This window comes from Bos indicus x Bos taurus, chromosome 5, assembly GCF_003369695.1.
Source record: "Bos indicus x Bos taurus breed Angus x Brahman F1 hybrid chromosome 5, Bos_hybrid_MaternalHap_v2.0, whole genome shotgun sequence".
NCBI lineage: Eukaryota > Metazoa > Chordata > Mammalia > Artiodactyla > Bovidae > Bos > Bos indicus x Bos taurus.
The window spans coordinates 54,970,502-55,114,680 of NC_040080.1; the positions used below are offsets into that span (position 1 = coordinate 54,970,502).

A 144,179-nucleotide genomic window follows, 5' to 3' on the forward strand; every position below is an offset into this window, starting at 1 on the left:
AGAGGCTTTTTAGTTCCTCTTGACTTTCTGCCATAAGGGTGGTGTCATCTGCGTATCTGAGGTTATTGATATTTCTCCCGGCAATCTTGATTCCAGCTTGTGCTTCTTCCAGCCCAGCATTTCTCATGATGTACTCTGCATATAAGTTAAATAAGCAGGGTGACAATATACAGCTTTATTTAGCTGTAATTCACATGGTATAATAAATTTTTATTGTATAAAGTATGGCATAAAAGAAATGGATTATTAACTTCAGTTCCCAATTCTCAAAATTGTATTGGATTGTTGTTAGGTTTTTTGTAGTATTAGGATTTGACTTGTGTAATCTTTCTTCCTAGAAAACTAAAAATTGTATTCATTCTTTAGGAATTAACTTTTAATTAATTCAATCAATATTTATTTATTAGTGATATAAAGTACATGTGGAGGTTGAATCAGGACTATTATATTAAAACTTACAGACACAAAACCAATTTGTTTTACCTTTGTACACAAAACTTCTAAATGGAGTAAAGAAATATAAAAAGGAGTTAGGAAATATGCTTTTAAAATAATAGATTTTTTTTTTCGCATGTCTTCCTAAACTCAGGAGAAAATTGATTAGAGAGTATTTTTTTTTTATTTTATTTAGGAAGAAGAGCTGAGAAAAGCCATTTTAGTGGTGTTTGCAAATAAGCAGGACATGGAACAGGCAATGACTCCCTCAGAAATGGCAAATTCACTTGGGTTACCTGCCTTGAAGGACCGAAAATGGCAAATATTCAAAACTTCAGCAACCAAAGGCACTGGCCTTGATGAGGCAATGGAATGGTAAGTATCATGTTTCCAGAAGCCATTTGAGGATTTGTGTGTATATACATTTGTAATTTCCCTTTGGTCTTAAGGATGAAATCAGATTACTTTGCATTTTGTCATATTAAGTTCCTCCATCCTTTTCTTCCACTGGTTTTCATGTATATCTGCTTTTGTTTTAGCCACACGTACTAATTATAGTTAGGTAAACCACCTCTCTGCTATATTTCGAGCTTTTTCCCTTACTCGGCTCACCCTCCAGTTCCTTATCCTTCAGGACTTAGGTTGAGGCTCTCTGCTTCTCAAGAGCCTTCCTATCTCCAGGCCCACTGCCTTAGCACACACACAGATGTCCTTGTCCGAGATCAGTGATAGAGTAGTAATTGTTACACTGTATTGTAGTTGGTTTGTGCATCTGCTCATTAAATTATCATCTCCTTGGGAACTGAGGCTAGTTTTCATCTCTGAATCATCTACATCTGGCCTGGCTATAGTAGCAGCCTGGAAAGTGGCTATTTGGTTGTTTTTGATTTTTCATTCAAAGCACAGAGTGAGAGCTAAAATACACCCTTGTGGAAATTGAGTCCATAACCTCATTCTTCTAATATAACCATCTTAACCTTCATCATTTAAAGTGCTTTGGAATTCATCTTCAGTATAAAATTTATATTTAAATGGTCATTCTCTATACCTGAAAATTTGAAGTTAATTTTATGAAACTGTTCATTTTCTCTTCACAGGTTAGTTGAAACATTAAAGAGCAGACAGTAATTCAGTCACTTTTGCTCCTCTGAAACGAAGACCACATCACATATCCCTTTGGAAACAGTTAAGTGTGCTCCACACTACTAAATGTTAAAGCTGTCTGATTGTCGGCATATACCGAACTGACTGGAACATTTGTAATACGTATTAAAACTAAGTGGTTGGTTGGAAGGGTAACTCATTGTGATTGAACCAACTGAATGTCTGCCCTATATAATGTAAAATATTCCCTCCTTGTTATCTTGTGTTAAGGTATATATTCTATTTGTATGCAGTTCTTATTCAGATACAGTCCTATTAAAGAATGTACTCTTAATGAGGAAAAAAACCCTCCGATTTTTAAATTAGTGGTTGCATCTTGTTTGTATTAACACTAATGAATATCTTAACTCAGATTTTTCCCTCTAAAATGAATTAGGTTTTTCCAAAGATTAGGCTCAACAGAGTAGGCCAAGAACCTAGCGTGGGTAATTGTAGTCTTCATTTGCTTAATGACCACTTTATGTAAGCTGTTTCATTTAAAAGCTTTTGGTTATAGGCATGAAATAATTATTTTGGTGGCTAACTTCACTGACTTATCTGTAATTATTATTTTATACTATTTATAGTTGTTTGGAAATTTTTTTCAGATTTGGACCTACTCAGTCAATTGGTACAGGAATCCTGCCATGTAGCTAGGACATCATTTTTACATCTTCATTTTTATGGACATGGACTCAAAATGCTGATAGACTGGCTTGACTAAAGTCATCTGCAAGGGAATCTTACAGTGAGATTTCAGGGTCAGACAGAAGCTTGTCCCATGAACTATAAATTCCTGGAAGTGCCAACATTGACAATACAACTTAATTCCTTATGTAAAATTAAGCTAATAGAAGTAGACATGGTACATTCAAAATAATGTCTGTAAATTTTTCCATACTAGTAGAGGTAGTAGAAATAGTCCTAGATGGTTATATTTGATTGAATTCACAACACATTAAACAAAATTTCATATTAAAGGAAATTTTTTGAAAACAAGACTTATTTTAAGAAGCATTGTAAAGGATGTTTTTTACTGCCTTTGGTTCTATCTGCCTGTAATTGAACATGTGACTTTGGTGAAAAGTCAAAATCTTATTTGATTCTAGAGGGAGAAAGTATTCCTGATTTTAAAAATTAGACTTACTGCTGCTAGACTACCAAAAACAATTATTTCCTAATGGACTTTTAAAAGGAACTTTACAAACAACCCAGTCTACAGTGAGACAGAAATGGAGACCTTAGTAATTACTAAAATTGGGAGCAATTTTTTTCAGGCCTTCTTCCAGGAGCATGTGTTCCCAGTGTACCGCAAAGTACTAACAGTATATAACTGACATCGTGTCATAGTTTGCAAGGCACTCCGGATGGGCAAACTGTCTTATTCATATACCTAATGTCCAGTATGGTGCCTGGCACATTATGGCACCTCAAAATATGTTCATGGTTAAAAATGGTAGGCTGTATGTTTGTCAGCTAGGAAAACAGTACATCAGCACTTTATACTTGGGTCCCTTTCTGGTCAGTGGCACATATCTCGTGTTAGACTTGTACCTAAATGGATAAGCACTCCCCAGTGGTTCACGAACACTGTGAAAACAGAAGTATGGGGAGGTGCAACCCTGGCAGGCAAATGCTGCCTGACAAATACCCTTGGTAGCAAAGGCCTGCACTTGGATGATCCTGATCCCTCTGGTTTGTCACGAAGAATAGGATGGGATAAATAGAGCATACATTGACATTAACCTGGTATAAATGAGAAGGTCCTTGTCTAGCAGCAAACAGCTGTACAAGTATGTTACAGGAGGTTGAATGTTTATATTTATAAAAATCTACTGAGTCTTGTTTCATGAGAAGCCTGAAAAGGACCAAACTTGAAATCAGAGCATATGAGTTCTAGGTGCAAAGGGCCACTCCATCAGTTTCTGTTTGGTTTTTCTTTTTGTACAGATAATATCAAAGGTTTCTTTTAGCGCTAACATTCTATTTTATAATTCTGTTTGGTAGTTGTGCTGTGTCATGTGATCAAATTTAAAAAGAGAAATTGAGAGTGGAATTCTATTATCAGAATACCTGAGATGCACTTTAAATTGTGGAAATGTAAGCTCCTTGAGGGCAGGGACCATACCTTATTTACTGTTAGAATCCCTTGCATCTAGTGTGGTGCACCTGGCTGGTACATACTTGGTACTGGGCTCTCAATAAATATTTACTGGAATAAATATTGATTAAATACTGATTAAAATGATTAAATATTAAAACAAAGCTGTGCTCAATATACTGGAGATATTTATTTTTCCTGACTTTGCCTTTAGTATTAATAACTTTTGATTTATAAATTTTTTATAAAAGCAAATACCTGCACTTTAAATCACTTAGAATTAGGTCTGCTTTCCAGGATGCCCCATGTTTATTGTTTTGGGATATTACAAACACCTTGCAAGTGTGAGAACTCCTGTTTGAGATACAAACTACATCACAACACAAATTGTGAAGTTCATGAATGTTTGAACATTTGATTCCTATGCCATATGCTGTAATATTCTAACCCTGTCACCATAAACAGCATGGGCTTTCAAGTCCTAGGTTTAATCTTGACTCTGCCACATTCAACCTGTGTCACCTTTAGCTAGATTATTTAACCTGAGATGAGATTCCTTATCTGTAAAATAATGAGTTTTAGGAAGCTGTCAGAAAGACTTAAATAAATGAGTTAAATAAAATGTAAAGTGTATGATGATTTTTCCTCCCCCTACCCTTCCAGATGTATTGGATACTAAAGAATATTGCTTCTGTTTAGTACATCAAGTGTAGAGAGGCAAAAGATACCACATGGTTGAACAACATGCCAGACTGTTTTCCATAGTATTTTAGAAAAAAAGGTTCCCTTTCTTCCACCACGCTTGCCAACATTTGGTATTGTCAGCCTTGTTAATCTGAAGGGTTCAAAATGGAGTTTCATTCACATGTTAATCTGAAAGGTTCAAAATGGAGTTTCATTCACATGTTAATCTGCATTTCCCCAATTATTAACAAGGTTAATACAGGAGTGACTCAAAAAAAGGACATAACTGATACTAAAACCCTACTAGCACAGGTTTTAGTCCTTTAATTTCTGGCGTGGGGAGACAGTGGTGTCTAGGGACTCCTACAGCCAAAGTGGCGGTTTTGAAGTTCATGAGTGCCACCACAAGGTGGTCTCAAGACAATGACTTACTAACCAATACACAAGTACTTTAATATTCAAGACCTGTTATAGCCTGTTATTTGGTAACTGGGTTAAAGGGCCTGTTATTTGGTAACTGGGTTAAGGGCCACTTACATTTCCTTTGCAATGCCTGTTTCTATCTTTCGCCACTTTTTCAACTGTATCATCTTCGTTGGTTTTTGGTATTTGTTATATAGCCTGGGTGCTATTAATCATCTATCAGTATAAGGTACATACCACGTCCCGGGTGTGTCACCTTAGAAGTTCTTAATCTTTATCACATCATCCCTCTCTAGATAGCACTTTTTGTCTTATTTTTCATTATCTGACAGGGCAAGCCCCTTACGCTCTTCTAAGAGTATCATGGCTATTTTCGACTTAACTATCTTCCATATAAATTTTAGAATCAGCTTGTTGGGATAATATGAAGAACTCCTTTGGGATTTTGCTCAGATTTGTATTTAACCACAGGTTTCCAACTGGAGACAAACTAGCAACTTATGATACTAAATCTTCCTACCCATGAATGTAAAACTCCATTTGTGCAGGTCTTTCTTAATGCTCAAGTGTTCAGTTCAGCAGTCACTCAGTTGTATCTGACTCTTTGCTAACCCGTGAACCACAGCACTCAGAGGGTTCCCTGTCCATCACCAACTCCCAGAGCTTGCTCACATTCATGTCCACTGAGTTGGTGATGCCATTCAACCATCTCATCCTGTCATCCCCTTCTCCTCCTGCCTTCAATCTTTCCCAGCATCAGGGTCTTTTCAAATGAGTCAGTTCTTTGCATCAGATGGCCAAAGTACTGGAGTTTCAGCTTCAACATCAGTCCTTCCAAAGAATATACAAGACCGATTTCCTTTAGGATGGACTGGCTGGATCTCCTTGCAGTCCAAGGGACTCTCAAGAGTCTTGCTCCCAACACCACAGATCAAAAGCATCAATTCTTTGCCACTCAGCTTTCTTTATAGTCCAACTCTCACATCCATACCTGACTACTGGAAAAACCATAGCTTTGACAAGACGGACCTCTGTTGGCAAAGTAATGTCTCTGCTTTTTAATATGCTGTTTAGGTTGGTCTTAATTTCATGGCTGCAGTCACCATCTGCAGTGATTTTCAGATCAGATCAGATCAGTTGCTCAGTCGTGTCCGACTCTTTGCAACCCCATGAATCGCAGCACGCCAGGCCTCCCTGTCCATCACCAACTTCCGGAGTTCACTCAGACTCAAGTACATCGAGTCAGTGATGCCATCCAGCCATCTCATCCTCTGTCATCCCCTTCTCTTCCTGTCCCCAATCCCTCCCAGCATCAGTCTTTTCCAGTGAGTCAACTCTTTGCGTGAGGTGGCCAAAGTACTGGAGTTTCAGCTTTAGCATCATTCCTTCCAAAGAAATCCCAGGGCTGATCTCCTTCAGAATGGACTGGTTGGATCTCCTTGCAGTCCAAGGGACTCTCAAGAGTCTTCCAACACCACAGTTCAAAAGCATCAATTCTTCGGCACTCAGCCTTCACAGTCCAACTCTCACATCCATACATGACCACTGGAAAAACCATAGCCTTGACTAGACGGACCTTTGTTGGTAAAGTAATGTCTCTGCTTTTGAATATGCTATCTAGGTTGGTCAGTGATTTTGGAGCCCCCCAAAATAGTCTGTCACTTTTTCTGTTGTTTCACCATCTATTTGTCATGAAGTGATGGGACAAGATGCCATGATCTTGGTTTAATGTTGACTTTTAAGCCAGCTTTTTCACTCTCCCTTTCACTTTGATTAAGAGGCTCTTCAGTTCCTCTTTGCTTTCTGCCATAAGAGTGGTGTCATCTACATATCTGAGGTTATTGATATTCCTCCCGGCAATCTTGATTCCAGCTTGTGCTTCATCCAGCCCAGCATTTTGCATGATGTACTCTGTATATCAATTAAATAAGCAGGGTGACAATACACAGCCTTGACATACTCTTTGTCCAATTTTGAACCAGTCTGTTGTTCCATGTCCGGTCCTAACTGTTGCTTCTCGACCTGCATACAGATTTCTCAAGAGGCAGTTCAGGTGGTCTGGTATTCCCATCTCTTGAATTTTCCAGTTTGTTGTGATCTACAAAGTCAAAGGCTTTGGATTAATCAATAAAGCAGATGTTTACCTCTTGCTTTTTCTATGATCCAATGGATGTTGGCTATTTTATCTCTGGTTCCTCTGGTTTTTCTAAATCCAGCTTAAACATCTGAAAGTTCATGGTTCACGTACTGTTGAAGCCTGGCTTGGAGGATTTTGAGCATTACTTTGCTAGCATGCGAGATGAGTGCAATTGTGTGGTAGTTTGAGCATTCTTTGGCATTGCCTTTCTTTGGGATTGGAATGAAAACTGACCTTTTCCAGTCCTGTGGCCACTGCTGAGTTTTCCAAATTTGCTGGTGTGTTGAGTGCAGGATTTTCACTAGCATCAACTTTTAGGATTCGATCTAGCTCAGCTGGAATTCCATCACCTCCACTAGCTTTGTTCCTAGTGATGCTTCCTAAGGCCCACTTCACTTTGCATTCCAGGATGTTTGGCTCTAGGTGAGTGATCACACCATCATGGTTATCTGGGTCATGAAGATCTTTTTTGTATAGTACTTCTGTGTATTCCTGCCACCTCTTCTTAATAGCTTCTGCTTCTGTTAGGTCCATACCATTTCTGCCCTTTATTGTGCCTATCTTTGCATGAAATGTTCCCTTGGTATCTCTGATTTTCTAGAAGAGAGCTCTAGTCTTGTCTCCTTGCTATTCTTTGGAACTCTGCATTCAAATGGGTACATGTAGCTTTATAAATATCTATATAAAATTTTGTAATTTTGCAAATCATCTGCTTGATTTACTCCTAACTTCTGTTGTCTTGCTATTTTAATGTGTATTTTTAAAAGAAAGTACATTTTAAACTCTTTATCATTAGTGTCAAATGCTTTTTAGACAGTGAAGATACAGTAGTATTATGAAATATTTTAATTAAAAACAAACATGAATTATATTAAACTGTATAATATTATACAATCTATGCCAAAGTTTAAATTAAATAATAAAACCTGCTATGATTTTGGACTAGCAGGTACACCAGAAAGTTCATGTTTCAGGCTAAGTTCGGACACAGCACAGGGAGCACTTTATTCCACCATTGCTAAATCTTTCAGGCTGTGGCTCTTTTGTCTCTTGGCCTTATAGCCTGGCCGCAGGAACTCAATCTTTCTCTTCTTTGCTTCGCTTTTATTTTTGTGTTTCTTCAGCTTTTTCTTGGCGGCAATATCAGGATTAGTTACAAACTTGAAAAAAGAAGAGAAATTTTGTATTACTTTTAAAGTAAATGTTAAACCAATAAAAATCAAATGCAGAAATGGACCATTTTTGAACATCACAAAATTTGGAGCCCCAGCTATAAAGTCCCACCTCTCAAACACAGCCAATTCCTCTTTCCTCCCTTGGTAAGTATGATACACACACGCACACATGCCTGGTTAAAAATAGTTAAGCCCAATGAACAGGTCAATTTCAAGCAGCAAGCCTACCTCCAAAGCCTTTCTCTTTTTCCGGAGTGCCCTTTTCTCAGTAGCCTGTTTCTGTACAGAGGCAAAGGCTAATGAGAAGCTCTCGAGCCCAACCAGCTTTTTCAGTAATTCTATGATTTCCTGGGATAGATTCTTCAGTGAAGGATCTAATGACACACAGAGTAACAATCAGGAATGCATAGGAAAGAACATATTTGGATATGTACAAAATTAACATGCAAAATTTAAATTCCCAAGGCATGATCGCTTTTATTACTTTAACATTAAACACTGATCTAAAAACTAGTCTCTTCGTTTCTGAGTTCCTGAGATAGGAGAATAAGCAGAAGTGTTGGACACAGCATTCCATGGCACCTCCTCATCAAGGATGTGGCCAGAGATCAGAGACCGTGAAGCACTTTCCTACAGGGATCCTGGCTCAGAAGACATTAAAGTAATTTGAGAACTGGACAAATGTTTTGTGTTACCTTTATTACCCTGCTCAGGTCTGTGCAGATGGGGGCAAAGAAAGGTAAGCATGTATCTCTAGGTCCTCTCTAATTCATGGGTCACAGAGGCTTGGCTCTGGCTGTAACCTCTTTTTTTTTGGGGGGGGTGGACGGGGCAGATCAAAGACTTTTAACCACCAGTGCCTGGCAAATATTCAGTGCTCAATAAATGTTGGTTGAGAGCCAAAGCCAACCTGACCTACTCTAAGGAAACTCAAGGTTGTAGGAATAGATAGCTCCTGTTTTGACATTTACGTCATTTACTAATATTTTAAAACTCTTTTTAACATTTTTTTTTTTTTTAACATTATTCCCTTGCTTTCCAATCCCTAATTTCCACTAGTCCTGTTACCAAAAGAGATAACTTAAGGATCACTGAGGGAAAGGTACCAAATAAACCAGGCAAGAAAATATACTGGGAAAAATGAGAACATCTGAAGTAAAAACTATTTGATAGTTTTGCCTTATAATTCTTAACAGACTTATAGTGACATTTGTTCTTTATTGTTCACAGTACTGTGAGGTTTAGAACCACTCCAAATTAGTTTTCTTTTAATATTTAATCTACACTTAGGAGTTAAAAAACATCATCCTTTAGGAAAGAAACCTTCACTCTTAGACACAAGAAAGCATACAGAAGATAGTAAAAAATAACACAAATATGCCTTATTTGTTTGCTGTTGCCTTGATACCTAGCTAGTTTTCTTTCTTAAACTCTGGCAGAAAGGGAGGACAGAAAAGAAGAAGGAAGCATTCAGGAGAGAAGATAGGTATTTTAACATGTAGAAGAGGATGCAGAATTACCCTGCTCTGAATAGGTGCTGTTCAGTTCCCGGAACAAAGGCGCTATGATCACTGGGAGGTACGGCTTCACCTTGTCTATTCCAAGGTCCATTGCTATGGCTCCAAGAAATTTAAAGATGCATGTTCTCTGAAAGTACAGATCATTTTTCGTTTGTACTTGTAGCTACAGAGTTAACTTAGAAAACAAGGTCTATTTAGGGGCAGATATTATGCTACAGTTGTGGGTTCAAAAGGTTCTAGGGACTTGGGAGGATAGCTAGTATCATTAAAAAAAAAAAAAAGACTGCTTTTCAGCCATTCTGCATATGCACACCTTTAAGGGATTTCTAGGTGAATACGCAGCTTCCACTTTTGCGATCCGGGACAATTTCTGGATCAGCCAGAGCAGTGTGGCTGGCCTGCTGTGCTCTTCTTTCTCATCTGCACACGCCTTGTGTTCTTCCACACCCTCTCCGGCCATGCCATCACCTAAAACTTCCTGTTCTTCCGTGTCTTCTTTTATGTCCCCAGAATCAGGTTCCAGTAAATATAAGACTTTGGCTACAAACAACAAATTCTTAACAACCTTAAAAAAAAGGGGTGTGGGGAGGTGGGGAGAGGGGAAAGGTAAGAATTAGATTCTGATTTTGCAATAAATATGGCTTGGTAAAGCAGAAGCTAAAACAGGTATCCTATAATTAGACAAAAAACTGGTATTCCAATATTCATGAGCAGTCCCTTTTTGTAAAAATTCAGTTTACCCAACAGTATGTCCAAATCTATTTCCATGTAACTTTTATCCATTTGGCCTGCTTCTGTTCTTTAAGGTCTCACTGAGTAATTTCATTCTTGACCATCCATTTATATTTTTCAAGAGAGCTTTCATCCTCATTGCATTAAATTCCTTCAGCTAGTCCTCATAGAAATAACAATTTTCATTTTTTGAGCACTGACTAGTTGCTTTGTATACATTCCAATTCACCTTTAAAATATCCCTATCAGGTACTACTGGGCTTCCTGGGTGGCATTAGAATCTGCCTGCCAATGCGGAGATGCAAGAGACATGGGTTTTATCCCTGTGTCAGGAAGATCCCCTGGAGCAGGAGATACAACCCACTCTAGTATTCTTGCCTGGAGAATCTATGGGCAGAAGAACTTAGCAGGCTACAGTCCATGGGGTTGTGAAAAGTCAGACACAACTGAGCACATCAAGTACTATTATCAGCAGAGAAAACCAAGGCAGGCTCAGAATTGTTGAATCTCACCCAAAGACAAAGTGGTAAACCAGAAGTCAAGGTCTTTAGAATTCAAGCCCAAGTTCTTATATACTGAGCCTCTTCTTTCCCACATATCCCATTAAATTAAACGGCCCAGGGGTGGTTTTTTCAGTCTTCTAATAATGGACCCATTTATTAAATTCTAATCTTGGGACATCTATGAAATCTCTGCTGTGGGTATTTCACACCTATTGTGTGAAGGAGGAAATCAAGTTGGTTTTGCACACACCTTCATCATCCTGGCTACTCCAAGGCTACTGTGTGCCTAAGGTTCCCCCAAATGTGGTACTCAGAGTACTACACGCTGTCCAAGGCCAGCCTGTCCATCAAGAGTTAATGCCAAGAGTATCACTTCCTTCTAGAAGCTGGGCCTTTGTGAGGACAGTACCAGATTTGGAGGCCTTTCCCCCCTTAACAGCCACTTCACATTGTTAACTCCAAGATTAAGGTGAACTAAAATCCATAGTTTCATTCATCCTGGGTCAGTATAGTCAATCTCTTCCTACCTGTCCTGAGTATGTATGGTTTATCAGCCTCTACTAAAATATATTGTGTGAGACCCCACCCACTGTCCACCCTGGCATGACTGCTTTGGCCTCACTGTGCCATCCATTCCCCCTGCATTGGGAGCATAGTCTTAACCACTGACCACCAGCAAAGCCCCCAAATGTACCATTTTTATTGGTAATTTTAAACAGAGCCAGGAATAATCCCAGTATGCACTCCAGAGTCGATTAGATATGTGTGCCTAATTGATCATGTATATAAATGTTTGTTTATATTTCATTTAATTCCCCAAGACTTAACTAGGAAAAACAAAAACCAAATGTGAGCTTGTTCCTATACTGTTGGTAGCATAGGTCCCTTATATTTAACTGGAAGGATTATTAATACCTGCTCTCCTAGAGACTGGTCCAAGAATTTGGAGTGCAACTGATGGCAAGAGGCTAGGGAGATACTTTTCATCTGTGAAAAGAAAATGGATATTAGCAGACACAACACAGGGTATTCCTGATTGTTTTCAAAAACTTCAAGTAACTATAATAATGCAACTAAGGTAGTAGATTTTTCTCTGAATGAGCACCTGCATAGATCTGGAGAAGGAAGGTTCATGAGCAGAAATTAAATGTTCTCTTCTATCTGTCATAAGCGTTTTAACTAAAGGACACGGGGAGATATAAATCATAATCTTTAGATTACCGGTAGACAACTTTACAACCTTCAAATACTTTCCCTCCCTCTTTTCTTTTCTTCCACCCTCCACTCTATCTCCCCAGAGAAAAATCCGCTACCTTAGTTACACTATTATAGTTACCTGAAATGTACCAAGGGAACATTTCATGCAAAGATGGGCACAATAAAGGACAGAAACGGTATGGACCTAACAGAAGCAGAAGATATTAAGAAGAAGTGGCAATACACAAGCGAACTGTACAAAAAATACCTTCACGACCCACATAATCATGATGGTGTGATCACTCACCTAAAGCCAGACATCCTGGAATGCAAAGTCAAGTGGGCTTTAGAAAGCATCACTATGAACAAAGCTAGTGGAGGTGATGGAACTCCAGTTGAGCTATTTCAAATCCTAAAAGATGATGCTGTTAAAGTGCTGCACTCAACGTGCCAGCAAATTTGGAAAACTCAGCAGTAGCCACGGGACTAGAAAAGGTCAGTTTTCATTCCAATCCCAAAGAAAGGCAATGCCAAAGAATGCTCAAACTACTGCACAATTGTACTCATCTCACATGCTAGCAAAGTAATGCTCAAAATTCTCCAAGCCAGACTTCAACAATACGTGAACCATGAACTTCCAGATGTTCAAGCTGGTCTTAGAAAAGGCAGAGGAAGCAGAGATCAAATAACCAACATCTGTTGATCATAGAAAAAGCAACAGAATTCCAGAACATCTATTTCTGCTTTATTGACTATGCCAAAGCCTTTGACTGTGTGGATCACAACACTGTGGAAAATTCAAGAGATGGGAATACCAGACCACCTGACCTCTTGAGAAATCTGTACGCAGGTCAAGAAGCAACAGTTAGAACTAGACATGGAACAACAGACTGGTTCCAAATACGTCAAGGCTGTATATTGTCACCCTGCTTATTTAATTGATATAGAGAGTACATCATGCGAAATGCTGGGCTGGATGAAGCACAAGCTGCAATCAACATTGCTGGGAGAAATCTCAGTAACTTCAGATATTCAGATGACACCACCTTTATGGCAGAAAGCGAAGAACTAAAGAGCCTCTTGATGAAAGTGAAAGAGGAGAGTGAAAAGCTGGCTTAAAACTCAACATTCAGAAAACTAAGATCATGGCATCCAGTCCTATCACTTCATGGCAAATAGATGGGCAAACAGTGGAAACAGTGACAGACTTTATTTTTTGGGGCTCCAATATCACTGCAGATGGTGACTGCAGCCATGAAATTAAAAGACACTTGCTCCTTGGAAGAAAAACTATGACCAACCTAGACAGCATATTAAAAAGCAGAGACATTACTTTGCCAAAAAAGGTCCATCTAGTCAAAGCTATGGTTTTTCCAGTAGTCACGTATGGATGTGAGACTTGGACTATAAAGAAAGCCGAGTGCCGAAGAATTGATGCTTTTGAACTGTGGTGTTGGAGAAGACTCTTGAGAGTCCCTTGGACTGTAAGGAGATCCAACCAGTCCATCCTAAAGAAAATCGGTTGGTCCTGAATATTCATTGGAAGGACTCATGTTGAAGCTGAAACTCCAGTACTTTGTCCACCTGATGCGAAGAACTGACTCATTTGAAAAGACCCTGACGCTGGGAAAGATTGAAGGTGGGAGGAGAAGGGGATGACAGAGGATGAGATGGTTGGATGGCATCACCGACTCAATGGACATGAGTTTGAATAAACTCTGGGAGTTGGTGATAGACAGGGAGGCCTGGTGTGCTGCAGTCCATGGGGTCACAAAGAGTTGGACACGACCGAGCGACTGAACTGAACTGATCCTCCACTCATTCAATATTTATGGCATTCCCACTGTAAGCCAGGTGTGCTAGGCCCTAAGATATGGGAGACAGATATAACATGGTCCCTGCCTAACATTTTCATGAACATGATGATCTCACTGAGGCATCAACAAGGTTATGAAGGAGGCACGACAGACAGTATCTTCCTTTCTAGCACTGATAAAGAACTTAAATATGTAATGGAGGATACATGTGCTAAACAAGCAAATAAAAAATCTGATCAGGGTCTAAAATTTTTCTTCGAAAAACCTTGGCCTTGAGGGTGACCCCTCTCTAGTTACTAATGCTCGTGTGGATCCACATGTACATCAAATTGTTGACTGGAAGAGTTCCTCCCAAGGGCCAACCCCAAGATAGTAACATGAACCAGAATGAATACCTCACGAAGATGAGGGAAGGAAAAGGTGTTAGAAAAATCTTACCTTTTGCTCAAGGTCACTTGTTAGGAAGCGGATTGCGACAGATTCCGAGACTTTCTTTTTAGTTTTTTTGACATGCCATTTTCTAATAAGTTCCTCAGGTTGGCAAGAGGCAAAGAGCAATCCAAAAATCTGGGCTGCTGTGAGCCACACCCAGCTGTGCGGATATCTCAAGTGGGAGTGCACGTGACCTGAGGGAGCCAAAACACATTCTCAGACGCCTTGAGACGTCTGACTCTATGGTGGTGAGCACGACTAATTAGGCATTTCTTGAGTATCTATTATGTGCTTGAATTTAGGAACCAAAGATGAACAAAATAGTCCCTGCTTCTCGGAAGTGAGGTAGAGACTGAAATAACTAGAGAACCAACTCCTACCATGAGAAATGACATGAGAAAAGAGATCTGAGTAAGCCTAAAAGCAGGCCAGTTTCATAAGAACTTGGCTTCAGATTCAAGGAGGTAAGGTAGCATTAACAACTGCAATTTCAAATTAAAATTAATGTAAATATATATATGAGTACACTCGTTTCTCCTAACTGTTGAAATCAGTGGCACCAGGTAGCTGACTGGAAAGGTATCATTTAATAAGGCATTCTGTGTGCCAGCCATAGGCTAAGTGTATTACACATATTAGCTCATTTAGACCTCACAACAGTTCTGTGAGGTTGGAATTGTCATTCCCAGTTTATAGTTCCAAAGGGGGCTAAGTAATGTGCCAAGCTGTAACAGGCAGAACCAAGCCTGGACCCAAGCTCAATCTGGCCCCAAAGCTCATATCCTTAAGTATGACCTCTTAAAGGATCTTCATTATGCGCCCTCAAAGCTCATACTCTTATGCTATTCTCAGAGCAACTCTCCATATACCACACTTGGGAAGTGCAATAGAAAAGCCTTGTGTTGGGGAACAGGCCTAAAATTTTGAACAATCCGTGTCATATCTTAGTTTTAGTCTATGCTATATTTCACAAAGATGGTTTTACTTTTTTTTTTATATGAACCTTTGTAATATCTCAATGGAGCCATACCAGAGTAGGCTATACAGTAACTTAGTAACTGGATGATTTTTCTCATAAAATCATGAGTTCTCTTGAAACAAATGGTTATTTAAAGCATTCATTGCAGTGTCTATTTCCTAGTATTTAGTTTTGATTAATCAAAGCGAAAATGTTAAATTAATAATTCTAGGATCTTATTTTTTATTTAAAGAGTGTTACCTAACTTAAATATTTCCATAGCAATGAAATGATTTAGTAAATTATGGCACATTTACACACAATGGATTATTTATAGCCAATTAGAAGGATATCTACTAAATATGTTATATATAATATGCTTGCTGCTGCTAAGTCGCTTCAGTCGTGTCCGACTCTGTGCGACCCCATAGACGGCAGCCCACCAGGCTCCTCTGTCCCTGGGATTCTCCAGGCAAGAACACTGGCACTGGAGTGGGTTGCCATTTCCTTCTCCAATGCGTGAAAGTGAAAAGTGAAAGTGAAGTCGCTCAGTCTTGTCCGACTCCTAGCGACCCCATGGACTGCAGCCTACCAGGCTCCTCCGTCCATGGGATCTTCCAGGCAAGAGTACTGGAGTGGGGTGCCATTGCCTTCTCTGAATAATAATATGCTTACTTATATATAAACAGGATATAAAAGTTTATATGGAATCAGGCAACCTCAAAAAAACCCTATGGCTATTTGACAAAAGTAAGACTGGATGGACATGTGTAACAAATAAGTAGCAAGGAGGACTTCGGGAAACTTCTTCCTTTCTTTTACTCTTCCATAATTAACATAATTGGGCTTCCTTGGTGGCCCAGTGGTAAGGAATCTACTTGTGATGCAGGAGACACAGGTTTGATCCCTGGGTCAGGAAGATCCCCTGGAGAAGGAAATGGCAACCCACTCCAGTGTTCTTGCCTGGGAAATCTCATAGATAGAGTAGCAGCTTGGAGGGCTACAGTCCATGGGGTCACAAGAGTCAGACAATACTTAGCAACTAAACAATAATTAACATAATTTTTTTATTTATAAATGATATATATTATTTATGAGATTATATAATTTGCTTTTCCTCCCAGAAAAACATACTTTCACTGTAATCAATCTGAAAGACCTATTAAATCTTTTTCTTATGAACCTTCCCCCTGATACTATATATTCCATTTATTTTTAAAGAAAAAGGAAATACTCACTCCAGATTTTACTCAGAGTTTCAGAGGGCTTGGTAAACTGAATGATATTACATTCCTTGATGAGTTTACTTATCAGTATAAGAAAACTGAACAGAAGGCGATCTGCAGCTTTTTCTTCAGTCTCTTCCATGATCTAAAAGTAGGAAGAATGTTAAATTAATTAAGACAATAATTTCAAAGTATTCTATGGACATTTTTACTCCAGGATGTACATCTGTAGCAGGGTTTCTCAACCACAATATTGCTGACATTTTGGTCAGGTAATTCTTTGCTTTGGGGGACTGTGCTGTGCATTAGAGGATGTTTAGCAACACTCCTGGCATCCACCCATTAGACAACAGTAACACTCTTCTATCCTCCAGTTGTGACAACCAAAACTGTCTCCAAACATTGCTAAATGTCCCCTAGGGGCTTATGAAATTTTGATCATATACTATGGAAGATAACTTACTTTAATCTTCATTTCAAAAAAGAAGAACTGCACTGAGTTCTTACTTTTATTAATAAAAAATTTTTTGACACAAATATGTAACCTGTTAGCTACACTATCTCAAGTAAAACTACAAAAATAAGCCAATACTTTTACTCCCTAACATATAACTTACATCTGTAAAGTTTTCAGGATCAATCTCCTTTTCAATCACAGGAAGAACAATTCCAAGTCTTCTCTCAAAATTGACTCCTTCACTCTCCGCAAAAAAGCCACAGATCAGGGCAGCTAGTTGTCGATTTAAGTGCTACAGAAAATAAAACCATCACAAGACAATAAACTTGGGAGGCTGTTTCCAAAACTGAAATGAAGGTGGTTATGACTGCCCTCAGTAGTTCTTTATGATACCAAAAGTCAACAGAATGTGGATTTTTGGTAGCTAATATGAAAAATACAAAGAAATCTTCATCTCCCTAGAACAAAATTTTTAAAAAGTGGTATTCATGATTATCCACTGAATAACTTTTCTCATTTTTTCATTAAAAAAAAAAAAAAAAAGCATTCCAGGCCCCCTGCCCAAAATCCCATTCTGATTTTAAAGCCAGTGTTACGTTACGATGTGTTGTTTGTATTCTACAAAGATGGGCCAGTGATGATGGGGCTAGATTTAGCAAGTTGATACAATTATTGGCAAAATACATTCTATAAATTGTATAAGCAGATATTCATCAATGGGGATGAATTGGAAACAAAGATATCAATGGAGATTGGTTAAGTAAATTATAATACATTCATGTAGTGGAGTAACTGGGCAACACTGACCTTGTTGTGGGAATACAGGTGATTTTTATGTTATTCTCTGTTTGTTGTTACTCTCTGTAACTTCTTATATTTTCTAAAAGTTTCCTATAAGCATATATTATTACCATAATCAAATAAAAACAATAAAGCTACTTGGGAAAAACTAATTCAACAAAGTATAATATGTATTCTTAAAGTATAAACACCAAAAGCTCAGTATTTTCTTTGCAGTATGACTATTAGCAACCCTGACCTTCTTTGCCCCAAACCAGGTGGTAACCATATCGAAGAGCCAATCTTTTTTCTCAAGGCTGATTTTACTGAGTAAGGATTTGATTGCCATGGATGCCATCTTCTTACACATGGCAGAGTCATCGTTCACCATCATTAGACAAAGAGGAATAAAGAACATTCCACAGTTCTCATGGAGCAGTCCCTAAAAGAAAACAGATACTTCTGAGCACACCGAGACCAGAATTCTCACATATGTCCTACCAAAGGAGGACCAGGGGCTCCCAGGAGCCACAGCTAACAGACAGTCTGTCTCTGTGATTCACAGTACCTGAGGGAACGTGTCAAAGAGATAAGCAATCATTTCCAAGGCGGACTCTCTCCCGGTCTCATGTTCATAACTAGGGTAAGAACATCAGAAGGACTTGTTAGTAACTTTAAAATTGACCAGTAATTATTTTTAAGAATTTAAAATATTGCCTCAAGGTACCAGTCTATTTCTTAAAAAGTGGGAAAAAACTCCATTTTCCTAACTTTAATACAGGTACTTATCAGGCTACTTTGCAGTTTAAAATATAACTGTTAGATTTTTACTGTTCTCCTAAGCAGACTTTAGGGACAACTGATGATCAGACTGAACTGAAAAGCAGCTTACAGAACTGCTCTATGAAGCCAGGTACAGTGGTTGGCAGTCAAGCCAATGGTTCATAGGATAGCACCCCGGGAAAATGTGCCTTTATGTTTTGACTTTGCTCTTTTCCAGACAGCCCACACATCGAAAGGAGAACGAACCTACCCGCCCCCACCCCTGCCTTGTATGGTTTATGACTTCAACTTACGTCAGTTGAGCAAGCATGAATTCCAAGTTTGGTCGCAATTTGTCACCCAGAGGATAGTCAAGAATGTATTTCAGAAAAACCTAGAAACAGAAATCACACAAGAGATTACTGGAGCCTGTCTCTCTAGGATTCCTTTTTCCTGACCTGCTTTCTGGGACACACTGCTAGGCTACAAATAGTAGGGTGATCAGTTAGGTGAAGTCCACCTCCTGAGTCAATAACTGTGCCTCTCCCCTCTCCTCCCACTTCACTTCCTCAGGTCCTGCCTGGTGAAGAGTCAAGTCCTGGCCCACCATGAGCCTGGATGTTTAGAGCTCCAAATCTCAGCTCACACCCTGGCAGCTCATCACTCTGAAAAGAGGCTTTGGTGAACTGAGTATGGACTGTGGTTCAACCCCATATTTCTCCTGAAATAAAAATAGCAATAATAGTGATAGTAATAATAACCACTGCATTTACTGACTATCTTCTGTGTGTCAAGCACGGGATGAAGTGTTGCTCAGTTGGTTTTCATACTCCCTTACGAAGTAGACATGATCCCTTTTACAGATGAAGAGAACAGGCACAGAAGCTAAGTAACTTGCTCAGGTGATAGTAGCAGAATTCCATGCCTAGTGTATCTACATCCAAAGGCTCTCCTTTCAGAGCCTTCAAACTGCTGTATTATTCAGCTTCCTTTATTAATAAGCTGTGAGAACTAAGCACATCATTAACCTTTCCAAAGCCTGTTTTTCCATCAACCATAAAACGGTGGTACTATTTCCTTTGAAGGGAAGTTACAAATAGAAGCCGTGTATGTAAAGTGCTGGGCGTGCAGCTAGTGCTTAATAAACAGCACCTGGCCCTCCTGCTTCCTAAATAAGTTAACTTTCTGTGAAGACAGCCTCAGCAGCCCAGCCCTCCTTTAACTCCTGAGTTCATATTTGCAATTCAGAACCTTCTATTTCCTGGGTTGATATGCGGTCATATTATCAGGACAGATTTATGAAAATAAACCTGCTAATGTCATTCCTCTGCCTACTGATTTCAATGACTTTTTGTTATTCTTAGAACAAAGCCATAAATCTTTAACAAGACTACAACAAGGTCTTGCCATATCTGGCAGCTTCGACAAGCTAAGCTCGTACCCACCTCAAGGCTTATCTTCCAACCTGCAAGGCTAAGCCTTATTCTTTCTTCAAATTCTGCTTACATGCCAATCCTCAGGAAACCTTTCCCTCACTGTCCCACTAGGGTGGTCTTCCACTGTGTCATATGTTCTTCCATATTTTGCAGATTTTAAGAAGTACAGTTTTCCACATTTTAACATATCGACTGAAATTGAGATATCTTACAATGAATGGCATCATACCACTATGTCAAAGTTTTTTTCTTTCTCTGAGGTATATAAGTAATGCTGTGTCTTTAAGTGATGAAATAGAAATATGACAGTATTGTTTTCCTCATGGTACTTAGGATAATTATAATTAAATAACCATTCATGGGATTTCTTTTTTTTTTTTTATTCGTGGGATTTCTGCTTTGTGTGTGTCTGCTATAGGACAGATAGGGACTCTGACTGGACCACCATATGGAAATCTTTCTTGCAGGTTACCATGCTGCAGAGGAAAATGTATTTCTTCATCCACCTGAAATATGCCACGTAAGGGCTATACTCAAAATGCTCCTTATACTGAAAAATGGCCCTGTACTTGGTATGTGAATGGGTTCCTGAGTCTCAGAATCAAGCAACAGCATGACACAGTTTTCAGAATTCAAGCAGTGTTGACATCTCTCTACCTAAAAACCAAACAGAGGAGGCAGGGCCCAACCATGGGAAAAAACTTCTCTTCACAAACCTGTCTGCACTGGACTCTGGCAGGTTCGCTTTGTGCAGAGATTGCCAGCTTGGATACTTTCCGCATGACATCATCCATTTCTGGGACCAACAACTTTCTTGATAAAATGGCCTAAAACACAAACGAGAAGACATACTCATTTCATGTTTTACTGCAACGGCCTCTTGTTTACTAAGCTGACCTGATGTTCAAGTAGCCTCAGGCAGTTTTCAAACATAATGAAAGTTATCTCCAAAAGAAAAAAAATATAAACTTAAAAAAAATGGTTATAATGGTCAATTTTATGAAATGTATAAGTAAAGTACCTGCCTTTGTACAGAATTCCCCAAAGTTTAATATAGAGTTCACATTCAAACATTTTGGTAAGTAGATATGTTAGCTTATAATTAATCAACCAAAAAATAATAATCTTTTTAAGAACTATCTACAGCTAATCAGAGCACTATGTTCCATATAATTCTACATATCTGACATGAGGCTCGTACACTGCACAACCCAACAATCTGGTGATGCCATACCTTCAGAAGACCAAATGCAGTGGCTTGTCTTGTAGTATCATAGATGTCCTCCTCAGCATATGCTAGTAGAACCTGAAGCTGCTTTTGAGTTATCTGGTACGACTTCACTTTCTTCACAAGTATGGTCACACACTGCAGGTCAACAACAGTGGGTTAACAGAGCATCTCATAGACCAGGATCCAGGGGAATCATAAGCACTCAATACAACAGCAATGTTTTTTCACACAGTATACTAACACTCTGGCCTTACCAAATTAATCTGGAAGAAATTTTGACCAAGACCATAAAGGATGATGAGGAAAATTCACTATGTTGCTAGTCCTGGTCCTGGCTTTTTCTAAGTGCAAGTGAAAACACCTCACCTTGAAACAGTTTACCACCAGGTGGAAGTTCTGGCCCCTGGCAGCCCCGAGTTTTGCATAGTCCTTCAGCAAAATAAAAAGGTGTTTTGTCAGCTGCTCTGCTTTTGTTTCTATTGATGGCAGGGGGAACCTCAAGATCCAGATCAGGCATTGCAAAGCACCTGTGATCACCTGAAAAACAAAAAACAGAAAAAGCCAATCAACTGATGAAGTGACCGAACTCAAGAATAAAGCACCCGAGGCTGTGTAGACTCTGGGCAATCAAGTTGAAGGAATGAAGTGCTCTGCCATTCTACTCAGGAAACACTATGTCCGAAGTGTAAGAATAAGATAAGGAAGTTTCCTCTTTCCTGACACGATGGAAGGTACAGCCCAAGCAAGTGAGAAAAGGTGCTCACTGACCACATTCTTAACCTACTATGTGTAAATGATTAGATGGGCTGGCCAATTTTAGCATTTTTTTTTTTTTTCCTGAAAATCACATTATAAATGCCTTTCCAATTTTCTAGAATGGTTCTTTCATGTAATCCATTCTTATTGAGCTTATATTATGTCACAAGACACTCTACAGAGTGTTAGAAATACGACAAAAAAAAGGATGCCATTCTGCCATTTAAAGAGTAGATAGCTGACTCAGAAATTAAGCATGAGAACTATGACCTATAATTTGATATAGTTATGTGGAGTGCCAAAGATATGAGAAATGTACTGGGATCAAGTGACTACAAAAGGATCCCTGAGCCTTCGAGATTATCTAGATCAGCTGGTTCACTTGGCTCAGCACTAGCCAATAGATGCCTACACTCTGATTGCTGGAATGGCCTTATTGGTCTGGATCAGATGAAGACAGAGGAAAGAGCTTGCTGCTGCTGCTAAGTCGCTTTAGTCGTGTCCGACTCTGTGCGACCCCAGAGACGGCAGCCCACCAGGCTCCCTAGTCCCTGGGATTCTCCAGGCATGAACACTGGAGTGGGCTGCCATTTCCCTCTCCAATGCATGAAAGTGAAAAGTGAAAGTGAAGTCGCTCAATCATGTCTGACTCCTAGCGATCCCATGGACTGCAGCCTACCAGGCTCCTCCGTCCATGGGATTTTCCAGGCAAGAGTACTGGAGTGGGGTGCCATTGCCTTCTCCAAGGAAAGAGCTTAGGAGTCAGAAAAACCAGGGCTTCAATCCCAGTTCTGCAGCTTATTACCTGTTTGACTGCAGAGATGTTCCTTTACCTCTTGGCACCTTTACTGTAAAACAGGCCATCTGACAAGGTTGGCAAGGTGTGGGCTTTGGAGTCTGACAGACTGGGGCTCATATCCTAGATCTGTCATAGGCGACGAGTCACTTAGCTAAAGGCCTGGATTTCTCATCTTTGAAGTAGAAGCATAAATAATATATGCTTCATGGGCTGTTATGAGGAATCATGGCAGTGAGCAGTAGTGACAAGGAGAAGATGATCACTGCCATGGGGACAGCACCACTTACCCTCACGAAGTTGTGAGGATCAAATGAAACAACTAATGTACCTAGAAGGGCTTTTTTTTTGGCCTCACTGAGTGGCATGCAGACCTTCCCAACCAGGGATTGAACCTGTGATCCTTGCATTGGAAGCACAGGGTCTTAACCACTGAACCACCAGGGAAGTGCCTTAGAAGGGCTTTTATAATTATTAAGGGCTCTCCATTATTATTAAATTGCTGTTAAGGGAGCAATTTAATGCAGGGAACAGAGGTGGTTCATGTTGTTATAAATGTCTTTAAAAACTCAATCACCCTGTGAAGCACAAGCCTAGAAACAAGTTTTAGGTATTCTGCACGACACAGGTCCTGTGAAGCAACAGATGCTCACCTTCACGTCCATGGAACCCAGGCAGTCTATGAGGAGAGACACAAAAGGATCCAACATTTCCAGGACATGTTCACTTGAAGACTTGACCTTGGAGGTCTTCAGACTAAGGTGCAACAGCTAGAAGTTTTAAAAACATACATCCTAAGAATGAGGTTAGGCATAAGAATAAGATTAGAATAAGGGCATAAGAATGAGGTTAAGGTGAAATGATTTTAAAAGACTAACGTGAAAAGTTAAGATGCTTCTATTTGAAATCATAAAAAGTGCAAAGAAAAGGGAACCACCTGGGAGAGTCTCAGTAAATGGAGAAGGTAGGAGCTCACCATGCAGCTGAGATTCGAAGTTCATTTACCAAGTGGTTATTGCCCAGCATCTACTTTGATTCTATGCACTGGCCCAGCATAAAGGATGTGTCAATAAACCAAGATGGGCAGGGTCCTTGCCCTGATGGATCTTGGCCAGGAAGACAGACTCTAGGGAATAATTCACTATAAAAGGAGGGTGCTTTGAGAGTTCTGTGGGGACCTGGGCAGAGGGAGGATAGATGGTGAGGTACTGGGGTGGGAAAAGTGTAGTGACTCGAGAGAACTGAAGGGAAGCCCTGCATCCAGCACGAGGCTGTGGCCCAAATGAAAGACAGGGCTCTCTCCTGGGAAAATGGGAGCCAATGAAGGATGAAAAAAATATATACAATAAAATGATCAAACTTGTGTTTTCAAAACCTCACCATCTTTTAAAAAAATTTAAGAGAAGTTCAGAGGTACAAACTCATAGGCAAAGCAACAGTGAAAGCACTGTAAATATTAGGTCAGAATCACTAATTCTGAGAAAGTTCTACCATCAAAATAAGTAATAAATAGTAAATGGACCAATGCACCTTAAAACGAATTCCGTAATTTATGGTAAAAAGCGTTTCCAGTGGAAATGAGCAGTACTGGAAACTCAGCAGAGGATTAAAAGGCACAGAATAACTGTGGGCCGCAAGTCTTACTTACGGTTAATTCTTACCCGAAGTCCAGACTCAATAAATATGTGCATGTTGGTTTTCTTGCTCACGACAGCTTTCTGTCCACCTCGAACTGGAGTTGGGGGGAGCAGAAGACAGCTCTGGGGTGGCAGGCGTGGATCTGGTGCAGGGGCTGCTGGATTTCTGTCAGTCAAATGGAATGAAAACCAGTGGAAACAAACACATTGAGATGCTGCATCCCCAGAAGCCACTGTGTCTCTTTCTGGTGAGGAGCATCCAGCACCAAATAACTGCTCTTGGCTGTGGGGTTTTTCTCCCTTAACCATGAGACACAGAAGGGATGATCAGGTTGCTAATCAAAGTTTCTAGAGCCCCAGAAGCAGAGGTCAGAGGGGTGAACGCACATCTAAGTTAAAATGAACAGCAAAAGGACGCTCCCTTTGATTTCTGAAAACAAATGCCAAGGAGTCTTTCTTAGAACACCCCAGAAGCAAAATCCAAAAGAAGTTTCACAAACAGGTATTTAAAAATCTTTGGAGGTCTAAGACTCTGTTTGGTCAGAACAAGAAGTATATATTTAAAATCTACCCTAACTTGGATTGAATAAATATCTAAAAAGTGGTGTCAGAGAAATGTTAAAATAATTGGTAACCTTCACAGATACTTCATTCAGCAGAAAAATCATCTTGTGTTGACATGTATCACTTGGAAGGACATCAGTCCAAACACAAAGTAGCACCATCTCACACCTCAGATAAATATACCCTTTTTTTTTTCTTTTACTAAAGCCAGTTATTAAATGAACCCACTTAAGATGCTGAGAACTGAATGGCTTATTTGAAGCAAGTACCTAAAGGATAGTTGTTTTTTGCAAACTTACTTTTCTTTCTGTGTTAACAGGGGGAGATTTTCGCTGACCAAACCATAACTAAGCAACAGAATGGATTCTGCTGTCATTTCCTGGTTTACAAGTAATCCTGATATGATTCGGCGTAAGGTTTCGTGAACTTTCCGGGCCAGTTTTAAACTTGTGGTATTTTGCAAGATCTAAAGGCAAACACAAATGCATGCTGAGGTGACAGAACTGCATTTTGATTTGTTATATATTTGTTTGATTTGTTTTATCTATTATTTTTAAAATATGTTTTTTCCTAATTAAAAAACAAACATTCGTAATAAAATTTCAAATATAAGTATAACATAAAATCAAATTTACCCATGACCTCAACACCAGAAATAATCACTACCATTAGTGTATGCCTCTGGAGTTTTTGAGCCTCCTCTGTATTCCCTTTGTTGTTGAGGTCTGGGCACAGGATTGGAGATAGGATGTGACACTTGGAAGATGCCAGCCTTCCAAGTGCATTAAATGGGGTGATTTACAGACAAGCACATATACATCAACACAACGCAGTCACTCCTCACAGGAAACCATGCTAATAAAGACATATGATGGCTAAGCCTCAGGGCTGGGATATTAGGTATTGGGCCAAATCAGAGGAACTTAATGGGAGCTTAGCACCATCACCCCAGGAAAACCCTCAGTGTGTCACAGCTAGTCCTCTGCACAGGACATGGTATTAGTAACTTTTATTACCTTGGAGGGACTTGATAATTTACATGGAAAGCATGTGTGCTTTGTCGATTCTTTCATCTTAAAAACATATCTAACATTCTTAGATTAGGCTCAGATAAGCTAAATGTATTTTAGGAACAATTAGGGAGTGAATCTAGCATCAAAGCAAGTGGAATTAGTTAATTTACGTCATTAGATAGGGTTTTTTGCTCTAGGTTTAGTATGTAAAACTGTAATAAAGTGAATTAATAATGCTTGTTGAATGTTCACCCCTGCAACAGGCACAGTGACCACTCCGAAGGCAGGTAAAGTACAGTCCCTGCCCAATAGGAGGCAGAATGAAAATGGAAAGAATGTGAGCTTTGAAATTACAGCTTCAGAAAGATCTGGCATGAAATCCTGGGTTTTCTACTTATTCATGTTTCTTTCTACCGTTTTGAGCCTGAATTTTCTCGTGTGTCAGATGGAAGTACTGTCAATCTCAGGGATGGCTGTGCAGATTAGAAGACATAATGAAGCACAGTGCTAAGAACACAGTGTATGTTCAATAAATGCAGTTCTCGTCCTCTTGGCAATCTGGGAGCAGCATCTCACGCCAAAGGCTATTCGCAGTTACTGATGGGACTCAGCTGTGTAATTCACCTATAATTCAATTTCTGTTGCCTTTCCTTCTGCATCTCATGGTTTACATCTGACTCCTGGATCAGAATGCCCATCGAAGGGCTGCCAGACACACAGTACTGGTGTTCTTAGTACTAAAGTGATTCATGATGCTCAAGGCTCTTTTCAAGAACTCAAGATACTGAAAGGTGGTGATTCCCTATATTACATTCAAGTCCTTACCTCTTTTAGTGGAAGGATAAGTTTTGTAACCTGATCTTTTCCTACAAACTTGCCCAAGATTTCATAAGAATCATAACTCTTGCTTCTTCGTGCCTCCATGACCTTGGAGAGGATCTGCTTTACTTCCTTCTCTTCAGCAACGGCACCAAACAACTCATGGTTAAAAATCTTTAAAAGAAAAAAGCTAAATGGTAATTATGTACACTCAAGCAAGATATGCCAACATAAGCAGTTTCTGCTTATGATTAATTTCTATTAGATTTCACTTTTTTCAATGTAGCTTAGAGACCAATTACAGAAACACTTCAAGGTTTATACCAATGGAAAACAAAAGAATACTACATAGATTTACATATATAACTATGTAATACACAAACAGGGACTTTTTTTGATTATTACCAAAAAGTAGCTTAATTTCCCTTTAAGAAAGTCTCATGATATTTGAAATTTAATTATCAAAATTAATGCATTTAAAAATGTAGTATCTAAACTTTTAATGTATAAACAAAAGATTGTGTGCCAAACTTAGTGTCTTTCTAACCCACCCTCCAAATTATTGTATTATCCAATTTTAAAAGTTGAGTGTTATTAATTTTTCACTATTATACATACAGTTCTGGTGAATATACATTTGTACAAACCCCAGATTACACCTGATTATACCAACTCAGGACCTACAGCAGGGCACCCATCTCATGTCACTTGAATCTTAGTTTTTTAAACCTCTGCCATCCTAAGAGGTGAGACAGTACATTATTTTCATGTTTATGTTTTATATTAATATATGTTTGTAGGCTATTACTGTGTCTTATTTTATGATATAATTTGTGTTCTTTGAACTCTTAAAAAAAAATCAGAATTCCTTTCTCTGAATCTTACCTCAATCATTATATCCAAACAAGAGTCCAAACTCCCGACTTGTAGCTTGTTGGTAAGGCCTTGCAGCAACATATAGACAGTGAAAGTTAGCACATGGACCTGAAGTGAGATGTATGAGAAGAGCACAGATGGTCAGGAACACCACAGTAGGAAGAACAAGATCAAGGAGGACTGCAAAGGGTACACTCTGATTATATATCTGTCAGCACTGCAGGAAGCTTTGCTAAACAACACATACTTATATCAGGGTCTAAAGTCCTTTAGCCAAATGGTCACTTTGTAGAAAAGATGCTCAGAAACACATCACATGCACAGGGTCTATCACTGTGACTAAATCAGGCCAATCATTTTTAAAGAACAGCATGCATGCTAATTTGCTTCAGTCATGTCTGACTCTTTGTGACCCTATGGAGCCCACTGGGCTCCTCTGTCCATGGGATTCTCCAGGCAAGAATACTGGAGTGGGTTGCCAGGCCCTCCTCCAGGGGATCTTCCTGACGCAGGGACTGAACCCCAGTCTCTAATGTCTCCTGCATTGGCAGGAGGGTTCTTTACTATTAGTGCCACCTGGGAAGTCCATAAAGAACGCACAAATCTTGAACTTTTAAAAACCAACCTCTGAATTAAGGAGCCTACATGAAAAAAACAAGTTTCTGCCCTAAACAGTGATCACACCTAGCATTCCTTAGAGCTTACTATGGGCTAGACACTGTATTACTTCTCACATGTACTATATCATTTATTCCTCACTCAATCTATGGTGTAGGAGAAATAGCACCAGCGCTTTCACTTGAGGAAGCTGAGACACAAAAAGGTCAAGCAACTTGCCCGAGGTTACAGGAACAGGAAGTGGTGAAGTCAGGATCTGAAAGCAGATGGTGCCAGAGTATACAACAGAGTATGTTCTCTACACTGCTTCAACTGCTGTAAGTTATCAAGGTAAACAGGTAATGACCATGTGCTAAGAAAATACACTTGGCTGTCAATATACAGATTGGATTTTAAAGGAATAATTTCATATATATGCCTTTAAAGGTACTTATGATCTTTAAGTACCTTTATATATTTAAAGTGTTTGCTGAAGACACTGGATGCATGGAACCACTACTGGGGAAGAACACCAGAGTGCAAGTACCACCAAACTTCCAGTGAGTTTACCCCTGTTTTCTATATGGCTATCCCCCAGCCAACATGGAAATCATGCTAGGATTCAGAGAAGTCTATGAGAAGTCCTGTGGCTTTAGGAATAGGAGAGAAAACTCAAGAATGTTCCAAGAGAATAAGGAAATCTATTTTGTTTTTCTTTTCTCCATTTCCTACACCCCAAGGATCCTGTGGTGGTGGTGGCAGTGGCCTAGACACAGGGGCTGCTGCAGCCACAACTCTGCAGGGAGACCTTCCTTTCCTTCAGTGGGACTGCAGTTTGGAAAGGGTGGGCCCACAAGCTGCTCGTCTCCTCTCCAACTTGCCACTGCCTAGCCTCTGTGTGGTTACAGTTGTGGGAAATGTGTGGCAAAGTAGGAGAAACAGTGCCAGCTTTGTAGCTGGAGATGTGAGACATGGAGAAATAAAGTGTTAACAAAGAATCAGAAGATATAAGGAACTAAGGAAACTTGAGAAGTGAAAAGAAAAATTACTGACATAAGAAAATTTACTGGATGGGTCCAACAGCGGGATGGAGATTAAAGAGGAAGGAGTCAGTGAACTTGAATATGAATCAACAGAAATTATGTAATCTAAACAGGAAGGAAGAAGACTGAAAAATAAACGTGAGCCGCGCATCAGGGGTGGGTGCTGCTGCGGCCTAGTCGCTGCAGTTGCGTCCAACTCTGCGTGACCCACGGAATGCAGCCTGCCGGCTCCTCTGTTCATGGAGATTCTCAGGCAAGAGTCCTGGAGTGGACTGCCATGCCCTCCTCCAGGGGATCTTCCTGACCCAGGGATCGAATCTGGGTCTCCTGCATTGCAGGCAGAGTCTTTATCACTCAGCCACCAGGGAAGCCCCCAGGGATGGATGCGACCCTTCAAAAGTCTAATATACAGTTCACTGAAGTCCCAGAAGACGAGAAAGAGTGCAGTACAGAAAAGTATTTGAAGAAATAACAGCTGAAAAGTTTCCAAAGTGACCAAGAAGCTCAACAAACCTCAAACAGGGTAAAACCAAAGAAATCTGTGCTCATAATCCAACTGCTGAAAAAGTCTTTAAAGCTGCCAGAGAAAAATAACGTGTTACTCAGAGGGGAAGAACTATTTATCAGAAAGGCCAGAAGAAGTGGCATGACATTTTTACAGTGCTGAAAGGAAAAGAAATAACTGTCAATGCAGAAGTATACGTCCTTCAGGAAGAAGGTGAAACAAAGACAGGCACAAGGGAAAGAAAACAAAGAGGGTCTGTCGCCACCACACGTGCTCTACATGCTTGCCTAGACCGAAGGGAAATGATACCAGGAAGAAATCTGGAAATTCAGAAATGAAGAAAAAGCAGTAGAAACGATAAGTGTCTGAGGATTAAAAGCAAAACTCTGCGCTGCACTCGCCGTATGCAGTGGCCCACACTCTAGTCTGCGGAGCATGCCTCTCTCTGAATCTGAGTAAGTCTACTTCTTACCTATCAAAACAAAACAAAGCAAAACAGCTCTAACACTGCCCGATAAGTTTTCAACATATGGTGAAGTAATACATAAACAACTATTAAACAAAGGAAGGGTGAAGGGATCTGTATTTTTACATTCCACTTGAAGTAGTAAAATATTGATTCTAAACAGATTATTAAAAATTAAGTATGGTTATGGTAACCTAGAGCAACCACTCTACCAGGAGTCTTGGCTGGTTACTTCAGAAAAACAAGCTGTAGTGTTTCTCAAACTTTCAATCACTTGGGATCTTTAAAAAGGCAGATTGCGTAGGTCAGGGCTAAGGGCCTGACTATTCTCCTAACAAGTTCCCAGGTGCTGCTGATGCCATGTGTCCAAGGCCCACATTTGGGAGCAGCAAGACAGCCAGGTAACTACTCAAAGAGCTCTGCATTCCACCTGGTGCTCTTACTAACTTTACAACATATGTTTCAACTCAAAACAAATTTATATTGTTCACATTTGTGGCAATACAGTCAACAAGAATTTTATTAAGAACTCACAGAGTACAAAACCTGATCAAGTGATTTGAGAGAAAATCACAGATTCTTCCAAAAAATAAAAAGGCTTTTTAAAAACTAGATTTTTTAAAAATATGGATTAGAAATTTTTAAATATTTTTGTTTGCACTTAGTAGATTAACTTTGCAAAAGATAGACCCAAAGTACCATGACTTAAGTGTTTAAAATGCAACTATGTGAACTCCAACCCAATTTTAATATAAAATGCATGATGCAATTTACCTGATAGCCACGCACAAGCGTAGTCTGTAATTCTTTTAAAATATATTGTAGATAATGCACACCCAGATCCTCTATTATTTTTGCGAGGGTACTACGTGCAATGTCTCTGATTTCCTGTGCTCTGTTCTTGAGGAGGGCACACACTTTCAGCAAAATACTAGAACATGAGTTGAAAATCTAATTAGCAGAAACAAATAAAAATACAAATATTCTTTTGTTTCTTAATTACTCATAATCCAAATTATTCCAGTTAGGATTCTGAATTATAGCAAACTGTGACAGTGCTTCTAACAAAAAAGAAGAACCAATTTCTGATTTGTCACATAACATACCTTGGCAGATTAGTTTCCATAACTTCTCTTGGAAGGGATTGCATTAGTTTAACCATGGCAAAAGCTAAAGGAACTCGAACTACTTCCTCATCATTCACAACCTTCGATTTTATGAGTTTGTGTTCTTCGTCTCTTTTAGTCTGTAAGAAAATAAATAAATAAACTGAAACAAAAATAAATGCATTAGGGACCTACCAACACTACAACCTTGCAGCTGAAAAATTATCTACCGGTATCAAAATGATCATGAAGAAGGATCATTACTCCCTTAGCTGCAGGAGAGGAATCTGAAGATGAGGAGATAAGAGAAGGAAAGTGAAATGTGAAATGTAGAAAAAAAGAAAATCCAAAAGCTGATGTCAACCCATGCAGTTAGGAGCCTCAGTCTGATAAGGCCCCACAGACACCTGAGTTCAAAAAGACCTGCTGGGTCCCAGACAGAATGATTACCGTAGATGCCAGGCATTTATGGAGCCTGGGCAGGATGTCCCCAGTTATGGTTCCTTGGATATTTTTAATTGTTCTCTCCAATTCTTCTTTATTCCGAGGAAGGAAGGAGATGGACTTTGTGATACACTCAGATTCCTTAGCCGCTGTCCCTTCATGATCAGCTGGGTCAGGGTTTTCTGGCTCTTCATTCTTGTCCAACAAAGTCTTATTACATTCATCCTCCTTCTCGTCCTCATCCATATGCTCTAATTCCATGGCTTCGTGCTCTGGCAACTCAATCACTTCTGTGGTATCTATGTTTAGTAAACAACAAAAGTCAACTTAAATAAAGAAACAACAGAGTTGTGTTAAGTAGTCTTTCCTACCAACATCTAATAAAAAAAAAATCACCAACTACAAGGGCACGATAAAGACTGAGGAAACAGAAGTAAATGAGAGTGTTATGGCTCTTCACTTTCTTATAATTTAGTCTAATGAGGAATAGAGACAAGTAAACTGATAATTATAAAAAAAGTGGAATAGCAAGTACAGGGTACTTGAGGAACACATGGGGAGGCTGGGAAAAAGGAGGTTTCTAAAGCTTCCAAAGTACTGTGGTTCAGTTCAGTTCAGTGGCTCAGTTGTATCCAACTCTTTGCCACCCCATGGACTGCAGCATACCAGGATTCCCTGTCCAGCACCAACTTCCAGAGCTTACTCAAACACATGTCCATTGAATCGGTGATGCCATCCAACCATCTCATCCTCTATCATCCCCTTCTCCTCCCACCTTCCATCTTTCCCAGCATCAGGGTCTTTTCAAATGAGTCACTTCTTTACATCAGGTGGCCAAAGGACTGGAGTTTCAGCTTCAGCATCAGTCCTTCCAATGAATATTCAGGATTGATTTCCTTTAGGATGGACTGGTTGGATGTCCTTGCAGTCCAAGGGACTCTCAAGAGTCTTCTCCAACACCACAGTTCAAAAGCATCCATTCTTCAGTGCTCAGCTTTCTTTATAGTCCAACTCTCACATCCATACGTGACTACTGGAAAAACCATAGCTTTGACTAGACGGACCTTTGTTGGTAAAGTAATGTCTTTGCTTTTTAATATGCTGTCTAGGTTGATCATAGCTTTTCTTCCAAGAAGAAAGCATCTTTTAATTTCATGGCTGCAGTCACCATCTGCAGTGATTTTGGAGCCCTGCAAAATAAAGTCTGTCAGTGTTTCCCCATCTACTTGCCATGAAGTGATGGGACCAGATGCCATGATCTTAGTTTTCTGATGTTGAATTTTAAGCCAACTTTTTCACTCTCCTTTTTCACTTTCATCAAAAGGCTCTTTAGTTCCTCTTTGCTTTTGCCCTAAGGATGGTGTCATCTGCATATCTGAGGTTATTGATATTTCTCCTGGCAATCTTGATTCCAGCTTGTGCTTGCTTCATCCAGCCCAGCATTTTGCATGATGTACTCTGCATGTACGTTAAATAAACAGGGTGACAATATATAGCTTTGACGTATTCGTTTTCCGATTTGGAACTAGTCTGTTGTTCCATGTCCAGTTCTAACTGTTGCTTCTTGACCTGCATACAGATTTCTCAGGAGGCTGGTCAGGTGGTCTGGTATTCCCATCTCTTGAAGAATTTTCCACAGTTTGTTGTGATCTACACAGTCAAAGGCTTTGGTGTAATCCATAAAGCAGAAGTAGATGTTTTTCTGAACTCTCTTACTTACTTTTTCGATGATCCAACAGATGTTGGCAAAAACCTACATTCCTGAGCATGAAAATCATAATGGCAGCCAATAGGGCTCATGCAGAAACGTCCCTTATTACAGGATTCAAACTGGGCAGTGTGGTGGGGCAAATCCAGACCTGTCTCTGCTAACAAGCCATGACTACAGTCCATTAATTGAACTCTTGTGAGCTCTGGATTCTTCACCAGTAAACTGGAGATGGTTTACTTGCAAGGCTATTATAAGTATTAAATGTGATAAAGTCTCATTTCTGACACTTCACTGACCTTAATAAATGACAGCTATCCATTAGTCTTTGTTTTGTTTATGTGCTGTGCAGCTTTAGGAAAGTTACTTTACATCTGAAATCTCAATTTCTCATATAAAAAATATGGAGTAACTAACACCTAAGGTTCTAGTAAGATTCTTATGAAGACAAATGAGAATTTCTGTGTAAATAACCCATAGCTCAGATTTTTGCCCTGTACATTTTACACTGGACTTCTCTATTGTTAAACAAGTTTTCAGAATAATATTCAAACTATTCATTTTAACTTCTTCCTGACTCATTCACTGGTCACTGCTACAAGAGCAGAAAAAGGGGAGTTAAGCTGAATTTTGTCATCTTTAATTCATAATAATAAATAACAGAAGAACAGGAAGGAAATTTGGTTTAAGAAAGTTTAAAAAACTTACCCTCTTCATTCTGAAGTTTTCTCATTTGTTCTTCAAGAGTTTTGTGGTCAAAGTGGAATGCTTCTAACACTATCACTAGCAAACTGTTAAAAAAAATTTCATAGAAACATTCATTTGATTAATTAGTATCATTTGACTCTTAAAAGGAAAGTTAGACTTATAAAAATTGAAATTACTTTTTCCTATTTTAGGTAATTTTTTACTTTAACAAATCTTAGTATCACCTCATTGATACAAATTAAAAGTAATTTGGGATTATAGAAAGGTTATTTCAGAAAAGAATCCAAATTTTACATTTCAAAAACAAAACAAAAATAAGAAGTTTGGCCATACCTGACACCCAACTTTTGATTGATCTGTCCCGCCTGTAAGACATGAATGAAATGTTTCAAGTAGTACACGTATGCTGACCAAGAGAGATGTTTGCAAACAGCTCCAATAACTTCTGTGGCAGCAATGGTTATATTTTCATGCTGTAAAACAAATCAAGAGCATCAGTAAAAATAAGTATTTGCAAATAAAATACACATACACAGCTAACTTGGTACAATAAAAATCTTAGACAGCAGGTGATCAGAAATTATAGAAAGGAAAGAATGCCCAAACTATGTTAAATAGTTTTCCTCTAGTTCTGGAAAAGCTTCTGTCAATTTCAAATGATATCTTCCTTTCATTAAAGGCTTTAACACATTTTAGACTCTATTTCACTCAGACCTCCTTTATAGGTTCAACCCTACAACTGTGAAGTAAATTCAAGGTATAAAAGTTGATAAATGTCAAAGTTAACTATAGATTGCACTGTTGAGCACTCATAAGAACAATGCTTTGGAGACAACTCTTTCAGATCTCATGAAGAAGAGAAGCTAGATTTACTCTCATACCTTAATGAGGAAAGTAGAGAAAAATATATGAAACAGTTTTCAGACTTTGGACATCAGTGTAGGATAGTGACCCCTGAGAGAAAGAAAACAAATGAAAAAAGCCTTATAACTACCCTCAGTTGATTGTGTGGGGATAACTGTCAGGCCATAGCACAGGAGAAGAAACCCCAAGAGAGACCTGTATTTCTTTGAGTTAAGGGGTCAGAGTTGAGGCTGTGGAGCTAAAGTCCATAGGGCAGAGTACCAGAGAGAAGAGTTCAGAGAGAAAAGCTGCCCAGAGAAAGAGCCCCTTAAGCTTCAGCTGAGAATTGACCAGTATACTCTGAATAAGGAAGAGATGAGAAGAGAATTACCAAAAAGGAAAAGATGCAACAATCATCAAAGACCATACAGGGATGAGAATAGTTCATGTTCCTCTCAGCCAGAGAGAAAAACCTCATGATACACGGAGTACTGGGTATTCAGGTACTCAGAAGGTTAGTACCTCAGTGGTAGGTTCAAATGAGCATCACACTAAGAGCTACTCGTGCCTAACAGAGCTTAAAAGTGAGCCTCAAAAGGACCAGACTACTTACAAGTAGCCTAAATGCATCTGAAAACAATTCTCAGAAATACTTAAAGAAATACAAAAATACCCAGCACATAGCAAAGTCAAATTTATGATGTCTGGCATCTGATAAATAATTACCAGGCATACAAAGAAGCTGAAAAATAAATCTAATAAGAAGAAAAATCAAACAACAGAAGCATAGAAATGACACAGATGACACAGCCCTGAAAACAACTGATATAACTGTATTGCATGATTAAGAAGGGAGAGGAAAGCACGAGCATGTTATGGGGACACATGCGAGGCATAAAAAAGGCCCAAATTGAACCACAGAGATGGAAAAGACAATTCTGAGGGAAGATATACTGGATGGGATTAACAATAGATTACACATGACAGAAGGAAACACTAGTGAATGTGAAGACACAGTAGTAGAAAAATGAAACCAAATGAAACCCAGAAGGAAATTAAAAAGCCTCAGTGAGTTATGGGCATGGGACAATTTGGAATAGCCTAATATATGATGTAATCTCCAAAGACAAGAAGCTACTGCTGCTGCTAAGTCATTTCAGTCGTGTCCGACTCTGTGTGACCCCATAGACGGCAGCCCACCAGGCTCCCTAGTCCCTGGATTCTCCAGGCAAGAACACTGGAGTGGGCTGCCATTGTCTTCTCCAATGCATGAAAGTGAAAAGTGAAAGTGAAGTCGCTCAGTCATGTCTGACTCTTAGCAACCCCATGGACTGCAGCCTACCAGGTTCCTTTGTCCATGGGATTTTCCAGGCAAGAGTACTGGAGTGGGGTGCCATTGCCTTCTCCGAAAGGCAAGAAGGGGAACCAAAAATATCTTTGAAAAAGTAATGGCAAAAAATTCAAAGTCTGACAACGACTACAAATCTATAGATCCAAGAAGCTCAACAAACTCCAGGCACAAAACAGTAAGGCACTAAGGCACCTGATAACCAAATGGCTTAAAACTAGTAATAAAGAGAAAAATGGGTGGGGGGTGGAGGGGGAAAGATATGCTCCACTCAGAACAAAGGATAACTTCTTTTGGAAACAGTATAAACGAGAAGTCAGTTCAAAGTATTCTTAAAGTTATTAGGGAAAAAAATCCAAAACCTGTCAAACTAGAATTCCATACCTAGAAACACTATCTTTCAAAAACAAAGATGAGAAAAGACAAACAAGAGCTGAAAGAATTCATTACCAGTAGACCTGCACTACAAAAAATTTCAAGAAAGTCTTCCTATCAGTAGTAAAATGATACAGGGTGATTATCTGGACCCACACAAAGGAATGAAGAACACTCGGAATTAAAAACATGGAAACAAATACAAAAGATCCTTTCTTTAGTTTTAAAGATCTCTTCGAAAGATAACTGATGGTTTGAAGCAAAAACAACAGTGTATTATGTGGTCTAAAGCTAACATACAGGTAAAACTTATGAAACAAACAACAGCACGAAGATAACTAACAGGCCAAAAGAAGTAAAATAAAATCACTAAAAAAATATCCAGTTAATCCAACAGAAGAAGAAAAGGAGGAAAGAGAGGAAAAAATGGGACAAATAAAAAATAACAAGATCATAGATTTAAACACAACCATATTAATAATCATTAAATGCAAATGGTCTAAAACTAATCAAAACGCAGAGACACTCTGATTAAAAATGCAAGATACAGCTATATATACTACCTATAAGAAACCAACTTTAAAAGTAAAAGTAAAAATCACAAATAGGTTAAAAACAATAGAAAGGTATACCAAACCAATACCAACCAAAGCTAAAACAGTTTATTTTTTCTACCTACACCTCCTTCCTGTTTTACTGCCCTCTATCTCTGAGGTGCTTACCGGCTCCTTAAACTGGAATTTAGGGACTCATTCTTTTACCTACTTAGGAAATTAAAAAAAAATTCTTTAAACATCCTGAAAATACAGAAGAAACCTATCCTTGAACAAAATCATAAAATCAAGTCATAAATCCTGCTATTAGGTCAATTAGACTTAAATATTCATTAAGTCTTTACCATGTGCAGGCACTGTTCTTAGGCACTGTGTCAGCTGCTCAGTTGTGTCCGAATCTTTGTGATCCCATGGACTGTAGCCTGCCCGGCTCCTCTGTCCATGGAATTCTCCAGGCAAGAATATTGGAGTAGGTTGCCATCTCCTTCTCCAGGGGATCTTCCTGACCTGGTTCTCCTGCATTGCAGGCGGATGCTTTACTGTCTGAGCTACTAGGGAAACCCATTCTTAGGCATACGTAGTATAAATCTGAAGACATTCTGAGTTCAAATATAGGTTCTGACTGTATGTTTCTGAGAAAGTTATATAACCTCACTTATTCTCAATTTATTCTCCTATAAAATAGTGGTAACAGTCCCTACCCCCATAGGGTTGAGTTGCTGTGAGGATTAAATCAGAATTGTGCCTGTATCTGGTATAGTGCTGAAGAAAGGCAGCTATTGTTTTATTTCATTTCTTATGAGCCATTTGGGAAAATAATGAGAATTAAGGCCTATGATACAAAAATAAAAGTATGACATCTTGGTGATGTGATCATTTCTGTGAAAGGAAATATTCTGTGGTTAGCCTTTGTGAGCTAATAATAGTGAACATAAAATAATAGCCACCGTTTTTAGAGCATGTGCCTGGCACAATTTTAAGGGCTTTTATAAGATCTATTTTTTAAAGAACTATTTTAAGTCTCTTAATTATGGTGAACAACATCAGTATGGATGCCACCAGCCCCACCTACACTTTGCAGAAGCTCTGTCACGGTACAGGGAAAACTTTACTGGCTTCTACAGCTAACGCCCTACCTTGAGCATTTTCTCATCAAAAACTGGTGCCATAGCATAAGGCATGATGTAATTCTGAAGAGATTTAGAAGACAGCACGACTTTGCCTTCCATTAGTTGTTTTGCCAGTTTCTTCAAGGCTCTTGCTCTTCTGTGGATCTATGAGTTAGATAAAATATAAATTAGTTACTGAATGAGCTCACCAACAATCAGCTCTATTTCAGTATCATATTCCTCTTTGAAAAAAAGATTAAAAGAGTGAAATACAGTCCATGTGTTACATGAGCAAACACCTGTGCCTTGATTTGTTTCCAGAGACATAATGCATAGCATTTCTTTACCAATGAATCCTAGAGCATTTAAACTTCTTAGCAAATGGCAGGGAAAGGTGACACTATTATTATGGCTTGTGATACCACCAAGCAAACAAGCATGTCCTATGCAAATCTGATGACCACAAAGACCAAGAAATGAGAAGCTCAAAACTTTCTGGAAAATTAAAATATATCTTTTAAAATGAGAACCGTTGAAATGTTTGTTTCAAAGACAAGGGGGAAAAAAAACCAGAATTGTCTTCTACCTGAATGTGCTTCATATTCTCAAAGAAGTCCATTTCTGGATCATGGCAATCAGTAAGCTGAACCAAGTCTTCAAATTCTGGTTGATTTGGAAAGGTTTGAATTAAACAGGAAAGCAGTGTGGTATAATCCTGTTGAATAGTCTGCAAATATCAAGTTAAGAAAAAAATTTTTTTTTTAAGAATTTGATTAAATAATACAAAGAAACACCAAAGAGTCATTAAATTTTTTTAAAAAGTTAAAACATTCCCAATGTAAAAACAAACTACATAAAATCAGAAATGATTGCTCTCTTCTCCGTTCCCACTCCCGTTAAAAGTCTGGTGAGTATTTATACAATCAGCTATTTTAATTAAGTGTACTAAGGTTGACTGCTTTTCCACAAATTATAGCAGAAGTGCAGGAAAACAAACAAAAACCCCACAGATAACAAGTACTTAATTGCAAACCTCAATACCTCTGTCTGGCTCTTCAATCCTTTCCTCAGTTTCTCCAGCAGAGAACGATGAATGATTTCTCTATATTCTTTCTCTGTGACATTCAAAGCAGCAAGCTTTTTGATGATACTCATCAAGCACATGCTTGCATTATCACTTAAAGACATGTCTCCTAACTGGACACAGGAAAAAGCCCAAATTATACTGTGCAATACCTGTGATATGGACTATTATTTCCCAATGAAAGAGCTTATAACATTTAGCCACTCTTCTGTATAAAACTCTCTACTAAGAAATGTCCCACAGGCCACTTCACACTTAACGAAGAACAAATACAGGGGTGTGAGGAACACAGTAAGTGACTTGGAAAAATTATGCTTACTGAGAAGGGCTGGTTATTTGAGAAAATATTATGGTATGTACTTTTGTAAAATTACTGATTTTGTCTTTTGAAATTTGGTATTTTATACATCATGGGTTGTTTTTCTCCCCCCGCCCCCCACTTTTAATTGAAATATGAGATACAGTTTTTAATTAGCTTTATTTCTCAAAGCAAAGAGAATAAAAGGTTCCCTAAAGCCAGTTTCAATATTCAAAATCAGCCGTTCACTTAGAATGACAGAGTAGGCTGGTATAATTCTGGTTAGCTGCTCCAGAGCTCCTTGTTTATAAAGAAGGTAGGTTTAAGTGTAGAAAAATATTCTCAACTACGCTAACCAGGCAGTGATTCAGAATCCCTTATGTTGAACTCTGATATATGAAGAATGAGCCCCAAATGGGGAGATTACTTTTTCCTCTATTACTTAATCCTTAATATTTGACAAATAACTGTAAAATACACCCAAAGATTACTGATACCACTACATAGTTAACTATTAAGCAAGGGTTTCATTTTCCCTATTTTTGAAATTTAATTCATTTTAGCAACATGGCACTTAATATATAGCTCCAAACCTTTTTATTTCTACTGTATCAATAAAAGAGGGAAACTGTGAAATAATATAGCTATTTAACTTAAAAAAATTGATATTTAACTGACACACTATGAAATTTATCCTTTTAAGTTGTATAATTCATGGTTTTCAGTATATTCCAAAGGTTTTATAACCATGACCACTAGCTAATTATAGAAAATTTTTACCATCCCCAAAGGAAATCTTGTACCCATTATAATATAATCACTCATTCCTCATTTCTTTCTCCCCTCACAGCTCCTGATAACCACTAATTTATTTTCTGTCTTTGTGAATTTTCCCATTCTAATACACAGCTTTGACTTTTCAAAGTGCTTCCACATACATTATTTTTTTCAAAATATCTGCCTTTCATATCATAACAGTATGGTCTTTGCTAAACTAAATATTGTGCAACTAAAAGAAATTTTATACTAAAAATCCCATCCCCCTCAAAAACCAAATTAAGAAATTAGGTTATACGGCTGTACTGTCAAAACAATAAAAAATAATCCATAAATTTTTACTATAAAAAACCTACCTCCATGTTATAGAAACAATTATGCATAACTGGGATTAGGTAGTTCATGTCTACAGTTTGCATCTCTTTAATGTAAGAGGTAATGGTCTGGAACGCCGAGAAGCGAACATCAAAGTTGATATCATCAAGATGTCTTTGATCAAAGGCGTTAAGCTACAAGAAATGCCAGTGAAACCATATAAATGAAGGTATATAAATCTTAAATAAGGAAAACAGTAATAGTTTTGAAGCAAAAAAGACTTAAGATTTTCTTTCTTACCTTGACAACATCAGTAATATATGTTAATCCACTCTCAAAATCAGAAAGGGTCTAAAAGGAATGAAAGCAGTGTATTATTAGTGAATACAACCTTAACTTTTCTGCTCCCGTCCTCTTTGATTCCCTGCCTGCACTCAAAAATACATGGAAACATCATATTGGCACCAAGAAAGCTGCTAGTATACATTCCATGTCATAGTGATCTTTTGAAAAAGGAGTGATTTAGGATAAAAATGAGTATTACAGACCTGGAAAACTGTACAAAGTAACTGTCTTGACAACTTGTTCTTAATAACTGAGAAGAGTTTTGCTAGAGGTTTGAGGAAGCTTGTAGGCTCCAGACAATGTTTCAACAGGTTTTGTACTGTCACCAGAATGTCAATTTCTGTATCCTTAAGAAATAATAACATTGAGAGAAATCATATTTCAGTAATTCAGAAAACTGGTCATGTTGTTTTTAATATATTACAGCACAGAAAACAAATAAACATGTGTAACAAGTAGTAGTAATCAGAAAAGTTATTTTATGGTCTTTTAAAGTTCTTAACATTTTAACTTGATCAAAACCCCATAATAGTGCCCATCAACAGTTTCTTCCTTTAGTTCTAATAGAAAATATACATGGTTTTAAATCATAATTTCTTCTATTTTCTAGTCAAAAAAGAAACAAAGAAAATGAACTTGCTGACAAAAAACACACACTTTCAGTTGTGCAGAAATGCGTGGTCTTCTAAAGCTCAATTACTACATGCTAAGAGTCGTTTAGTGTAACTACTAAGGCTTTATAAATGAGTGTTAGAAATGGGGAGACTCTTTTAAAAAATAAAGTCTAAACTAGGGTTTGAAAATCATACCAGAGACTCTCAGCAATGTGTGAATATATGTGAATATGAAACCAGTTTGACTTTTCATTCAGTTTGCCATTTATATTTAAGATCACTATCATTCACGTTTAAGATCAATGCACACCTCAGGTTCCAGATTTGTTACTGATCAAAGCCGGGGGAGGGGGGGGGAACCCTGAAACAAATAAGAAGCTAAACAAAGGAAAACAAAGAGGTGAGACTTTTACTGTAATAGTAGATGATGAAGTCTTCACTTTCTTATCTGCCCTCATTCCTTTCTGTCCCAATTTTTCTCCCCTGTTTTCAGTTTTATATTTCTTTATGAAGTCTTCTCACAAATACTCTGAGACAAATATGTCACAGACTCTAACCAATAAAATTATTTTTCACAAATAAACCTAATAATAAACTGTCACTTCAAAGATAAATAACTGCTGTGAATTCATACCTGAGCAACACTGCCACGGTAGAGGAATGGCAGGAGCAGTGTAATGAGCAGAGAACTTTGTTCTTTTTCTTTCACAAACTTGCTGATCCTGGACAAGGAAAAACAAATGGGATAGGTAAGGAAGATATGTAAGATAGGAATATTTCCCAAGAAGTTAAACTTTTTGTAGAAAAACATCAGCGAGGAAAGACCCAGGTAGCTTGTAACTATGTGAACATGTGTAAAAAGTTTAATTCAGTTTCTGAACAGTGCCCACTCTCCTTCCATCTTCAGGTTGGTGGCTACTGTTCCATTGTTCTTGTGACATCTGATTGTGTGCTGTTGCTGCTAAGTCGCTTCAGTCGTGTCCGACTCTGTGCGACCCCATAGACGGCCTCCCACCAGGCTCCCCCGTCCCGGGATTCTCCAGGCAAGAACACTGGAGTGGGTTGCCATTGCTTTCTCCAATGCATGAAAGTGAAAAGTGAAAGTGAAGTCGCTCAGTTGTGTCCGACTTTTAGCGACTCCAGGGACTGCAGGCTCCTCTGTCCATGGGATTTTCCAGGCAAGAGTACTGGAGTGGGATGCCATTGCCTTCTCCGGATTGTGCATTGGTAATCGCTTATTTTGCAAGGAAATAACATTTTTAAGTGTCGAGATTCGTTTTAGGCTTTATATATATTTCAACTTAACTTCCACAAAAGCCATATAATATAGGAATTATTAACCCCACTTTGCCCAGAGAAAAGTGAGGCTCAGAGAGACTGATGTCACACAGAAAGGAAGTGGCAGAGCAGGGCCTGAAAGACCCTGGTCTTTCTGGTGCTAATCATCATCATCATCTCACTACCACATAGCCTATGATAAAATGTAATAAATACATTTGGTATGGTTTCCCATTCTGTGTAAGTTAGAAATACACTAGTATAAACAAAACATTTAAAAGAAGTTCCTGGAAGATTTAACACATCATTTTCTGTTGTTGCTGAAAGTAACAAAAAAAATAAACTTTCAACAACTAAATCCTGTAACAATTTAGAGTTTAAGATATAACCATTCTGGGGGAATTGCCTGGTCGTCTAATGGTTATGACTCCGTGCCTCCACTGCCGGGGGCAAAGGTTTGCTCCCTGGTCAGGGAACTACGATCCACATGGCATGGTCCATCCCCCCACAAAAAAGACACAATCATTCTGTGCATTCAGATTTACCAACCAGACACTGTATAGAAATCACAGTTACCTACTACCTGGTCTACTAGTATATAGAGAATTTTTAAGAAAATCTTTAAAAATCCTTATAAGATCTTGACTCTTAAAAAAAACAAACATAGCAACCTGCTCTTTTAAGTTAGTTATTTTTATCAATCCCACTAAAAAACTACAACTTTATGATCTCACATAATGCAAAATCCTAATTGAACAAAATATGCAAAGGCTAATAAAGCAAATCTATTAGTCTACCTTAGAATTTTGAAAACTCTGTTATCTTTTATAATAAAGACAGATGCCATAAAAAGTCTATTCCAGCAAAGAAAAAGAATTCTACATAAACTGAAAACTGGAGGACATTTAAAATACTGAAACCTTTTTAGGTTTAACCTAAAACCTTTAACCTAAACCTTTAACCTTTACCTTACCAAAGCAAATGAAAAACCAAATATAATTTAAAAAAATTAAAATCACAAGTTGTAACATTACCTTTTAAGAACCAATAGACCACTTACTTTGAAAGAATGCCAAGTTCCTTACTGACTTGTGCTCTATTCTTCTTCTTTTTTAGCTTTTCTGCACTTATTGTGGTTTTGCTGAGATACTGGAGAATAGCAGGTACATGAGGTAGAATTAATCGTCCTCCTGTTGTGATAGACTCTGAAATATAGATAAATGTACTGATTTTAATTAACTACACTCTTAAAAGATAACTATACAATATCTTCTCAATGCCAGAAAAGGCAAGTACTCAATTACCATGAAAATTTCATACATTTCAACCTCCAAGATTAACTAAATTTCTTCTTAGTTAAAACATCTATACTATTGTTCAGTCACTAAGTCATGGCTGACCCTTTGCATGTGGCATGCCAGGCTTCCTTTATCATTATCTAAATTGAAAATCCGATATGAGACCCTTGAAGTTTTATTTAAACCACTTTCAGTAGCACTAAAAGACTGTTAGGATAATATGGTAAGAAGAATTCAGAGACATGACAGTGGAAATCATTTGATAATGTCCTAGAGGACAGTTGAGCTTTCTGGAGAGTAAATACTCTGAATTTCTAACTACTGCAAAGAAGATTCAGTTTATATAAACTGAATTATTAAGTATTTAATTAATCTGGGTATTAATTCCTAGAGAAGAGAAACTCTCTTAATAGCTTAGATTATCTGAAGAATCAGATTCTATTGACTTTTTCACTCTGAGGGTACAAATGATACCTCAAAAGTAGAAGAACCGTTTGCTCTGTACAGCTTACATACCATCTGCACTTTCTGTGTATACACATCCTGTCACCGGCAAGCTCAAAACTGCTTCTGAGGGTTCAAAATCTGGAAGGCTAAGAAGGTCGTCGGCTATTTCCATCACAAGACTAGCTGTAGCTTCAGAGAGGTTTTTTGCTGAGAGAATCGCAAAAACATTGGTCAGGATATCACATTCTGGGTGCCCAGGTTTCTGTTTAGCCAGGAAACAGAAATATCTGCAAGAGGAAACATTGAAACAGTCACCTTCTTTCTCAATATGTTTATTTCTAAAAACATGTTCCTTATGGATTTTCAGTTTAATGAAGATATATGTGTATGTGTGCAGATGAATGCTAGCTAATAAGCTCAGAAGGGAAATTACTTTAAAATTTAATGGATTATAATTCTAGGCACCATACATTGTATTATCTTGACACTTTATGTATATTTCTCATATTATCTTGGCACTTTATGTATATTTCTCTTTTTATGTATATGTTAATCTTTGTAACATCTCTGTTATGGTGGTATGCTTATCTCTACATTATAGATGCAAAAACAGAATTGTCCAAAGCCACTAAGCTAATAAGGGGTAAAACTGAGCTCTGAACTGCTAGTTCTAAGAGAAATGTACTAAAGACAGGCTATTTTTCAATTATAAGCCTTCTAGAATGTGAATGTTTACGCTGCTCCTGCTAAGTCGCTTCAGTCGTGTCCGACTCTGTGCGACCCCAGAGATGGCAGCCCACCAGGTTCCCTCGTCCCTGGAATTCTCCAGGCAAGAACACTGGAGTGGGTTGCCATTTCCCTCTCCAATGCATAAAAGTGAAAAGTGAAAGTGAAGCCACTCAGTCGTGTCCAACTCCTAGTGACCCCATGGACTTCAGCCCACCAAGCTCCTCCGTCCGTGGGATTTTCCAGGCAAGAGTACTGGAGTGGGATGCCATCGCCTTCTCCGGTAAATGTTTATACACTCACATAAAAACCAATGTACTACAACATGAAAATTAGGAATACAGACCACAGGTCAAATAAACACTTGCTGATCTAGGATATGCAACATTCAGACTAGGATCATTTGTGAAAGGAAAGGTGATGAACCCATCCCCAATAATGAAAGCCTCAAACAATGCCCCGGAGAGCGGGGAACACAAAAGCTTTCTAGCTACACATAAACCAGCAACTGTTTTACAGCGAGAGATGCGATCCTAACAATTAGTAGGAAGGTCAAACTGAAAAAATTCAAATAGTTTGGCTTTACCAGTTCATTATCACCGGAAAAAGAGCTCAAGCATTTGAACATGTTTAGTCCTGACAAACTCAAAGAAAAGTCCTAAGAGGTTATGTTCATACAAGTTTGTCCAGTAGATACTGGGGACAGTGTGGGCAGGCACCAAACAAGACAGTTTACATATTATCATCTCTACTGTCAACGAGAGGGAAACTGTAGAAGAGAATGAAATGGCATCCAGTGATATGGCTCTATCCTTGATGAGGACCTAATTCACATAAAAACGGAATCACTATTGTAAAGTCTTTTTTGGTGAAAGTTCTTCATACCTTATTTGTGTAACAATGATACAACTATAAAACGTTTTTCAAGTATGCCTATGAAGTGCGGCTTATAAACGTCCAATAAAAAAACAAGATATGAAATTGCTTTATCCAACTGGGAATTAAAAGAGCCCTTCTGACAGTAAAGACAAAACAGGCTTTCCTGAGGAAGACAATGTCAAGGTGTTCAGTTTGTTTTTGAAGACTATTTAATGACATGGGGAAATGTTCATGACAAAATATACATGAAAAATCAAAATCAAAAGATAGCTATATGGTATGATCCCAATTTTGTAAACTGATGCCAAGGTTTTAACTTCACTGAATCAATGACAAAACACATTTTCCTTTATTCTATCTTTTATTCTTCAAACTGGATAGGACAAACTTAAGTCTGCTGCCATCACCCTTCAGTAAATACATTTAATTTTTGTAACATAGCATCTCTGAACCATCAGTCAATGAAGGTTCTGTTAATGGCTCATAATGTCCATAAAGGAATACTGATTTGTGACCATCAGTGCTGCATGTAAATTTAGATGGCGTTTTATAAAGAATAGAAGAAAATGACCTAGAAAATCCAGGAAACCTATGAAATTTTTTAAGTGGGAACTGAGAAAAAGACTAGAATGCCAATTACAAATCAGCTTTTACTGATTTTCTGTTTCATTTTATATTTATACATAGATACACATGTAAAAGCATTTTTCCTGGATCATACTGCACCTATGATTTGGCAAATTGCACTTTTCTTTAAACTATGGATTTTGAGATTCAATGACTTTATTCTCTTTAACTGCACTAAACATAGTTCACTATGTGTAAAGAGCATAAATGACACTATTAGTTCCCTTTATTAGTTTTGACTAGATTAGTCTAAAACACTGATGTTTTTAAAGGTACAAAAAAAAAAATTTTACCTTGCATTTCTGCACCAGATACTAATTAGTTTCAGTAGAGGAGTAGGAGAATACTGACTTTCAGATCCAAGCCTGCTGATCTAGATACAAAATAAAAACAATACAAGATAAGAACATATACAGACTTGAAGGAAAAAATCAAACAACTGAAAAGCAGAACAAGAACAGAAGCCACAGGAGGACATAAGAGCCAAGAGATAGAGATTAATATTTAAAGGATAAACTGAACAGTGAGCAACTGTGCCTAAGATCAAGTCTCTGCTACAGTCTTAGCTATAACTACACCAGTTATCATCACCAAGTGGGGACAACCAGAGAAATCAAACAAGGAAACATGCAACAACAATCCCGGTATATTTTTTCTCACGCTTGTCAAAATCCAGAGGCATATCATGTGAGGTGCTACAAAAGTTACATGGCATTTGCTTAAGAGACACAGTCATATTCAAATTAGCCTTAAGTATAAATGCTACTATACCACAGAAACTAGCTCTTGAGCTTTTGGTGGTAGTGGAAGCAAAGAAAAGTGTTCTAAACTTCCAGAAACAAAGAAAGGCTTGACATGACAGAAAAGACCAGGATAAGCATTCGTGCCTGGGTGTAGACTGTGCGGGTGAAGTAGTAATAAAGGAAAAAGCAGATGATATCTGGGCAGAATGTGGGAATCAAGGTTTACCTGGGGCCAAACTACACCATGAAATACTGCATCAATTTCTTCTGTTCTGAATGGATAGGACTCCCAATCCAAAAAGATATCAGTTACCATTTTGATTCCAAGACGTCTTAAATTTTTCAGTGGGTTAATAAGCCTTAGCTGTATCTGTAAAATAAAGATCTTCTATTATAAGAAAATATTGTCTTTAGCTTTGATTCCTCAGGGAGGCACTTCTGCTCAGACAGCTAAGAATCAAGCTGGAAATCCTGCTAAGTCTGTTGACTCTGGTTCTGATTCACATGGAAAAATCAGTAAGTCATATTGCTTTTCTCACTGAACAAGAAGGGAATACAGACTTCAAAAAAAAAAAAAAGGCGGTGAGATGTGTTCTATTATCAATGTCCAGCAAAATCACACTAAGTGTTCTCAAGGCAAAACAAAATCTCAGTGGGAACATCGGTTTTGTGTTCCACATTGTTTTACTTTTTTATTTAAGCAATTGTCTCAAGTAAAATTCTGGTTTCTTTTCACAAATATAACACTCTGCCATTATAATGCTTCAGATTAGGAAAAATAAAATCTAAATGTTCATTTCAAATGAAAGCCACTTTTCTATTTTTTTAAATTTGTATTTTTATTTTTACTTTTTTTTTTTTAAAGACTATGAGTTTTTGGTTATTCTTGTTAAAATTAGTCCACAGGACTGAAGAATTTATAGTTTCTTCAAACAGTGAAATACTTTGTGCAGTAAAGGAGAATGAAGTGACTGAATTAAGGCCTGCAAAGATCTCAAAATACACAGCTCAAAGGAAAATACAATTTGGAGAAAAATAAGATTTGTCTGTCTAGAGGCATAGAAGCTAGAGTCAGTAGATGTTTAAATTAACAGCAAATTTCTTTTATTAACAGGTATTGCTACTTCTACTGGCATCTCCTTTCCTACAAGTTATAAAATATAAATAATGCAGCCAATTTTTTAGGCTCAGGGTAGAAAAATATACTCAACCTATACTAATGAGTCCAATGGTATGCTAGCCATAGTCCTGACCTCAACTTATAATCTTCCTAAACATTTATTAAACTACAACAGAGATGAAAAATACCAAAGATATTTGACTTAGGACAAGAATTACTATAAATTAGAGAAAGGTTAAACTTTAGGGAGAATTTCCACTGGATCTTAAAAGATGAAGAGATTTAGGTCAGGCAGAGAGAAAAAAAGGCCTCAGAGAGATTTCTCCCAAGTACAGAATGTTGTAAAACCAAACAAATGGGAGAAGATTCAAAACCTAATTGTTTTTCCACTTGATTAACATATTGTGAGCTCTGGATATATAAGTGGCAACTTATTTTCTACACTTGACTTTAATTAGTGACGTTTAAAGCACACTAAAATGTATGAAGTCAGCACAAGTGCTGTAACACAATGAACATCAAGTCTTGTGGCAATGATAACATGGAGCAAACTCTCAAGTTACTTGTCATAAGAATCTGATAATCTGATGAATGGAGGTATCTGAATATGAAACTGAACATTTTAAATTCAAGAGAGTATGAAGATGCCATTGATTTGCTATGTAAATCTAAGGAATCACGATGGCTGACATACCCATCAAGTTTCTGCCATTCACTTTTAACTAACTATTACACAAGTTACAAAGAGAGGAAATGCCAGACAAGCACAAGACAGTGACACTGTTACAAGTCATTCTGTTCTGCCTCAGTTCCACTGACAGTATTTCCATTATTCTCTGGATCACATCTGGCGAAAGATAAAAACTATTACTGATATTTGAAGAAGCATGGTATCACGATACCCTGGAGCAGTAAGAAACTAACCTTGGCAAACATGACACCAAGTCAGAGGCCCCACTTTCCCCCACCTCCATCAGCCCCGCAAGGCCCCCATCAAGTAGAATCTGCATGTTCTATTCTCTTTTGTAACTACAGGGCCAACTGCCCAGTCTTCTCAGTAATTGTTGAGAAATTAAACTGGAGAAAAATCCTAAGAATGAGCAATTGCAGACTTTAATTCCTAGAGGAATACTCCATATGATGGAGTTTATGGACATTTACAAGTTACTTCCTTGCTTAAATATACCAATACAAAAAAACACAAAAAACTAAAACCAAATCAAAACAACCTTCAAGACACCATTTCAGTGTCAGTCAATGCCCTGAAGGATCTGAAAGCTACAAAAAAGTCAATGTTTGACTTCACTCAAATACACAAGGGCAGAATTTTAACTCACTTGAGCATATTACTGTGTGATAATTCATTACAGAAACTCAAGGAATTCCCTGGATTTGTTCAAGAATTAACAAGAAAGAAGAAAAGAAGGCTCTTATGTGTCAGGAAGGCTAGCACCTCACTGTCTAATGAACTGTGAAACTGTATAAATGAGCCTTTGAATTACTGATTGTTGACTCAGGAGTAAGGCTGCATTACTGAGTAACATCTTCTAAGTTAACCAGAAAGTCAAAGGACTTTCATGATTTAACATGTCCACATATAGGCAGTCACTGTCACTCACTATAAGACAAAAACTAAAATTCTGTTTCTTCTTGGGATATGTCAATACTGTTCTGCCCCAGGACTTTGTGCTACTAGTCATTTTCTCTGCCTGAAATGTTCTTCCAGCGGCTGGGTAGGTATAAGCTCAAATATCAGCTCTTGAGAGGTGACCCTGAACACCCTACTAAAAGCAGCACACATCTACCTCTAGTTATTTTAAATTCTTTACATCTTCATGTCTTTCCCTAACACGTTAATGCTTTCCTTTCCTTTTGTGAATGTATGGCACATATTTCTTAATGTCCTTGTCTAATTCTATCACCTGTATCATTTCTGGGTCTGATTCTATCCATTGTTCCAAAAGGTTTTGAGCTTTATTCTGGGATGCAGTTGATTCACTCAGAAAAGTTTGGTCTTTTTAGGCTCTGTTAGATGGAGCCACAGTAGCTTTTATGCCTGGGCTGATCTGGCTCCACTACAGAGACAATCCCCTTCCTAGGACACTCCTTGATGCCACATCTCATGAGGTTTCTGCTCTGGCTGTTGGGAACATGAGCTGCTTCCAGCCCTGTGTTAGCTGCAGGGCTGCTCTGCCTGTTCTCTTCAGGTGGTTTTACTGTTTCTAGACATGATAAAATAACAGGGACCAGATTTAGCCTCCCCTCTCAAGACACTGAAGAATATATGAAACAATGATTTTTTGGACACTGGACAGCAGGCAACAGAGGACATCCCCGAGAGAGGAGAAACAGTTGAGATGAGTCCTACACATTCCCTGACTTCCTGCCTGCAGACTTTGACCTTGGTATGGGAAGGAAAATGAGGGGACAATGGTGCAGCTCAGGGAGGCCAAGGTGGCTAGAAGTCACGAACAGAGGACTAGAGAGAAAACAGGGACACAGAGAATGACTTACAGATGTCTGCAGAGTCACCTCCTGAGTTTATTTTCCTCTTAGAACTTACCAACTGATGTTCTTCTATCATTTGGCTATTTATCTATAACCTCCCCAAGATACTGAGTCCTTACTATTTCATTTTCCATCTACAACAATGTCTGGCAGATAGCAGGTGTGAAGTAAGTATTTACTGAATAATTAAACGGACAGGAACTTTTGTTTGATCCTTCGCCCCAGTGCTTAGTACAGTATCTGACACACAGTAGGGGCTCAATGAATAAAGCAGCATAAAATTCTGGCTGTATCTAAGAGGCAGTTCACCAGGCACATCAATAAAACAAATGAGTTTTAGCCAAATTAAAACTGCCTATTTGTCATTAACAACAACAGCAGAATGTGAGTTAAGAATCAACAGCAGAAACCTGAATGTGGATTTTCACTTCAGGTCCTATCTCCTTCAAGAAGTCTTCAGTCCATAAAAACATTTTAAGTTCCCCTAAACTCCACAGAGTAAACTTATGTTCACACACTTGTTTCAACAGAACATAAATATATCATCTTTAAAATCATTCAGAAAACATTTCCTAAGCACCATCTCATGAAGCCTCCTGGCAGTTAGCTAGTTGGCTTGTCATGCCCAATCTTGCTACTTACCTTCACTTAAAACACTGCATTTAGAGTAGGTAAGCATTTATTTTTACAAGAGCTCTGGGCAACTCTATCTCAACAAGGACAATGCCAACAGTGTTGTCTTCATTCTCCAAATACTCTGAATAAATGAGAGTTAGAAGACGTGTTTCATACTTTCAGGCTTCTGAAATTAAAAATCTAAGAAACATCAGTTTAACTATACCAGACTTTGGTCTCTGAGACATAGACAGAACTAAATGCCTCCCTACCGTTTCACCTCCTTTTTAAATAGACACTTGATACAATCTGCATTTTCTAGCTATTCGTAAGTATTTATAACAGTGAAGATTCCCATTAATAGGAAAGGTCATTTTAAAGAGACACCTTACATAAGAAAGATTTAACTTAGAATGATGTTAGCTATGGGCTCCAACCAATTTTCCAAGTAAAACACCAACCTGTATTAGCCCAAGAAGAAAGTGATAAAAGTCGCTCAGTCATGTTCAACTCTTTGTGACCCTGTGGACTGTAGCCTGCCAGGCTCCTCTGTCCGTGGAATTCTCCAGGCAAGAACACTGGAGTGGGTAGCCGTTCCCTTCTCCAGGGGCTCTTCCCGACCCAGGAATCGAGCCAGGATCTCCTGGATTGCAGACAGATTCTTTACCAGCTGACCTACCAGGGAAGTCCTATTTGCCCAAGAAGAAAGCTAAAGTTTAAAGTGAATCTTGCTCACCTTTTCTCGTTGGTCAAGGATGTGTGACACAGTTGCAGTCATGCAGAGCAGTAGCTGCAGAATCTTTGGTAAATATGTGCTGATCAGGTGACTAATGTTCTTTAAGACTATCTCAAGGCTATTTAATATGCCGTGCTGACGACCCAAAGGAAGAACTTTAGACAAATCTAAATCTTCTACTGCTTGAATGACAGCGGTATGGCATTCTCCTGGTGAAACACAGAGGAGCAGAGATAGCATGTGAAGCGAAATATTAGCTCGTTCCTATTTACAATTATAGCTTCCTTTCAATTTCTCCCAATAATACAGCATTTTCTACTGTTATAATTTACAGATGATAATATATTTTCCTTATTTTTCTCCTTTTGATTCTTACCAAACATTAAATGAGCTAGATATAGTAGGTTTTACTATTATCACTTTATAAATGAGGAAACTGAGGAATCAGAGAGAGTAAGAAACCTGTGAAAGAACTAAGTCTCTAAGCCCAATTCTTCCCCTATTTATACAATTCAGCAAAACCTGAGGAATTCCATTTTATTAATATTCTATCAACTTTCCACATTTTTCCCTCTGAGCTTTCACGGACTATGCTAATTTTAGCAGTTTCAAAGAAAATACCTTGCTATGTGATAAACTCTTTTAAAGCCGAGAATCAAATGTTTTATTTCTCTTGCAGTCGCTTGCGAATAAATAAAACAATAGTCCTTTATAAATGGGTGCCAAACTGATTTCATAATTTACTTAAAAGACTTGAATTGTTATTGTTTGAGCTTTACTTCAGACCAACTGGTATGAGATCATGAGCTTGCTGATTCATATACCTAAGTGGTTTATCCATAAGGGTATCATTTATAGCTACCCTCTTACAACAGAGGCCACTGCACTGAACAAAAACTTTTGTATTCGTTAACAGCCAACTTTCTTCACAGGGCAATATTATACTGAATGAAAACTTTTTAAAAAGCTATACCTATCATTAAAAAAAACAAAAAGCAACACATGACCCTACAAATAAATCTATGTTTGCCTAAAGCAAAGCAATTATAAAACTGGAACACAGGTATTGTAGTCAGGAAGATCTGGATTTGAATCCCAGCTTCATCTGGGTTCAAATCCCAGGGCAAAGTACTTACCTCTCTAAGCCTGTTTCCTACCTGTAAAATGGCAACAAATAAATACTGAACCCTACTGTGGCTGTTTTAAGGGTCAACTGAGTTGTAGGTAAAGGAGCCTGTCATTAATTCTGGCACGAAGCAGATGAACCTCACATACTGGAGAACATATGACAGAACATCACACTGTATACAGTTACTAATCCACTTTGTTTAGACTGTGAGGTTAAGAGCAGAGGTTATAAATGCTCAGTTTTCTATTTTCAACAGTGTCCAGGGCACAGGAGGTATTTGACAAATTACTATTTAGTAGGTGAATGACTCAGTGAAACAATACATGCCAGGACAATTAAGATTCATTTTGCAGCACACTTTAAGTTTCTAAGGAAAAACCTATTCATCGTATATGGAGAAGTACCACTTTTCAAGGGCTTCCCTGGTGGCTTGGGTTGGTAAAGAATATGCTTGCAATGTGGGAGACCTGGGTTTGATCCCTGGGTTGGGAAGATCCTCTGGAGAAGGAAATGGCAACCCACTCCAGTATCTGTGCTTGGAGAATTCCCAGGGAGAGAGGAGTCTGGCAGGCTACAGTCGGTGGGGTCACAAAGAGTCAGACACGACTGAGCGACTAAGCGCTTGGCACATGCTCTACAACTTGGCACCACTTTTCAAATGGCCAAAATGTACAAGAGAAGCAGAAAACACACATTTTCTAATCAGGGGCTTATTAGCGCAAGGCCGATGATAATCCCAAGATCATTTGTGAGGTCTACCTAATTCAATCAAAATTTATATGAATTGCATGTCAGCAAAAAGACCACCACTGAGACTGGGAGGAGCAACCAACCCCGAGAAAGACGCCCAAGAGTGTGGGGGAACAGCCTGAGACAGCAGAGGTCTGAGCAGAGAATATGCATTCACAGCGCGGCAGGCAGTTGATACCTACCGTTCCTGAAGTGCTTCACAGGCTCAAATAGCAGGTCTAAGAATATCTCGATCTCTTCTGGCTGCGTCCCAGCCAGGAACCTCAGGACGATGGACATGCGGGTACCAGAAGCAGATTTCCCCTGAGTTTTACTTCCAGTCTTATTCTTCATTCGACCATACAAAATTCTAAAATGTCCAAAGAAGGTTATTTGTTTGCACATTAACCCCCAAACATTATTTTCTTGCACATTAATCCTAAAACACAGTTGTTTTGTTTTCCTAGAAGGCTGGAATAGCAGCTCAACATATTTAAATCAATGTATTCTAAAACAGGGAAGAATGAAATAAAAATCAAATTTTTAACATGGAGATTTTAAAATAACAACAACAAACAAGGCAAAGGGAAACAGGAAGAAGAAAATGTTAAAGACAATGACTGGAAGCTGGTTCTTTGGAGGAGGGAAAAAAAGAAATAAAACAGGCAGGCCAAAGATAAGTCTCAACAAGGAATAATGAAAACAGGAATATATAGATTAAAACGAAGTAAAATAAGAGAGTACAACTATAAGTAAAACAAGGAAGCTGGAAAGATTTCAATTAAATGGGTAATCTTCTGGAAAAAACCGACATCTATAAATAGTCAAAAGGAACCTAACAAAACCTGAAGAGATCAGTAATCATGAGTAAACTTGGAGTCAACACAGTTTTACAGATGAATTGTTGAAACTTTCAAGGAGAAACAATCCCCATGATATAGTTCCACAGCAGGGAGAAAGAAGGAAATAGTCCTTTTTCAGGCATGGATCTAGAGATTATCATACTAAAGTGAAGTTAAGTCAAAGACAAATATGGTATCAATTATATGTGGAATCTAAAAAATAATACAAATGAATCTATATACAAAAACTGACTCACAGGCATAGAAAACAAACTATGATTACCAAAGGGGAAAGAGATGGGGAAAGGGATAAACTAGAACTACGGGATGAACAGATACAAACTATGCATAAAATAGATAAGCAATAAGGATCTACTGTATAGCACAGGGAACAACTATATTCAATATCTCATAATAACCTAAAATGTAAAATAATCTGAAAAATATATACAAATAATAATCACTTTGCTGTACACTTGAAAGTAACACAATATTGTAAATACTTCAATAATAATAAATACATAATGGGGAGGGCGGGGGAAGTCCACAACATTTCTGAAAACAGTACCCAGCGCTGCATTAAAACAGTATTAAAGCTGAATAAGGATTATTCCAAGAATGCAAGAAAGAATCACTAGTAAAATCTATTAATACAGATCAATGGCTTGTAGAAAAAAGTTAATACGATCATTTAAATACATGTCAATAGGCATTCTAATAAAATTCAACATCCATTTAGTAAAAAAACTAAATAACATAGCAATAAAAGCTACCTTCTTAGCATGGTAGAACTACTGACTTAACATTCAAAATTTAGACAATGGTTTTCAAACTTTTTGATATTAGGATCCCTTTTTACTCTTAAAAATTACTTAAGAGCTTTTGTATATGTGACTTTTATCTATTATTATTTGTCGTAGTACAAGCTAAAACAAGTTAGCATAACTAACATTTTTAATAAAAATTGTATTTTCCAAACCTGCCCCTCTCCAAATTAGAGATCAGAGGCATTGTTGTACATTTTTTTCCTCTCCAAATTTCTTTATTGCCTGGCTTATCAGAAGATAAATGAATCCTCGTATCAGCTTCTACATTCAATCTGTTGCAATATACTGTGGTTGAAGAAAATCCAGCCTTACACAGATATGCAACTGGAGAAGGGGAATATATTTTGTAAACTTTCAGATAATTCTTCTCAGATAATTGTGAATATTCTACTTGGATTCTGCACCAAAGCTCAAGAAGAGGCAGTTTCTTAAAGGCTAGTTGCAAGGTGGAATCTAAAACCATTATCAGTGAATTTTGTAAACTCTGTTACATTAAAATCCATCTGTCTACTTTGCACTTTGAACAGATCTTTACCCATGAATGATTCTGTAATATGCATCAGTTACTTGGAAAATCTGAAAAAAAATTCCATGGAAACTAGTGAGCTGAAGAAGTGTTTTATGCATACCTCTTAATTCATACAGAATAATAAAAAGACAAGTACTCAAGGCTCAAGACTCAATAAGGGCAGTGAGTGAAATCAGCTTTTAATTTTTTTTTTAAACTCTAGGTCTGTGGCAATGAAGAATGACTAACACAGTTTGGAGCCACTGTCCTGATTCATGCTAAGCACCTGGAGTTTTACACCTCACTGCTTTTGCCTGGTCAGCACAAACAGCAGCACAATGAGGAAAGGGAATGTCTTTATGAAGAAAGTTTTAACGTCGTGGATGTCCTAAAAGCATCTCTGGGAAAGCCCCCACCAAGAAGGAGCAGACCACACTTTAAGACAAGCACAACTGTTCTAGAAACATTACTGTTAAATACAGTAGCAAGACAAGGATAACTACAACTACCACCACTCCAATTAACTCATGTAGGCTCTGTAGGGAATACACAGATCAAACGACACAACAGTGAAGGGGGTATTTATATCAGAAAAGAGAAGACAAACTTCATCTGACCACTACTGACTAAGAGGCATGGAGTCTGTCTTCTGGTAGAGAAAATGGATAATAAGAGGCCATGTTGGATGATTAAGTACTGTGAAGAAAGACTGTGGTGTGGGCTCTGAGAGGGGTGGTAAATGAAAGAGATGTTAGAGAAGCAGGTCTAGGCTAGGTCATACCATGCCCTTAAAGGAGTAGTAAGCACTCCATTTGTTGTTCTCAGTAAAATGGGACCTCAAAAGGTTTTTAAACAGGGACTAACAAGCTGACTGATGATTATTATTTACAATTATTTTTGACCCAGAAAAATCCAATGAAAACTATAAAAACTATAATAAAGTTTTATACATGGTTAGTTTTTATATCTCATAATTAGTTACCTATCAAACAAATACATTATTTTTACTATTTCTCAATGGTTTAAACCTTAGAGAAATACTGGATTTAATTTTAATAACACAATTAAAAAAACAATGTCAAGATTTTTCCTCATATTAGGGACAAAATATTTAAAATAAGTCTCTATAACAATTTGACTTTCCCCAAAGAACCAATTATAAAAATAAATAAAATTCAAGATGAAATATTCCATTATAATTGCTGAAAGAATCATAATACTATATTCACAACTGTTTTTGGGACCAACCCTTAAAATATCAGTTTTGAAAGAGTATATATTACCTCATCAGAATAGGAAACAGTTCTGCTCGGTGGGCTGCTTTCACCACTGTATTATCTTCAGAAATGCTAAAATGCACTATCTCTTCCTTAAAGTTTCTGTCTTCAAGCAATCTTTGTAGGTTTTCCCTTTACAAATAGAATTTAGCATAAATCATCACTTAATCAAAAATACTTTTTAAAAATATAATAGAGTAATAAATATATACATAAAAGAAACAGGCATTAAGAATATTTTACATTGTAGCTGACATCCATAAAAGAAAGTCTTCACACAAATACCTTCCAAAATGGCAAGTTTCAAATTTTAAAATGTAAGAGGGATCATAGTGAAAGTAAAAGTGGCTCAGTTGTGTCCGACTCTTTGTGACCCCATGGATTATATGGTCCCTGGAATTCTCCAGGCCAGAACACTGGAGTGGGTAGCCTTTCCCTTCTCCAGGGGATCTTCCCACCCAGGGATCAAACCCAGGTCTCCCGCGTTGCACGTGGGTTCTTTACCAGCCGAACTACAAAGGAAGCCCAAGAGGGATCATAAGGGGTTAGTCAATAATTCAGCCGTTTAAAAAAACATAATATGAAAGCTTTCTTCAGTTCTTGGAGGGTAATTACGACGATTCCTTAAGTAATCATCAAGATTTTAATGCCATTATATAAGCAAGAAGAAATGACATAACCTCAACACATATTTTTCAATTAATACTCTCTCTCCTACCTTATTATCTATGAAGAAGCACTCTTAACAAACAAATATACTTCTAGTTTTCATTGCTTACCTGAAAATAGCATGATTACCTTAGAAAAGAGAGTAATTTCCTGGGGCCTTTAAAAAATTATAAGAGGCTCTCTGGTGAAAAGAGTAAAAATAGCCCCCTAAACAGCATTTCTTTAGCTTCAAATAACTTACCTGTAAGGGAGAATATGTGGATGTTTATATGTCAGTATGCAATCCAGTGTTATTTTTTGTACCATCTGATCCTGATGTAGCAACAACTAGGAATGATATTTTATAAAATAAATGAATGAAGTCAGATATACACATGCCATCAGATAGTAATTTACTTTTACTAATTTGCTAAATTAAAATTCTTAGAATCTAAATGTTTAGATGTGGGTTAAAGATGATTCATGACAATAGCTTTACATTGTCCTGGAGGTAACAGAAAATAAACAGAATGTATGTAGAGAACAAAACAAAAACACAACTCTGACAACTGCATCCCACATGGCAGACTCTCAGGTCTGTCTTTTGGCCAAGGCCAATTCCCTACATGACTTTAGGTTTACACCAACTGGATTGGTCCTGTAATGAGGGAAAGCTCTTATACCATGAAGGTAACCACAGTCAGTAAGATGCCAGGAAAGACCCAGCTCTGAGGCCTCTCTGATCAGTCCAGATTTTTGCTTCCTGTCGACAACTGAGAGTTTTGACTTCTGATTTTATAAACAAGTTACATCTGAATTATACATAAAATACGGATAAATTCTGCCAAAATAATGTTTCATTTAAAAAACCTCCAAGTGAAAAGAGAAAATCTTATTTCCCCAGATAGCTTAGAATGACATCCCATGCTTAACTCTGCTTCTGACACCAGTTTTTTTTTTCTTCTGCAACCTTTTCTGAATTCAAGGTCATATACTATAACTGCAATGGACTACTACTCCACCTACTTTCATTCAGTCTACCGGATCCTGAAATGCTAGGGCTCCATAAGGCTAACTCGCCTAGCAGTGCAAAGTAGCAGCTCTCTTGGTACAAACCCTTACTCCCTTCTAAAACCTAAATCTCATGAGACAACTAACATTTTGCTAAACCCACTGTTAACACAGCCAATCAATGTTTCAGTTCAGTTCAGTCGCTCAGTTGTGTTCGACTCTGCGACCCCATGAATCACAGCAGGCCAGGCCTCCCTGTCCATAGCCAACTCCCGGAGTTCACTCAGACTCACGTTCATCGAGTCAGTGATGCCATCCAGCCATCTCATCCTCTGTCGTCCCCTTCTCCTCCTGCCCCCAATCCCTCCCAGCATCAGAGTCTTTTCCAATGAGTCAACTCTTCACATGAGGTAGCCAAAGTACTGGAGTTTCAGTTTTAGCAGCATTCCTTCCAAAGAAATCCCAGGGCTGATCTCCTTCAGAATGGACTGGTTGGATCTCCTTGCAGTCCAAGGGACTGCAAAACACCACAGTTCAAAAGCATCAATTCTCTGGTGCTCAGCCTTCTTCATAGTCCAACTCTCACATCCATACATGACCACAGGAAAAACCATAGCCTTAACTAGATGGACCTTTGTTGGCAAAGTAATGTCTCTGCTTTTCAATATGCTGTCTAGGTTGGTCATAACTTTCCTTCCAAGGAGTAAGCGTCTTTTAATTTCGGCTGCAGTCACCATCTGCAGTGATTTTGGAACCCCAAAAAATAAAGTCTGACACTGTTTCCACTGTTTCCCCATCTATTTCCCATGAAGTCATGGGATCGGATGCCATGATCTTCGTTTTCTGAATGTTGAGCTTTAAGCCAACTTTTTCACTCTCCACTTTCACTTTCATCAAGAGGCTTTTGAGTTCCTCTTCACTTTCTGCCATAAGGGTGGTGTCATCTGCGTATCTGAGGTTATTGATATTTCTCCCAGCAATCTTGATTCCAGCTTGTGTTTCTTCCAGTCCAGCGTTTCTCATGATGTACTCTGCATATAAGTTAAATAAGCAGGGTGACAATATACAGCCTTGACGTACTCCTTTTCCTATCTGGAACCAGTCTGTTGTTTAGTCACCCTCAATTTCTTTAAAATCCACTAAATCAGTACTGTCTAAAACTGTTTCTCAAGGTATAGACAGTATCTGTTAGTTAAAAAATATATATTTAAAATGTAGAAATCAGCCCTAGTCAACAATTACTGAAAACCTAGAAGTTATTTGGGTAAAGAAAATGGTAGAGAAAAGTTCACAACTAACTACAGTGACAAGAATTAATTTTACTTACCTGAAGATACAGCTCATATAATTTCGATTCCAGATATAAGGCTCGTGGATTTGAAAACTTAGAGAAAACTTGCAAATGAGCAATTAGCTGCCTAAAATGCACAAAACAAACAAACAAAAGATACAGAGAGAAAAACAGAAAAAAGAAAAACCAGAAATAAAAACAGACATTATTTTTGTAAGATGATAGTATCTACCAGTTTTCTCTGACAAGTACTCTAAACATCTCAAATACAGTTTCACTGTTAATTACACTAGCAAGTTTTAATTACTTGAATTTAGGAAATCATTCTCCAGAAATTCCAAATCTCAGGCAGGCCCTTCTCTGAAATTCAGGCTCCCAACCTCAGAAAATCATTCAGGATGTGCTTAGAATGGTTTAAACACATATGGTTAAGCAAATATAGAAAGAAAGTAATCAAAACACTAACATATTCCAAAATTGAACACAGATGATTTTTGGAATGATCCTTTTTTTTCTGTCTAGTTTTTATGCAGTAGACAGGAAAGTGGAACATACTACGCTTCCTCACTTTCATATAACATAAAAACTGATGTCAGGCAACAGAGGTCCAAGTTTGGATAACCATGGCTCTTGCTTACCAAGAAACAGAAAGACAGAACAATGTTCTGCGGTTGGAATTTAAATTTGAAGATGGGGTTGCCTTCAAATAAACGGTACCATCAAAACAGAATGAGCAGAGAGCTTCTACTACATTTACATGTTCAACTTCCTAATACTTAAGATTCTGTGAGGCTTTAAAAACACTTGAGAAAACTGTTTTCTCTCTTTGTATAATTTAAAAGAGGTATTAAAACTTAAAAAAAACAAAAACAAAAACCCTGAATGAATAAATTACAATCTTGAGAGATATTATTTGCCTATTTCAAGAACCTAAGCAGGGAGAAGTGAAGAGAGGTGGAAACAAAGCCACATGTGTGGTTCTGCCATTCTGAGCTGCTGACTTTGGGAAAAGTCACAGAATGTCTCAGCGTCTCATTTTTCATCTCAACTAAGAACAAGACTTTCAGCTTTTCTGCAGGACTGAATTAAAGAAAACAAGCTGTGGTACTTCAGTTCTTAAGAGCTTAGGGAACAACATATTTCTTTGCCTAAGAATAGGCAAAAAAAAAAAAAAAAAAAGCAAAACTGAAAGTCTTACTAGTTAATATAGAGAAAAACAGTTGGAAATTATGACCTCTTTAGATATTGTAGAAAAACAGGGGTAAGGGAAGCACTATTATTATATTTAGCCTAAATGCCTGTGTTGATTAGTCTTATGTGTCAATCTAATTTACCGTCCCAGCTATATAACAAAACACTAACCTAGGTGTTGTGATGAAAATATTCTTGTACATGTGGTTAACATCCACAACCAGTGGACTTTAAATAAAGGAGATGACCCTTAATAATGTGGGTGGGCCTTATCAAGTCAACTGAAAGCTGGAAGAACAAAAACTGATGTTTCCCAGAAAAGGAATTCTGCCATAAGGTTGTCACACTGAAATCCTACCCTATGAATTTCACATTTAAGACTACAGCATCAAATCCTGCCCCGGTTTCCAGCCTGCCCAACAAATTTTCTAGTAAGCTCTGACTGATACAATGTCTCTGTAATTACTTATCACTGAGCCTTTGCAGTTTTACAAAACACAATTTTAAAATCTACGGAAACATACATTCCTTTCCTCAACATTTACTAAGTACTTTTTATGTGCCATGTAGCCTTCAAGAGACAAACAGAAGTTACTTTACAGATTCTCATTAAATACCTACCAGTAAGGGGTATGTTCCACGGGTTAATAAAATTGGACTATGAATATACTGAGATGGCCTCCAGAAGAACGTGTTTATCCGTTTACTTATACTTTCAATGATGGTGAATGCTAGCAACATTCTAGGTTTGGCTACAGGGGGCAGGGAAATTAACCAAGACATGGAACTTGTCTTTAAAAAGCTTTAAATTTACATGGAAGATTTATTAAAAAAAAAATAATATCCATGGCAAGGAACAGCATCTGACCAGAGGAGCTGTTATCAAAGTTTGAAGGTGGGTAGATAACTAGATAATTTCCAGTTTAAAAGACAGGAAGAGCTTCACTGAAGAGGCAGTGTGAGAACTCAGCCTTGAAGTTATGACTAGAATTTCCCTTGGCAGCAATGAGGCAAGGGCACTGCAAAAAGAATGCTATAGCAAAGGTCCAAGGATAAGAACAAAGGATGTATGAGTGCCTGAGTAGCTTATTCATTCACTCAGCAAACAGGTATGAGGACAAACCTTTGGCCAGCTGTTATGCTGAAGCACACAAAGACAAACACAGCAATCTCTGTCTTAGGGGAAGTAGTAGGCGACAGAACGCTCAGAGCTGTGGAGAGGCAGAGCAGGGAGGTTGGGCCATGATCTTTCTCGCCCCTGTGCTTTATACACTATTTCCATCAGCCAGCAAGTCCTGTGCCTGGTAAACTTGTTTTTCTGCTCCAAAGGTGATTTCCTCTTTGTAAAAGTCTTCCCTTTGTGGTAGAATTATTATTATCTTTTTTACTGTGCTCCTGTAACTTCTTTAAAAACATTTCTTCTATTAAAATATTTCACCAGGCATTAGACTGCTTCCAGCTCTGCAGAGGCTAAAGACTGTTCATCTCTGTAGCTCTGCAATTAGCAGAAGAACCTCAATACAGCTGCTAAATGCTAGGCGAATAGATGACTCATGGGAAAGACTCAACAAGTGGGCATGTGAGATTGAGATGCAAAATGTTACAGTAACACAGCAGCACCAATCTGGTGAATCCCTGGCACTTCGATTCAGACAATCTTTAAGTAAGCTGAAAGCACAGTCCCTTCTTTTTTCTAAGATTTCTAACAATTTAGGTAAATGAATAATCCAGAGAGCCGGAAAGAGAATATAACAGCATGAAAAAGTGAAGAAAGCCAAAAGTAATCAAGACAGAAGTCAAAAGATAAAGTTGAGAGTGCTGACACCCTTATTTATAAAAGAAAAGATGTTCCATTCTGTGTTCCCCTAGCACACAAACATAATGTCCCAGTGCTATGGAAGAGAACGGCAAAGGTCAAGGCCATTTAACTGCTACAGGCCCCAGGGCTCTCATCTATAAAAAGGTGCTACGAGCAGATGATTCCAAAGTCCCTCAACTCTAACACACTGCAGCTAAACAAGAAAAAATAAAAAATAAGCAAGCAAAGGAAAAACACTCAGAACACTAGCAGTTTTCTTAGGCTATAAAAGAAAATCCTGGGAAGATGCAGCAGTCTGGTAAATAATTATCTGAGTAATTTCATCTCATTCCTGGCTACTTCACAGGCGGTCATTCGAGGTCTCTTCCTGCCCTTCCCTAACCCTAACCCTGGGCTGGAGCCCTGGACCTTTCAGCAATGTTGAACCTACTTTGCCGCAGCTCTTCTTGTCTTTTTCTTCTGTGCGGGTTCCTCTTGGGGCCCCAGCTCTTCCTCCAGCTCGTCGTCGTCTCTGGCGGCAGTTTCCTCTTCTACTTCCTCTATTGCCAGCCCTCTGCCTTTTCTTCGAAGATCCTGGGTTGGCGCAACCTGCAGATCTGCTGGGTAATACTCATTGCTACAGTGGAAAGACAGTGATAAGAGACAGATATCCTAAATGCTTGTGACAAATGTGTGCCCCCAGTTCACAGACTCACACACAGAAAAACACCAGAGGCCCCTTAGTGGAGGTCTTCTACAACATTTAAATTCAGCCTCTCTTAAGGACCTTATTTGACAAGTCAATCACTAACTGCAGAAGAGAGCCTGCTTCATTGTTACACTGTTGAGAATAACTGAAATGTCTATTTTGGACTAAGCTGAAATCGGCCTCCCTGTCTCTGGAACCACAACTCGGGGAGGAGTGCGTAGGGGTAGATTATATTACAGTGTTTAGACCATGCTGTATGTGTATCCCAGATACATTGTTTTCAGGATGTCCTTTCAAAAAGAGGGCCACAACAAATTCCAGTCCTCCAGGTATGGCCTGGTAAGACAGGGGGGACTATCAATTCTGTTGCTTTTGAGGGAAGTCACAATATGACAGACTCGAATGGAAAGTCCAGGCAATGAAAATCATTAATGCTTCATGTTTTGGCTCCTCTAAGCTTGTGCAGTTGGTGTTCGTATGTGTTACTGAATTCCATAGCTTAAATTTTGGTCCACTGTTGTAGGTAACTAATATTACCTTGAAGGCTATTGTTCAGTGCATTACTTTTGTGTCACTTTGGTTCATTAATCTAACAATTATATTGTCTATTCTGTGTATAACACTGGGTTATAGATGTGAGGAAACTGATCAGCCCGACTAAGTCCTCACTCAAAAATATACTGACACATGTTTGAGGACAGCATCCTACAAACACACCTTGAAAAACTATACTACAGGTTAATACACTACACCACACCTGGAGGCCTAAGACACTATCATGCTCAATGCTATATTCTTAGCTAGCAGGATCTTTCCCTTAATAAATTAAAAAAAAAAAAAATGAATGAATTGAATGAATGAAATGAACAAAGTTGCTCTGTCCTTTACAAATTGTACCATCACTATTTAAAAACATCTGTATTATACTCTCAACGCTCAATTAACCAAATGACGTATTTTTAACCTTTACCTCCAAGCACAGCATGCTCATTCATTCATTTACTAAATAAGATAGTTCATACAAAGCACTTATAAGAGGGTCTATAAGACACAGCAAGTAGTCATTAAGTGTCACCTATTATTAAGATACTGTTTCTATTGTTAGTCATTCATTCCTGCTGCTGGTTTGGGCTTCTTAGAAAATGTTTACAAGGGATTCACAGTTAGTACTAATATCAAATTATTTGAAAAATATTTAAAAGTATAAATGTATAACCCCCCAAAAGTAAAAGCCTATAATGTACTTCAAAGCCAGACTTAAAGGTAACTCTTGGGTTTTCCATTAGTTTGGATCATCTATCAAGATATTGGTTATAGGTAATAAGTGCCAATTAATGTTAAACATTTTTTAAAAATTATATCTTTTCAGTCATTATCTTTTTAAACTCAAGAGACTCACTTCCTGTTACAGCCTCCTCTCTCCATCCCCACCCCTACAGTACCTAGCCCTACTAGAGATAGACGTTTACATGAGACTAAGGAGTAATTTATTTCTTTACGGAAAAACTTAAAAAATCAACATGACAGGAACTTCATATCCTACTAACAGCTTTAATACCAGCTTACATAGGTACAGCTCCTTGAAATTCACGAAACAAATGATAAACATTACTTTACATGATCTTCAAAACAAGGAAAGGAAGCTAAATGTCACTGTTCTCATTCTAGAAATAAATTAAAGCCCAGAGTGAAAAAGAGAAAATCATTACACTACTACCACCATATCTGTTGACTTGTGTGCATCTTTGCTTTGTAACCTTTCCCAGAATGAATTATTCATGCAAACCTTTTTATTTATGCATGGGATCCTTTCTCCTCTTACCTATTCAAAGACAGGGCTCTATCGATTTTACCCCCTCTGGCATGACTAATTTCCCCTCCCTTTTGGATCACTCATACCAGCATTACATATAGAGACTGTTTAAGTTAAACAGTAACACCACAAAAGGCCCTCTTTCCGTTCCCACACTTCCTTCCACCTATGTCTGCTTCCTTTCTACAAGAACTGTCCATCCTTGTCATTTCCATTTTTCTTCTCCATTTTCTCTGAAGCCCATTTTAATCATACTTTCATCCCTATCAGATTAACTAAAACAACTCTTGTTAAGGTCAATTCTAAAGCCAAAAGTCAATTCTTATTCTTCATCTAATTGATGTCTTAGAGATCTGATTCCACTGATTACTTTAAGAAATACTGAGTGGTCTTAGTTCTTCTATTACTCTTTCCTGAACTCCTTTGCTGGTTCCTTAACCTCTGAATATTGCAGATGGTCTTTGGAAATCTTTGCTCCCTACATTTACACCCCAGGTGTGACTTCACTCCCTATACTTTTAAAATCCATCCATATACCGATGAGTCTCAAATTTCTTATCTTAAAAGCAAACCTTTCCTTTGAACTTTAAACTTCACATTCAACTGTCTACTTGAAATCTCTACTTAGATGTCTGTTTAGTGTCCCAAACTTAATATATCTTTAAACAAAACAAAACAACTCTTAATCTTCCCCACAAATCAGCAAACTTCTGCATTTCTTCCAATCTCAGTCAATGGTTAACTTTCTTCTTCCAGTTGCTCAGGCCCAAAAAAACCTTATAGATATCCTTAATTTCTCCCTTTTTTCCTTCCTGCATAACCCCCACCACTCACAATCCCTATCCTACATGTAATGTTAGCAAATGCCTCAGGTTAATCTAGTTGTGATTCTTCAAAAACGTATCGTTTTAAATTGAAATCTGAAAAGTGTCCAGAATTCAACTACTTCTCACCATCTGCATTACTCCCACCATGGTCAAGTCACCATCATTTCTTGCACAGATTTTTGCCATCTCCTCCCAACTCCCCTCCCCAGTCCTTCTGCCCTCACCACTTCTGTCCCACAGTCCATTCTCAAAACAGAAGCCAGAAAAATCCTCGAGAAAACATTAGTTGCGTAATCCTTGTTTAACCTTCCCAAAGGCTTTCTATTCCACTGACGATAAAAACCCAAGTCTTTACTGCCACTTCAAAGCCCCTACACAAATTCATTCTCCTGTTAAATTTTTTGCTTTCACCTCCAACTACTTTCTTCCTGGATCACCCTGCTGTTCCTTGGGAAGGCTGGCAGGCCGTGGTTTGTGGTCTGCCCAACCCAACCCTACACCATTTTCCCATGTAACAAAATGATAACGGAAAATTTACCTTTGATTGACTAGTACTGTTCTATATTCTGCACCCCTTATCTTTAGCGTTTCAAAGCAATCTGACTCTTCACAGAGCGTATCTAGTCAAAGTAAAACAGTACTCCAGAAAGTTCTTGTTATTCTTTGAGAGCACATTCCTCAGCGTCATGAGAAACATTCAAGAGGTTCAAAACAGAGTGGCTGGGGTTGAGTTACCTCAAAGTACTTTTAAGCCCTAGGCAGGCAAAACAACAATGAACAATAGGGCAAGAAACAACAAGGCCACTGTGCATTGATCTAAGTCAGTATGGCCTTTCTCACTTTGCAACCTGGAATTTTTTATTAACACCATTTATGAGCTGGTTAGATTTTGATTCATGTAAGAACAAGTGAACAAAACTAGTTTATTTGTTATTCACAGAGCCAGTGCTTTAGAGATGTGCTAGTGATTTGAAAAGATGACAGATGTAAGAACTCAGCCAATCTGGGAATTTCACTTTGTACCTTCTCTTCCTCATACCCTACTAGGGACATATTCCTAGCAAAGAACACTTACTTGATAAATCTCAAGAAAAGTGGGGAAAGCTCCCTGGACCGTGGCTCTACCCTTTCTGGGAATTTTGCCAGAGCTCGCCAGAGCAAAAAACGAAAATTGGTGTGGTCCAGTCTTTCCTGAAGGGCAGTTTTCAATGTCAACTGCTTGTGATAAAGAGCTCCAACGTTTCCTTCCTGAGTCTGCTCCCAATTTGCATCTCCAATAGACTTCTCCTCATCTCTTGTGTCATTCTGCAATTCTTTCTCTGAAAGAAAAAAGGTCATCATAACCAGAAGAGAAATATTACTAATAACATCTATGTATGTCTTCCAGTGGGGGAATTTCCTTCTCTAGTAATACAAGCAAACAATAAACCGTATCCAAAGGTTATTAAAGATAATTTATTTCTCATTTCTGTTTCCCAATTTCATGTGTAATTAAGCAACAGAAATTAGGGAATTCCCTGGCTGTCTAGTGGTGAGGACTCTGCCCTTCCACTGCAAGTAGAACAGTTTCAACCCCTGGTTCAAGAACTAAGATCCTGCAAGCCTCACAGCGTGGCCAAAAAATAATTAATAAACAATCATTCCCCCCACTCCTCAGTTCTCTTCTTTAAATTCCTTTACATACCAGCATGTGTAGCTGCTTTTTCTAGATGCTCATAGTAGACTTTCCAAAACTGCTTATTTTCCATTCCATGTGCATAAGAACTAAGAGTAAAGATTATAAAACAAACATGTGATATGGGTTTTATTTTGAGAGATCTCATAGGGAAAAAAAAAGTAAAAAAGGATATAATTAAAATATTAAGTTATCCCTGAATTGAGTCATAAGCAACTTTTATATTTATTTTTCAAAACGCTTGCACTACTTAGAACTAATAGTTACGCTTTTGAGAGGGCACACATAATATATTTCCAATCTGACAAAAAGGGTAGACCACCTGAAGACAAATGCCTACAAAAGAACAGATTTCTATAAATGAGACACAACATATGCATTTTTCATATGATTATGACAGTCCTTTAGAATTAAACAGTTTTGGATACTAGATAGCGAAGGTTTTAAGAAGTCCTTATTTTTAAATTAAAGTTTGGCTCAATGATTTTATATATATATATAAATAAAATTATGTATTATAATTTTTAGTTTTATTATTATATTACTGTTACTATAAAAAATTCAATAATATAGACATGCAACATAAAGTAAAAAGAGGAAGTTCCTCAAAGTGATTTCAAAGCACAGAGAAAAATATATAAAACACCTGACTTGTCAAACACTTGGTATCAGACAGAATAATTAGTGTTTATCTTTTCTTCACCTTGTCCCAGAGTGTCTTTAAGGTAACTATAAATACTATACACATCCAGTCATTTAAATCATGCCCTGGAGGACAATACTGGCTCCATCATTCTGCAGTAATGAAAGCACAACAGCTTCATCCATTTCACCCAGGCTTACCTTATGAGTTCAATAACAGGATCCCAGAGAGCACTGAAGTTTACATACAACATGCCTAATAAATAACGAAGTGGCACCTGCAATCATAGAGAACTAGTTCAGATCAGCATCGAAATGCAAATATCCTGACTTAGGACAACCTGAGGTTTGGAAGGAAGCTTGTGTTTTAAGAAAAAAAACTTCTGGTACCAATTCAGATTTCAGTTACAGTAATTTTCCTCCTCTCCCCAAAATGTCACTGGCTATTCAACAGAAAAGAATCACTAAAGCAAACCTAGTATTCGAACCCACTCCAGATGTTTATGCAGGAAAAATGTATCTGAATAAACAGATTTGACTCATGATTAAACTCATTCCTAACAAACATTGCCATCACCTGACTAGACAAAATGTGAACAGTAACCAGGAAAGTACAGGTGCCTAAGAATCCAGCACAGTACTCTGTGAGTGGCAGCTGAGGCTTCACAAACAGATATGAGTTCTTAAGACTATACATCAAGAATTTAGTTCAGAGGATCTGAAGTCTTCTCAGTCCCTTTTGGAATGACAACCACTGTCACCAGCATCCCTGTGTGCTCAGGAAGCATCATGTAACATAGTAGTTTCACTGTTATTGGGGGGTGGTGCTTGTATCTACTTTAGTAGCAGAACCCTTTTCCAAGTGAAACATAACATAGGACATACAAAACAAGTTAGGAATAGAACTGCTCTGACAGAAAGGGGAATGCCTCCACTGGCCTTCTTCCCAAAGGGATCATGATATATCATCAAGGGTCATGGACAGAAAATGCCTCATAGAAAAGGTAGAGGGCTGACATCCTGCTGCACTGAAAAAATCTGGAGGTGAGTTGCTATTCAGTCGTTACGTTGTGTCCGACTCTGCAACCCCATGAACTGCAGCACATCAGGCTTCCCTGTCCTTCACTATCTCCTGGAGTTTATTCAAACTCATGACCATTGAGTTGGTGATGCCATCCAGCCAAGAGACTCTCAAGAGTCTTCTCCAGCACCACAATTTGAAAGCCTTAATTCTTTGTATCTGGCTGTTAACTGGACATTTCTCCTCCTGCTGCCACCTACTTACTATTTACCCCTGTGTGTGCTTAGTCGCTCAGTTGTGTCCGACTCTTTGAGACCTCATGGACTGTAGCCCACCAGGCTCCTCTGTCTGTGGGGATTCTCCAGGCAAGAATACTGGAGTGGGTTGCCATGCCCTCCTCCAGGGGATCTTCCCAACCCAGGGATCAAACCCAGGTCTCCCACATTGCATGTGGATTCTTTACCATCTGAGCCACCAGGGAAGCTCCCTTATTCTCACATACTATACACACTCAGAAGAAGGGAGGATAATAGAGTATTGTTACTATTGAAAAGGCTGCAGAGTCATTTATCTCAAAACACTGAACAGAGCTGGGAATTTATTTAAAATTTTTTTTTTAATTTCTTTTTTTAAAAAAATTCTCTCCACTTTTCTACTTGGTATACTTCCCTTTTATAAAAAAAGCTAGCGAGGCAGATCTTAAAGTATAAATTAAATAATAAAGTGTTTTACCTCCTGTAATGGCCCATCAGGGACTACAGACTGCACTACATCATGCCTGAGTTTTCTCAAATGAAGAAGCTTCTCTCTGTAATCGTTCACAGTGGCTGGCACGAGTTCTGCCTGGCGCAGTATAGCGAAGACAGACTGATGCTCTGAGAGCCCATCATCCTGAACAACCACAGGAAACCAAGAGGAACGTCAGTGTTTTTATTTTCCAAAAAGAGTATCAAATGTGCACAGAAGTCTGAAAGATAAAAACTGGCATACATTAATGTTTTAAATTAAATAAGTAACACATTTTTGGAGTAAATGATTCTTTCTTCTTCACACTACTTACTTTTTGGTCAGTAATTTATGTTTAAGGTCTAGCACGGGCATGAAAAGTAAAAAAATCTCTAGACTGGCAACATTTGTCAAAATAAAGCAAATGTATATATACTTTTACTATACAATTCTATTTCTAAGTAGAAGTAATTTCTACTTCTGGAAGCAATCATTTGTGTTACTGTACAGATACCTGTGTAAGGATGTATACAGCAGTATTATTGGAAATGATGAAGACTACCAATAACCCACCTAAGCATCCACTGAGAGAGAACTGGTTAAATACAACATTTTAAACCGTGGAGCAGTATTCAAACTTCAAAAGAAATGAGGTAGGGCTGGAGGAACTGATATGGAAAACCCTGTGTGACACCATTTGTTTAAATTATATAAGTATGTACTAAATTATATACATATGTACAAAAGTCTAACAGTCACCAAGTAACTGGATTTTCAGTGATGGCCTTACTGAAGGGGTGGGAAAAAGAATTACAATTTTTCTTTCTTCAAATTTTGTGATAGATATTTACATAGTATTTGAATTTTCTGCAAAATTATCATTTTAGGAAAAATAATATCATATTACTTTTTTTTAAAGTTATCCAAAATGAACAGTTAAAATACCTCCATTAATTCCGGAAGCTGAACCTCAAAGTGGTTTAGGATCCTTATTGTCAAAAGTCGAATCTACAGGAATTAAAAGGCATGTTTCAAACTCCAAAGTTGAAATGCAAGAAGAAACTGATAGAGTCAATGAGAGCTAGAGTTAAGTTTCATGGAATTATAAATGATACATCTACCACTTGTCAGAGTAATACATGTTTATTCTATTTTTTATTTCATATTCTAACACCAACCAACACCTTACTCAAATGGTCCATGGGACAATTAATGACCAGACTAGGCTGAGAAGATAACGAAACCAAAAAACCATGCTCATAAAACCATGTTGTTATTTTGAACTATGACACTATAAGCATCTCTATAATATAAGTGCAAAGATTCTGACTGAACTTCTAATTCCATTGAAATTAGTGATCCTTATTTATAAATAACATGTTCTGGTATTTCTATATACCTTAAGGAGCAGCAGAATCACCTAGAAGTCTTTGAAAAATCATGTAGATATTTTACTTCAACCCTATGCCTGCTGAATCAGAACTTGGGGCTGTGGGGAGTCAGAATCTATATCTTTAGAAAGCTCCCTAATTAATCCTGCTGTAATCAGCTTGTAGGTCAGTGTTTAGGAATCACGGCTTTAAACAGAAACCACCTCAAAGCAGCATTTTCTGATTAAGGAGCTCGACAACCCCTGGTAATACAAATAAAAACAAAAGATGAGAGGCAGAGAATATACCACAAAACCACAGTACCTTGGATATACCAGTCGAAATGTTTGCTTGTAACTTGGGAAATAATTCCATTAAAGCCTCTTCCGAAAGTGGCCCCCTGCAGCCACATAAGGATAATCTCTGATAATAGAGATCAGCCAACAGCAACACAGACGGCTCCAAAGGAAACGTTCTGCAACGAGATATTTATTAGACCCCAAGTGTGCCACACACCCCAAAGAAGTCAGGCTATACTAAAAACCACAGAAGATTATCACTGACGGAAATATAAGACAGAACAGGTAAAAATTATATGTGGACATTTAGCATCACTTAAGACATGAAGAATCTGAGGCTCAGCAATAGTGAGTCACAAGCTCAAGGACACACAGCCAAGTGGAGGCAGAGATAGGATTATAATACTGTATTGTGACTAAAGTCCAATGCTGTCTTTTCAGCAATAAATGACAATGACATATGAGAGGATATGTAATATTTGTGGGGTGTTTTCCATGTGCTAGGCACTGAGTTACGAGGGAAGAGGTACAGAGCAGGGGCTGCCACACCAGCTCTGGGGTAGGGTAGTCAGCCCATCCCCATCAGAGATGGAACCCCGAATAAACCACTTAACCACTGTGTACTATCCTCCAACAAATATGTATTGAGTGTCTACCATGTACCAGTGACTTTTCCTAGATATAGCAGGAAACCATGGAAAAAGTCCCTTTTTCTAATAGCAGAATGTAGCCCACAAGTAAATAATTAATGACAGTGGTGAGGATGGTGGACAAAAACAAACTGGGGAAAGGAGGCTGGACTGAGAAGACTGGTGTGGGGGAGAGGGGGAGGGTGAGGGGTGGTCACGGAAGGCAGAAACTGAAGAAGTCAAGAAGTGAGCTGCAGGACACCTGGAAGAAAAGCATTCCAGGCACAGGGAACAGCAATGCTAATTCCCAGATAGGTGTGCCTGCCTCTGTGAGCAGAATTGAGGCAGCCACTCCAGCTGGAACAGACAGAACGAGGAGTGATGGGGGATGAGGTCAGAAGCCAGGGCTAAGATTACAGAGCCCCAAGGAACACCGTGAGGACTGTGGACTTCATCCCACGGGAGCTGGATACCATGAGTGCAGGGTTTCTCAACAGTGGCTCCACTGTCGTGTGGACCAGGGACTTCGTTGTAGGCCCGTCCTGTGCGCTGCAGGACGCTCCTCTACCCACCAGACCCCACTGGCAGCCCCCAGTTGTGACAATCAAAAAGTCTCCAGAATTGCCCCTGGCTAAAATTCAGTGTCAGAGGGTTGTTGGCAAAAGAGTGACATGTACTCTTTCAACTGAAAAGAACTGCTGTTGATGGGTACAAAACGGACAGCAGCAGGGCCAGGATGGAAGCAAGGAACCTTGTTAGGAAGCTAATGTCGTCATCAGATGAGAGATGGTGGTTCCCAACAGGGCAGCAGTGGGTACTGAGCACCTAGGAGTCTGGACTTAATTAAGAACGTTTTTTGGGTTGTGCTGGGTCTTCACTACTGCACGGACTTTTCTCTAGTTGCAGAGAATGGGCTACCCTAGCTGTGGTGCGCAGGCTTCTCATTACGGTGGCTTCTCTTGTGGAGCAACAAGCTCTAGGGCATGCGGGCTTCAGTAATTGCAATTCCCGGGCTCCAGAGCACAGGCTCCAGAGCACAGGCTCAGTAGCTGTGGCTCACGGGCTTAGTTGCTCCACAGCATTTGGGACATCCCCATATCAGGGGATCAAACCTGTGTCTCCTGTATTGGCAGGCGCATTCTTTATCGCTGATCCACCAGGGAAGCCCCTGAATTTATTTAAGAGCTCTAATTCTCCCATATTATAATGTGAACAGTACCTCCAGTTCAGGGAGTTGTGAAGATTGCATTAATTAACATACAGAAAGTACTCAGAAGAGAGACCAGCACAAAATAAAAATACAATAAATGCAATTTGCATAGTTATCACTGCACTCAGGGTTTGATTCAATCTCTAGAAGGGATATACTGCTATTCCTTTTTGAGAATAAAGTGGAGATGAACTAACTCAAGGCTATCGAGCTGGTAAGTAGTAGAGACAAGGTTCAAATCCAGATTGTCGTGGCTGTGAAACCTCTGGCTTAACCAACAACCAGCCCACATCAGCACATAGGCCTCCACCTACAACTTTTACAACTGGAGTTTTCACCGCCACCCTCCAAGCTGATCCATTCCTGTTAGAGGTTTCCAGACCTCCAAGGCTAAGAGCACCTGCCTGGGAGACCAGCTGGCCTTCTGCAGGGGACAGACAAACCCTACTCTGTTATGAGTGCCTTTCTGTTTCAAAACCTCCACAGATGCCTTAAATTCTTCCCACTAAAGAACACAGTGTGAGAACTTTGATGATTTTAAAGAAACTGTGGTTAGGGGGCAACATATGTAATATGATAAGTAGGATGACAGCAAATTCTCTCCTTAAAGGAATTTAAGGCAATTCAATTAACAGTAGAGACAGGGCTGCCTTGCCCAGATTGTATTATTGCAGTAAATCTCCAAACTGGTCTCTTTTATCCTCCTTCAGTCTCTTCTCAATATAGCAGCTGGAGTGATCCTGCTTCAGCCTGAGTCACTCCCCTATCAAAAAAAAAAAACAAACCCAGGGCTTTCCCTTTCACTCTGGAGTAAAAGCCCAGGCCCTGCGATGGCCAGAGGTCAAGCTCTGCCCGCCACCTCCACCTCGCCTACTACCACTCCTAGCTCCGCTCAGGGACAGTGGCTCCCTGATGCTCTAGTCAGGCACTTGCATGGAGCCCCAGCGCTCACATCTCCCCCAGGCCCCCAACATCCCCATGGCTTACTCCCTTACTGCTTCTGTGATTCTGCTCAAATGCCCCCTTCTTCGTAAGGACTTCCCTAGTTAAAAATCCTATTGTTCCCAACCTCCAGACTCGCCCTATCCCAACTTTACTACTGTCCAACAGGCTACATATTTTAAAATATGTAGTTGACTAGTGTGTTAGCACCATGATGGCAGGGAATTTTGTGTTTCATAGACTGTGTCTCCCAGTGCCCAGAATAGGGTCTGGTATATGAGAAAAGCAGTAACTATTTATTGAATGAAGTAAATGAACAAATATATTTTTAAAAGCATGGAGATAAATTGGATTAGACTCTGGAAACGGAAGCAAACTACAAGAATTTCAAACAGCCTGATCTTTAGAAGTGGTGCTAAGCTGAATGGCTCCCAGTAACGGCCTGTGATACTACAAATTTACATGCACAATACAGTACCTTTTACAAAGATGAATCATCTTTAAAGACTGTATCTGAAATGTTCTTATTTTAACTGAAGTATATAAATTGATAATAAATTTGCTATGTGAATACAGCTCAGGTAAAAAACAGATCCAAGATTTCACAAACACAGAAGCCTTTATATCTGATTCATCATTAAGCTGAATGGAAGGTATGTCTACTCACAATACTAAGTTCTTCACCCGTTCCACAGGAACCAAACGAAGAAGTTCAGAAGATTCTTCCAAACCTAGCAGAGTATTTACAGCTTGACAAAGAACAAATAAGTTTCCTAAAGGCAGAAAAACAGGAGAGACCACATTATTTATTTCTTTGATACAATAACTATCAGACCTCTCATTTATCTACCACTTGGTATTTATACAGAGCTCCTAAATTAAAGTGAATCTGTGCCTTCTAAAGGATTTTCTGTCAAATGTCAGAATATAACAGAAAGGAACTGAAAGAGGTTTCAAGTCTTTAACTTTCTTAAGAGAAAAACATATTCAGAAATAGAGAGTAAAAATATATGTTCCCTTCAACTGAGATGAGAAAATTCAATGGTTCTACTGACTGGCATTATCAAAATTAGAACTTTTGAGGAGAACAGACTTAGACTTTCTAAAAGCTAAAAAATTATCTTTGTATAAAACTCAAGTTGATTTCATGACTCCAATTTATAAGAAATCACATATCTAATGGCTACCATCTATAATCCACTCAATTTATGTTAGTTAGATAATCATCTAAATCTAGATCAAAGGTTGGCAAACTATGACCCCCAAGTCAGATTGTGTAGGTAGTCTGGTTTTATATGGAGAAGGCAATGGCAACCCTGGTTTTATATGGGCAACAAAATGAGAATGCTTTTCCCATTTTTAAAGGGTTGTTTAAAACAACAAATAAACAGAATATGCCACAAAGACTGAAGACTGAACGTGGCCCACAAAAGCTAAAATCTTTACTGTGTGGTCCTTTACACAAAAAAATTGCTGACCTCTGCTCTAGCCTTAGAACAAGGCTATCCAATAGAACCTTCCGCAATGGTAGAAATGCTCTATACATGTGCCAGTGTGTAGCCACAATCCAATATGGCAGTCACTAGCCACACGTGGCTACTGAGCACTGGAAATTCTCTAAACATGTCTGTTTAGTATCTAAATAGATACTAAACACAGAACATAGTACATTAATATTTAAATGAGTGACTACCATATATACAGATTAGGAAAAAAAATACTGAGCTAGAATAAAACAAAATACCTACTTTTATTTATTTTTTAATTGTAGCAAAATTTTAATACTTACCTTCTTTTGATCAAAATGCTTACTTTTAAACTGCTGTTATCAGGGAGTAGGGAGAGATGGACAGGTATACAACAGGAATGGTGTTTGGGACAGGGCAATCTAATTCTCCCTGGATGAGTCGAAGGCCTTCCTAGAGATACTGTGCTGGCATTGTTTTGAAAGCTAAGTAAGAGTTCACTGAATGATGACAGACCTAGAAAGGACTCCAGGCAGAAGGGACACATATGTAAGGGTAGCTGGAGCGGTTACAAGAGAGTGTCTTGCTCAGAATAAGTAAATGCTGAAGGACAAGTGTACACTGGGGCTGGACTGGGCACAGAAGATGCGAAGAAGACACAAGCTGGTACTCGAAGTTGTATCTCATTTCTTTGACAGTAGCATTACTGAATTTACTGAATTTACTCAGGCAAATATTCAGACCATCCTGACCTGATTACGAGGTGGAGCCCTCGTAATTACATCTCAGCCTCTTTCTTCCCTATTTATACTCGGGGGGGTTCTGCCAGAATACAACGACGGTACTATTCTCTGGTACCCATGTGTTTACAGTTCCTCTGGGTGTGCCAGGAAAGACAGACAAGAGAACAAATGGTGATTGTAACTGACCTTTTCCAAAGCTCCCTCTGTCAACAGTCATGAAGAGTGACTCGATGAAGTAGGTGACTAGTGGTATCACCTTCTCTTTCTCCAGGGGCCTGTCCAAGAAGTGGAGAGAAAAACAGAAACACTCAAACTGGCATTCAACAACTTTTTCATGAAATAGCAAAAAAATGACTAATAAATATTTTCATCAGTTTGCTAAAATACTTTTCACAATTTAACACAGTTGATTTTCTCACCTAATATGAGGTAACACAACAAGGGCCGCCCAAGAACATGAAAGGTAAGTAGTATCTTGATTCGGGGGTGACTGAATTATAGATAAAAGATGTTCCAACACTGAGATCTGTTCCTTTCCTTCCTTGGATTTTGTCTTCTTCTGCCTTATATAGGATCTGAAAGAAGAAAAGATGAATATTTAAAACAAGAAAGGAGATAATTGCTTTTGCCCTCTGAAATTCAAAATAAAATTGGTTCCTCCACTGATACTATGTATAAAATAGACAACTAGTGAGAACCTACTGTATAGCATAAGGAACTCTACTCAGTGTTCTGTGGTGACCTAATTAGGAAGGAAATCCAAAAAAGAGGGAATATATGTATACATACAGCTGATTCACTTTGCTGTACAATAGAAACTAACAACATTGTGAAACAACTATACTTCAATTAAATTAATTTTTAAAAATTGGTTCCTTTCCATGTGTGGAGATTAGCAGAGAGGAGGAAATTGGTGCTGATGGTTGAATACAAATAACTAAACAAATGTGACTCATTTACTGATTTTCAGTGACAAGGTTTTTTTCAAATCCATTGGTTCTGCTTTCTTTTTCTATTTTAATTTGCTTCATAACTTGCAAAGCAAGTCTCTTCCAGTTTTAGGTATTATTTCTGAATTTGAACTACTGATGGACAAAGTGTTTAAGGTAGTTTATTGGCATGAACTGACTTCTTCCATCGCCCCCTTTCCTTTTTATCATGATAAAATGATTAAGGGGCTTCCCTGGTGGCTCAGACCATATTAGAAGTTACTTCCTCTGCTGCTTTAATCTGGTAACTGTTTACTCAATGATATTTTCTGACATGACACTCAGTTTTAGGTACCTGTTATTTTGGCAGTATTTTTGTTTACCAATGAACTCTACCTCAGTCTTATTTCAAAGACAGAATCTAACAGAAAGGAAAGTCAAAGAAACAATAAATAAAATGATCTGCTATTATAATTTATCCTTCCATGACCAGTCTGGTAAACTTGTTATGAAATTGAAGTAGAATATCAGGTTTTTATTCCTACACCCTTTTATCATTAAAGTTAATGAAAAAGTTGCACTCTGTTTTGTTTCATACTTATCAGGATACTGAATGCTTGGAAACTACGATAGATAAAAACCAAGTTAATTTTATTGGTAATTTCTAAAAGTTGTTTTAGAACTTGTTTATACAGTCTTTCTAGTACTAACCATGACTCAATAATCTGCAAAAAATCTTACAAATAAAAAAAAATGAGATGCTTTATAAAGGTAAGTCATTAGTTGCTATGTCATCCCCCTGCTTTATCACACCTGCCAGTGAGCTCCTCCAATAAAATCCATAATTCTTACCTCATCCTGTGAGGCCTTGGGTGATCTGACCCTTGTCTCCTTCTCTCATTTCCTCTAATTCCACTCTCTTCCTTTCTCGATGCTCTTTACCTGCACAGGCTTTCCTTTAGTTCCTCAAACATACAGGCTTATTCCCATCCTATGGTCTTTGCAGGAACTCTCTTCTCTGTCTGGAAAACCTTTCACCCAGCCTTTCTCTGCCAGGCTGGATCCTTTTACCATTACAATTGGACCAAAGGTCCCCTCTCCAGACAGGACTAGTGCTGTTCTCTATCTACTCTCTCTCGACACCCTGTTTTACTTTTTCTTTTATCACTATCTAAAATTATCCTGTTTATTTACCTGTCTCACAAGCTTGCCCCACTGAGAGTATCATTTCCTCCAAAGAAGCCCTTTTTCATTATTATATCCCAGTGCCTCGAACAGTACCTGATATGATAAGTATTTGTCAAATGACAGAATACATTTATCTTCTGAAGACTCTTTTCACTTCTATTATCTTCTTTAATTTCCACTATAAATTTGTGGATGAAGTGTGACCAGGAATATTCAGACAAAGACAAGTTATTCTACAGGGTGACAGAAATTTTCTTAGTGATGGAAGTTTTCTTACAGAAAGAAAACACAGAACCTGTGGCACTTGCATTAAGTTAATATGCTTCCATTTATTAGGAATGATAATTTCTACTTGAAAAAAGAGTAAGCAAAATCCTTTCAAATACCTACATAAACTTTGCTTTAACTTCCAAAGAGTATCTATCATTTTTAATAAAACCGAAAAAGTAATCCACAGCCCTTTTAACAATTCAAACAATGCAAAAGTGTATAATCTAAAAGCTAATAATCACATCTTTCTTCCTCTTACCATCCTTCTGATGTAAATAAAGGTAACAGTTTTGTGTATCTTTAGGGAGTTGTCAAATCTCCCCAAACTGACCTTTAGATTTAATATAATTCAAAACAAAATCCCAGCGAGGATTTTTTTGTAGACAAGTTTCTTCTAAAATTTATACAGAAGAAGAAAGGACCAGGAATAGATGAAGCAATTTTGAAAACGAAGAACACAGTGGAAGGATTTAAGATTTCCTGATTCATTTTATTGTAGTAATAAGACAGTGTGGCATCAGAGGAGAAGAGACACATAGATCAATGGAACAGAAGAGACAGGCAGAAAGTCCCACACATTAATGTCCAGCTGATTTTTGACACAGATGCAAAAGAGATTCAATGAGAAAGAAGAGCCTTTTCAACAAATGTTGCTAGAGCAGTGGACATTTAGAGGCAAAAAAGGAAACTTGATCTAAACTTCACACCTTATATAAAAACTAACTCAAAATGGATCATGGACTTAAATGTAAAACATAAAATAAGATTTTAAGAAAAATAGGAGGAAGTACTTAAGAACTACAGCTAGGAAAAAAGTTGTCAGACTCGACATCAAAAGCATTATCCATAAAAGGAAAAGCTGATAAACTGGACCTCGTCAAAATTTAAAACATCTGATCTGTGAAAAATCTTAAATGAAGGAAGATAAGCTACAGACTAGGAGAAAATACTTGCAAAGCAGGTGAAAGGATTTATATCCGAATATATAAGCATTCTTGAAACTCAATAATAAAGAAACAATCACAATCAAGTTAGAAGATGGATCAAGGAAATGAACATATATGTCACTAAAGAGGATATGCAGATGGCAAATAAGCATATCAATATCCTTAGCCACTAGGGAAATGCAAATTAAAACCACCATGTAGATATCACTACATCCTACAGAACTGGAAAAACCAAAAAATCAGTGATAATATCAAACGTTGGTGAGGATGCAGAGAAACTGGATCACCTATACTTCTGGCAGGAATGTAAAACGGCACTCAGTTCAGTTCAGTCGCTCAGTCGTGTCCAATTCTTTGCGACCCCATGAACTGCAGCATGCCAGGCCTCCCTGTCCATCACCAACTCCCGGAGTTTATTCAAACTCACAAAACGGCACTACCACTCTGCAAAACTATTTGACAGCTTATCAACCTGAACATGCCCTTATCATATAATCCAACAAGTCTGCTTTTAGGCATTTACCTCAGAGAAATGGAAAGCTATGTACATGAATGTTAATAAGAGCATTATTCATAATAGCCAAAAACTAGGAATAGCATAAATATCTTTCAACAAGTGAATGACTAAACAGACTGCTCCATCCATTACCTTGGAACACTACTCAGGAGCAACACACAGAAATATATTCAAAATAAAAAAGAACGGGTTACTGATGCACACAACTCAGATGGGTCTCAAGGGAATTATGTTGTGTGAAAAAGTCAATCTCCAACGCTGTACAGTATAATTTCATGTATATAATATTCTTGAAATGACAAAAGTGTAAAAACAGAGTGTAAGATTAGTAGTTGCCAAGAGTTAGGGTTGGAATGCAGAGCCGCAGGGTGACTATGGCTACTGAAAGTAGCACCAGAGATCCTTGCAGTGATGGAATAGCTCTGTATCTTGACTCTGGTGGTGGTTGTGAATAGACATGAGATAAAACTGCACAGAACTATATATCCATATACATTTACACACAGAGATGAGTGATGTAAAACTGGTAAATCTGAATAAGGTTGGTGGATTGTACTGATGTCAATTTTCTTGTTGTGATATTGAAATAAGTTTCTGTAAGATGTTGCCACCGGGGGGAAACTACAGGAAAAGTACATGGAACCTCTCTGTTCTATTTATTATGACCACATGTGAATATACAATTGTTTTAAAATAAAAGGTTAAGAAAATTAATAGTGACTTCTTTTTTCCACTTACCACCTTCCTGAAGTTAACAACTTAACCTGTTTTTGTACCATTCCACGTGTTCCTATGCTTATATATACTTTCGATTTTAACTTTGCAAAATGTGATGGTATTAGACGTACTCTCCTACAACTTATTTTTTTCACCTAACAATATATCACAGACATTTTTCCAGTTAATACATGTAGATTTTCAGTTTTTACAATATTTTGAATGCATTATTTTTAAATGTAACCCTACCAAGAATATAGGAAATTAGGACTTTAGAACTTACCCTACTGTCTGCTGGGAGAAAAGCAGAGGGTACTTCTCAATCGCCATGGAGCCAGTGGTAGGAGGTGCTGCTTTGTTAAGAATGAGCTTGGCCAAAATGGCCAGAGCTTCATCTCTGACTGCAGCATCATTCGTCAGGAAGCAATTCTCAATATACAAGAGAAAGCTGGGTAGGAAAAGCTAAAAATAAACAAGAAAATCACACTTATTAACAGACATAAATTTCAGAACACCTAATGAAGAGATTATTCTAACACTTCCACAAAGAAAAAAAGATCATAAACAAAGATACCAGACCTCTCCAGAGGAGCAAAGGATGCAAGAAGACAATGGAGCAAGGCCTGAAAAACTGAGGAAGAATGAAAGAATCTAAAATGCTATACCTGGGGTACTGGAGGTATAGAGCGAGGAGATAGAGTGAGGAGACAAGACACTTTCAGATGTACTAAAGCTCAAAATTTTACTACCGTTCACCTTTTCTCAGGAACCTCTGGAGAATGTGTTTCATCAAAATAAGAAAGTGAACTACAATGTAAGAAAGCAAGCTATAGCAAGAGAAAGACATGGGACCCAGGAAACAGGCAAGTCCCAGTATGGCATCTGTGCAGTGCGCAGAGAAAGCAACCCGTTCAGAGTTAAATGGTTCTGGCAAGACTGTCTCCAGAAGAGAAAAGATCTGTTAAATGATCTGCTAATTTGCTGTGTGGAAGGCATTCTACGAGACTGCTGGAAGGCTCGTTGATGAACAGTTTTAAAGAAGCAATTTCCAGTCCTTAAAGAATGAGGCAATTGGAAAAAATGAAAGGGTACACAAAAAAGGAAATGTAAATATAAAATATTCCTTGCTTATAAGGAGTACTCTCAGCCAAAATTTGTGATGTTAACTCTCTATTGAGAAAAGTAGTATAAAAGAATAGAATCCACCTACTCAGGAGGAAGCCTACAGATAAGGACTAAAATTAATGTGTCAAGAAAAAGCAGTATATTCAGATGATTTAAAAATATAAAGTAAATACTAGAAAAAAAAATAGCTAAAAAAAAAATCATTAGGTGCGCTTGTTCCTGGTGAGGAAGATGGGGGTGGGAATTTTTAGCCCTGTGTGACCTTTCAAACTACATGCATAGGATACTCTGATAAAAATAAGTTATTAAAAAGAAGACCAAAAGGAACAGGGGAGAAGGAAAAGATGCCGCTGCCAAGGAAATCAGAGGGCTATAAAGGGTCCTCACTGGGCAGGAAAGAACAGAGCTAGGACATGTCTAAAGAAGTGGGGTTTTTTTTTTTGGAGACAACCAAAAAATATATATTATTAAAGACCAAAGGGGAAAATGAGAGAAGAGATAGATTTCTATGAAGTACATATTAGGACCACCAGTTTTAAGGAGTAGCAAATGTTTGATGCAGGTGAGGGGAAGAGATAAGCTCAGGATTTGATGACACAGTGTTTTATAACTTCCTAAGTGAAAAGTGTGAAAGTGTTTGTCACTCAGTTGTGTCCAACTCTTTGCGACCCCAAGGACTATAGCAAGCCAGGCTCTTCTGTCCATGGGATTCTCCAGGCTACCAGAGTGGGTAGCCATTTCCTTCTCCAGGGGATCTTCCCAACCCAGGGACTGAACACAGGCCTTCCACACTACAGGTAGATTCTTTACCTTCTGGGCCACCACTACAGGCTATAACTTCCTAAAAGATTACTAAAACCAAATTGGTTACCTATTATAATTTAAAATGCTTAGCATGTGGAATAAAGTTTCACATGTGACTTAGAACTGGAATATAATTGTTTCAAAAAAAAAAGGAATTAAAAACATCAAATCCTTTCCTATTCCTTTCAAAAAACAAAAATCACAGGATTTTTAAAATTGATCATTTCATCATGACGGAGTCAAATCCAAGACTTAATAATCTCACTCACCTGCTCAAACTGCTTCATAGTAAACATGACTTCTGAAAAATCCAAAATTAAGTGTCTTTCAAAGCTGCTTTCAAAAACCTGTGGCAAAGAATACTAATGTAAGTACAAAGAGAGTACTCTCCCATTCCTGAAAATAAAAACATCCCAAATCTTCAAGTCCTCTAGCTTGCAAGGAGTAAGTAGTGGGATGCTCAATCCAAGTTAAAGTAGTCATGGGAAGCAAAAAGAACTGGCCTGCTGAATCTGCCACTGCCAGGTATGAGCCCAGGCACTGGGCCCCCCCTACACAGAAAAGAAACAACTAACCAGCATTCTAAGTGCTCAGCCTTCTCCAAAGGGACTTACAGATTCGAAGGGCACTGTACTTCCAGTGATTAACACAGGTGCTCTGCCTAAGACTTGCTCATTCTTTCCCAGCTACGCAGCAACATAAAAGGGCAAGCAACACTTTATACCTTCTTTGTAACTTTCCACTGCTGTCCTACAAAGAACCTAACTGATTTTTACTTTCAGTCCCACCTCCCTCCAATTCATTTTCTTAACTCACTAAGATGCCAATCTCATTCAATTATTTCCCTGCTTATCGTTTCTCCAGGACCCTCCACTACTTGCAGAGGAAAAAAATCCAACCTAATTTTTCAAAGCCAAGCAGAGCCTTACTGATAGATATCACACTTCCTGTTCCCACAGCCCAGATGGCATAGATTTTTGAACACATCTTTGTTCTTCTCTCTCCTAGAGTTTTTAATACCTCCTCTGACTGGCAGACTGATATTTAACCTTCAAGGACTACCCAAAATATAAGTCCGTTGAAAAGCATTTACTGTTCCACAATCCCAGACAGAATTGACCTTTACGTTTCATTTCAGTTCAGTTGCTCAGTCGTGTCCGACTCTTTGCAACCCCATGAATCGCAGCACACCAGGCCTCCTGTCCATCACCAACTCCCGGAGTTCAATGTGACACAAATGTTGACAGACTGATTCAACAGATTTTAACTATATACTACCAGGACCCCACCTCCCTAAAAAAAATCACAGGGGAAAAAAAACCAAAAACTGTCCATCCTACCATATCTAGTCCATAGCCTGCACTTGGTTAAGTAAATATTTGTTCAGGTGAATATTTGCTGAGCAGATTTAGCTTTTATCACATTTGTTTTATTTCCAATACAGCATGTGATTCACATCTCCTTAACAAGATTATAAATTCCCTGAAGGCAGAGCCTTTGCCAGGCTTCACTGGTATTCCCCTGAAGGCTTACTCAATGCTAAACATATTAACTACTTGATTAATATTTGCTGAAGTAAATTACTTTTTCTATGGTTTCTCTGATGAGGGTCTCTGGCAAGGAAACATTTTCGCCTAGGATCAAAGCAGAAACTACACCCAAGAGCGTCTCCCGGCAAGATGTAGAGAGATGGGCTGTCTGTAATGTTTGAGACAAGACCTGTAAAACAAAAGGGAAAACAATGCACACTTAGCAGTCAGCTTCTAACAAACATGCTCTAAGCAAACTAAGTTGGGAACTTACTTTACAAACATCAACAGGTTTGGTTATCTTTGATCCATTTCCATGTTTTACAAGTATCAGGTATGTTTCTAACAACCTTTTAATCTGTTCAGAACTTTCACCACAATTAGTTTCCGTTACTTTTGTATGTAGATCCAGGAGTGATTCCTGCAAACAAAGAATTTAAGAGAGAAAAACTATCAACTATCAAACTCATCTGTTAATGAAAATATTATGTGAAGCCACTCAAATTTTCACATTTTTTTGCTTTGAAAGAAAAAGACACCTTTATTGGGAGCCACTAATGATAACTACGAACGTTACTCCCATCCAAGTACTAACCAGGGCTGATCTTGCTTAGCTTCTGAGATCAGATGAGATTGGGTGAGTTCAGGGTGGTGTCGCCATAGACATAACCACAAACGTTTCTGAGTGCACTGTTTCAAGTTCTTAACAAGTATTTCCTCACCATCCTCACAGGTAGAGAATACTATACTCTTAGTTACCAGATGAAAAGACTGAGGACTAGACACTTAAATAAGTTTCCTAAGTCACAGGAGCAGTAAGTGACAAAGCCAGTATGCAAAGAGGCCATCTGGCTCCAAAGCCTCTGCTCTTATCCACTATGCTCTACTGCACGCATCTCAAGATACTGAAAGCAAGTAAAAATATTAGTACAAGGGGTAGATGGAAGGAAAATCCTAGTTAGTGTGTAAAATTATAAAAACAATTATAAAATATAATCTCCAGCAGAAGAAGGAGATTCTAAGCTAAGAACAACAGCAATCAACTCTTGGACTCCTAGTTACACACAAATACTTAAAAACCACAACTCACTTGCAAACATTCAAAGAATATTCCAAAATGTTCCTTGTAGATATAGAGTGCAGTGGATTTGACCATGTTTTTGAGTGTTTCTCCAACTAAAATCCATGGAAGTTGAGCTTCTGTTTCTGTAACTGGTCCGAGCTTTTGCAAAATTAGTTTTATTGCCTGTGGAAATCCAAGAGTCATGAAAATGAATATGTGTACTCTTAGTCTCAAGTATTTCACTGTTATTTCCACTCTTGATTATTCTCCACTCTGATCAAGCTATCTTAAAATCTGATTCAGGATTATCAAGGATATGACAGTTTTGGTGGTTAACTATGTGTCCCAAAAGAATTTCAAAACTAGGATTAGGAATTTTATCATACAACTGCCCACCTCCATCACCCTCGCTCACTGATCAATTTATGTTACCTTCCAGCATGCAGGATGAAAAACAGAGCAGTGATTTTTTAACATGAGAAATACCTAATAACCCAGGGCCTATATTAAGTAAGCACTGCTTTTAAAGCCCTAATGCTCCCCAAATGTTTTCTATTTACTCTACGTAATCCTCTCTCTGAATCACCTGTGTATATCTTATCCATTTCCTTTTTAATCCTTTTCACAAAGACTCAAGGAACTCCTCTAGCTTATTTACCTTCTCTGTGCAAGAGTGAAACATATTTCTAACTCCTTTGCACATTTCAAAGAGCAACTGTCCAACGCCTTCTACTTTTTCTGGATGTTCATCAAGATCAAGAAACATTAAATTGAAAAGTGCATTTTTATCAGAAACCTAAAACACAAAATGCAAACAGAAAACTGCATTTACAACATAAACATATCCAAAAGAATTATTATTATTTGCTATTCTACAGATTTATATTTAAATGTAATAAGTAAAAAAATTCTGAAAAGAAAAGACACTTGCAATGATTTCAAACTACTGCGAGAGTACAGTAACATTTGTAATGTTACACAGGAGTGATTAATTCATTGGTATAATATGAAGGTATGTACCAAGAAAAACTATGTAAGGCAACATTCTATCTTTTATGAGTATAAAAGAAATTTAATAGCAATGATTTTATTATAAAAACTCTTATAAAAACAAAATGACACTATACAATCAGTTGCTTATAGGAAACTATTATAAAAATCCCTGTTAATCTCACTGTTCATGTATAGACTGACATGAATTAGAGAATGTATATACACCAAATAACAACAAAAGAAACAACCAAATTATTTCACATTAGTAAGCAAAAACAACCTTATGATGAGATAACCTCAAAACAGTAACAGGTTTCCATTTACATATATATATGTCAGTCCATAATAACCATATTGTAAAAGATATTGCCTTCTGTTCATCAGATTCTTGAGGATTAATGAGCAATAAACATACAATTATCAAACTAACCTTTCTCATCAAAAAAGTAAAGCTTTCAGCAGCAAAATTTCTTATATGTAGCTTTTTATGAGCCAGAAGTGTACTATACATGCTATAAATGAGAAAATAAGACATTTAATTAATCATTTAATAAAGATGTATTAATAGTACATGTCAATTATGTTCTTAATACTATGCAAGGAATGCAAGGAAGGTATAATAAAATAAGCAGTTTAAAATCTCATTTGATTACATGACACTCACATGTCAAATGGAGACTGAAGGTAACAGACATTAAAAGTTCTAGGATTGGTTGTTGTCAGTATCAATAAAAACTGCCTGGACTTCCCTGGTGGTGTAGGGGATGAAGAATCTGCCTGCCAAAGTAGGGACATGGGTTCCATTCCCGATCCGGGAAGATTCCACGTGCTACGGAGCAACTTAGCCCCCGTGCCGCAACTACTGAAGCCCACGCACCTAGAGCCTGTGCTCCCACGCACTGAAGCTAGAGAGCAGCGCCTGTTTGCCACAACTGGAGAAAGCCTGTGTGCAGTAACAAAGGTCCAGTGTGGCCAAAAACTAAACAAATAAAAACTTCCCTTGACCAAAAGACAAAAACTTAACACAACTTAAACGCTAAAAACTATCATTGTAGAAGAGGATCACTCTTCTGAGGGGCTTCGAGCACACAGTTGTTTCCACAGAGGAAATCTCATGTTCGACAAGTGCATATTGCTTTTGCTCTCAAAGCTGACACAGATGGCGAACAGGACTGACCGTAGAAGGGCATGAGAAATCTTTTGGAGATGATGGAAACATTCTTAAACTGGATTGTGGTGATCGTTGCATAACTTTATAAATTTACTAAATAGCACTGAATTATATACAAAATAAAATTTTAAAGCAAAAAAAAAAAAAAGAAGAAGAAAAAAAGAAAAACCTATATGAGAGAAAAGGATTACCTGTATATATTGGACATGTCTTTCACCATCAGTCTCCAAAGGTACTTGTACAGATATGACAGAGAGGTGAAAGCCCATTCTAACAACTCCGTGTCCTGAGTCTCCAGGATTGAGGTGATGGTCAGAAAAAAATCCTGAAAATGGGGATAGAAGTCTGTCTGCAGATCTCGTGCCAACTGTACAACCAAACTGGATGAAAAAAATAAAGGAGGTAACTGATTCTGAGACATGAAGATCAAAAACCGAACACTACAAATCTAGTTCACAAATGAAAACCAATCGCCTATGATGAAAGGATTAATTGAACCTTCTAAACCAAGTCTCAAGAGAAGTATAAAATTTTTTTTTAATTAATTTTATTTTTAAACTTTACATAATTGTATGAGTTTTGCCAAATATCAAAATGAATCCACCACAGGTATACATGTGTTCCCCATCCTGAACCCTCCTCCCTCCTCCCTCCCCATACCATCCCTCTGGGTCATCCCAGTGCACCAGCCCCAAGCATCCAGTATTGTGCATTGAACCTGGACTGGCATCTCGTTTCATACATGATATTTTACATGTTTCAATGCCATTCTCCCAAATCTTCCCACCCTCTCCCTCTCCCACAGAGTCCATAAGACTGTTCTATACATCAGTGTCTCTTTTGCTGTCTCGTATACAGTGTTATCGTTACCATCTTTCTAAATTCCATATATATGCGTTAGTATACTGTATTGGTGTTTTTCCTTCTGGCTTACTTCACTCTGTATAATAGGCTCCAGTTTCATCCACCTCATTAGAACTGATTCAAATGTATTCTTTTTAATGGCTGAGTAATACTCCATTGTGTATATGTACCACAGCTTTCTTATCCATTCATCTGCTGATGGACATCTAGGTTGCTTCCATGTCCTGGCTATTATAAACAGTGCTGCGATAAACATTGGGGTACACGTGTCTCTTTCCCTTCTGGTTTCCTCAGTGTGTATGCCCAGCAGTGGGACTGCTGGATCATAAGGCAGTTCTATTTCCACTTTTTTAAGGAATCTCCACACTGTTCTCCATAGTGGCTGTACTAGTTTGCATTCCCACCAACAGTGTAAGAGGGTTCCCTTTTCTCCACACCCTCTCCAGCATTTATTATTTGTAGACTTTTGGATCGCAGCCATTCTGACTGGTGTGAAATGGTACCTCATAGTGGTTTTGATTTGCATTTCTCTGATAATGAGTGATGTTGAGCATCTTTTCATGTGTTTGTTAGCCATGTGTATGTCTTCTTTGGAGAAATGTCTATTTAGATCTTTGGCCCATTTTTTGATTGGGTCATTTATTTTTCTGGAGTTGAGCTGTAGGAGTTGCTTGTATATTTTTGAGATTAGTTGTTTGTCGGTTGCTTCATTTGCTATTATTTTCTCCCATTCTGAAGGCTGTCTTTTCACCTTGCTAATAGTTTCCTTTGATGTGCAGAAGCTTTTAAGTTTAATTAGGTCCCATTTGTTTATTTTTGCTTTTATTTCCAATATTCTGGGAGGTGGGTCATAGAGGATCCTGCTGTGATGTATGTCAGAGAGTGTTTTGCCTATGTTCTCCTCTAGGAGTTTTATAGTTTCTGGTCTTACGTTGAGATCTTTAATCCATTTTGAGTTTATTTTTGTATATGGTGTTAGAAAGTGTTCTAGTTTCATTTCAAGAGAAGTATAAAATTTTTCATGTTTTAAGAGTTGAGCAAAGAAATCAGGCTACAGCAAGAAGATACATTCTATCACAAGTTACGGTCAATCATTCCAAAACTGTAAAAAATCAGGTTCTTATAAAAGTAGAGAAAGCAAAACAGTATATATCCCTAAGATTCTGCTTTACAGTAATGTACCAATATTTTAATCTAAAAACAATAAAAAAAGGTAAATTCTTGCTTCTACATTACAAACACCAGATCTAAAGCACATGTAGCTATAAAGCAACCTTTCTTAAAATTCAGATAAATGTTGTCACCTTTTTCTCAACATGCTACTTACTCCAAAAGGGGTTGATAGGCATAACTGTTCTTGATTTGCAGGTGAGTCTTCAAACTCTGAACTATCTCATTTTGATGATACACCAGCTGATTGAATGACTGGCATTTGTCAATAACTTCTTTGTAAAATTTCCCTGGGTAGGGGGAAAAAAAAAAGTTCTACTTTTCTATCACACCACTCTTTAGCTGTTTTGACCATATTCAGTGCAAATGACAGGTGAATAAAATAGAAACAAAACAGAAAATACCAAAGTGTTCCGTCAGGTTCAATTCTCTCCACTTCAGCAGACCCTCAAAAAAGTAGGTTTCAACTTCCTGCCAAGATTAAAGCAGTCCATCAATCAGACAACTCAAAGAAAAACTATAATCAAGGTAAATAAGAATAAAGATACATTAATATTTTAAGACAATGATGATAGACAAGAGTTGAAAAACTCTTCTTAGTTTTTTTTTAGCAAAGGGCATTAACTAACACACCTTAAAAAGCAATCAGGTATACAATATGGGCAGCAGATTTAAACATATGCAATAGTCACATTTAAAAAAAAACTTTTTATTTTTCTCACAATTTTAGGCCAAGAAAAATGTTGACTCTTACAGTTCTTTCATTCTGCTTTTGGAAATATGAATTGCTACACTCTTACAGAGAAGTAATCTGGCATTTCTATTAAAATTAAAAACAGGTAAGTCCTTTGACCCAGCGCTTCCATTTTTGGAGATATTCTTATAAAATTTGTGAATATATAAGTATAAAGATGCTCATTCAGCTTTATTGTGTGTGGGGGGGAATATAAAAAAGCCTAAATATCCAACAATAGGAAAATGGTTGGCATATACCTTATGGTCTACACATAAGATGATATACCATATGTCTATCAAAAAAAATTATATCTATTACTGAATTAGAAGGATGTTGACAGTATTTTTTCAAAGTGAGAAAAGCAGGTTTTATAGTGAGGAATATGGTAGGAACCAATTTTTCTTAAGAGAAAAAAAAAACAAAAACAAAAACAAAAAACCTCTTTAAGTGTTTGCACATATTTATATGAAACTAAAGTTCTTACTTAGATGACTACCAAATCATCAAAAATGGTTGCCCTGACTCCAGTCATGCTCTTTCCTCCACATTAAAGCCAAAGAGATCTAAAACTTACACTTGGATCATGTCACACACTCCCCTGCCTTATAATCCTAGAATGATTTCCCACAGTTTCAGGATAAATTCAAACTTAGCTGGATATGAAGTTTTTCATGGTCCTTGATTATCTCTTCAGCATTATCTTTCACCAGCTACCCCTTTCACCCATTCACAGTTACCATCAACACAAACATCCCACATCCAATTATAAGCGCACCAAAATGCTTTGCAGGTTCTTGAATGTGACATGCTCTCTTTAGCCTCTATTCCTTTACAAAGGTTTCTTCGTCAGCCTGAATCAGCCTTTCCTGCTTTCTTTGCCACGCTAAAACCCACAGAAACAAGACTCAATTCACGTAACACTTTGCCTACTTAACCTTTTTTGACACCTCACTTTACACCCCCAAAGAATCTTGGTTAGGCTCCCTTCACTGTGAGCTCCCAAAGCATTATGTGCCTACCTAGATAACATCATTTAGCTGAACTCACATATTGGTAACACTGAATTCACATATTAGAGACAAGGCATTCAAAGTGACAGTGAGCAGAGCCTGACTAGAGTCAAGCGAAAAACTGTAAAAACTGAGGTTGAATCCCAAGTTGATGGCATGTTATAAAAATGTTGGTAGAGAAATGATGCAGTGATTTTTGAATACAGTTATGGCTGAATTACAGCATGGTCAGAAACGGAAAAAAGTTATATGGTCAAGCCCCCCTTTTTTTAAATAAAGGAGGAAACTAAGCCCTAGTAAAGTAACTTGCTCAAAATCGCTTTATTTATTTTTTAATTTAATTTTATTTTTAAACTTTATAATATTGTATTAGTTTTGCCAAATATCGAAATGAATCTGCCACAGGTATACATGTGTTCCCCATCCTGAACCCTCCTCCCTCCCCATACCATCCCTCTGGGTCGTCCCAGTGCACCAGCCTCAAGCATCCAGTATCGTGCATCGAACCTGGACTGGCAACTCGTAAAATCTCTTTAAAACTGTAGTTTCAGGAATACAGATCTGCAGCAGGGCTCAGAATGCATAAGGGAAGGGAGAGACTGGAGTCAGAGGCCACCTGAGAATCCAGTCAATTTCCTAACATCATCTAATAGATCTTTTGCAATGATGGAAAATGTTCCATATCTGCATTTGGTCAACATGGTAGCAACTAGCCACATACAGGACTGAGCACTAGAATTTTTTATTTAATTCTATCTAATCTGTCAAGTGTGGCTACTGTTTGAGACAGCACAGGTCTAATGCATTTCACGTTCATAAAAGAATGGCTTGAGAAATAATTCACGTCTCAGACTGAAAAACCAACTATGAGTACTTGAAGATCAGCTAATTTAACATTCTCTTACCTCGTCATAGCTTGCAGTTCTATCAATCCGGTGAATAATGTCGATATTCACATTCCCCAGTCGCTCAGCAAATGTAAGAAACTGAAGAGGAGGAGTATATTTAAAATACATTATCATTTTATACGTTTCACATCTTGAAATATCTGTTTTAGTGCTATATAATCATATGTTGACAATTTCCTTGTGAAAGTATAAAGTTTAAAGCTTCCATATGCCGCCTCATGTTCTATCATTAGAAATGATGATACGCTTCACTTTCAATTTCAGACGTGTATTTTCAATCAATCATAAAATGTATAACTGAGTTTTACAACTAGAAGTAGACATCACTGATGAATCACAAAAGACAACTTTAAACAAACTGAACGGGCGTTAAACAAATGCACTGCACTACTATAGGAAGAAAATGAAATATTTCTATGAGTGTATTTGCAAAATGTTTAAAATCAAATTCCCCGGCTAGACTGTGTTAAAAGACAGCAATGTAGCCTCGCTAGATCTACTGCTAGGTTTCATTCATACCCTGCTGCAAGCACAGAATCTGGCGAAGTCGTTTCACCAACTGTATTTTTAAATATACACAGACCTACGGTTGTGGAGGAACAAAGAAACCCTCAAGAAACAAACAGAAAGCGGTGTTATCAGCCAGAAGCTGTAAGTCACTTACCTCCTCCACCGACCCGCCTCCCCAATTCGGTCTTCAAGGATAAAAGAGCAAAAATAAATTCCTAACCGGTTAGTCTGAGATACTGAATTTAATTCTGGTCTGAAAGGACCTCTCAAGCAGGCCAGACCCCACAAACCATAGCGGAAATCTGGAGTTCGGGTTTCCTTCCCCATCCCATTATTTACTACGCCAGGAGAGAGGAAGGCTCGTTTGCCAGAGCCTCCGGACAGGAGACTCCCGCTCGGTCCGGAGCACGGTACTCCTAGAATCCCGCTCAGAATCAGGCCCCCCGGCAAGTTCCCTCGCTCACCCGGTACGTGTTCTCGGTCTTGTGGGAAACCGGCTTTGGCTTCATGGCTGCAGAGGGGCAGCGGCCCGCGAAGATCTCGGGAAGGGTCGAAGGGATGCTACAGGCTGTAGAGAAGGAAAAGTGGTTCACACACTTGCACTCCCACGTACTTAGACTATCTCACGTGCGGCTTGAGTTAGTGGGGGCCGCCATATTGGAAACGGGGAGGAGCCTGGGAGGATCACGTGAACGGAAGTAGCGGACGGAGCAGGCGCGCCAGTCCCCAGAGCCTTCTGGGAACGGCGGAGTGTCTGAGTGAGTAGGTGGGTGTGGAAGTTTATCCGCTCTCTTGAGCGAAGGTTTATAAGAAAAAGGTGCGTTTTTATCATAAAAGAAAATACGCCCGTCGTCATTAACATCTGACCATCACTAACCCTTACTATGTACCCTACACCAAGCAAAGTTCTTTACCTTCATGGTTTCACAGTAAAGCGCATTGTGAACGTTCAGTTCAGTCGCTCAGTCGCGTCCGACTCCTCGCGACCTCATGATGATTCGAAATGTACATATTTTTAAGTCTCTTTAGCCTACGAAGAAAGCAAGGATTAGCAATCGGTAAGTGGCAGTCTGGCAGAGGTCACTCGGCTTCAAAGTCTGATATTCTTAACACGCCTGTCAACGCAGGAGATGTAAGAGACGCGGCTTCAATCCCTGGGTTGGGAAGATCTCCTGGAGAAGGGCATGGCAACCTACTCCAGTATTCTCGCCTGAAGAATGCGATGGACAGAGAAGGCTGGAGGGCTACTAGTCTGTAGGGTCGCAAAAAGTTGGACAGAACTGAAGCGACGTAGCACGCACACATAGCACAGTAACTCATGGTTTTATGCACAACCAATTAGCTTTTTGTTATTTTCTTACCAGTTTTATGTCCTGTTGTTAAACATAATTATATGAACAGGTGTGTGTGAGAGAGAGAGAGAGGTTTTTTCACTTAATTCAATGTTTCTGGAGAGTCGGCTATGGCCTGTGCTCTGCTCTATTTGAACTGTTGTGTTGGAGAAGACTCTTGAGAGTCCCTTGGCTTGCAAGGAGCTCAAAACAGTCAATCCTAAAGGAAATCAACCCTGAATATTCATTGGAGCTGAAAGCTCAGATACTCTGTCCACCTGATGCAAAGAACTGACTCAGAAAAGATCCTGATGCTGGGAAAGATTGAAGGCAGGAGGAGAAAGGAACAGCAGAGGATGAGATGGTTGGATGGCATCGCCTAGTGGGTGGACATACCTTTGAGCAAGCTCAGGGAGTTGGTAGTGGACAGGGGAGTTGGTGATGGATAGGGAAACCTGGCATGCTGCAGTCCATGGGGTAGCAAAGAGTCAGACACAACTGAGCGACTGAGCTGAACTGAATAATATTACTATTAATAATAATTTTGTTTGGAAATGTTTATTTTGGGGTGCTTACATCGTAAATACCCAAGGAGAGATATTCAGACTGAATATATTCCTGCCTAGTCATGTATGGATGTGACAGTTGGACTGTGAAGAAAGCTGAGCACCAAGGAATTGATGCTTTTGAACTGTAGTGTTGGAGAAGACTCTTGAGAGTCCCTTGGACTGCAAGGAGATCCAACCAGTCCATTCTAAAGGAGATCAGTCCTGGGTGTTCTTTGGAAGGAATGACGCTAAAGCCACCTCATGCGAAGAGTTGACTCATTGGAAAAGACTGATGCTGGGAGGGATTGGGGGCAAGAGAAGAAGGGGACGACAGAGGATGAGATGGCTGGATGGCATCACCGACTCGATGGACGTGAGTCTGAGTGAACTCCAGGAGTTGGTGATGGACAGGGAGGCCTGGTGTGCTGCAATTCATGGGGTCACAAAGAGTCGGACACGACTAAGCGACCGAACTGAACTGAGTGCTCAGTGTAGAGGTCAGGGCGGGAGGTGTGAGTTAAATACACTTAACTGAAAGTGCAAAGTTATTTAAAGCCATGGAACTGAATAAGATGATTTAGGGAGAGAGTGATGTAAAGGAGAAGGAAGAAGAGAAGAGAACCCAAGTTGATCAATAGAATGCTCCAACATTTAGCAGCAGCCAGAAGGGTGACAGGAAAGAGAGTCATTGACATAGAAACAGACTAGTCCTGGGCTAGAAGCACAGCCAGTCACCAACTATAGTGAAAACCAAGGAGAGAGAAGTAGCTGCTGGATCTGACAAGATTATGGTCACTGGTGACTTTGAGAAGTACTGTCCAGTGTGGAGGAAAAGAAAGAAAGGAAGTGAGCGAAATATATATGGTGAAGAAATAAAGTCGATATTGTACTTTTATATTGTTATTGACATTACATGTTTTTCCATGTTGTCACAGGGTTGTAAAAATTTTTTAATGTCTCCATACCTGTATGAGACTTTTAAAAAAAGTTTTCGGGTACTCTTTCTGCCCCCTTCTGATGCCTATGTCAGAAGCTTTCTCTATCTCCTTTATACTTTAATAAAACTTAAAAAAGAAAAAAAAAAAGTTTTCATAGGAGTATACTTGATTTACAATGTTGCATTAGTTTCAGGTGAGTAACAAAGTGGATCAGTTTTACATATACTCTTTTTAAAATTCTTTCCCTCTATAGTCAATTACCTCCCTGGTGGCTCAGAGGTTAAAGTGTCTGCTTCCAATGAGGGAGACCCAGGTTTGATCCTGGGTTGGGAAGATCCCCTGAAGAAGGAAATGGTAACCCACTCCACTATTCTTGCCTGGAGAATCCTATGGACAGAGAAGCCTGGTAGGCTACAGTCCACAGGGTCGCAAAGAATTGGACACAACTGAGCAACTTCACCTTCACCTTGATAGTCAATTACAGAGTATTGAGTAGAGTTCCCTGTGCTATTGAGTTTTACTTTTTAATAATAAAATATAGAAGCACCCAATGTTTGGCTGGCTTCCAGTAGGCTAATTGACTTTTTTTTCTGTAGGTGGTTGTTCACTTTGTTGGGTCACAGATTCTTTAAGGAAGTCTAAGAAAGTTGTAGATTTTTCTCTTCAGAAAAATGCTAATAAACTCATTCACACTAAAATGCATAGATGATTTCAGAATTAGAAGTCTTCAGTTACCTGAGGGTAAGAGCCCATACTCTAAGCAATGTTCCCAACCTGTTTTTAAAATTATCCCCAGATAATTGTGTCCTTTTCCTTCTCTGTTATTTAGTTTTTGTAATGAAGTTAATGGGACAATAAGGAGTAGAGAGAAACATGAAAATCTAAAAGCTGACACTTGCAAGTTGTATATTGCATTATTACTCCTTATATGATCCTTGTATATTAACAGCTCTGGTTGAACTGTTTATTAATACACCGTAGTGGTTAAGAGCATAGATGCTAGAACCAGTTTACCTGAATTTTATTGAATCTTAGCTCTGCCATTTATTCCTGGTGTGGTTTGGGGGAAAGTTACCCTCTCTGAGCATCAATTCCTTCTATGTAAATGGAGCTAACAAAAAGTACATACATACATAGGGGTTGTTGTACAGAGTTAAGAAGCTAATGGATGAAAGGTACCAGGTACCATAACTGCACAAGCTTTCACAAGTTATTTAACCTACCTGAGACCCAACTTCCTGACCTATTAAAAAGAAGTGATATTAATAATGATACCATTTTTAAAAGGAATTGTATTGGCACAGAGGATGGAATAAATGTTTGCTGAATGGATAAATGCTCTACTATCTTGCTACTCGACAAGTTCCTTAAGGGCAGAAACCATGGACTTTTTCAACTTTGTGTCACCAGTGCATCCTCTGAACTTGAGGTTAATGAGTGTTTGTTGAATTAACAAAGTGTACATTTTGTTTAACCCTGACAAACTCAAAGAGTAATGTAACTTCCTACATTGGACGTGGTTTGTGTCACAGGATTTTTAATATTTCTCCCAAAGCTGTTTCTTAGCTTCTATAGAATATCCAAAGCAGCCCTGAAAAGCACCACTGTTTACTTAGGAATCTGCTTGCCCTCAGCTATTGCCCTCTATGCCAACATCTTCAATATTCCATGCCATCCTCTGTTCCCTTTTACCACAATGGTTCTGCCTGCCCCATCCCTTCCAGCCAGTTCACTTAGACAAATTCTTTCATTTCTTCCTCCATAAGCTCGATTGGGAAGTCTTGGCAATTTTGCTCTTTAATCTTTGTTTCCTCAGTGCCCTCTAATTTAAAGCCCAGGGATTACAAGAATGCAAGGAGTCTGCCTAGCTACGTGAACCTCAGTTTACTCATCCACAAATTAGGGGTAATACTAGTGCCCCTCATGGAGTTGTTCTGAAGAGTCAGTAACCTAATACTTTGGTTATCAAATTGTGGTCCCCAACCAGCAACATCAACACTGTATAGGAACTTGTTAGGTGTGAATTCTGAGGCTTCACCCCAAACCTGTCGAATCAGAAACTGGGGATGAGATATTTTTATTACCTATTTGCTATTGTCATTATTTTATTCTCCTATCCATATCACCAGGATAGGTTGTATTATCCTCACTTTAAAGATAAGGGATCTGAAGTTCAGAGGACTTCTAAGCAGTGGAAGCATTTGTATTTGGGTCTTCCAGTGTTTTTGTTTTTGTTTTTTTTTTACTGCCCCACTTTTTTTTTTTTAACTTTTTACTTTACATTGGAATATAGTTGATTAACAATGCTGTGTTAGTTTCCATACAGCAGAGTGATTGACCTGTACCTGTACATGTGGCTATTCTTTTTCGAATTCTTTTGCCATTTACCTTGTTGTGTAGTATTGAGCAAGGTTCCCTGTGCTATACAGTAGGTTTTTTCTTTCTGTTTTAAATATAGCAGTGTTGCCCCGCATCTTAAGAGTGTGAACTAGGAGGGACAGACTTAGAGAAATAAATGCATGGATGTTGTGGTGGACATTTGTAGAGTTCTTGACAGTGTGTGTTCTCTCTTCTTCTTGAAACAGCATCCTGATTTTCCCTTCAGGACTCACTCTTCCCTCATTCTCAGTATCTGAAGTTCAGATTAGACACCTAGGAGGGCATGTGTCCTAAGAAGCATTTCTTTGACCAACTAACTGGTTCAGAGGTAAGTATGTGTCCTAAACTGGACCAAGGGCCCTATCTGGAAGTTTTGTTAGAGCTGTTGGGAAACAGGTGCTTCTTTTTCCTGGATTTCGCAAGATGATAGTAGCCTTAAGCTGTTGGTGGCCATTGTGTGACTTCATGGAGAAGTCTGCCTGAGAATGAGCTCTGTCCAAAGTAAATGAGAGAGAGAGAGACAGGGAGAAGGGGTGAGGGAGGGAAGGAGATTAAGATGAGCTTACGTGAGCCAATGGATCCCTCTATCCAGTTCTTGGTCTTTTCAGTTGCCCTAGTTAACAGATTCCCCCTTTGTGTGCTTAAGTCAATTTTAATTGGGTTCTGTCACTTTCACCCAAAATGATACTTAATACATCTGATTTAAACTTTTTGTGTTGCTGATAAATAAGACTGGAAACTTAAGCCTTCCTTTCAATGCAAATGTTTATATGGTGAGTCAGAGTCAAAAAAAAAAAAAAATCAAAGACAAAATCTTGATAATAGGAGTCAGTGATAGACTGGAAAGAGTATCAGACCAGGAGTCATAAAATCTGGTTTCTAATCCTGGGAGGTTCACTCAGCTGTGTGACTTTGTAAAATTAATGCTGCTCTGAAAGAAGTAATGTATACATATGTGCTTTGAATGTTCCATTGAAGTCAAATAATTATTAGAGTTTCTCCTTAAACTTCTTACATGTATAGAATGGTACATTTTCAGTTAATTTAGTGGTGGAGGTAGAGAAGGAGATGCTTCTTGGTTTCTTATGTACTGCTCTTTGATCTGGGTGATAGAATACTTTAAAGATACATTTAAAAATACATCTTAAGAGAATGGAAAGGCAAGTCACAGACTGGGAAAAATATTTTAAAAACATATATCTGATAAAATATGTGTATCCAAAATGCACAGAGAACTCTTATAATTCAGAAATAAAAAGAACTGAGTTAAAAATGGGTAAAAGATGTTAACAGACACCTCACCAAAGAAGATATACAGATAGAAAATAAGTGAATGAAAGATGTTCAACATCGTATGTCATTAGACAGTTGCCTATGTGTTAAATTGACTAAACTGTAAAACAGGGGTCTCCAGCCCCCATACCACAGACCGTACCAGTCTGTAGCCTGTTAGGAATAGGGCCACACAACAGGAAGTGAGTGGTTGTCTACCACGAAACCAGTCCCTGGTGTCAAAAAGGTTGGGGACTAGACTACTGCTCTAAAATATTGGCAACACTAAATCCTGGAGAGGAGCAAAACAAACTCTCATTCATTGCTGGTGGGAATGCACAATGGTATAGCCACTTTGGGAGACAGTTACCTACTTTTTGTAAAGCTAAACATAGGCTTATCGTATGATCCCCCTGTCACTCTCCTAGGTATTTAACTAAATGACTTGGAAATTTATGTCCACACAAACCTGCATATGGATGTTTATAACAGCTTTACTCATAATTGCCAAAATTTGGATGCATTCAAGATGTCCTTCAATAGGTGAATGGATGAACAAACTATGGTACATCCTTAAATATAGTATTGTTCATTGATGAAATGAATCTGAAAAAGAATGGATATATGTATATATATGACTGAAGCACTTTGCTATACACCTGAAAATAACACAACATTGTGAATCAACTATACCCCAATATAAAATAAAAATTCAATAAAAAAAATGAGCTATCTGGTTTCAAAAAAAAAAATGAAAGAAACTTAAATACATATTGCTAAGTTTAAAAAGCCCATTTGAAAAAGCTGCATACTGTGTGACTCCAACTTCATGACATTCTAGAAAAGGGAAAATTATAGAAACAATAAAAAGATTGGCGGTTACCAGGGGCTGGGAGGAGGGGCCAAATGGTGAAGCACAGCTGGGTTTAGGGCAGTGAATCTATTCTGTATCATACCATAATGGTGGATACATGACTTTATGCATTTGAGAGTACTCACACAATAGTAGAACACAAAGAGTGAACCCTCAGTTAAATACAGACTTTAGTTAGTAACAGTGTATCATTATGGGCTCATCCATTGTAACAAGCATGCCACAGTAATGCAATGCAATTAATACTCAGGGACAGACTTCTCTGATGGTCCAGTAGCTAAGACTGCACTGCCAGTGCAGGAGGCCCAGGTTTGATCCCTGGTCAGGGAACTAGATCCCACATACTGCGACTAAGAGTTTGCATGCTGCAGCTATTAATAAAAAATACCACGTGCCACAACTAAAAAAGGAAAAGAACCTGCATGCTGCAACAAAAACCAAAGATTTTGCATGCCTGCAAAGAAGACCCAGTATAGCCAAATAAATAAATAAAAATTAAAAAAAAATGGGGGAAATTGTATGGGAAGGGAAAGTTGGCATACAGGAGTTCTCTACGCTTTCTGTTCAAGTTTTCTGTAAACTTAAAGCTGCTCCGAAAATAAAGACCATTAACTTAAAAAAAGTTGCATCTCCTCCTAACTCCTTCTTGTAAACCCAGAGTTCTTTGGAGAACATCATGCCTACTTGAGATGGGATCTGGAAAGACAACATCCTGCTCTTGAATCCTGGGAGCTCCAAGAGGAAGTCGCATCAGAATCTCATTAACACTGGAAACGAGGAAAATTTGGATCTGTGTGATTCAGAGTGAAAGAGAAGCAAGTGACTCAGAATGCCAGATAGGGAAAAAAGTCTATTTACATACTCAATGAATTTCTATTGAGTGCCAGCTATATGTCAGAAACTGATCTAAAGGCTTAAGAGACAATAGTAAACAAATGAATTCCCTGTCTTCATGGGGCTTGTGTTCCAGTGTGGGGAAATAAAAAATAAATATGTAAATGATGTTAATCTATAGTAGATCATCAGATGGCAATAAATGCTATGGAGATGAATATACTAAGTGGAGAGTGTGGCAGAAACTTTTAACTATTCCACAGAATTCATTCCCCTTTTCATTTTTTAGAAAAAGAACCCCTCTCTCAGCTTTTGACTGATAACATGGCTACGGCATTAGAGTCTGCATTCCCCCTGCCTTCATTTTGCACCTGGATATATAGTGCTGTGATAAGTTCAATTCAGTGGGGTATGAGTGGAAGGGTTTTGTGTAACTTTCAGGTCATTAACTGAAGGATAAAGTCACTTTCCTCGTATCCTCTCTTTCTCCTTCCAGCTGGCTAGGAGATGGCACTGACTGGAGCATCCTTGGAAGCCAAGTATGGAAGATGACAGAGCCCCCAGATTTAGAGTGCTCAATTACTGAGTATTATACAAGAAGGAAGTAAACTAACATAAGCCATTTTGGGTTTGGATCTCATTTCTGGGTCAGGGGACAGGACAGGCTACTTACTCCAGTATTCTTGCTCTTCCCTGGTGGCTCAGCTGGTAAAGAATCCACCTGCAGTGTGGGAGACCTGGGTTCAATCCCTGGTTGGGAAGATCCCCTGGAGAAGTAAATGGCTACCCACTACAGTATTCTGGCCTGGAAAATTCCATAGACTGCCTAGTCCATGGAGTCGCAAAGAGTCGGAGATGACTGAGCAACTTTTACTTTCATTGCAGCTTAGCTGGTACTTAATTTGGAGAGCACCAGAGCAAAGTGGGGGAGGATTTGCAATGTTATATAAGGTAATCAGGGAAACAGAAGCATGAAGGAAGGGAGGGAGGGAACCATGGACATGAAGATAATTCCAGGCAGAAGAACAAGTGCAAAGGCCCTGAGGCAGTATTGAGCTTCAGTCTGGTCCGGGAATAGCCAGAGGTCTAGCATGTCAGGAACACAGCAAGTAGGAGAGGAAGTCAGAGGGTTGAAGAGCAGATCACATATAGCAGGTTATAGATCATACTAGGAGATTGCTGAAATGGCCTCTTAGAAAGAGTGGACAAGGTCCCAGGGCATGGACAATGAAAGAAGATCCATGGAAGATGAAATCACCAGATGCCTTATAGGAGCAGTGAAAGAAGACTGCTATGCATTTCTCAGTCATCTGTAAGTTGATTTATGCTTATATTCATGGGGAATTATAGAGACAAAGAGATTATGATTTCACTATATACTCTTGGATGTATTCTGTTAAACAGATACTGTATTTGTAATCAAATGCTGTCTGGGCAGGTGCGTTTTCCAGAGATTCAGTGGGGATTTAATCTAAATGATGAGTAATCTTCCACCAAGAATGACCACAACCCAATGCCCAGGAATATCTTTGTCACAAGAGCTATGCAGTCACAGTGTTACAAGCATTCCCCATTTTACAGGCTAGGGTAACCCAGAGAAATCAAATGACTCACTTGAGATGACACAGGAAATTAATGGCAGAATTGGGAACTAGAATCCAGGTGTCCTGATCCCCAATTTAATATGCTTCCCATTACAATTAACTTTACTTCATGCTAACTACAAAAGATGATGGTGGATATTTCAAATCACAAAACAATCCTAATGACATTTGCCACTGGATTTGGCAGTATTCTTGCTTGGAAAATCCCATGGATGGAGGAGCTTGGTGGGCTTGGTGGGCTTCAGTCCATAGGGTTGCAGAGTCAGACACGACTGAATGACTTAACAACGCTTTGGTTGAGGGATCCATTCTTTTGTCAGCAGCAGATTTTCTTCCTCTAATGATTCTTTGTCTAAAGCACTGTGGAATGAAAAACTGCCTTGATTGCACACAGTCAGATAATCTTGATGGAGATAGTGTTAATAAGGCCTTTTATTTATAAAGGACTTGAAGATTTGTAAGAAATTTAACATCTGTCAACTCCTCTGATCCTTACAGCATCCCTGCAAGGTAAACAGGGTAGATAAAAGTTCTGTCACATTACAGATGAAATTAGGTAGTCCCAGAAATGAGAAGTGACTCAGCTGAGGTCACGCATCTCTGACTGATGATGCCAGATTTTCTCACTCCAGGTTCAAAAGACTTCTTGCAACATGTATCCACCCAGATGATTAATAGCTGATACTTTATAGCTCTTGCTATGAATCAGGTACTCTTCTGTGTTTTGCATATTATGACTCATTTACTTGTCTTACAAGGTAAATTCTATTGTTACTCCCATTAGTGTTGGGAAAACTGAGACTGAGTTACTTACCCAAAGTCAGTTTCATAAAGCAGTCAGAGCTGGAACCCAAATATATGCAGACTGTATCCAGAACCTGTGCTTTTGGCCACTGCACTGTACTACCTCTCCAGTTACGACTCTGAAGCCATTTTATGATTCAGGTAGCTCATGGGCACACATCAGGAGTCTGTGAGATGAAATTAAGATACCTCATAGTTCCAGTGACTGTCCTAAGCCCGTCTTTAATGTGAACGGCCTCTTGATCATTATCTACATATATGATAGATGTAATCAAGATTTGATTTGTAGACCATTCTTCTGGGTGGGATGGAAGAAAACTTGTGCATAACAGTAGCTATTTTGGCATCAGTGTTGAAAAGTTTATACAGATAGTGAACCATGTATGTTTTGCAAAAGAATCAGTGCTGAGAAGTCATTGCTTCACTCTCTTTTCTTTAATTCATTAGTAATATCAAGGAGTAGAGAAGAATATAGACAAGTATAGAAGTCTATTCAATAGAATACAGTGCAAGTAGCATGTGACAGTTCTGAACACTTGCACTCTTCCAGGCTCTCTTAGGCCTTTACCAGGGCAATCAAAAAGCCCAAGCTAGCCTTTTGGGTGATGAGAGACTACATGAAGAAAGCCTTGTAGCCAAGTCATCTAAAGCCAAGGCCATGCATGCATACATGCGAAGTCACTTCAGTCGTGTCTGACTCTGCAACTCTGTGGACTGTAATCTGTGAGGCTCCTTTGTCCATTGGCTTCTCCAAGCAAGAATACTACAGTGGGTTGCCATGTCTTCCTCTAAGGGATCTTCCTGACCCAGGGATTACACCCGCATCTTTTATTTCTCCTGTATTGGCAGGTGGGTTCTTTACCATTAGTGCCACCTGGGAAGCCAAGGTCATGCATAGTATTCATCTGTTCTTTTGATAGCACTACTTTAATTTTCTTTTAGGGAACCCCCTCTTTATTTATTCTTAGTCCATGTGTTTTTATCACCAACCCATCTCCTATCTCTGGGTTGGATGAAAGTGATCCAGACCCAGGCACAGTGTATTGCCCTAAAAAAACAAAGTGGTTGATCAGGGATAGGTGTGTGATCCTAGTCAGTCCAGTGAAAGTTGTCCCTCATATGTTTACCTGAAATATTAGAATACAGGCGTCCTTGGTGGCTCAATTAAAGAGTCTGTCTGCAATGCAGGAGACCTGGGTTTGATCCCTGGATCAGGAAGATCCCCTGGAGAAGGAAATGGCAACCCTCTCCAGTATTCTTGTCTGGAAAATCCCAGGGACTGAGGAGCCTGATGAGCTATACCCCTTGGCGTCACAAAGAGTCAGACACGACTAACACACACACACACAGAAAACAGAAACTCTCTTTCTATTTAACTAATAGAATATAACCTAGAGGCTGCTGGTGGCCCTCCTGACCCATGAGGGAATATTTGCATGAAAATGAAACTAAGATAAAAGTAGAGCCAAGAGATGGGGAGAGTCAAGTTCCCAATAACAAATTAGGGCATCTAGATCTAGCTGTGTCTACTCTTGGACTTTTAAATAATGTGTGTGCATGCTCAGTCATGTCTGACTCTTTGCGACCTGACCCCATTGACTGCAGCCCGTCAGGCTTCTCCGTCCATGGGATTTTCCAGGCAAGAATACTGGAGTGGGTTACCATTTCCTTCTCCAGGGGATCTTCCTGACACAGGGGTTGAACCCATGTCTTCTGTGTCTCCTGCATTGGTAGGTGGATTCTTTACCACTGAACCACTTGGGAAGCCCATATGAACCAATAAATTCCCTTATGTGTTTAAGCAAATCTTAGATTTCTGTCACTTGCAACCTAGATTAATTTTCCTGATTAATTGTTCTGGTTAATACTGGCATAATTCATACATTAGACTTTCTGCTTTGCCTGAAAGCAAACTGTATCAGTTAACTATTGACACAAGAAAGCTGCATAAAAAACAGCCACAGTGGCATGCAACAAGGCTGTGGCTGGATGGTTCTCATGTTCTGGGTTGGTCGTGGCTGATCTTGGCTGGGCTTGTTGGTGCTGGTGGTCTGCTGACCAACTAGGGGATGGCTAATCTAGCATGGCCTTGGCTTGGGTGACTTGGCTACATACCTCTGCGTCATGTGGTCTCTCTTCGTCAAGCAAGCCAGCTAGCTTGGGCTTGACTCATGGCCAAGAAGAGGCCTGAGAGAGCCTGAAAGAATGCAAGACCTAGGCTCAGAACTTTACACACCACTGTCACCTTACTCTGTTTGGCAAAGCAAGTAGCAAGAATAGCTCATATTCAGTGGGTGGGGAAATAGTCCATCTCTTGATGGGAAGAGCTACAAATTCCCATTGCAAAGGGCAAAGCTACAGGGAGGAGCCAAGGATTAGAGCCATTTTTGCAGTCAGTCACCACACTCATCCTTGTTGCATTTAATACAGTGGTAGTAAAGACATAGGGAGAAGGCAATGGCAACCCACTCCAGTCCTCTTGCCTGGAAAATCCCATGGGCAGAGGAGCCTGGTAGGGTGCAGTCCATGGGGTTGCTAAGAGTCGGACACGACTGAGCGACTTCACTTCACTTTTCACTTTCATGCATTGGAGAAGGAAATGGCAACCCACTCCAGTGTTCTTGCCTGGAGAATTCCAGGGACAGGGGAGCCTGGTGGGCTGCTGTCTATTGGGTCGCACAGAGTTGGACACGACTGAAGCGACTTAGCAGCAGCAGCAGCAGTAAAGAGATAAGTAAATGGGGGCTAGCGCTTACCAGTTGCTCACCAAAGGTAGCATGTTCTTTCAGTGCAGGAGATGATGCTCCCCTGGGAAGACCATAGCCTTGACTACACGGACCTTTGTGGGCAGAATGATGTCTGCTTTTCAACACATTGTCTAGGTTTGTCGTAGCTTTCCTGCCAAAATGGTAGCAGATCTCTGGCTCTGAGGCAATGAAGTTGAAAATTAGGATCCCCCTGAATTTTGCTTCTCAGGTCTTTCTGTCAGTTTCATGAGCACCCAATTGCCTGTGTTAAATACCCTTCTGCTTGAAATATCTAGAGTGATATCTGTTTTCCCTATAGGTATCTACATGATACAGACTTCAAATTCTGGACTCTAAACTGTCGTCTCTCACAGTTGTTAGCCTTATTATTATCCACTTTTTTCATGTTCCCAGCCTGCTGCCTCACAGCCTACCCTCTTGCCCACACACCTAGCATACCCTTAGGAAGAGAGCTCTGCTTCTTATTGCTGAGAAAAAAGAATGTGTTAGGTATGACCTCCCTCAGCTATTCTGTCTCTCCACTTGGAACTGTAGCTACCCTTTTTGTTTCCTTCTGCTCCATCTGTACTTCTGGGGTAGAAAAAGGATAAGACTTTTATGTGGTACATGGCACCTTTTATTTACCATTTTAACCTAATTTTCTGCTGTTTTTCATATGTGCCTATACTAATTATGGTAGACTGACCACACTGAAAAATAAAAAAAGATGGAATTGTTGCTGTAACAAAAGACCCCAAAATCTGTAGTAGCTCAAACACAGTAAAAGTTTATTTCCTGCTCAAATAACAGTGCTGGGCACGTGAATAATCAATGGGACAAGCCCTCCTCTATTTAGGGACCCAAATTGATGGAAACCCAACCGTTTTCAAGATGTGCTTTTCAGTGTCACCTTTCCAGACATCCAGGAGGGGAAAAGCATATGAGGGATATATATACAGAGTTTTTTGTGGGTCAGGTCTAGAAATGTCTTTTTTATTCCCATTCCATTAGCTAGAATTCAGTCACATGGCTATACCTAACTGCAAAGGAGGTAGGGAAATGTAGTCCAGCTATGTGAAAGCTGAGCGCCGAATAGTTGATGCTTTTGAACTGTGGTGTTGGAGAAGACTCTTGAAAGTCCCTTGGACTGCACAGAGATAAAACCAGTCAATACTAAAGAAAATCAGTCCTGAATATTCATTGAAAGGGTTGATGTTGAAGCTCCAATACTTTGGCCACCTGATGTGAAGAACTGACTCACTGAAAAAGACCCTGATGCTGGGAAAGATTGAGGGCAGGAGGAGAAGGATACAACAGAGAATGAGATGGTTGGATGGCATCACTGATTCGATGGACATGAGTTTGAGCAGGCTCGGGGAGTTAGTGATGGACAGGGAAGCCTGGCGTGCTTCCATCCATAGGGTCACAAAGAATCAGACATGACTGAATGAATGAACTATGTGTCCAGGAGGAAGGAAAAAAATGGATTTTGGTGAATATCAGTCTGTGCCATTATGCCTTAAACCTTGGAAAACTTAATTTTTCAACTGTTCAACTTTGTCTCTTCTAAATTAAGGATAATAAAAGCATCTCTTTAGGGCTGTTGTAAGGATTAAATGTATTATACTATAATTCTTAGAATAGGGCCTGGCACATAGGCAGCATCCATCCATAACCATCAGTGTTACCTGTTGTCATTGTTATCATTATCATCATCATCATCCTTAGAGACTCAGCTTAAATATTACTTCCTAAGTAAAGTCTTGGTTCTCCCCTTCTTCTCCTGCCCATTTCTTGCCCAGAGTTACATTGTATTATAACTGTTTTATGATTGGTGCCTCCCCTACATGCTTCTTGAGGGCAAGAAGTGTGTTTGCTGCTGCTGCTAAGTCGCTTCAGTCGTGTCTGACTCTGTGTGACCCCCACGGACTGCATCCTACCAGGCTTCTCCGTCCATGGGATTCTCCAGGCAAGAACACTGGAGTGGGTTGCCATTTCCTTCTCCAATGCATGAAAGTGGAAAGTGTGTTTAGTTCTTTTTATATCTCAAGTATCTGGCATAGTCCCTGGGGTATGATAGATATTCACTAATATTTATTGAAGGAGGAAAAGGGGAAGGGGAGGAAGGGAAAAAAAGGAGAAGGAGGGAGAAAGGGAAGGAGGGAGGGAGTAACGAAGAACGGAAGGAAAACCATGCAAGGGTCAACATCTTGCCAACGGTAGATTCATGAAAGGGCAGCCTGATACACTGCATAGCAGCTTTAGTTGCTACAATATCCCAGATCCCAGAGGCTCTGAGCTGCTGCCAGCTCAGGGTCCAAGCTTCAAACCCTGTGCTGACTGCCCTGTGCACCACCTCTCATCCTCTCAGCCCAGCTTTACTCCAGCCATTGCTACAACACTCAGGCTGCCAGAGGTATAAGCCTACCGTCCCTCGCCTCAGATGTTTGCATCTCATTCTGCCCTGGGCTTGCTGTCCATTTCTTTCTTGGACACCTGCAGAAATGTATTTTGACTTTCACATATGCAAACAATGCAAGTGTGAGGGAGGTGGCATGTTGTGGGGCAACTTAACCATCGAAGGAGAGGAGCTAATGGATAAATGTTCCTTTTTCCCAGCTCTTGGGCAGTTGATTCTGGTAGGGTGAAAACTTGTCCTGTTTTCCTTGCACTTTCCTGGTTTTTCCTCGGAGAGTCCCACATGGCTGGAACCCACTAATTCTGAAAGGAATTCTACAAGACTCTTCATGAGGTTCCGGTGGGGGTCAAGTCCCAGGTGCCCAGAGCTCAGTAACACACCTGGACTGCCTTTCCCTACTTACTTTGATGCAAGCCCTGTCTCAGGCTCTGCTTTCTGTTGGTGTTTGAATTGGGCAGCCCTGAGCTATTTCAAATCCTGAAAGATGATGCTGTGAAAGTGCTGCACTCAATATGCCAGCACATTTGGAAAACTCAGCAGTGGCCACAGGACTGGAAAAGGTCAGTTTTCATTCCAATCCCAAAGAAAGGCAATGCCAAAGAGTGCTCAAACTACCGCATAATTGCACTCATCTCACACACTAGTAAAGTAATGCTCAAAATTCTCCAAGCCAGGCTTCAGCAATATGTGAACCATGAACTTCCTGATGTTCAAGCTGGTTTTAGAAAAGGCAGAGGAACCAGAGATCAAATTGCCAACATCCACTGGATCATAGAAAAAGCAAGAGAGTTCCAGAAAAACATCTATTTCTGCTTTATTGACTATGCCAAAGCCTTTGACTGTGCGGATCACAATAAACTGTGGGAAATTCTGAAAGAGATGGGAATACCAGACCACCTGATCTGCCTCTTGAGAAATCTGTATGCAGGTCAGGAAGCAACAGTGAGAACTGGACATGGAACAACAGACTGGTTCCAAATAGGAAAAGGAGTACGTCAAGGCTGTATATTGTCACCCTGCTTATTTAACTTATATGCAGAGTACATCATGAGAAACACTGGACTGGAAGAAACACAAGCTGGAATCAAGATTGCCAGGAGAAATATCAATAACCTCAGATATGCAGATGACACCACCCTTATGGCAGAAAGTGAAGAGGAACTCAAAAGCCTCTTGATGAAAGTGAAAGTGGAGAGTGAAAAAGTTGGCTTAAAGCTCAACTTTCAGAAAATGAAGATCATGGCATCTGGTCCCATCACTTCATGGGAAATAGATGGGGAAACAGTGTCAGACTTTATTTTTCTGGGCTCCAAAATCACTACAGATGGTGACTGCAGCCATGAAATTAAAAGACGCTTACTCCTTGGAAGGAAAGTTATGACCAACCTAGATAGCATGTTCAAAGCAGAGACATTACTTTGCCAACAAAGTCCGTCTAGTCAAGGCTATGGTTTTTCCTGTGGTCATGTATGGATGTGAGAGTTGGACTGGGAAGAAGGCTGAACGCCGAAGAATTGATGCTTTTGAACTGTGGTGTTGGAGAAGACTCTTGAGAGTCCCTTGGACTGCAAGGAGATCCAACCAGTCCATTCTGAAGGAGATCAGCCCTGGGATTTCTTTGGAAGGAATGATGCTGAAGCTGAAACTCCAGTACTTTGGCCACCTCATGGGAAGAGTTGACTCATTGGAAAAGACTCTGATGCTGGGAGGGATTGGGGGCAGGAGGAGAAGGGGATGACAGAGGATGAGATGGCTGGATGGCATCACTGACTCGATGGACGTGAATCTGAGTGAACTCCAGGAGTTGGTAATGGACAGGGAGGCCTGGCGTGCTGTGATTCATGGGGTCACAAAGAGTCGGACACAACTGAGCGACTGAACTGAACTGAACTGAGCTTCCCTGTGTAGTGATGTGTTCCCAGCTCTAGAAAAGTAAACAGGGCAGGGCCAGAGAAAATGAGTCAGGGCTCCAAACAGCCAAATTATCACTTTCCTGATGTTGCTACAAAATTAATCTGGAAGAGATGGTATCATTTAAAGATATCCTGAAACAAAAACAAAAAACCTATTCATTCAGTAAAAAAAAAAAAAAAAAGAAAAATGATATTATCATGAAATGTTTATTAAATGTGCAAACAGCAGGGTGTTGGAGAGAATATCAAACAGAAGACTTAGCTTTCCTTTTTTTAAATATTTTTTATTTATTTGGCTGCATTGGGTCTTAGTTGCAGCCTGCTAGGTATTTGTTTCATCATTCAGGACCTTTTTTTGTGGCACATGGGCATAGTTGCCCCGCAGCATGTGGGATCTTAATTCACCAGCCAGGGGATCCAACCTGCATCCCCTGCACTGCAAGGCAGATTCTTAATCACCAGACCACCAGCGAAGTCCTGGGAGACTTAGCTTTTAGCCCCACTTGAAGCCACCTTGTGGTTCAGATGGTAAAGAGTTTGCCTGCAATGCAGGAGACCCAGGTTCGATCCCTGAGTTGGGAAGATACCCTGGAGAAGGAAATGGCAACCTACTCGAGTAATCTTGCCTGAAAAATCCCATGGATGGAGGAGCCTGGCAGGTACAGTCCATGGGGGTGCAAAAAGTTGGACATGACTGAGTGACTTCACTTTCACTTTCTAGCATCATAATCCTACATGACCTTTGTCACTTTTCTTCTCCTTGGGCCTCAGTTCCCCATCTATAAAATGAGGACGCTGGACTTGTCCCTTTTTGCTTTTACCAGTTGTCCTGTTGTACAGGAGACAGGGATCAAGACCATTCCCATAGAAAAGAAATGCAAAAAAGCAAAATGGCTGTCTGGGGAGGCCTTACAAATAGCTGTGAAAAGAAGAGAAGCGAAAAGCAAAGGAGAAAAGGAAAGATATAAACATCTGAATGCAGAGTTCCAAAGAATAGCAAGAAGAGATAAGAAAGCCTTCTTCAGCGATCAATGCAAAGAAATAGAGGAAAACAACAGAATGGGAAAGACTAGGGATCTCTTCAAGAAAATCAGAGATACCAAAGGAACATTTCACGCAAAGATGAGCTCGATAAAGGACAGAAATGGTATGGACCTAACAGAAGCAGGAGATATTAAGAAGAGATGGCAAGAATACACAGAAGAACTGTACAAAAAAGATCTTCACGACCCAGATAATCACGATGGTGTGATCACTGACCTAGAGCCAGACATCCTGGAATGTGAAGTCAAATGGGCCTTAGAAAGCATCACTACGAACAAAGCTAGTGGAGGTGATGGAATTCCAGTTGAGCTATTCCAAATCCTGAAAGATGATGCTGTGAAAGTGTTGCATTCAATATGCCAGCAAATTTGGAAAACTCAGCAGTGGCCACAAGACTGGAAAAGGTCAGTTTTCATTCCAATCCCAAAGAAAGGCAATGCCAAAGAATGCTCAAACTACCACACAGTTGCACTCATCTCACATGCTAGTAAAGTAATGCTCAAAATTCTCCAAGCCAGGCTTCAGCAATATGTGAACCGTGAACTTCCTGATGTTCAAGCTGATTTTAGAAAAGGCAGAGGAACCAGAGATCAAATTGCCAACATCCGCTGGATCATAGAAAAAGCAAGAGAGTTCCAGAAAAACATCTATTTCTGCTTTATTGACTATGCCAAAGCCTTTGACTGTGTGGATCACAATAAACTGTGGAAAATTCTGAAAGAGATGGGAATACCAGACCACCTGATCTGCCTCTTGAGAAATTTGTATGCAGGTCAGGAAGCAACAGTTAGAATTGGACATGGAACAACAGACTGGTTCCAAATAGGAAAAGGAGTACGTCAAGGCTGTATATTGTCACCCTGCTTATTTAACTTTTATGCAGAGTACATCATGAGAAACGCTGGACTGGAAGAAACACAAGCTGGAATCAAGATTGCTGGGAGAAATATCAATAACCTCAGATATGCAGATGACACCACCCTTATGGCAGAAAGTGAAGAGGAACTCAAAAGCCTCTTGATGAAAGTGAAAGTGGAGAGTGAAAAAGTTGGCTTAAAGCTCAACATTCAGAAAACGAAGATCATGGCATCCGGTCCCACCACTTCATGGGAAATAGACGGGGAAACAGTGGAAACAGTGTCAGACTTTATTTTTCTGGGCTCCAGGATCACTGCAGATGGTGACTGCAGCCATGAAATTAAAAGACGCTTACTCCTTGGAAGGAAAGTTATGACCAACCTAGATAGCATGTTCAAAAGCAGAGACATTACTTTGCCAACAAAGTCCGTCTAGTCAAGGCTATGGTTTTTCCTGTGGTCATGTATGGATGTGAGAGTTGGACTGTGAAGAAGGCTCAGCACCAAAGAATTGATGCTTTTGAACTGTGGTGTTGGAGAAGACTCTTGAGAGTCCCTTGGACTGCAAGGAGATCCAACCAGTCCATTCTGAAGGAGATCAACCCTGGGATTTCTTTGGAAGGAATGATGCTGAAGCTGAAACTCCAGTACTTTGGCCACCTCATGGGAAGAGTTGACTCATTGGAAAAGACTCTGATGCTGGGAGGGATTGGGGGCAGGAGGAGAAGGGGATGACAGAGGATGAGATGGCTGGATGGCATCACTGACTCGATGGACGTGAGTCTGAGTGAACTCCGGGAGTTGGTGATGGACAGGGAGGCCTGGCGTGCTGCGATTCATGGGGTTGCAAAGAGTCGGACACGACTGAGTGACTGATCTGATCCGATCTGGCTGTTGCAGTTACTTGTGGGGTTCTGTGGGGGAGGACAGAGGCTCCAGGGCTGTCAATAGGTCAAGGAAATAGAGGATGGGACAGGAGCCGAGGTTCATACCTGCATCAGTTGTTGAGTACATGTTGCAGAAAGATTATATAAATGGATCATGGTGGACGGTGAAGAACCCCAAATGAGTGTCCCTAATGTTCTTAAGATTTATCAATTAATCAAAAACCCTCTACCTACCTAGATGAGATTTCAGGGCCAAGAAGATTTGCCTTTAACTTTTTTTTTCGGCCATATGTCTTAGCATGTGGGATCTTAAGTTCCCCAACCAGGGATGGAGCCCATGTCCCCTGCAGTGGAAGTGTAGAGTATTAGCAACTGGACCACCCAGGGAACTCCCTTCCTTTAACCTTTAAGAAAGATCTTCATAAAAACTGAACAGCTTGAGGCCATGACCTTGACAGCCAGATGGAAAACCCAGCCAGTGGTGTGCTAGAGTACCTTGTACCTATTTGTAAGAGGTGATTGTGAAATATTCAGGAATTTTGTGAGCCTAACAACCATTGGTAGTTTTAAACCAGTCTTGGGAAGAGCACTGACACCATAGAAATTGGCCAATGCTAAAACTGGGGCTCTCTCTGCCCCGTGAGTTGTTTTACCAGCCCTTCACTGCATCCAGCTTTGATCACTGTTAGCTTCTTATCCAGGATTGTGGCTAAATTAAATGTGTGTGTCTTAAAAAGAATTTTTTTTTTCTCCTGTGTTTTTTTTTTGGATTGTGGATACAGTGATTAGAGTCATTAAAACCTGTCTTTCTGTCTCCCTTCACAGAGGTTTTCTTTATAGGTGCTATGAATTTGAAAGATGCAAATCCCTGCAGAGCTATCTGGCAGGATTCCATTCCCCCAAGTCCTGCAGGTCCTGGCAGGGCCCAGCTCTGCCTGTCTTCCTCAGAACCACTTCAGGGTGTCATGGTGCTGCTTCAAGAGTGTTTGTCTTCATGAATTGCCTCTTTGGGGGCTTTGGGCAATTCTTGAAGGACTTTGAAAGCTTGGTTGGAATCCTGGTTGTGCCACTTGGTAACTCTGTGACTGGGCAAATTACCTAACCTGACTGAACAGTTTAACTTCTGGGCTTAACTAGAACCTAAGGAAGTTTAAGCGTTAAGGTACCGCACTTGTGTGAGCCTCTCACGGGGGAGCCTTAGGCAGGTTGTAATTTTGTTTAATGTTTGTTTGTTTGGCTGCACCTGGTCTTAGTTGCAGCGTGCAGGATCTTCTACCTCCGATGTGGCATGCAGGTTCTTTGGTTGCCACATGTAGATATTTTAGCTGCAGCATGTGAACTCTTAGATGCGGCCTGCGGGATCTAGTTCTCTGACCAGGGATCGGACCCAGGCCCTCTGCATTGGGAGCACAGAGTATTAACCACTGGACCTCCAGGGAAGTGCCTGCATTTTCTATTTTAATCTCATCATCTAAACCCAACCCCTCACCCCTACCACAAAGTACATCATCTTCAGAGATTCACACAACTTGGATCAGCTACTACTTGTGGAAATGAATCATGCAACACATGTAAAAGGCTTAACCCAGGGCCTGACCCATTGGAAGAGCTTCATTAAAGTCCCTATTGTAATGCAGATGCTTTCCCTCTATCACCATACATCCCATGTCATTTTTCTCCTGTCCCAAAATGTCAGCACTCGTCCACATTCTGTTCGTAGTTTGCTTCTCCTCCACCCACCACGCTGGCTTCTTGCCAATCACTTGCCACTTGGCCAAATTTATTCCAAGAGGTGCCACATGCAGCGCCTCACTGCCGCGATTGTAATGGTGAGAAAACAATTTTTAGCAATCAGTTCTTCATCTCCTTGCAACGTGACAGCAAGGAGAAACCATAAGTGAATTGCCCAAGGCTCCTTGGTGTGATGGGGAATCAAAAACATATTAATACTTAACAAAACATCCAACAGGACAGGAAAACAAAGGGCAATTGAGGCAAGGCTCTGATGCTCTGCCAGTTGTTAAAATAAAAGGCTGATTGTCAGTCCACCGTGAGGTAGAGAGCTTCCCTTAAGAGCATAAGTATCTCAGAATTATCAAAAGCCTCTAAGTCCCCTTAATGATGGGTTTTTACCACAGGTAGAGGGAAGGTAAACCACATTTAGTGCATTTGGCACTACAGGTGTAACAAGAATTTCAGAGCCATATGCCTTTACTCATGGTGAGTTAGGGAGTGGTTGGTGTGCCTGTGAGCCCGACGTGCACTCCTTCCCTGAGCTGGAAGAAGGGACCTTGAGTCAGATGAAACTTAGGTGCAGTCATTACTAACAGACTGTTGTATGCAAGGCACCTGGAGTGGTGCTTTCTATTACACAGTGTTGAAAGCTGTCCAGTCAGGTGGAGAGAGTGAGGCCATTGGGATCAGATGAGTCTCATTTAATCCAGGCACTGCTTTGTGTTGTTATATGATTTAGACTGTTTCTGCAACCTCTGATCCTTAAGTTTCCTCATCTGTAAAATGGGAAAAATACCACTCACATTGAAAAATTGCTAAGTTTGTAATAAATGTTCATTTTCTTACCCCCTTCTGAAAGCATAGAATCCAAGTGCAGTTTTGGTATTCTCAGAAACTGTTCATGTAGCTTTTCTGAGTCTTGTATTATGTTAATAGTTGAAACATTTTGTCCTGTTATATTTTTGTGGCACAAGAATTAGAATATTTAGATGAGTATGATAAAGAATCCACCTGCATGCAGGAGACCCGGGTTTGATCCCTAGGCTGGAAGATCCTTTGAAAGAGGAAATGGCAACCCACTACAGTATTCTTGCCTGGGAAGTCCCATGGACAGAGGAACCTGGCAGGCGGCAGCCAATGGGGTTGCAAAGAGTCGGACACGACTGAGCAACTAACACGTTCACTCTTTCAAAAAAGATTACACATAGTTCCAACATGTAGTTATAGCTTCTGTTAAAATCCTTGGAGATAACCTTCCAGAATATTTTTATGCATATAAATACTTGTATTATTGCAATTTAATTATATGATGCATATTATTCTATAACCTGCTTTTTTAAAAAGATGATAGATCTTATTTATAGGAATCCTTGGGAAAAATCTCTTCCCTGACAAGTCAGGTAACAACTCTTCCTTGTCGTAGGAAACAGTTGAGATTAACACACTATTACAATTGACGATCGTTATTAAATAAGTTATAGTAAAACTTCAGTGCCCTTTTCCCAGAGAAAGGCCATATAGCTGCTACAATGAAAGAAAACAAGTGACATTTACAAATCCCATTGCTGAAACTCCTTTGTTTAGAAATCATGTTGGTTTTTTTTTTTTTAAACAATTTTATAAAAACTATAAAGAAACTTGTCCCTTTGCATTCAAAACAAGGCAAAAAGAGATTTGTAATTGGATATTGTCCTTGATCAAGCTGCTATATCAAAATACCATGGACTGGGAAGCTTAAACAATGGACGTTTATTTTCTCACACTTCTGGAGAATGGAGGTCTGAGATTAGGGGACCAGCAGATCTGGTTCCTAATAAGAATGTCATTCCTGTCTTGCAGATGCCCAGCTGCCTTCCAGCTGCAACCCTGCATGGTGGAGAGAGAGTGTGCTCTGGTGTATTCTTCTGCTTATAAGGACATTAATCTTAACTGTGGGGCTGTACTCTCATGACACTCTCATGACCTCATCTAAACCTAATTACCTCCAAAAGCCTGCCTCCCAATACTATCACACTGAGAGTGAGGGCTTCAACATGTGGATGATGGGTAAGGGTAGAAACATCTAGAACAGAGCAAATATTGTTATAGACCCATAACACCTTCACTAAAGAAGATAATGGACTTCTCTGGTGGCTCAGATGGTAAAAGAACCTGCCTGCAATGCATGAGACCTAGGTTCGATACCTGGTTCAGGAAGATTCTCTGGAGGAGGGAATGGCAATACAATCCAGTATTCTTGCCTGGAGAATTCCATGGACAGAAGAGCCTAGCAGGCTACAGTCCATGGAGTCAGAGTCACACGTGACTGAGCAACTAACACTTTCACTCTTCTGTAGAGAAAATAATAAAAGGGAGCAAATTACCTCTACCAGAACACGGTACTGGCACTTAGAAAATGCTCCATGTTTGTTAGATTCCTGTTCTGCCCTCATTCCTCACAACAGTGATACGAAACATCCACAGGCTTTGGAATCAGACCAGGGTTTGAACACTGGCTTATTATCATTGAATACTGGCTTTTTTTTATCATTATCACTGGCTTATTTGAACATTGGCTTATCATTTGGTGGAGCATCTTGAAACCTCCTTTTATATTTGAGGATGTCCCTTCCTGGGATAGGGTGACTATCCACTCTTCTTTTAGGGCTCTGGCCCATACCTCAAGGATTTATCTCTGTATAAATTTCACATTTCCTGAGCAATAGAAATTTCTTAGACATGTAGTTATCTGCAGCCGCTAAGTCGCTTCAGTCGTGTCTGACTCTGTGCAGCCGCATAGATGGGACCCCACTAGGGTCCCCTGGGATTCTCCAGGCAAGAACACTGGAGTGGGTTGCCATTTCCTTCTCCAATGCACGAAAATGAAAAGTGAAAGTGAAGTCGCTCAGTCGTGTCTGACTCTTAGCAACCCCATGGACTGAAGCCTACTAGGCTCCTCCATCCATGGGATTTTCCAGGCAAAAGAGTACTAGAGTGGGGTGACATTGCCTTCTCCAGTTATCTGCAGAAAAAATTTTAAATAAATATGCAAAAAACTGAGTTTTCACATTTTGTTATTTCAACCTCTGTAAAGCTAGTGGAGGTGATGGAATTCCAGTTGAGCTATTTCAAATCCTAAAAGAGGATGCTGTGAAAGTGCTGTACTCAATGTGCCAGTAAATTTGGAAAACTTAGCAGTGGCCACAGAACTGGAAGGGGTTGGTTTTCATTCCAATACCAAAGAAAGGCAATGCCAAAGAGTGCTCAAACTACCACACAATTGCACTCATCTCACACGCTAGTAGAGTAATGTTCAAAATTCTCCAAGCCAGACTTCAACAATACCTGAACCATGAACTTGCAGATGTTCAAGGCTGGTTTTAGAAAAGGCAGAGGAACCAGAGATCAAATTGTCAACATCCGCTGGATCGTGGAAAAAGCAAGAGAGTTCCAGAAAAACATCTATTTCTGCTTTATTGACTATGCCAAAGCCTTTGACTGTATGGATCACAGCAAACTGTGGCAAAATCTTCAAGAGATGGGAATACCAGACCACCTGACCTGCCTCCTGAGAAATCTGTATGCAGGTCAAGAAGTAACAGAACTGGACATGGAACAACAGACTGGTTCCAAATAGGAAAAGGAGTACGTCAAGGCTGTATATTGTCACCCTGCTTATTTAATGCAGAGTACATCATGAGAAACGCTGGGCTGAAAGAAGCACAAGCTGGATCAAGATTGCAGGCAGAAATATCAATAACCTCATATATGCAGATGACACCACCCTTATGGCAGAAAGTGAAGAGGAACTAAAGAGCCTCTCGATGAAAGTGAAAGAGGAGAGTGAAAAAGTTGGTTTAAAGCTCAACATTCAGAAAACTAAGATCATGCTATCTGGCCCCATCACTTCATGGCAAATAGATGGGGAAACAGTGGGAACATTGTCTCCAAAATACTGCAGATGGTGATTGCAGCCATGAAATTAAAAGATGCTTACTCCTTGAAAGAAAAGTTATGACCAACCTAGATAGCATATTGAAAAGCAGAGACATGACTTTGCCAGCATAGGTGCATCTCGTCAAGGCTATGGTTTTCCCAGCTAGTCATGTATGGATGTGAGAGATGGACTATGAAGAAAGCTGAGTGCCAAAGAATTGATGCTTTTGAACTCTGGTGTTGGAGAAGACTCGTGAGAGTCCCTTGGACTGCAAGGAGATCCAACCAGTCCATCCTAAAGGAGATCAGTCCTGAGTATTCATTGGAAGGACTGATGTTGAAGCTGAAACTCCAATTCTTTGGCCAATTCTTTGACGTGAAGAGCTGACTCATTGGGAAAGACCCTGATGCTGGGAAAGATTGAAGGCAGGAGGAGACGGGGATGACAGTGGATGAGGTGGTTGCATGATATCACTGACTCAATGGACAGGAGTTTGAGTAAACTCCAGGAGTTTGTGATGGACAGGGAGGCCTGGTGTGCTTCAGTCCATGGGGTCGCAAAAGAGTCGGACATGACCAGGCAACAGAACTGAACTGAATTGAACTGAAAGTGTCAGGAGATCCTAGACTAGGTGCCGGGGTCCAGTCCCGGCTGATCCTGGGTATTCCAAGGGGAGACGGCATCGGCGACTATTTACATATTCATCAAAGATATAAAGAGTAATAGAATGAGGATAGCTCAGTAGGAAAATTCAGTGGAGAAAAGAAGCTGAGTAGCTTGGTTTACGTGGGAGACCAATAAAACTTCAAGACAAGAAGCTTGCACCACTTATGTAGGCCGCAGGCGTCCTTCCGTTCTCCCGAAGGAGAGGAGACACTGAGGCCTCCCTGGTTGGATCTTAGAAGCCCAGGCATAATTAGTAAGCTGGCGGGTTCCGCGCTCCAAATGGAGACTCAGCCAGAGTGAGAGAGAGCGCGACATGGGGAGACCAGTCTTTCGAGGAACTGATCCCAATTCTTTATTTTCCAGAGTCTGTTTTTATACACTGAGATGTTATACAAAAGTCACGTGGGGACAGCAGTCCTGACTTTTATTAAAGTCAGGTGCTTCATACAAATGTATACAGAGGTCTTAGGGGTGTTACATCATCTTCTGGCCAGGGGGGCCTGCTGACAATTTATGACCCTCTCCTTGTGACAGTGGTCAGTCAATACTTATTTCTCCAGGGGCGATTATTCTTAAAACAGACGTCACTCAAATAAAGTTACATTCCTATAGGGTGAGGGTGTAGTGGGTTTTAGTTAAGGAAAGAATTTACTTGGCCTAAGGTCTAACATGATTTATATCAAAGGTTAATACTTATTTCTTCTGTATATTCATTAATGTATATAAGGGCAGGGGAAGTGGACAGTAGTAAACATTGGCTCAACAAATGAAAAACCCTTCACCAATATAATTTCTAATCAGCCCACTATACTTATACTAATAATTTTCTAACTTCTCTAAAGAACCTGTTTTTAGAAGGTTTAAAGCATCTCGTGCCTTCACAGTTGGGAGGCTGTGAGCAATCACATGTGGCTGGACAAGCCTGTCAGGCAGGCTAGAGAAACTTCAGAGGAGTTTGTAAGGTTAAAACACTCTTATCACGCCCAGGAATTATTATTAACTGGAGCTCTCAGTTAACTCCTTCTCCGAAAGAGGTGGTGGGGGACAGCCCCCCGTAAAGTCAGAGGTGTAAGTGAGAGCACAAAGTAGTAAAGTAGGCAGGCTCTGGTTATAGGGGTAGATGCTCGAGGATTTCCAGGGGACTCCTGAGGCTCGATCCCGCCTTTTTGTATGTCGAGCCTCCTTCCTCATGACCTTTGCCATGGGCGGAGTGCCTCACGCTGGCCCCCAACAACTAGGATCCCTTTCCTACGCCTGGCCCTGAAAGTAATTTCTAAAGTCCTGCCTGAACAGCAAGCAGCCTCTCCTTCATTGGCATATTCAATAGTTTGAAAATCATTGATACCTGAAATAGTGGTAAAATCAAATAGGGTGACCTAACAAAGTCAAACTTTGTGAGCTGAAAAATGTGGCCTCAGAGTCTAAGTGGGTATTTGGAGAGCACTGATGTTTCACTGGGCAGTGAGAGAAGCAGAGGGGATTAAACCAAGTTTCTGTGCTTAAGTCTTTAGTAAAATTAGAGTTGGCACAGTTTTCTTTGGCCCTGAATCCCAGCCATATCCTGAAAACAAGGTGGAAGCCACTGCCAAAAATAACATGCTTTTTGTTTGACCATTGCACATAAAGTAACATAATACATTTTTGCAAATGTCACAGGACTTCTCATCTCATATGGATCTCCTGCTGTTTTGGGCTGAATGTGTCCCTTAAAAATGTATATGTTGAGTATGTTGAAGTCCCAGTCCTCAATATCTCAGAATGTGACTTCATATGGAGAAAGGGTATTTACAGAGGTGACTGAGTCAAAGTGACATCATTAGGACAGCCCCTAATCCAATATGACTGATGTTTTTATAAAAAGTTTGAAGATTTGGGACTTCCCTGGTGCTCCAGTGGTTAAGAATCTGCCTGCCAGTGCAGGAGACACAGGTTGGAACCCTGGTCCAGGAAGATTCCACATGCCACAGAACAACTAAGCCCAGGTGCCACAACTACTGAGCCCATGTGTCCTATAGCCTGTGTTCCACAACAAGAGAAGCCTCCACAGTGAGAATCCTTCGCACTGCAGCAAGAGAGTAGCCCCCTCTGGCTGCATCTAGAGAAAGCCACGCTCAGCACTGAAGACCAAGCACAGTTTAAAAAAAAGAAGGGCCATCGTTGCCAACACTTTGATTTTGGACTGCAGCCTCATGCAGTTGTTTTATTTTGTTACAGCAGCCCTAACAGACTAGTATGTCTGCCTAGATGGACTCTTACCCATTCCCCACAGAGGAAATTATAGACTGTATGGGAGGGGTCTTCTGGTAGCAGGCAATAGAACTGAAGTGAAAAGTGAGAGTCTATTGTAATGGCAAATGGTCATCTTAGAAAAGCAAGGGCAGAGGTATGGGATGGGCCTCAGCCAGGGACAAATTGGAACCAGGGACTCATTTGCTATCAGGGCTGGTCACATCTCTGCCAATGGACTGATTTTGAGTCTCCAGACCTTATATGGACAGACAGATTGCCATACATAGTTGAGGTCCAGTTACTTAAGAACCTCCAAACGATCTGGGGGAAGGGACATTGGCTCAGCTGTCATTGCTGGTTTAATTTCTGGTGTCCCTGTCTCAGAGCAATCATATATCTAAAACTTTGCCAAAAGCATCCTCTGTAACCATGGAGATTTTGGAGGGAAAGAGTTAGACCAATTAGTTTACTATGGTGTAGTCTCCCAGGGCTGCTGTAACGTATGACCGCAGACAGAAATTTATTCTTTGACAGTTCTAGAGGCTGGAAGTCCAAGATTAAGGTGTCAGAGGGATCATGCTCCCTCTAATAGCTCTAGAGAAGAATTCTTCATTACCTTTTCCTAGTTTCTACTGGTGGCCATCAGTGCTGGCATTCTTTGATTTGTAGTTGCAGCACTCTAATCTTTGCCCACATCTTTACATGGCATTCTCCTCTCTGTGTTCAAATTTCCTTCTCCTTATGAGAATACCAGCCACTGGATTAGGGCTGGTATTAACTTGGTTACATCTGTAACAACCATATTTCCAAATACAGTCACATTCACAGGGACTGAGGCTTAGGACTCGAAAAGATATTTGCAGGGGATGGGTGATGGGTGGGACACAATTCAACCCACAACAAATCAGAATTCACTACACAAACTGATAACAATTTTACTAGTTCTCTTCCTGTTTTGACTTTTTTTTATCCCTGAAGGTTCACCAGGGACCTTCCTGAGTCAACAGCCTAACTTTTTCTACCGCAGATGTGCTGTGCAGCATGTGGGATCTTAGTTACCCCACTAAGGACTGAAACTGTTCCCCAGGCAGTAGAAGCATGGAGTCTTAACCACTTGACCACCAGGGAAGTCCCATATAGTCAAACTTTTCAAGTCCTCTGTCTGTATTGTCAGTCATCTCTACCTTCCTCCTCCTTATCTTGGAAGAAGTGTATGAATAGGGTTGTCAGATAAAATACAGAACACTTGATTAAATTTGAATTTCAGATAAACAATGAGTAAATTTTTAGTGTAAGTATTTCCCAAATATTGCATTATGTCTTGAATTTTTATTTGCTAAATCTTGCAGTCCAAGTTATGCTCCTACTAAAAAGATCTTGAAGTTCTTTATATAAAGTATGAATTTTCCATTTGACCACCACACCAAAATATCTACACCTGACCTACTTTATTTAATTAAGTTATGTACTTGGCACCAGTGGATGTTTCAGTTTGCAACCCCTATTCTAGAGTTAGTGGTCAATTAGAAGGTTGAAAGTCAGGTGAAAGATGACCAGAGTCTGAACTAAGGCAAAAACACAGAGGTGAAGAGGAGAAGGATGGATTTTAGAGCTGGTAGGATGCAGAATAAAGAATTTTGATATCTGTCTGAATGACTTTAGCTTTATAACCCAGGCTACCAAATGACACTAGTAATTGAAATAGAAATACAGGAAGAAAGGGAATTGTAAGGCAAAGTGGTAGCTTTGTAGTTGGACATGCTGGGTTTGGGATGTCCTTTAGATGGTTGGCTGTGGGGCACTCAGGAAAGAGGTAGGAACTGAAATGTAAATTGAGAGGTGTAAGCATGTGGGTAGTAATTGAGATGTGAAAGTAGTTGAGATTTCCTATAGAGAAACAATAGTATTAGAAAAAAAAACACAAAACCCTGTGGAAGACCAAATTTTAAAGTGCACAGAGGAAGGAATCCAGGAAGGAAATAGACATGGTTAGGAAGTAAATGATTTAGAGTCAGCAGTTTGGGCTGGGTTCTGTGGGGTGGTTCTTCTGCTGGCCTCACCTGGGCTTACTGCATCTGCAGACAGATGCCATTCCATTAGGTGCTCTGCTTCCGCAAGTGCTCTACAAGCATCTGTCACATTTGATGTTGTGTCACACTTGCCAGTGGTGCATTGGCCAAAGAAAGTCACAGAGCCAACCCAGACTCAAGGGATGGAGAAACAGATTCCACATCTATGCAGATGCAGGGATGGAGGGAGGTAAAGAATTTGTGGTCATCTTAACAATCTACAAGATGGTCTTACTACTTCCATTTTATAGAGGGGAAAACCGAAGCACAGAGAATTTAAATAACTTGCTTATTCTCACAGGGCTCCAAAGTAGCAGATCCAGAATTTGAACCCAGATAGTCTATCTCCAGTCTATACTCTTAACTGTGTGACACTACCTGACATAATAAATACCTTGCAATAATAGGCACTCAACAAAAGTTGGCTCTTCTTTTCATAACATAAAAGGCAGCATAAAGAACGAACTCAGAAACCCTTATTAATAGAAATGTTTGTGGAAAAATACTGTGCATCCCTGTCAGTGGTGGTTGTCATTGACTGATACTGATGTTTTTAAAGAAACAGCATTAACTGTTCTACACTTTATTTGGCCAAAGGCATAGAGCAACAAATGTTGCTCTCAGACTGCAAGAGTTGTATTAAAATATAGAAATTAAAACCAATGCTAAATTGAGGAAAACAAAACAAGTAGCACTTTGAAGATAAGTTTGTTATTTATTTATCCAGTAATCATTTGTGAATATTTCTCATACATTAACTTGGGACTTGCAAACTGACTCAATTGTAAATCAGTTAGTTCAGTTCAGTTCAGTCACTCAGATCAGTCTGACTTTTTGTGACCCCCATGGACTACAGCACGCCAGGCCTCCCTGTCCATCACCAACTCCCAGAGTTTACTCACACTCATGTCCATTGAGTCAGTGATGCCATCCAACCATCTCATCCTCTGTCATCCCCTTTTCCTCCCACATCTTTCCCAGCATCAGGGTCTTTTCAAATGAGTCAGCTCTTCGCATCAGGTGGCCAAAGTATTGGAGTTTCAGCTTCAACATCAGTCCTTCCAATGAACACTCAGGACTGATCTCCTTTAAGGTGGACTGGTTGGATATCCTTGCAGTCCAAGGGAATCTCAAGAGTCTTCTCCAAGACCATAGTTCAAAAGCATCAATTCTTCGGCGCTCAGCCTTCTTCACAGTCCAACTCTCACATCCATACATGACTACTGGAAAAACCATAGCCTTGACTAGACGGACCTTTGTTGGCAAAGTAATATCTCTGCTTTTTAATATGCTATCGAGGTTGGTCATTGGAGAAGGAAATGGCAACCCACTCCAGTACTCTTGCCTGGAGAATCTCATGGATGGAGGAGCCTGGTGGGCTACAGTCCATGGTGTTGCAGAGTCAGACACAACTGAGCGACTTCAGTTTTCACTTAGGTTGGTCATAACTTTTCTTTCAAGGAGTAAGCGTCTTTTAATTTCATGGCTGCAGTTGCCATCTGCAGTGATTTTGGACCCCCCAAAATAAAGTCTGCTACTGTTGCCACTATTTCCTCATCTATTTGCCATGAAGTGATGGGACCAGATGCCATGATCTTAGTTTTCTGAATGTTGAGCTTTAAGCCAACTTTTTCACTCTCCTCTTTCACTTTCATCAAGAGGCTCTTTAGTGCTTCTTCACTTTCTGCCATAAGGGTGGTGTCATCTGCATATCTGAGGTTATTGATATTTCTGCCTGCAATCTTGATTCCAGCTTGTGTTTTATCCAGTCCAGCATTTCTCATGATGTACTCTGCATATAAGTTAAATAAGCAGGGTGACAATATACAGCCTTTACATACTCCTTTTCCTATTTGGAACCAGTCTGTTGTTCCATGTCCAGTTCTAACTGTTACTTCTTGACCTGCATAGATTTCTCAGGAGGCAGGTCAGGTGGTCTGGTATTCCCATCTCTTGAAGATTTTTCCACAGTTTGTGGTGATCCACATAGTCAAGGCTTGACTATGCCAAGGCTTTGGCATAGTCAATAAAGCAAAGGTAGATGTTTTTCTGGAACTCTCTTGCTTTTTTGATGATCCAACGGATGTTGACACTTTGATCTCTGGTTCCTCTGCCTTTTCCAAATCCAGCTTGAACATCTGGAAGTTCACTGTTCAAGTATTGTTGAAGCTTGGCTTGGAGAATTTTGAGCATCACTCTGCTAGCGTGTGAGATGAGTGCAATTGTGTGGTAGTTTGTGCATTCTTTGGCATTTTAGATTTTTCACATTTACAAATGTACTGATTTTACACTTTAGTGTGAAATTAAAACCTTAAGTAAAGAGCACATCCTAAGACTTGCAGAATACAACTTAGAGTTCAGCTGTGCATTTCTCTTCTAAGTCACAGAAAAACAGAGAGAGGGAAGTCAGTGCTCTAAGTGAATTTACAGAAGACAAGCAGCATTCAGTGATTCAGAGGAGGGCACTTATGCCCTTGAAGGGGCTTCAAGGACACAGGTAGTATTAGCCACAGTGGGGACTTTGTGTACATATGAATTATGAGTCAAGGAGGAGGCAGTTGTCTAAAATGCGGGTTCCCAGGCCCCATCCTTACATATCTTGATTCATCAGGTCTGGAATGGGCTCCAGCAAGCCAGATTTTCTCATCCTCACTCCCACGTGATCCTGATACAGATAAGCCACAGAGCAGGTTTTTTTGTTTTTGTCTTTTTTAAGAGCCACAGTATTTTTTTTTTAATTAAATTATTTATTTATTTATGGCTGTACTGCTTTTTGTTTTTGGCTCCACTTGTTTCAGCGCTCAGGCAGGCTTCAGTAGCTGTGGTACACAGGCTTAATTTCCCCATGACATGCATGTGCAGTCTTCCCAGACCAAGGATCAAACCTGTGTTCCTTGCATTGGCAGGCAGATTCTTAACAACTGGACCACCAGGTGAGTCTATCACAGAGGATATTTTAAGAATAAGCGACAGTAGACACAGCCTTGGGGGAGTTGAACAACAGAAAGGAGGGTAGAAAAGGATAAGGCCATTGTAGACGGGTACTTGATTACAAAGTTCTTTTAGTTGGGTCATATTTCTTACATTATCAAAGATAATTTCATGTTTTGAATGGGGGGGGTCTTTGTTTATTCAGTTCAGTTCAGTCGCTCAGTTGACTTGCCAACTGAGTGTGAGATGACACACTAGCATGTGAGATGATCCCCTGGAGTAGGAAGGAAGATCCCCTGGAGTAGGAAATGGCAACCTGCTGCAGCATTCTTTCCTGGAGAATTCTATGGGCACAGAAGCCTGGAGAGCTACAGTCCATGGGGCCATAAAGGGTCAGACATGACTGAGCAACTGAACACACACACATAGACATCAAGTAACCATGTGTTTGCCTTTCTTTACTTTTTTACACTGTTGAGAGCTTCAAGATGTAGTAGTAACCTGGACTTCTTTCTATATGGCTCTGTATCAGCCCACATCTGTTTGGAGTTAATGATTTCAGTCAGGAAGGCAGTCTAGGGTCTTCCATACATTACATTTATGATTATTCTTCATAATAGGTTCTCAAGCCAAAGTGTGGTTCATGAATTTCTATGTGTGGTTAGTATATAAAGGTGTGTCTATTACTTAGTTTGGACTGTGAGGTTTTTTTCTCCCTAATCCAATTGAAAGAGGCTGTATATTGGGTTGGTCAAAAACTTTGTTTGGGTTTTTCTATAACATGAGTGAACTTTTTGGCCAACTCAATATTTGTAAATTCTGTGGCCCTCACTGTATTAAAGCGAGTTCAGGATTTCAGACTGGGCCACCTTCACAGAATGTGGGTGTGTGTTTACCAGAACACACATGGCCATACATATGTTTAGGTGTTTCTTTGAAAGAAGGGTACGATATAAGCATAAATTTTGTTTCTGCTATTCTTGTGAGACTGTGTAGTCCAGTGATTATGAGTGCTCATTCCAGAACCTGACTGCCTAGGCTTGAATTCAGCTTCACCAACTGTTAGCTGGGCAGTCTTGGGCAAATTAGTCAATTGTTTTGAGTCTGTATTTTCTCATCTGTAGAGTGAGTATCATAATTGTTTCCATTAATAATTATATCTACCTCATAAGGTTGCTGCAAGGAGATATATATACATATATATATATATATACATTTCTATATATATGCATTTTATGTATATATGTATATGTAGAAATAAAACAACTTCAAGCACTTAGAACAGTGTCTAGCATATAATAGAAAATAAGTGTTAGTTATTATCATTCTCTTAGTGTTCTAACAGGTCTGTCAAACAGAACTGGCAGTTTTCCAAGTGACATTTTTAGTTCATTCATTATTCAGACAACACACAACATCCTGATGCCTGGATATGTCAGGTATTATGATGGGCTCTGGGCAATGTCCATTTTTCCATTTCCTTTAAAAAGAAAAGCTGACTCTCCCTGTTTTCTCAAGAACCTTTGTGACTTGGCGTTCCTGGAACTAGAGCGGGAATCCTGGGAGTGTGACAATGCGCCGTGGCTTACCAGCAGAGACCTCTGTCCCTGAGCAAGAGTCACTCGTGTGTGGAGTGGACTGAGATTGCCCAATGCCAGCTCTTCCTAAATCCACATCTACACCAGCCCTGCAGTGGTCAGAACTGCCTGTTCTGGCAGTGTACAGTGACATCAGGCTGGGGCTTGGTGTGTGGGGACACACTGTTCCTGGCGTTTGTCCTGATGGTCTTCCATGAGGTGGCATCTGTCCTACTTTCCAAACCCTTTCCTTCAGGTAATCCAAAGCCAGGATAAGGAGGTTACAGATTATTTACTCTGAAAATTCCGACTCTCTTCCAGCTTCACACATGTTAAATGGCTTGTGTTATGAGAAGAGCCAAGGGACTCTAGCAGTGCATTTCTTTTCATTTTATTTAAAGAGAAATTCATGAGGCCCTTTCACTTCACATTAAGGATGAGACGGTGGAAAGGGGAGAGTGGGTAAGAGAACTAACATTTATTTAGCACTTGCTCTGTGCCAGGAAGTTTATATATGTTGGCGTTTGGGGAACCTGGACTTGACTAAGGTCTGCGAGGTCAGGGGGCCATGGATGCCTTTATTTATCTGTTAGCATAGTGCCTTATCTCATGTTACTAAATGAAATGAATATATATATACATTATGAGCCCATGTCTGTCTGTCTATCTATCTGTTTAATCTTTGCCAAAGCTCACATCATTTAAAAATTACATTGACCTTTGTCAACCGGAAAAAAAAAATGCACATGACAGCTGTGAGTTCAGTTCTATTAGGGGCTTACTGTGGACTACAGTCCAAGAGATAGCCTTTCCGGTAGCTCTGAGAACTACCGCACAAAGAGGAGTGGAGAGGGGGAGGTCAGTATATAGACGTGATTTGGCCAAGGGGCAGGGGGAGGTCTGTACAAACAAGCATCAATCTTATTGGAAGGTTGCTGCTAGTCACAAGGAGCAGATGATTTTAGTGCCTTTATCTAGGAATGAGAAGATGCAAGAAATTGGATTCATAGAATTTTCTCCTGAAAATATCTGAGTATCTGAAGGCCATTCTGTCTATTTTTCCCAAAGCACAGAGAGCCTTATTCCTGATCCTTGCCCTGAACTCTTTTCAGGGTGCCTTAAAAGTCAGCAACTGGAGGGCGAGTGACTTCAATTCTTTTAAAAACCAGATGGCAAGCGACATTCTTTAGTTTACACTTTGGTCTGAGTTGAAGACCGTCTCATCATTTCTATATGCAATATTTGGTTTTATATTTCTTATCATATAATATAAGCTAATTAACTTATTGTTATAGTCTTTTGAACCTGAAGATATTTTCAGAAGTGTGAATTGAATACATCTATGGGTTTGATGAAACTGTTACTTTTTAATTAAAATGGTTACATTCATCTTATTTTCACTTGGCTTCCCAGGTGGCACTAGTGGTAAAGAACTTGCCTGCCAATGCAGGAGATGTAAGAGACACAGCTTCGATCCCTGGGTTGAGAAGATTCCCTGGAGGAGGGAATGGCAACCCACCCCAGTATTTTTGTCTGGAGAATCCCATGGACAGAGGAGCCTGGCGGACTCTTTGCAACTCAGTCCATGGAGTTGCAAAGAATCAGACACAACTGAATCGACAGAACAGACTTAAAACAGAATCCCCTGTCCTCTTACAGTGACATTTTGGCATTAAGTTGAATGGGGAGGGAGAGATAAAGTGGAATCAGAGGAGAGAGCAGATTGGCTTAGCATTCACCCTCCCTACACTTCTTAGATCTTTAGTCAGGATTTAGAATTAAGATGAACTAATTGGGAACATCCTTCTTGGAATTGTTTATGTCTTGTAATACTTTAAATATATTAGGTCAGTGATTCTCAAAGTTTAGTTATTCTGCAGGTTTGCTATAAATTCACAGTGTTTGCTATATTTTTGTATCACCTGTACTTGTATTGATATTTAAATCAACTCACTTTTTGTGTGTGTGTGTAGCAGAGTTTTATTAAAGTGAAAAAGGGACAGAGAAAGCTTCTGACATAGACATCAGAAGGGGGATGGAGAGTGCCCTGCTTACTAGTCTTAGCAAGGGAATTATATACTTTTTAAATTGGTTATTACAATAAATCAAAAGAATGTCTCAAGGTTGTAAAGATTTTACTAGACTCACCCCCACAATTTACATTTTAAGATGACAGGATAAGAACTAACAATAGAAATATTTTACCAGACCCACTCCTATAATATACATTTTAAGATAACAGGATTAGTCATGTTTTCAGGAAGGAGGAACTGCCCTCAAGCAAGATACATTGTTGTTATATAATCCTTAGTACAGAGTTTGAACTGAGTTGTTTGTTGTGTAGTTATCAGTTCCAGGCTTAAAGAAAAAAATGTTTATGTGACTAAGACTAAGGAATGTAGAGAAGAGAAAAAAAAAAAAAAAAAAACCTTTTGTCATTTCCTCCTTCTTGAGAACTCCAAACCCCTTTCTCCTCCTTGGTGACACCGGACTTCTTATCAATCTGCCTAGGAACTGACTCTCATTCCCCCCCCCCCTTTCTTTCAGGAGAATATGGCTGCCAAGGGGAAAAGGGGCATCTCTCTTATTCTGTAACTACTTCCTGCTGTGATGTGGCACTGTCCCTAAGTTGTTGAGGCAACATATTTTCCTAACCCTAATATTGAGGGTCTCTGATCCAGGGGCCCCAAGTAATAGTTGGAAGAAGCTATGGTACTTGTAGGAGCCTGGACAACCATTCGTAATTTAAAAGCTTTCAGGTGGTTAGAAACAAACCCATTTATACAGTTACAGATGTAAGGCAAAAGAGTCATTAAACCAAGTTAAAACATTATCAAAATTAAGTCACATTATGTCCATAATTAAGGTACAATATGTTATACCAGTCCATCTTAGGATTGTTAGATGTCATCAGATCAAGAAGAGGTGTCACACATGATTGTTGTTGGTGAAGGTATTCCCAGAGCTGAAGAAAGTCCTTTCCTTGAAGCAGAGAAACCTACCACACAAAGCCTTCAATTGATGACGAGGTTGAAAAGCTGAAAGCTGAGTCACATAGTTAATTTTAAGGCTTCAGGATCTATGACAATGTCAGTCAGTTCAGTTGATCAGTTGTGTCCGACTCTGAGACTCCATGGACTGCAGTATGCCAGGCTTCCCTGTCCATAACCAACTCCCAGAGCTTACTCAAACTCATGTCCATTGAGTTGGTGATGCCATCCAACCATCTCATCCACTGTCTTCCCCTTCTCTTCCCACCTTCAATCTTTCCCAACATCAGGGTCTTTTCCAATGAGTCAGTTTTTTGCATCAGGTGGCCAAAGTGGCACAAAAACAGTCTGCCATAGAGACAGTCCCTTCTTCTTAAGAACAGTTCGAGCTCTCATTAAAGCTATGGGTAAAACTTTAAACCAACTGTCTTGTGTTTCCTGAGTTAGCTTACACAGATATCTTTTAATAATGTCACTAGCCTTTTCAATCTTTCCTGAAGATTGGGGTCTCAAGGAGCAGTGTAAATGATATTCTATTCCTAGAACTTTTGACACCCCTGGAGTTATAGTAGATTTAAAGATGGAGCATTGTTGCTTTGAACTTTAGGGTTTAAGATCCCTCTTCCATCGTGAGAAGTCAGTACAGTAAGATTTTGCCCGTTAGTAAACTTGTAAGCTTTAGGCATTAGCAAAACAATAGTAGCAATTACCCTCAAACATTGTGGCCGTAGCCTTTTTTTCAGTAAAAACTAAACTCTGATCCTGTGGGCAAGCTCAAAGGTGAACCCTACAGGAGAGCAGTTTGAAGAGCTTCAAAGCCTTTTGAGTCTCTGGGGACCAAACCAGCTTGTCGGTTTGGGCCTGCTGAGTCACAGTTACAAGTTTATATAAAGGCTGGGCAAGTTCCCCATAACCTGGAATCCAAATGTGGCAGTAGCCAGTAATGCCCAAGAATCCTCTCAGTTTTCATAAAGTCATAGGTAGAGTATGATTTATGATAGGTTTAACTCTAGAAAGTATCCTTCAAATCAGTGACTGAAAAATATTTGGCTCCTTTAGGAATTTCAGATAATAAAGTATAAGAATTAGGTACTTATTATTCATATATCTTGAACAAGTCTCCATTTATCATTTGACTTTTTTATACCCAAAATAGGAGTGTTGCATGGACTATTAGAATTAATAGCCCTTGTTCCTTTAAATTTTCAGTGATGGGTTTTAACTCTTCCTTAACCTCAGGCTTTAGTGGGTACTGCTTTTGATGTGGAAATAGGTCAGGGTAATTGAGCTTGATAATGACAGGAGTAGCATTTTGTGATCAACCCACAGTTTTTCCATCAGCCCACACTTCAGGTTTTACATTTTGTTCAATTAAAAAGAGCAGGTTCCATATTCATGAAAACAGAAGCCTGGACTTTGCTCAGTATATCCCTCCCCAGAAAGTGTGAGGGAGACTCTGGCACGATTAGAAACTCATGAGAAAACAGCACAGAGTCCTAGTTGCAGCTTAAAGGATGACTGAAATAACAGTGTTTGGCTCATCCTGACAGTCCCTTTACAGTAGTGGATCAGGAGGAAAGTTAATGAGGGGCTTCAATGAGCACAAAGTTGCCCCAGTGTCCAAAAGAAAATTGACTTATTGACCCCTCACAGTTATTAATACCTGGGGTTCCTCAGGTGTAATTAGGATGGGGACCCCTGGGCACCTTCAGTCCCGATTGTCTTGAGAGTCTGACCCCTGGGGCCTAAACCTCAGAGTGCAGTCTCTTTTCCAGTATGGTCCTTTGCAGACCAGACATGGAGCCTTGGGTGGCTTAGAAGCCTGAGGGCAATCCCGCTTGAGATGCCCCTGCTTTCTACAGTAATAACAAGTCCTTCCATTTTCACCTGGGTCCCTCTGGGCATTTTTCCTCAGGCTGTTTCAGAGTGGATCTAACAGCCATTGTTGGGGCTTTAGTCTTTTGTCTGGTTCTTTTTTGCCTATTTTCCTCCTCATATTCTCTACCATAATATACCATCTGAGCCAGCTGCAACAGTTTTTCTAAAGACTGATTTGGTCCAAACGCCTGTTTTGGTAGCTTGAGGCAGATATCTGGAGCTGACTGAGTGAGAAATCTATCTTTTAAGATCATTCCTCCTCTGCACTTTCTTCTCTCCCTGTTCTATATCAGCCAACTTAGTATAGTCTAAAGTCTAGGCACGCACTTGTTTGAGTCCTTCAAGATTCCTTCCAGCAAAGTGGTTCTGATATGGGAACTGCTTGGCTCCCAGTAGGGAGGAGAGCTATTTCATGTTCCCTCTTTCCCCTTATCGCATGTTCAAACCATTCATCTCCAAAAGTAGTAGCTTCCCCCAAAACTCAAGCTGTCGAGTCAGGAGTCAGTCAGTCCCAAGACAAACATCTCTCCAAGTAAGGTCATAAAGTAAAGTTAGTCCTGTAAAGTCTTCTGTGTACCTTTGGGATCTTCTTAATAGTCTTGACCACAATTGGGACTGTTTGAATTTCTACCTAGACTGAGGTAACTCTTCCTGGAAGGGTGCCCTGATTCTCAGCCTGTTTAGTTGGGAGCCCCAGATACAGGGGCCAAGTAAGTGGACAGGAGGCAGCTGAGGGCTTCACACCCAAATCTGCACCCTTAGGACATAAGTTCTAGCATGTCTGCAGAGAGATAAAGAGCAACATATATGTCACTTCTACCCAGTTCTCTTGTTTTCTACAGAACTGGTCTAGTTGTAAAACAGTATCATAAGTAAGATCCTACACTGGCCAGCATTCCCTGTCTTCCAAAGGATACTGTGGCCATTCAGTATCACAGAGGAATATCAGGCATGTCTTTTTAAACTCTGGGGATCAAACTTGTCCCAGTTTTTAAAAAATACATTGTAAAGGAGTGGTTCTGGAACTGCTAGCTCCCATCTATAACAGAAAAAACCCAGCATCCACAGCCATGGCTTCTTTCCACTAGAGGCATCCCTTCCTGCTCTAGATGGGGGTGTAGACAGACTTTCCACTGAAGCTTTCCTTCCCTGGTCAGACTAGTCTGTCTCTTACAGATGCAGCCACCTTACTCATCCCTCCCGGTTCTACCACCAAGGTGGGGTGGAGATGCATCAGGGGTAGACCTGATGGCATCTTGGGTTGATTTTTAGTTCCTTATCACCGATATGCTACTGGAGATCAGTGGAGAAATAACCAGAAAGAATGAAGGGATGGAGCAAAAGCAAAAACAACAACCAGTTGTGGATGTGACTGGTGATAGAAGCAGGGTCTGATGCTGTAAAGAGCAATATTGCATAGGAAACTGGAATGTTAGGTCCATGAATCAAGGCAAATTGGAAGTGGTCAAACAGGAGATGGCAAGAATGAACATCGACATTCTAGGAATCAGTGAACTAAGATGGACTGGGTTGGGGGAATTTAACTCAGATGACCATTATATCTACTACTGTGGGCAGGAATCCCTTAGAAGAAATGAAGTAGCCATCATAATCAACAAAAGTGTCTGAAATGCAGTACTTGGATACAATCTCAAAAATGACAGAATGATCTCTGTTCCTTTCCAAGGCAAAGCATTCAATATCATGGTAATCTAAGTCTATGCCCCGACCAGAAATGCTGAAAAAGCTGAAGTTGGACAGTTCTATGAAGACCTGCAAGACCTTTTAGATCTAACACTGAAAAAAGATGTCCTTTTCATTATAGGGGACTGGAATGCAAAAGTAGGAAGTCAAGAAACACCTGGAATAACAGGCAAATTTGGCCTTGGAGTACAGAATGAAGAAGGGCAAAGGGCAAAGAGTTCTTCCAAGAGAATGCACTGGTCATAGCAAACACCCTCTTCCAACAACACAAGAGAAGACTGTACACGTGGACAACACCAGATGGTCAACACCGAAATCAGATTGATTATATTCTTTGAAGCCAAAGATGGAGAAGCTCTGTACAGTCAGCGAAAACAAGACTGGGAGCTGACTGTGGCTCAGATCATGAACTCCTTATTGCCAAATTCAGACTTAAGTTGAAGAAAATAGGGAAAACCAGTAGACCATTCAGGTATGACCTAAATCAAATCCTTTATGGTTATACAGTGGAACTGAGAAATATATTTAAGGGACTAGATCTGATAGAGTGCCTGATGAACTATGGACGGAGGTCTGTGACATTGTACAGGAGACAGGGATCAAGACCATCCCCATGGAAAAGAAATGCAAAATGGCTGTCTGAGGAAGGCTTACAAGTAGCTGTGAAAAGAAGAGAAGTGAAAAGCAAAGGAGAAAAGGAAAGATATACCCATTTGAATTCAGAGTTCCAAAGAATAGCAAGGAGAGATAAGAAAGCCTTCTTCAGTGATCAATGCAAAGAAATAGAGGAAAACAATAGAATGGGAAAGACTAGAGACCTCTTCAAGAAAATTAGAGATAGCAAGGGAACATTTCATGCAAAGATGGGCTCAATAAAGGACAGAAATGGTATGGACCTAACAGAAGCAGAAGATATTAAGAAGAGGTGGCAAGAATACACAGAAGAACTGTACAAAAAAGATCTTCATGACCAAGATAATCACGATGGTGTGGTCACTCACCTAGAGCCAGACATCCTGGAATGTGAAGTCAAGTGGGTCTTAGGAAGTATCACTATGAACAAAGCTAGTGGAGGTGATGGAATTCCAGTTGAGCTATTTCAAATCCTGAAAGATGATGGTGTGAAAGTGTTGCATTCAATATGCCAGCAGGTTTGGAAAATTCAGTAGTGGCCACAGGACTGGAAAAGGTCAGTTTTCATTCCAATCCCAAAGAAAGGCAATGCCAAAGAATGCTCAAACTACTGCACAATTGTACTCATCTCACATGTTAGTAAAGTAATGCTCTAAATTCTCCAACCCAGGCTTCAGCAATACGTGAACCATGAACTTCCAGATGTTCAAGCTAGATTTAGAAAAGGCAGAGGAACCAGAGATCAAATTGCCAACATTCGCTGGATCATCAAAAAAGCAAGAGAGTTCCAGAAAAACATTTACTTCTTCTTTATTGACTATGCCAAAGCCTTTGACTGTGTGGATCACAATAAACTGTGGAAAATTTTTCAAGAGATGGGAATACCAGACCACCTGACCTGCCTCCTGAGAAACCTGTATGCAGGTCAAGAAGTAACAGTTAGAAGTGGACATGGAACAACAGACTGGTTCCAAATAGGAAAAGGAGTACGTCAAGGCTGTATATTGTCACCCTGCTTATTTAACTTATATGCAGAGTACATCATGAGAAACACTGGGCTGGAAGAAGCACAAGCTGGAATCAAGATTGCCGGGAGAAATATCAATAACCTCAGATATGCAGATGACACCACCTTTATGGCAGAAAGTGAAGAAGAACAAAGGAGCCTCTTGATGAAAGTGAAAGTGGAGAGTGAAAAAGTTGGCTTAAAGCTCAACATTCAGGAAACTAAGATCATGGCATCTGGTCCCATCACTTCATGACAAATAGATGGGGAAACAGTGGAAACAGTGGCAGACTATTTTGGGGGGCTCCAAAATCACTGCAGATGATGATTGCAGCCATGAAATTAAGATGCTTACTCCTTGGAAGGAAAGTTATGACCAACCTAGACAGCATATTAAAAATCAGAGACATTACTTAGTCAACAAAAGTCCATCTAGTCAAGGCTATGGCTTTTCCAGTAGTCATGTATGGATGTGAGAGTTGGACTATAAGGAAAGCTGAGAGCCAAAGAATCGATGCTTTTGAACTGTGGTGTTGGAGAAGACTCTTGAGAGTCCCTTGGACTGCAAGGAGATCCAACCAGTCCATCCTAAAAGAGATCAGTCCTGGGTGTTCATTGGAAGGACTGATGTTGAAGCTGAAGCTCCAGTACTTTGGCCACCTGATGCAAAGAGCCAATTCATTGTAAAAGACCCTGATACTAGGAAAGATTGAGGGCAGGAGGAGAAGGGGACAACAGAGGATGAGATGGTTGGGTGGTATCACTGTCTCAATGTACATAAGTTTGAGCAAACTCTGGGAGATAGTGAAGGTTAGGGAAGCCTGATGTGCTGCGATTCATGGGGTCACAAAGAGTTGGTCATGACTTAATGACTCATTTGAAAAGACCTTGATGCTGAGAAAGATTGAGGGCAGGAGGAGAAGGGGACAAGAGAGGATGAGATTGTGGGATGGCATCTCTGACTCAATGGACATGAGTTTGGGTAAACTCCAGGAGTTGGTGATGGACAGGGAGGCCTGCAGTGCTGCGCTTCATGGGGTCGCAAAGAGTCGGACATGACTGAGCGACTGAATTGAACTGATCACCAAGACCTTTGTTTGATTTGTCCTTTTCTCTGATGCCACCCAGAGTGTAACAGAATAGCTTTCCTGGAATGTTTCCCCAGCTAGGACTACTAGGGGAAGCATCCATCTTTCACGTGCCTTTGGACATTCCTGAGTACAATCCTGATCACAGTAGAAGCAGTGAGTCACTGCCACATAGTTTCTGTGATAGTGAAAGTGTCAGCCAGTGAGGAAAAAGTGATTTTTGTCCTCAAGCTACTAGGACCAATCCTTCCAATTGATTTCTGGAAGTCTTGAGTTCGATTTCTGGGTCTGGAAGATCCCCTGGAGAAAGAAATGGCAACCCACTCTGGTAATCTTGCCAAGAAAATCCCATGGACAGAGGAGCCTGGTGGGCTGTAGTCCATGAGGTTGCAAAAGAGTTGGACACAATTAAGTGACTGAACACACTGTCAGGGACAACCATTGTCCTGATCTGCTAGCAACATTGATTAGTTTCACCTATTTTAATATTTTATATTAAAGGAACAACACTACATGTTGTCTTTCCTGTTTGGTTCTTTGGCCAACATTGTTTTTATTCTTTTGTAAAGATATTTATTTATTTGGCTGCATTGGGTCTTAGTTGCAACATGTGAACTCTTAGTTGTGGCATGTGGGATCTAGTTCCCTGACCAGGGGTTGAATCCGGGCTGCCTGCATTGAGAGCACAGAGTCTTAGCCACCAGACCACCAGAGAAGTCCCTCAACATTGTTTCTAAGATTCATCCATATTGTTGTCATAGTCATAAATCACTCATTGACATTTCTGCATGTAATTTCACTGTGTGAAATACCACAACGTATTTATCCATTCTGCTGTTTGTGGGTGTTTGGGAAATTGCCATTTGAGGGGTGCTATTTAGAGTGCTGGGGCTTCCAGAGTTGCAGGTTCAATTCCTGGATCGGGAAGATGCCCTGGAGAAGGAACTGGCAATACACTCCAGTATTCTTGCCTGGGAAATCCCATGGACAGAGGAGCCTGGTGGGCTACAATTCATGCAGGTCACAAAACAGTTGGACACAACTCAGTGATTAAATAACAACAGTTTAGAGTGCAGCTACAAAGATGCTAGTGCATGTCTTTTGGTGAACACATGGATGCATTTCTCTTGTGTATATACATAGGAATAGAATTACTGCATCTTAGGGATTGCCTACATTCTTTTGTTTGGTACAACAGTTTTCCAAAAGATTGCACCAATTTATACTCCCAAGAGTGTTGTATGTGGATTCTGGTTGCTGTATATCCTTGGCAAACCTTGGTATTTTCCATCTTTTTCATCTTAACATTCCTGATGGGTGAGTAGTAATGTTACACTATGACTTTTAATTTGTAATTTCCTGGTGACTTATAAAGAAGAATATTTCTTAGCTATTTGTATATCTTTTTTTTTTTAGAGTCTTTTGGCCTCTGTTCTATTAAGTGTCTTTTCTTATTGATTTATAGAAGTTCTTTATATATTCTAGATCTGATCAGTTGTCTAATATAATTACTACAGGTATCTTCTCCAGCTTTATAATTGCTTTTTCATTCTTATTTATGTCTTTTGATGAAGAATTATCAATTTTAATATAACCTAATTTATTGATTTTTAAAAAACTTTTGTGCTTAATGGTTTTAATATCCTGTTTAAGAAACCTTTGCAAACTTAATTCAGTGATGTTTTATCATATCACAGTGCTATTTGAGGGGCCACAAGTTTAGGTGACTTCCCATCAATACTAGGCATCAATTTGGGTTGATATTTAGGTAACTTTTGAAACATCCTTGAGTTTTTTGTTTCTGTGTAGAATCCAGTTGCCAACAAATATGTCTTGGGATGTTGCACGTGTGCTCAGTTGCTCAGTTGTGTCTGGCTCTTTGTGACCTTATGGAGTAGAGTCCGCCAGGCACCATTTCAGTAAAATATTGTGTTCACCTTATATTTTGGAGGGTTATTTTTTTAACCCTCAAATTGAGAAGAGAAGAAAATTAAAAATGTTGTTTACTTAAATTTTCTTTTCCAAAGTCAGCTTGGCCTAAAGAAAAAAGCATCCATTTAGTGCAGTGGCCTTTTGTCTGATGCTTTTTAGTAGCAAATTATCCACTCTCTCTGAGCCATAGTAATCTCTTCTGCAAAAGCTGTGAAATAATTCCTGCCATGTCAGGAATAATTCCTATCATGTCATAATCCTGTTATGAAAATAACAAGACGATGCAGTGCCTATAGTACACCAGTACTTTTGTGGAGTAACTACCATACTTGGAGGACAGGTATGTAGTCCTTGGCAGACTACATAGTTCTTTATAGTCCGAACTTCAGAAAATAACAGAGAATATGACACAGAATTTGAGATTTACTGTCTACCGGGAGTGACCAAAAAGTATCACAAATGATTGGCATTTTTAATGTAGAAAGTTACAGCACCAGGGAATCAACTCATTCTCTTGAGAAATGTTCTTATTTGTACAGCTCTTTCCAAAAGACAGCAAAAGACTTTATCAAGTTAAATACAAACGATAAAACCAATATAGGACTTATAAAGCCAAATACATAAAATTTTCAGTAGCTGAATGTGAATCTTTAATCTGTGGATTTCATTAGTGTGTTAGTTGTTCAGTCCTATCCTACTCTCTGCGATCTCATGGACTGTAGCCTGCCCGGCTCCTCTATCCATAGAATTCTCCAGGCCAGAATACTAGAGTGGATAGCCATTTCCTTCTCCAGGGGATATTCCTGACCCAGGGATCGAACCCGGGTCTCGTGCATTGCAAGCAGATTCTTTACTGTCTGAGCCACCAGAGAAGCCTACCAATTTCTTACATTGGTAAACAGACCACTTCCTTGAAACCTCTCTAAAATCAACCTATGCTTATTTAATAAGTCAAAACAACTGTTTTTCTTTAAAGAAACCACTTTAGTGAGATCTGATTGGCATGTAAAAAGCTTTACATATATAATGTGTATAACTCGAACGGTTTGGGCAGATCAACTAGTTTTATTAAAGTATCATAAGGAACAATGAATAAAACAAACAGAAAAGTTGCATGACCATAGCAACAAATGAAAAGGGGAATTCCCCTACCAAGATACTGGCCTTAACTCTGACTAGTTCCTGGTCTTAACTTTGTTTCCTCTGACTTCAGTGGTGAAAAAGTATGAGAATTTCTCAGGGAGCACCCCAGTGCCTTATACTTTTGTTTACCCATCATCTCGTGATGGCAGCTTGTCATTAAGAACCCAAGCATGCAGATGGCTTATAGAAATGAGAGGGCTTAGGCTGTGTATGAGGCATACGGTCAGGTGTTTTGTATCCTTTCAAGTATTTTAATAACGCTTATTATATAGTCAGTGTTTCCTGACACAGTATGCCTTCTACACTCAACATGAGTTTTCTTTGAATCATTTTTCTTTGTGCTTGCAGTAGTTTCCAGTTTTATTTTTAAAAATGAAAAGTTACTTTTCTGTAGAAAGAAATCAGTGGAAGAATGTGGCCAGAAAGCAGGAAAGGCAAGAAGGAGTCTTTTCTTATTCCATCAAAAGGAAATGTCTTTTAAAAATGTGGGCTTTCTTTGGTTAGCCAATTATTGTTTTTCAACAGTTCTATCTTATTGATTACAAAATGAGATGTCTAAAGTTGGAAGAAAGTTGAGAATTGTTACTGGTTTTGCAAATCTGAGTCTTGGCCTAAGGATGGAAAGTAACTGAGACGTAAAAGATGAAAGAATTGCTAAGAGATTAAAAAAAATGAAAAAGAAGAGAGGGGGAGATAATTATTAACTCTAAGAAAAGCAATAAGTTATATAAGAAAGTCAATTTCTTCTTAGTACTATATGTGACTTGGCTGTGAATAATATTTATACATAATACATACTGAATTTTCCCTAACACAAATCATGATATAGTTATATTAGGAAAATTGGGGACACAAGGTGTGTGTATATGTGTGTAAAGGTGGGGAAAGAGGGGCTTCATAAGGGTTCTAAGTCTTCAGTTTCCCTGGCAGGAAGGTGATGCTGCTGCTGCTGCTGCTAAGTCGCTTCAGTCATGTCCGACTGTGCGACTGCATAGACGGCAGCCCACCAGGCTCCCTCGTCCCTGGGATTCTCCAGGCAAGAACACTGGAGTGGGTTGTCATTTCCTTCTCCAATGCATGAAAGTGAAAAATGAAAGTGAAGTCGCTCAGTCGTGTCTGACTCTTCACGTCCCCATGGACTGCAGCCTACCAGGCTCCTCCGTTCATGGGATTTTCCAGGCAAGAGTACTGGAGTGGGGTGCCATCGCCTTCTCCAAGGAAGGTGATAGAACATACTTAAACTTTAGAGCATTAGAAAATAGAAATCTGGAGGTCAATACTAAAAGAAACAGCTAAAAAAGTATGAAGTGGTTTTTCTGGAGAGTGAAGAATTAGGGGTGAGGACACTTGGGAGGGAATATTGATGGTTTGTTGAAAAACTTTGTAATATGATTTGACATTTTCACCCATATACACATACTCTCTCTCTTTGTCTCTGCTTAGTTGCTCAGATGTGTCCAACTTTCTGCAACCCTATGGACTGTAGCCCACCAGCCTTCTCTGTCCATGGGATTTCCCAGGCAAGAATACTGGAGTGGGTTGCCATTTCCTCCTCCAGGGAATCTTCCTGACCTAGGGGTCAAACCTGCATCTCCTGCATTGGCAAGTGAATTCTTTACCTCTGAGCTACCG

At 39.4% G+C, this 144,179-nt stretch overlaps 2 protein-coding genes and 1 long non-coding RNA gene across 5 annotated transcripts in view; 2 read left to right on the forward strand and 1 right to left on the reverse strand.

The window, feature by feature from the left end:
- Positions 1–3,843, forward strand: part of ARL1 (ADP ribosylation factor like GTPase 1) — an 11,995-nt gene extending 8,152 nt beyond the window's left edge. For all 3 annotated transcript variants that reach the window (XM_027542013.1, XM_027542012.1, XM_027542014.1), the window contains 2 exons: positions 632–810; positions 1,533–3,843. In XM_027542013.1, the coding sequence (XP_027397814.1) occupies positions 632–810; positions 1,533–1,563 (210 nt within the window). In that variant the 3' untranslated portion in view covers positions 1,564–3,843. The remainder of the gene's footprint in view (positions 1–631; positions 811–1,532) is intronic.
- A 3,911-nt stretch (positions 3,844–7,754) lies between these two features.
- Positions 7,755–95,278, reverse strand: UTP20 (UTP20, small subunit processome component). Its single transcript, XM_027542011.1, has 62 exons — positions 95,065–95,278; positions 94,088–94,168; positions 91,841–91,907; positions 91,594–91,726; positions 89,594–89,782; positions 88,662–88,743; positions 87,897–88,034; positions 87,266–87,421; positions 86,450–86,596; positions 86,231–86,365; positions 84,916–84,993; positions 83,001–83,179; positions 78,569–78,724; positions 78,336–78,424; positions 76,608–76,713; positions 73,185–73,335; positions 72,436–72,498; positions 71,497–71,655; positions 69,945–70,021; positions 69,111–69,190; positions 68,502–68,745; positions 64,529–64,714; positions 61,125–61,215; positions 59,049–59,134; positions 58,145–58,270; positions 54,888–55,054; positions 52,827–53,035; positions 48,074–48,217; positions 47,398–47,477; positions 44,942–45,159; positions 44,188–44,332; positions 42,484–42,571; positions 41,439–41,582; positions 41,191–41,241; positions 40,932–41,084; positions 39,458–39,613; positions 39,003–39,143; positions 38,444–38,581; positions 34,521–34,660; positions 34,188–34,270; positions 31,778–32,070; positions 31,328–31,467; positions 30,996–31,152; positions 27,620–27,718; positions 26,741–26,908; positions 25,202–25,368; positions 24,363–24,504; positions 23,355–23,471; positions 21,516–21,686; positions 21,153–21,284; positions 20,635–20,745; positions 18,797–18,876; positions 18,289–18,358; positions 17,980–18,162; positions 17,101–17,232; positions 16,496–16,628; positions 14,306–14,493; positions 11,769–11,840; positions 9,932–10,183; positions 9,619–9,745; positions 8,327–8,472; positions 7,755–8,083 (listed from the first exon to the last, which is right to left on the reverse strand). The coding sequence occupies exons 1-62, from the start codon at positions 95,107–95,109 to the stop codon at positions 7,928–7,930; spliced, it is 8,337 nt and encodes a 2,778-aa protein (XP_027397812.1). The 5' UTR covers positions 95,110–95,278; the 3' UTR covers positions 7,755–7,927.
- A 44-nt stretch (positions 95,279–95,322) lies between these two features.
- Positions 95,323–103,399, forward strand: LOC113892748. The gene is made up of 3 exons (XR_003511117.1): positions 95,323–95,417; positions 100,003–100,124; positions 103,273–103,399. It is a non-coding gene; the product is annotated as an uncharacterized LOC113892748 (long non-coding RNA).
- Positions 103,400–144,179: the final 40,780 nt, after the last annotated feature.

Coding starts and splice junctions, on each gene's coding strand:
- UTP20 (XM_027542011.1), bottom strand. CDS start 95,109: ATGAAGCCAAAGCCGGTTTCCCACAAGACCGAGAACACGTACCGG. Junction 47,478..48,073: donor ATGGTGTAGTTTGGCCCCAG/GTAAACCTTGAT, acceptor TTTTGTATCTAG/ATCAGCAGGCTTGGATCTGA. Junction 45,160..47,397: donor ATCTGGTGCAGAAATGCAAG/GTAAAATTTTTT, acceptor TTCCTCTTGCAG/ATATTTCTGTTTCCTGGCTA.